This window comes from Gobius niger (genome assembly GCF_951799975.1).
Source record: "Gobius niger genome assembly, chromosome: 22".
NCBI lineage: Eukaryota > Metazoa > Chordata > Actinopteri > Gobiiformes > Gobiidae > Gobius > Gobius niger.
In genome coordinates this window covers 13,946,142-14,080,766 of record NC_136873.1, presented here as the reverse complement: position 1 = coordinate 14,080,766, position 134,625 = coordinate 13,946,142, and the positions used below count along the sequence as shown (strand labels likewise).

At 40.8% G+C, this 134,625-nt stretch overlaps 4 protein-coding genes across 5 annotated transcripts in view; 1 reads left to right on the top strand and 3 right to left on the bottom strand.

The window, feature by feature from the left end:
* Window positions 1-5,174, top strand: part of ada (adenosine deaminase) — a gene marked incomplete at its 3' end in the record, with an annotated part of 40,309 nt that extends 35,135 nt beyond the window's left edge. Inside the window, exons 8-11 of the mRNA XM_079580872.1 lie at window positions 69-170; window positions 2,945-3,012; window positions 3,096-3,225; window positions 5,070-5,174. Coding sequence (XP_079436998.1) covers window positions 69-170; window positions 2,945-3,012; window positions 3,096-3,225; window positions 5,070-5,174 — 405 coding nt within the window. The remainder of the gene's footprint in view (window positions 1-68; window positions 171-2,944; window positions 3,013-3,095; window positions 3,226-5,069) is intronic.
* Window positions 5,175-13,639: 8,465 nt separating this feature from the next.
* Window positions 13,640-77,856, bottom strand: pkig (protein kinase (cAMP-dependent, catalytic) inhibitor gamma). The gene is made up of 3 exons (XM_079580892.1): window positions 77,781-77,856; window positions 17,155-17,336; window positions 13,640-14,192 (listed from the first exon to the last, which is right to left on the bottom strand). Exons 2-3 carry the CDS (start codon window positions 17,306-17,308, stop codon window positions 14,104-14,106), a joined length of 243 nt encoding a protein of 80 aa, XP_079437018.1. The 5' UTR covers window positions 17,309-17,336; window positions 77,781-77,856; the 3' UTR covers window positions 13,640-14,103.
* Window positions 77,857-93,128: 15,272 nt separating this feature from the next.
* ttpal (tocopherol (alpha) transfer protein-like) lies at window positions 93,129-104,740 on the bottom strand. The gene is made up of 6 exons (XM_079580875.1): window positions 104,694-104,740; window positions 101,081-101,293; window positions 99,264-99,507; window positions 96,583-96,776; window positions 96,384-96,494; window positions 93,129-93,418 (listed from the first exon to the last, which is right to left on the bottom strand). Exons 2-6 carry the CDS (start codon window positions 101,282-101,284, stop codon window positions 93,140-93,142), a joined length of 1,032 nt encoding a protein of 343 aa, XP_079437001.1. The 5' UTR covers window positions 101,285-101,293; window positions 104,694-104,740; the 3' UTR covers window positions 93,129-93,139.
* Window positions 104,741-113,287: 8,547 nt separating this feature from the next.
* The window catches only part of hnf4a (hepatocyte nuclear factor 4, alpha), a gene marked incomplete at its 3' end in the record, with an annotated part of 25,886 nt that continues 4,548 nt past the window's right edge, over window positions 113,288-134,625 (bottom strand). Inside the window, exons 2-10 of one of the 2 annotated variants that reach the window (XM_079580860.1) lie at window positions 129,434-129,608; window positions 128,324-128,418; window positions 125,785-125,891; window positions 123,542-123,697; window positions 122,387-122,474; window positions 120,147-120,299; window positions 118,673-118,962; window positions 116,641-116,779; window positions 113,288-113,430 (exon numbers count right to left, since the gene is read on the bottom strand). In XM_079580860.1, coding sequence (XP_079436986.1) covers window positions 113,288-113,430; window positions 116,641-116,779; window positions 118,673-118,962; window positions 120,147-120,299; window positions 122,387-122,474; window positions 123,542-123,697; window positions 125,785-125,891; window positions 128,324-128,418; window positions 129,434-129,608 — 1,346 coding nt within the window. The remainder of the gene's footprint in view (window positions 113,431-116,640; window positions 116,780-118,672; window positions 118,963-120,146; window positions 120,300-122,386; window positions 122,475-123,541; window positions 123,698-125,784; window positions 125,892-128,323; window positions 128,419-129,433; window positions 129,609-134,625) is intronic. The other variant, XM_079580861.1, reaches the window with a different exon arrangement.

Below are 134,625 nucleotides of genomic sequence, written 5' to 3'. Positions count from 1 at the left end.
GCCATTAGCTGAAAGCGAAAGCTCGTTGTCACTGTTGTTTGACCTGTCGTTTTCCCTCACGTTTCCAGGCCGTGGAGGTGCTGAAGGCCGAGCGTGTGGGACACGGATACAGGACCCTGGAAGACCCTGCACTTTACAGAGAACTGCTCCAACAGAACATGCACTTCGAGGTCAGAGTTATTACAACGACTTCATCAGCAACTTTCAGTTTTATACAGGGTTTAATGGAGACGAGGGCTGGAAACGTCTTTATTTTAATGAATAATTTGAAGATTTCCTGGCGGAATTTGACAAATATAGCCTTAAAATGGAGCCATTATTTTTTGCGCCTTCACTGAGTGCATTTTCTCCAGGTCAGCTTTACCTAAACCTAAGAGCTTCTCGACTAGAGTGTACAGCCTATAGACCCGTGTCATTTGAAAGCTAAGACCTACAAAACTGATCTCAACTCAGTCCATTTTCTCCAACTCTTGAGTATTTATTTTTGGCAACGTTTTACGTCTACGTGAGTAAAACTGTGCATTACTTTTACTTGAGGAAATATTTGGCTTTTTTGAAAAAGTGAGAAGTGGAAAAGAGGCAACAAGACGTGCTGGAAAAGCAACAATTACACGACAAAAAAAAGCAATAAAAACACGACTTAAAAGGTGACAAAAAACGTGATGAAAATACGACAAAAGGCGTCAAAAAGCAAGGAAATAAAGCAACAAAAACCTAGGAAAACCAGACGAAAAGAGCTTTTAACTGAGCGTAAAAGTCTGGTTTGTTTATTCAGTTGTGGCATAAATGATGAGAAGCAAAACATGAGAGGATCTGAAAACTGTAATATTTCCAAAGAAATTACCAGAAAATGTATAACAATTAATCAACTCAGTAAAGAAAACACAAAATACAACTGTTTTATGAGTCAAAATGAAGACTTGTCACTTAAAGATTGACTCACAGCGGAACAAGCACATTTGTTTTCTACTTCTAGTTTTGCTTCTTCAAATGAATGTGACTCAAGTAGAAGCAAAAGCATAATAAAGTCACTCTGAAAAGAACAGTTACTGAGAAAATGCAACCAAGTGCAAAATGTAACTGCTACAAAGTTATTGAGTATTGCTGATTCTTAACTTTTGATGATGGCAAAAAGGAAATTGCGTTTGAAATAAATAGTGATGCACTGACCTCTAGTGGAAACTGTCAGCATTACAGGAGCGTCCACATAAGAATTGGAGAGGACTGATCAAAAATGTTAAGGCGTCATGAGTTTTTATCATTATTGCTGGGTTGCAGGTTCTCGAATGTGATGATGTCACCGGACCCGGCGGGGGGGAGGAGCCAGCATTACACTTCCACAAGTCGTAGCTAAAAAGAAAAATGTATGGATTAGAAAAATGATCATTAACATCAGTCACTGGGTCCATGATCTCTCTGTACAAGACCGAAAAATTTCCTAAAAGACAAAATATTTTTTCCTCTATTGCCCCTATTTTTGAAGATAAAATCAGGAAAATACTGAAACTGAGTAGAAGGAAAGAAAAATCTGAACCTGGTCAAAAATGTCTTGTGTTTAGAGGCTGATCAAACCGCCTTTACCGAACGCGTTTTCAGCGCCAGTATAACGCCTCATTTGAAAGCTAAGACCTACAAAACTCATCTAAACAGATCTTTTTCCTTGTGTTTTTCTGCCGTGTTGTTATTACTTCTCTCCACGTTCTTTTTCACCTCATTTTTGTCACTTTTTTGTCACTTTTTTTTTGTTTTACCCTTGTTTTTTGTCGTATTTGTGTCTTTTTTTGTCACATTTTTGCTACTATTTTTGCTGTGTTTCCATCCTTGTTTTCTTCTCGTTTTTGTTGCCATTTTCACGCTTTTTTCCAAGACGTTTTTGCATTTGGGTAAAGCCGAACTGGAGAAAAATGTGCTCGGTTCAGGCAGAGGTTTAAGGGGAGACACTGCAGGCAAAACTCAATTTTTTTCAGTTTTCAGGTTTTGGGCCAAATTGGTCTCTGAACATATAAGCTTTCACCCGGAAACAGAAAATATGCCTAATCTTCACAATAACATGTTTAAATATTGCGCTGATTCGATGTTCCCCCATAGACTTATATGGGAGAACACAATTTCAAGGGCCTTTTTCTCAAAACACATTTTTCTGTCATTGTGGCGACACTATGTTCACGTCAGTCGGACCTAAAGACTTCAGATTTTCCAGCCTTGGACTGAACAATATTTGGAAGATTTTTTCAGAGGGATTTTTTATTATTTAATCCCTTAAGCCCCATTTATTGAGTTTTGAATGTCAAAAACTAAGGCGAAAATTACAATTTTACAAATTTTTCCACTAAAAAACAGCTTATTTTAAAACTAAACAAGAAATACTAAATCCCCTCTGAGAAAGTCTTGGCAACTCATTTATCAATAAAATGAAACCATAAATCTGAATGTAGCTCTATCCATTATTCAGATTTCGTCGTTGAAAAGAAGGGAAATTTGGGGCATTTTTAGGCACAAAACACCTTGTTCTTATATGAAAAGATAAAATGACAGAAAACTTGCCATGTATTTTTTTCTCACATTTATGCCAGTGATCGACAGCAACAGTTTCAAATTGATATCTGTAAATATACATTTTTTCCCTATTCACCTGCAGTGTCACGCCTTATATGGTTAAATTCTTTTTTTGTGCTGCATTAAAGGGACTATACGGAGTTTAAGTATTTTCCTCCCCCTATATGTTCCAGCAATGTCTTAATGTGTAGAATGAGCTCAGACCTGTTCACCACAACTGCCTCTAAAATCCTGCACTGTCACTCGAAAAGTTCTTAGGTCCGAAGTGCCTTCATGCATGAGCTTAATATAGAAGCTGCAGTTACGTGTATGACCTGAGGTGGCAGTAGTGAGCATAAAATGGCTAACTTGCATCTTTAAACTGACGTAAATCTCCCTGTCGATGCAGATGTGTCCGGTTTCCAGCAAGTTCACGGGTGCCTGCAGCTCCGACTTCACCCTGCACCCCATGATCACGTGAGCGTCGCCGCCCCCGCAGGGTTTTTTCGCTCGTGACGAATGAAACGTCCTCCTCATCCTCGTGTCTTATGTCGTCGCAGTTTCAGGAAAGACAAAGCGAACTACTCCCTGAACACAGACGACCCTCTGATCTTCAACTCCACCCTGCACGACGACTACAGCACCGCGCTGCGCTTCATGGGCTTCACGGAGGAGGAGTTCCAGCGGCTGGTGAGACATTCGAAAAAGTGAAGTTTTCATTTTCACTCGTGGATCGGCCACAGAGTCCAGATCGTAGCCCTGTTGAGAGTCTTTGGAAAGTGCTTGAGGAGGCTTTACACAGTGGTCACAGTCTCCCATCATCACTGCAAGATGTTGGTGAAAAATGAAAGGAACACTGGAGCTTTTAGACGCGTATTGAAACAAAGCCACAGCGAATGGTGCTGTAATGTTTGTGTAAGAGTCTAAAGAGTCTGGACTAAAACTTAATGAAAAGTTGTTTATGAGACTAAAACTATGACTGAAATGTCCAGATATTTTCATCGACTAAAATATGTTTTTAGAAATATGAAAGGAGAGACTAAAATCCTCCAAACTTCTATTACAGCCTCCGATTATTTACATTCACGGCCCAGGAACAGCTCTGAGCTTTGTTTACGTGGGAAAAGATTAAATAAGATTATAATAAATATTCTTATTAATGCAAAGACTAAGACTATAAACTAAACTAGGTTGTCAAAATAAACACTGGTCTATATTAGTGGAGTGTTTTCTCAGCTGTCTCAGTCTGAGCTCCGACTGAAACGGGCGTCTGATTAACTCCGATTAACCAAGTGCATTTTCTCCAGTTCAGTTTCACCCAAATCTAAAGATCTAGAGATCACAGCCTATAGGCCAGAGTAACGACTCATTTTAAAGCTCAAAGACTCTAAATCAGGGGTGTCAAACATACGGCCCGCGGGCCTGATCTGCCCCACGAGATGACTTAATCCGGCCCCTGCCCTGTAGAGCATAAAGTCCAGAGTATGTAACAAAAAAAAGTAAGTCTCCAGCCCATTTCTGTGCAGAGTTATGATTTTTAAAGAATAACCAGAATGCTCATTCTAACCACTAGGGGGCATTACATTAAAAAAAGGAAAGAGTTCCACATGTGTCCAGCAGAGGGCATTGACAACAACACATTATGTAGCCACGTGGTAAATGGACAGTCTGCCCCAGGGCGGCTGTGGCTTCAATAACACTTTGTTTTTCATAATGTGTATAACGTGTGTTGTAATTCTAATTCTGTATTGTCTCGTGTCCAGGACTCCCTTGAAAAAGAGGTTTTGAATCTCAATGGGACTTTCCTGGTTAAATAAAGGTTAAATTAAAAAAATTAAAAAAATACCACCACTGAGTGTGGAGTGAATGAATAATGATTACTATGTAGTACTTTGATGAAGTACAGGCTTGTGAAGTGCAATACAAGTGTAAGCCGTTGTTCTTAATGAAGCTACAGTCAAGTTGGGGCTTTGACCGAATCACAGCTTATTCTTATTCATTTATTGGAAAGTTTTTCTCTATTATAAATGCAGCCCGCGACCCAAAATGAGTTTGACACCCCTGCTCTAAATGAATCTTTTGCTCATGTTATCATCACTTTTCTGAACATTTTTTTAATTGCTTTTTTTGTGCTTTTTTGCCACGTTTTGTTGCTCTTTTTTTTGCATTGCTATACCGACTCTGGACTTGTTCAAAAACCTAAATTATGTTGCCGTGAGTGTCGGTAAAAACGACTTTATTGATCCGGGCTTTGTCTCAGACTCGATAACATGTTGGTGCTTTTGAAGTTGGGGTCTACAGTCCGGAGAATCTGCTTTAAATGGGGCACAGGATGCGTTGGTACATCCTCTTGTGCAGTTGCTGTTTACTTTCTCCAATATAAAGCTGTTTGTGCTCCTATTTCTCTCTTCTCTTTGCTATGAAATGAGAGTTTTGTCTAATCAGATGCACTATTTTTTCATCTGGTTTGGAGTGTTATGTTGTTGTCATTGTAGAGCAGCCTCATGTGTGTTTTTTTGTTGTCGTCGTTGCAGAACATCTGTGCAGCCCAGTCGTGCTTCCTGCCGGACGCGGAGAAGCGGGAGCTGCTGGACTCCCTGTACGAGGCCTACGGGATGATCCAAAGCACCGCCTTCTAACCACGACGCACCGAACCACGTCCTCTGTTCCGACAGATCTTTGCCTTACGAAATACAGCGCCCTCTGCTGCTTTTACCCCCTCATCTCATCTTTGGGTGACTTTGTGTTCATTTTTCGAGACTCGCCGACTCAAAAAATCATTCATGCTTTGACCAAAAACCTGCCGTGTATATTTTATTTTTTTTATTTTAAAAAGGAGAATATGTTCTGACCTTTCTACCTTTGATGATTCACGTTAAGGGGGCTGATGTTAGCAAAGGGCCTTGTATACACCCCATAAAATCAACACTTAGTGCATCCGCAGCTCTCAAGGGCAGGTCTTTATTGGTTTAGTGCAAAGGGCTCTTTTCAAACCGCACTCCTTCATAACAGGCTGTTTAGTGCACTGCTCTCTCTCTCCAGTGTATGTACAGTCCATTTACAGAACCGGTCTGAGGGTTTTATGCTTTTGGCTTTGCTTTTCAATGCTCTTTACATTGTGTGAGTCTCATTGAAGGCGTTAAAGGAACAGGCCATCGTTTTTCCATACTGTGATACATATCTCAGTATGGAAAATACGGTGGCCTGTTCCTTTATACTATGAATAAACACAATGGGGTAATTATGGAGGAAAGAAGAAGGGTGAAATAATTCAAAATATGTTAGAATTCAGACTGTGTTCGAAAGAGAAGTTAATTTTCTCGCGAACTTCAAGCTCATTGAGAAAATAAGTGCAAGAATTTGAAGAATCATTTCCACTTTTTTTGTTTAAAGCAGTACTAAGTAACTTGTTTACCTTAATTAATCCTTCCCGTAGTCCCTGTGGGGGTAATACAAGTGTTAATGATGATTGGAGGGTCTTTCATCTCTCCCCGGTGTCTCTGGCCAGAAAACCACAATTGCAACTTGACCTTCACCGAACCGGAGTCACCAATACACACTAATAGAATCACGAAGAAGAAGCTAGCTGTGGGCTAGCACCACTTAAACAGTATTTAACGCCAAGTTTGAGTGAAAAAATGATCTCCATTGTATAATTAGATGTACAATATCCCTCTCTCCCTTTGTCTTTTCTGTCAATGTAGTGTTTACTTTAATGCTTAATTAATAAGTAACAAAATCGCAACATGCTACGACACCTGCAGTTGTGCTTATGGCCTCTAGGGGCAAGAGTTACTTTTTACTGCTTTAACATTATTCCATATTTGTTCATTCATACATGAACGCCTTCAGTGAGAATCTATAATGTAAATAGTGTTGAAATAACAGACACCAAAACATAAATAAAGCATTTTCAAACTTCTGACCTCGGGCTGCACGATATTGTAGTAACTCGCGATATGTGACGTGGTGGTGCAATATTGCGATAATTATACTATAGCGATATTTTACCAAACCATTTCAACACATGTTCAAATTAACACAAACAGATATCATTTGTTTTTCAGCAGAAGCATAAAAAAAACACAAGATCAAAACAAGGGTAAATTGAACTAAATCAGGAAATGTTAAACTAACTGAACTTTTACACATTTACTGTTCATTTTTTTGGGCCGAGTTTGCAGAAAATGTGTGGATCTCAGTCCGATGAAGCTTTAGTGATGTTGCGATACGGATATTGCATCACCTAATATCGCGATACAACATGTTTTGTGATATATTGTGCAGCCTTAGTCTGACCGGTTCTGTCCATTCAACCATTTACTTCTCCTCACAGAAGTATCACCACAGCTTTAGCACCGGAGCGGGTTGTTCTCAGTATTTTATACTTTTATACCGGGTTTACAGAAACAAGCGCGACTTGTTTTGATTCATGAAGAAGCATTTTCAAACCTCATCTTGTGTTTACACTTTTAGACCGAGTTTCAGGACAAAAGCTTCAAGCTAAACACGCACAATTGTCTTAAAATGGCGACAGTGTTCGGACACTAGGGGGAGCCCTGTGGCAGATGCAGAGGTGGGGAGTTCTCAGCTCTCAAGTCACTTCAGGAATAAACTGCACTTCTTATGACTTAGTACTTTTTACTTCCACTTGAGGGACATTCATTCGAAACATAAAATCAGTTCTTATATTAAATCCATACAACAAGAGAGGTTTTGTTTTAAAACATAAAGAATAAAAACAAGCTTGTTTTGTACAGCCTATCTTAGTCTTTTTTACAGTACATTTTTTACTCTGATCAGATTTATCACTTAAACTTTGAGGTGCATTATGGAACTTTTTATGTGGAAAAAATAAACAGGTAGCTCTTTATTTTACACTATCCTTGATACATTTTACCAAAGTAAATGTAGTACAATGTAATGGGCTTCGCAACAATGTGTAATAAGTTGTAACTATGGGTTAGAGACACAGTGGAATAATATATATTTGTAGTTTGTTGGTACATAATGTAATAAGACAAAATTCTATCTCTAACCTTCAGCCCGGGGTCGGCAGGTTTTGCATCATCGCCAAAACACCCAAGGGCCGAACCTGAACACTGTGGCCTAAAGTAAAGAACTGTTTTCTGCAAATGCTTTACATCAGTGGTTCTCAGGTGGCTTTGGGATGACATGAGGACCCAAATAAAGCTGTCATTTGTCATATATCATATAAAATATTATATTTTCCACAAAGTTTTTGTTGAGCAAGAAGTAGATTTCCCTTTAAGACTCAAATTATGATCAAAACAACCCAATAACATTCATTCTAACAGACACAGTTAGTGTTTCCACGCAGTTTCAGATGGAAAATATTGAATAAAAGTTCCCTATAGACTCGAGACCCACTTTTAGGTCCCGACCCACCAGTAGAGAATATGACCAAGCACATTTTTAAAAAACTGACACTATTTCTCACATTTTAAGAGTAATTTAACAGGTATTTTGTCTTATATTTGCACAATAATATTTTTCAAAATCATCTTGGGGGCCAGAGGTTCTGTGCTGGAGGGCCGGATTTGGCCCCCAGGCCTGACGTTGCCTACCCCTGCCTTAAGCCCTAACCCCAAGTGTCTCGTGTCCTATTACATTATGTACTTACAAAGTACTAATACAAGTTATTCCATTGAGTACGTACGACATAGGTACAAGTTATTACAGGTTGTTACAGAGCACATTATACTACTAAATTGTACTAAATTTAGTTAGTTACAATGTATCAACGTAGTGTAAAATAAAGTGATATCTAAAACCTTTGTATTAGAGAGTATTTGAGTTTTTAGTGAGTGGTCACACGCCGCCTTTACTTTCCATCACGGCGGCTCCAGGGTCAGTTGTTTTTAAGAGTTTCTGGAAGGTTTTCTCACCAGGAAACCTTTTTTATTTGCATAAAAAGTTGCTTAATGCACTTTTTAATCAGTTCTTAGTTCTTCTTTCAGCACTGTTTCTATACAAATATTGTTGAGGTAACGTATTACAAAAGTAAGTTACAGAATGATATTACTTTTTTCAGTAACTAATGAATATAACATATTACTCACAGAAAACATGGTCATATATTAGTCATTACGATTGAAGTAACTCGAGTTACAAGTGCATTTAAATGGTTTGTGTTGATGTATGAACAAAAAGATGACAAACTCCACCAGTTACGTGGAGTTAAAGTCGTCAAAACAAAACAAAGAATGTGGAAAGTGAAGGTAATCTGTGACTGCACTTTTGCTCGGTGGTTTCAGTTTATATTTTGGCAAAAGTAACTCAGAAGTAACAAGGTAGTGTTTCTCAGCTGCAGTTTTGAAACAGTAACATGTAATACAAACAGATTACATTTTAAAAGCTGTAACTTCTAATGTAGAATATATAAAATCATTTAAAGTGACTTGCCCAACACTGATCATTATAGATTATTATATTATAGATTCTGGCTGATCTACCCACCTCTGGCCAGATGTGAAAGCTCAACAACTCGGCGGGACAGTCTCCTCTGAAACATTTATTCGAAAAAGTATTCTCATCCAGCACTTTCCAGCATTTACCGGCACTTTGAACAATAAAGCTCTTTTTAAAGGACGCCCCGGTGTGATTGTGTCTGATATTCCGAGGGATAATTGTGGTAAAGCCGAGTGAGTGATGCCCCGGGCACCGGCTGCACTCTCGCAGATTACACGGCGGGGTTTGTCAGCGCCCGTCGTGTCCCGCGGAGCCGTGTGCGGCGCGTCCTTTATCCAGAAATGGATGGGAACGTGGAGACCGCCGCGTGCCTGAGTAAACAGTGCCTTCCTGAGCCGCTGTAATGTACACAGAGCACAGTCCAATCGCCTTTATGGCTCTGGGTTTCACTAAGCAACGGCCCGCGCTGGAAAAAACCTGGAAGGAACGGTTTGAGACCCACAAAACTGATCTTTTTCCTCGCGCTGTTGCTGTGTTGTGTCACCTTTTGTATGTTTTTTTTTCTTTTTTATTCTTTTCTTTTTTGTTGAATTTTTGTCACATTTTTGTTGAATTTCTGTCACATTTTTGTCACTTTTTTCTCACTTTTTTGTCACATTTTTCTCACCTTTTTCTCACTTTTTTGTCACATTTTTGTCACATTTAGTCACATTTTTGTCACATTTTTGTCACTTTTTTGTCACATTTTTGTTGAATTTTTAATTATTTTTTTCAACCAAAATGTGACAAAAAATCAACAAAATGTGACAAAAAATCAACAAAATGTGACAAAAAATCAACATGTGAAAAATTCAACAAAATGTGACAAAAAATCTACAAAATGTGACAAAAAATCAACAAAATGTGACAAAAAATCAACAAAATGTGACAAAAATTCAACAAAATGTGACAAAAAATCAACAAAATGTGACAAAAATTCAACAAAATGTGACAAAAAATCAACAAAATGTGACAAAAAATCAACAAAATGTGACAAAAAATCAACAAAATGTGGCAAAAAATCAACAAAATGTGACAAAAAATCAACCAAAAAGTGACAAAAATTCAACAAAATGTGACAAAAAATTCAACAAAATGTGACAAAAAATTCAACAAAATGTGACAAAAAATTAACAAAATGACAAAAAATCAACAAAATGTGACAAAAAAACAAAACAAAATGTGACAAAAATTCAACAAAATGTGACAAAGATTTAACAAAAATTCAACAAAAAAATGACAAAAATGTGACAAAAATTCAACAAAAATTCAACAAAAAATCAACAAAATGTGACAAAAAATCAACAAAAAATGACAAAAATGTGACAAAAAGTCAACAAAAACTCAACAAAAAAACGGTTTGGATTTAGTTGATGCAATGTTTCAGCCGTGTAAAGTTTTTCCTGTTATTGAGGACTCGGGACCTCATGTTGCATCACTGGGAAACCCAAAGAAGAAAGAAGAAGAGCTAAAGAGGGATTTGAAAGGCTTTAAGCAGCAGAACCAGGAAATGGCTTAACTAACACAACACTAAAGGCACAAATTCAGTCATCTACGGTGACCGCTTCAAATTATAATGAAAGTGGGACATGAGAAACTAAAAATTAGATTACATGAAGATCAGAATTGAAGCATTTCCGTTGCTGTTTTGGCCCAAAGTCACACACACACAGAAGCAGGGCCGGACTGGGACTGAAAAAACAGCCCTGGGCTCTGACCGGCCTGGCCCAAATTAGCGTAATTGTGACACTTCCACAAATACATATTTTAAACTCTTACCCCCCGCCTAAACCAAATGCATTCTGTCCTCTTTTGGCTGTGCAACACCTCATTTGAAAGCTAAGACCCACAAAACTGATCTTTTTCCTCGCGCTGTTGCTGTGTTGTGTCACCTTTTGTATGTTTTTTTTTCTTTTTTTTTCTTTTTTGTTGAATTTTTGTAATTTTGTTGTTGAATTTTTGTTGAATTTTTGTTGAATTTTTTGTCACATTGTTGTTGAATTTTTGTCACATTTTTCTCACATTTTTCTCACTTTTTTCTCACTGTTTTGTCACATTTTTGTTTAGTTTTTGTCACATTTTTGTCACATTTTTGTTGAATTTCTGTCACATTTTTGTTGAATTTCTGTCACATTTTTGTCACATTTTTCTCACTTTTTTCTCACTTTTTTGTTTAGTTTTTGTCACATTTTTGTCACATTTTTGTTGAATTTCTGTCACATTTTTGTCACATTTTTCTCACTTTTTTCTCACTTTTTTCTCACTTTTTTCTCACTTTTTTGTCACATTTTTGTCACATTTTTCTCCCTTTTTTCTCACTTTTTTGTCACATTTTTGTCACATTTTTGTTGAATTTCTGTCACATTTTTGTCACATTTTTCTCACTTTTTTGTCACATTTTTGTCACATTTTTGTAGAATTTTTAATTATTTTTTCTAGCATTTTTTGTTTATTTGTCCGTGTTTTTCTCTTTTTCTCGCTAATTTGATGCTTTTCTTTTTAGCTTTTAGATTTGGGTAAAGCTCGGTTGAGGCGGGACCGGTGGCCCTCGAGCCAGTGGCCCTTCTGTGCTCTTCCAGAATGGACATATGGCCAGTCCGCCCCTGCACAGAAGGAATAGGACCCACAATGTTCTAATCGAAATTCTAAGCAAAATTACGTTATTAAAGTCCCTCCTTCCCAGATCCCATCAAGTAATCAGGGTCTAGTGTCCTCCCGCGTCGACCAATGAGAGGAGCTTTTCCTGTGAACCAGCCCGTCAGGTCCAATCAGGAGGAGGGGGAGGATCCCGTTTGTGTACTTTTGCCCTCCTGTTCCTCATTTTGCAAACTATAAAGAAGGCCTCTAGTAAACTTTTGAAAACAGGAGATAAATGGAGACTTTACACCTCCAAAAACAGCTTAACAGCAAGGCTCCATGTGTCAATGCTGGGAAAGGTATGATTTTTAGCCACGCTGGTTTTTGTTTTTGCCTGAGGCTTTGATTGACAGGCTCTGGAGCTCTGTGGAGTCCTGCTGCTGCTCAGCCCGCCCCCCTTTTTGTCCTTTATTGCCACATGCTAGGAGGAGATTGACCAGCATCTTGGATTCTCTCTCGAATGGAGTAATTCATGTAAATGGGGAGGAGTGAGCCGTGACAGTTTAATAATATTAAGTAGATGTTTTAAAGGGGTTAGATGCAAGTTGGCCATTTTATACTCACTACTGCCACCTCAGGTCATATGTGTAACTGCAAAAGTGCTGCACAAAGCGTTCTATGTTGTACTTTCTGAATTTCCTCATGATTGATGCTATAAGAATCAAACACAACAGAGCTGAAATACAATGGTTGCTAGACAGAATTTTGCACAAACAATAATGATGGATGAATTTTCGGGCCCTGACACCCCTTTAACCTCTGAACTCCCACCTGAACGGATCCCATTTTCTCCAGTTTGGCTTTACCCTAATCAAAAAGCTGCTTGGGAAAAAAGCACCAAAACAGCCACAAAAAATGAGAAAAAAAGGATTTAAACGCAACAAAATGTGACAAAAAAATCAACAAAAATTTGACAAAAACTCAACCAAAATGTGACAAAAATTCAACAAAAATTCAACAAAATGTGACAAAAAATCAGCAAAATGTGACAAAAATTCAACAAAATGTGACAAAAATGTGACAAAAACTCAACCAAAATGTGACAAAAATTCAACAAAAATTCAACAAAAAAATGACAAAAATTCAACAAAAAAATGACAAAAAATCAACAAAAATTCAACAAAAATTCAACAAAAATTCAACAAAAATTCAACAAAAAATGACAAAAATTCAACAAAAATTCAACAAAAATTCAACAAAAATTCAACAAAAAAATGATAAAAATTCAACAAAATGTGACAAAAATTCTACAAAATGTGACAAAAATGTGACAAAAACTCAACCAAAATGTGACAAAAATTCAACAAAAATTCAACAAAAATTCAACAAAAATTCAACAAAAATTCAACAAAAATTCAACAAAAATTCAACAAAAATTCAACAAAAAATGACAAAAATTCAACAAAAATTCAACAAAAATTCAACAAAAATTCAACAAAAATTCAACAAAAAAATGATAAAAATTCAACAAAATGTGACAAAAATTCAACAAAATGTGACAAAAATTAAACAAAAAATCATCAAAAAAATGACAAAAATTAAACAAAAAAAGGACAAAAATTCAACAAAAATGAAAAAAAAAAAGACTAAAATTCAACAAAAAAATGACTAAAATTCAACAAAAATGTCAAAAAAAAGAAGAAAAAAAAAACATAAAAAAGGACACAACACAGCAACAACGCAAGGAAAAAGATCAGTTTTGTGGGTCTTAGCTTTCAAATGAGCTGTTACACAGGCCTATATAATCAAACCAACCTTGAACTAAGTATCCATGTGTTTGTTTATGAAGCATTTTTTTTTTAAATGGAAGGGCTATATATAATTATAATTATGCTATAATAGAAATCAAATAAACTGCACTGTAAAATTGTCACTGTTATGTGGTTAAAGAATATAAAATATGAGCGGGGAAATCCGAAACACCTCCGGACGCCGCTGTTTGCATCACCGCCTCTCATCTTAAAGCAGGAAGACTAGTTCTACAGAGTCTGATTCATAAGTATTTTATTACACAAAGAAAATTTGCTATCACAAAGTTATCACCAAACATTTAGCAATAAATATGATGTCCGTACACGACATTCAAATGGAAAAAGATACCGGAAAGTAAAGTACAGGAACAAGACGATGGCAGAGAGCGGCTCACCGACACACGCAGACGACCGGAACTAAACGACGAAACGATGATTTTGAATACGCACTCAATGGTTTCACGCGGGGTCTGTTTTCCCCCTTTGCCTTCGAGTCTCTAAAAACAAATCTACAGTCAGACCCGGGCCGCAATGAAAGTGAAGTCTCCATCTCCGCCGGTGTGTCTTTACAGTCGGGTTTGGATCAGAGCCGTGTGTGCCGGTAAAGGAGCAGGCTGGCAGTGAGTCCTGTGCGGGCAGAGCACCCCCCCTCCATGACAAACGCCTGCTGTCGTAAAAAGCAGTTGGGACAGTTCAGCGCGGGACGGGTTTAAGAGGGGCCGCCGCCGCCGCCGCTCTGGGCGTCGGAGCCGGAGGATCCCTCAGCTTCGGGCGCCGGGGAAGCACCGGGCTCCGCTCCTGAGAAACAGACAGAAAAGGACATGACTGAAAATGATGATATCTGTGTGGAAATGTAGCTCAAACTTATCCGGGAACACAAAAACATGCTTTGCAAATACGCTTGGAGCACATGACGCACGCAGCACATGGGCTTTTGTTTTGCATGAGCCGTGAAAGGAGTTTTAAGTCTTTGTTTGCATTTTGGGAGGAGAGGCATTTTTATTGTTAAAGGTGAAACACTTCAGAGCTAAGCCTTTTCCTGATCTTTTCTTTGTTATTATTATTGTGCAACATGAAGCTAACTATGGAGCCTATTCCTTTGGATTTTAGGAAAGTAACTCTAAATACTCTCAGACGAAAGAGAAACTGTACCGGAATACAACTCGTCAAATTAGTGTTCTTACTATGTATAGATAGATGTAAACAGTGGGCGTATAGGGAATGTATCACATGTTTGTTAAGTGGTGATGTCAGGGGCTGGACTGGGACTGAAAAACAGCCCTGGACTCTGGTCAGCCTGGCCCAAATTAGCGTAAATGTGACACTTCCACAAATACATATTAACCTCTTACCCCCCCGCCTTAACTGAGAGCATTTTCTCCAGTTCGGCTTTGCCCAAATCTGAAAGCTTCTTGACTGGAGAGCAACACTGTAACGCCTCATTTGAAAGCGAAAATCTAGAAAAGTGATGGTCACTTTTTGTCAAGTTGTCGCTGCATTTTTGTCATGTTTTTGTTGCTTTTTCATTACTTTTTTTGTGTTTTTTTTGGCCTGTTTTCGTCACTTTTTTTGTCACTTTTTCGCTGTGTTTTCGTGTCTTGTTTTTCGGGAGTTTTTTCATGTTATTGTTGTTTTTTCCGCGCTTTTTTCACTGCTTTGTCGTCACATTTTCTTGCTTTTTTTGGCACTTTTTTGTTGCTTATCCAGCACATTTTTGTTTTTGGATGCTTTTCTTTTAACCTCTTAACTCCCACCTGGACCAATCACATTTTCTCCAGTTTGGCTTTACCCAAATCTAAAGGCTTCTTGGGAAAAAAAGTGCGAGCAAAGAGCAACCAAAGAGCAACAAAAATGTGACAAAAAAGTGACAAAAGAAGAGCAAGAAAGTGACAAATACCCAACAAAAAAGGGACAAAAGAAGAGCAAGAAAGTGACAAATACCCAACAAAAAAGGGACAAAAATGCAACATAGCAGTTGCAAAATAGTGACAAATAAGAGACAAAAATGTGGCAATAATGTGATAAATAGAGAAACAGTGATAAAAAGAGAAAAACTCAACAAAAAAGTGACAACAACGTGAGGAAAAAGATCAGTTTTGTGGGTGTTAGCTTTCAAACGAGGCGTCACTCAGGCCCAAAGAGGAGAGAATGCATTCAGTTTACACGGGTGGTAAGAGGTTAAGCTTTTAGATTTGGGTAAAGCTCGGTTTCGCCCGGGGGTAAGGGTAAGGTAAAGTGAGAGGCCAGACCGGAGGCCCTAGAGCCAGTGGCCCTTCTGTGCTCTTCCAGAATGGACTAATGGCCAGTCCGCCCCTGGGTGATGTCATCGCTCCTCTTCCGGGTCAGACGGAGCTTCAATGTCATGTGACTGATTTTAAGCTGCTGTAGAGCCGGCTTTAAACGTCTGATCACACAGAAATAGTACATTTACTCTTCTTTTCTGGCATTAATGATCAAACTGTGGTGTAAATGCTAGAGAGGCGTCTCTCCCAGCAGGCTTTGGGGTTAGGGGGCGTGTCTGGGCCATAGATGCCATAATAAAGGCTAGATGTCTTGTACGCGCTGCTAGTCAATGGAGGTCGGCGTCCGCACACGGCGGCCATCTTGCCACAGGGAGCTCGCTCACTCGTAACATTGTGTTTTATGGTGCATGTACTTTTTAAATAACCATAACTTGCTCGAACGGTTTGGTTTGTTATACATGTCAGAGATGTAGGTATGACACTGCGTACACATGAACCTGAACAAACTCAACATATTCCAGAATTGACTCTGTGCATCACTTCAAATCACAACAACGCCGCCCAAGAAGTGACTTCCTGTTTCAATCCAGCACACCAAAATAAAAGCACACAGCTCGTCTCATTGATTAGTTCAGCAGGTGCTGGAAACATTATAAGAATATAATTAAATACACACATTTTCAATGTTTTGTCTGTTAATAGTTAGACAGAAATAAAGTTGAACTAATGAACTGCTGAGCTAAAGAATAAGATGGTGTTTTTATTTTGGTTTGTTGTATCGAAACAGGAAGTCACTTCTTGGACGGTGTTGTTGTGATTCAAAGTTGTGCACAACTATAGGCAATTATAGGCATCTTAATAACATTTGTAAGAAACCAAACCGTTTGTAAATCGGTCAAGATTTCAGCAAGATAATAGGATTTGTGTTCGTGCTGAGCACTTTGAATTGCCTTGTGTATGAATTGTGCTCTACAAATAAACTTGCCTTGCCTAAGCTTTCCAGTCAATACACTTTGAGATTTGGACATAGATCATTGTTAACCCTAATCCTAACCCTAAGGTGACAGTTAAAAGAAAATAACTCACCAGTTTTTAAACAATAAATATTCAATTAAAATTGCGTTTTTTCGGTCCGGTAATACTTTTAAGAAGATTTTAAATAAATCATATAAATAAATAATGGCTTTTTAGAAGCTGCAACAGAGAATTTCAATGTAAGAAGAACCTGCCGTGGATTTTTCTTATTTTTCGAAGTGCCCTTTCCTTACAAAACAACTTGACATCAACTTCTTGAGCACTTTATATCTTTGAGTTTTTTATAGTTAATAAAGTGAAGGACGTTTTGCTTCCATCTACAGAAGCTTCTTTTCTTTAGTGTTCAGAAACTATCAGCTTAGTCCAGTCGACAATTTAAGCATCGACCGACCTAAATCCGGCAGCAAAGTTCCTACAACTGGATAACTAAAAGCAAGAGAACGGCGATAACAACCCCCCCCCCAGGGCGCCGCCCGACTGACCTTTGCTGTTGAGGTCCATGCCCTCCAGGTTCTGGCTGAGCTCGCTGGTGGTGGCCGTGACAGTGCCGTCTGGGGTGATGTCGGGTACTGCGTTCCTCCGGCCCGTACGGTCACAGCTGATGAACTCCGAGTACGAGGCCTCCACGTCCATCATCTCAGCACGGACCCGGTCAGCATTACACCTGCGGAGCGACAGGGACGGTGAGCACGGAGGGGACGGGGCCAAGCAGGTCGAGGGGGAAGACAACGCTTCCCGCTTTAGTTTCAAATATAAGACTGGGTTACCTGAGCGATACTTTTTTCAATACCTATACTACAATATTTGACATCTAGAACCAGAAAACGGATAAAAAAAGACCATTTCAATTTGTATCATTTATACACGTGTTTCCAATGACATCACGCATAGCTCCGGCGGCCATTTTGAAAACCGAAATAGCATTACACAAAACTAAAACATGCAACAGTATCTCTACTCAGGATGAAAATGAAAGATAACTAACTGACTGACTGATTTTTACAGTTTGTCATGTCGACAGAGTCTCAGTCCAAGTCAGTGTTCAAGCTGCTCAAGACGTTAGCATGCTACCGGCTAGCGACTGTCAACCTGTTTCTGTTTCTTCACATAAATGTGCTTCGCTGGGGCCGGGTTTTTACTGTTCTCTTCATGAGCAATAATTCAGAGTACATCAGTTGTCTTTCTTTTATATCCTGAGTAGAGATATTGTTAGATGTTGTAGTACTGCATAATTCTATTTCAGTATTCAAACTGGCTGCCATAACAACAAAGGTCACATGACTGAAAGGCGTGTATTTGAGGTGATAAAGGTCCCTGCTGAGCGTTTGAACACATGTCACATGTCACATGTCACGTTTGCACGGAAAGTTGTGAAGAAGGAGCTCTTTCCAACCTACTCTGGAGGCCACTCGCCAGAAGTTGGAATTTCTCTCCAGGATTCAGCGACTATCAGCCAAATTAGTGTTTGCCTGTGGCCGTCACTGATGTTTGGTGAACCTTGTCCAGAATCAAAGTGGATTCACTTTTATAACCAACGCGAGTCCCACAATGTAAACACCAGATGGAGCGGCCAGGACAGAGCGGTGAGTCCATCATAACACGTGTCAGCCATTTATAACTGCATTGTGAAGTAACTATACTTTTTGCTGTGGTATTGATATTTCTACTGTTGCATGGGCGGAAAGAGGGGGGCGGAGTTAACTGAATCTAAGCGTCTTGTCGTCCGTGTTTGAAAAATACCTCCAGAAAATACATATATTTATCACAAAAATGAGAACTCCATAGTGGTAGAGGTACAATATATCATGTTAATACCTATACTTTACTCTGGAATGGCTAAAATAGCAGGATACAGATCCTTTAACACTGTCCATGGACCAACAGGCATCAAAACTTAAGTCTCTAAAGATATTTTTTTCTTCAGTACCTGCTTTCTCTATACCACTAGTACCAAAACATTTAATACCGTACTGGTGTCGTTTAACGGTATCCAGATTATGTTAAACATCAGTGACGTAACAAAAGTTAACAGTGAGAGGGGAAATTAACTTTTAACATAAATCAGTTAAATATAATGACATTAATTAAGTCTTATTGATTAATATGGACAGAGCGATGAACAAGATGTACATTTATTGTCTTAAGTGTTGTCGCCAGTGTTGGAAATGTTGCTTTAAATGAGTCACTTTTGCTCAAAGGGACTGCATTGGTAACTGAGACAAAGCGTTGAGTGGAAAACAAAACAAATCTGCAAGAAAAAGTCGCTCTTTCAGCATGTTGGAGCAAACATAAGCCTGTTTTAGCCTCATAATCACCAAAGCTCTTAGAACCGGCGCTTAGTTTCAGTCTTTGATCGAGCAAAGATCAGACACAACAGCAGCTACAGCTTTACTGCAGTAAAACGACTGATGCCACATCCTTCAGCAGCTGACAATGACCAAGCAACGCGCTGATACACTTAGCTAATGATCTGACTCCATCCATCCTCAAAGCCAGACACTGCAGGCGCAAAGAGACAAAGATTTAAAGGTGCAGTACGCAACTTTGTGTGTGTTTGACCTTGTCGGGACCCAGTGGCTGTATGAGTGGTCAGCACGGCGCCTTTACTTCCCGTCACAGCGGTTTTTATGACGTTCCAGGATCAAATGTTTGGAAAGTTTCCTCTGTTGCAGGATTTACTAAAGATCTGCTTCACTCTGAAGACTAAAATAACAATGTGATTTTTACAGTTTGCCATGTCAACAGAGTCTCAGCCTGACTCAATGTTTAATCTGCTCAAGACGTTAGCATGCTACCGGTTAGCAACTGTCATCGACCAACTGTCTTTGGCTTCAACACGATAAAAAGAAATGAAATGAAAGTGAAATACTACAGTAACAGCTCAGCTCTGACCTCTGTCACATGTTGCATCCAAGGTTTGGAGTGTGGTTCAGGGCTTTCTCTTGGAGAGGTCGGAGCTGAGCTGTTGAAGCTAAATGCTAACCGGTAGCATGCTAATGTCTTAAACACTGACTCACAGGTTTCTTCACATAAACGTGCACTCTCTGGAGCCTTCTTATTCCTGCTATCTTCTTGAGCAATGATTACCAGTACATAAAAATGCCACTGTCAATCAATTGTGTTTCATTTTAATTCTGAGTAGAGATATTGTTACACGTTGTAGTACTGCATAATTCTACTTCGGTATTCAAAATGGCCGCCATAACAACAATTTCTGTCACATGTTGTAGCCAAGATTTGGAGTGTGGTTCAGGGCTTTCTCTTGGAGAGGTCGGAGCTGAGCTGTTGAAGCTAAATGCTAACCGGTAGCATGCTAATGTCTTGAACACTGACTCACAGGTTTCTTCACATAAACGTGCGCTCTCTGGAGCCTTCTTATTCCTGCTATCTTCTTGAGCAATGATTACCAGTACATAAAAACGCCACTGTCAATCAATTGTCTTTCATTTCATCCCGAGTAGAGATATTGCTACACGTAGTAGTACTGCATAATTCTACTTCGGTATTCAAAATGGCCGCCACAACAACAAAAGCCACATGACTGAAAAGCATACAACACTACAACACTACAATCACAGTAATTACAATTAATACATTACAACAGCCATGCCAAAATGTGACAGTCACCGATTGACGTGGGATGTTATTAATTGTACGACGAGGTTTCCTACGTTGCCAAAGGACCCGCCAATCGGCCTTTTCAAAACCCCAGAAACGCTGAGAAAGGAAAAGTCAGCGGTGCGTCTGAGGGGGATAATGAGTGAAAGCGACTCCGCTGGTCATGAATGAAAACGCGAGGAGAGCGAAGGTGTTTGAAATGATTAGCATTTCTATTTCTGCGCTTGGTCTAAAATGGCACCGGTCTCTGTTAATGGGCCGCCCTAATTACGACAGGAACAAAAGCCCCGCCGCCGCACGCTCCACCGATTCCACCGCAGAAACATTCATCTGCACCAGACACAGCCAGGGTTTAGACTGAAATCTGGACCGGGAAATGTCCGTGCATGATCCATTTCTTAAAGAGAGGCACTGCAGGTAAATGGGAGCGATCAATTTGGAACTTTTGCTGTTCATTACTGACATACATTTGAGGAAGACAATTATTGCAAGTTTTCTGTCACTAAAAAACAAAATAATATCCATAAACGTCCAGTATTTTCTGCAACGAAATCTAAATAATGGATAGAGCCAGGTTGAAATGTGTATTTCAATGTATATTTAGTGTTTCAGAAGGATATTTGGATACACTACAAAAAGTGAATATCAAGCATTGGCTTTAAATGACTTGAATTGAGGAAATATATCTTGTTTTGAGGGGTGTTCACTCATTTAGACCTTTTTCCTGATCTGACCAAGACTATTTTGCTAGTTTGATGACATTTCAGACCAGTTCTATGGTAAATCTCACTTGAAATAAGAAAGTAAAACTGCCAATGGGACAAGACCTTTTTTTTTTTTTTTACCCCATTGGCAAAGTAACTTACTTGAAATAAAGGCGAAATGTATTGAAACGAGTCAGAAACATCTCAGAACAAGTGAAATAATCTGGGTCAAATGCCCAACTACATCTTAACTAGTGAAAACAACTAAAATTTTGATTATTATGCTCAAATTGAGACATCTAAATTACTTTTTGCAGTGTATCTTGTTTAGCTTTTGAATAAGATCGTCAATACACTGCAAAAAGCAATCTTGAAATAAGTCAAATTTGAATTGAACTTTGAAATCTGTCCATGGGGCAAGATATTTACTCTTCAAGGGACTATACAGAGTTTGAAATGTTAAAATTATGTATTTTCCTCCCCCTACATGTTCCAGCCATGTCCTAATGTGTAGAATGAGCTCAGTTCGGGTCCAAAGTGCCGTCATGCCCGAGCTTAATATAGAAGGTGCAGTTACACGTATGACCTGAGGTGGCAGCAGTGAGAATAAAATGGCTAACTTGCATCTAGTCTCTTTAAAATAAGATAAAACAACGACAATAGTTTTATTTCAAGTAAATTAATGATTTTTTTTAATCTAGTTTTGAGTGTATATTCTATATTAAACTCTTTTGAGTATTTTTAGCAATAGTTGAGTCAGTGACATTTAATTTGGCATCCGCAAGTGAAGATTACTGCGCGGATTTCGAACTACTCCTGGTATTATTACGCCTTACAATATAGTTCCCCCTTTTATCCGCTTAGAAAATCTACATTGTTTAATTTTGTGTAATTATACTTTGTAGTGGAACACTTCACGTAACAATATTTAAATAGGGAAAACGTGGAAGAGCTTGGTAGCTTCTATCTTGACCAGTTTTGGAGCTATAGAGGAGAGAGGGAGAGGCTAAATGCTAACGCCGTCTGCGCTAAAGAACTCGTCAAAGCAAAGGTAAGAACATATCTCAGTATGTAAAAACGGTGGCCTATTCCTTTAAGACCCAATTCATGTGATACCTTTAATGTTTGGATATTAATCAGGCCTCCCCCCCGTCGACCGCTGTCCACGACTTAAAAGCGGCTTCGTGAAAAGTGAGCGACCGCCGTGTCACCGCCGCGGCTGCAGCGAGGGCGAGGATCTCAAAGCAAAAACAATACATGAAAGCATGAAAAAAAAAAAAAGGGGGAGTCAAATGCCAGCTCCGGGGCAGGCTGTTCCCAAGCTGCAGCGGCACTAATTTAGCATCTTCAGAATCCCACGCTTGGCTTCCTTTTCCTTTACGTACAGTGTGTGCCAAAGAGGAAGTGCCCTGGGTCAGTCAGGCTCCGAGTACTCGTCGCATTTGACCTGAGATAACAAGGGGATCGAGAGAAATCGCTTCACATTTTGTCAACTCATATTTTTTTGTCATAATTTTAGTCTAAGTCATAAAGTTGCTGAGTAGAGTTCGAATACAGAACATGAATGTAAATGTGGTTGACTCCGTAGACATAAAAAGGAGAAGCGTTCGATCCTAACGAATGCAGACAGTTAGCATGTCGGCTAGTCCGCGAGACTTTTCAGAGTCTGATAGCATTAGCCTCAAACATCGAACGATCCAGATGTTTTCAGCTGTTGTCAACAATCGACCACATTTAGGTCAAAGCCTCACAGACCGTTTGAGATTTTACTTTAGATACAGATTAGCGTCTAAAAGTGTCCTCTGAGCTAAATGCTAACTCAAATTTAAGCTGTACTGACTAGCTTGTATTACCCCCAGAGGGACGACGGAGAGGATTTATTAAGGTAGACAAGTGTTAGTGGGATGATTGGGGGTCTTTCATCTCCCCCTGGTGTCTCTGGCCAGAAAACTACAATTGCAGCTTTTCAGCCTACGGGTCAGAGTCACCAAAACACACAAATGGAATCACGAAGAAGAAGCTAACAGGCTAACGGGCTAGCGCCACTTAAACAATATTTACAGTCAAGTTTGAGGGGGGAAAAAAATCTCCATTGTGTAATTGGATGTACAATATCTCTCTGTCCATTTGTCTTTTCTGTCAGCGTAGTATTTACTCTCACGGACAATTAATGAGTAAAAAAACGTAACTTGTTACGACATCTGCAGTAGCGCTTATAGCCTCAAGGGGCAAGAGTTACTTAGTACTGCTTTAACCCCCACCTGAACTAAGCTCATTTTCTCCAGTTTGGCTTTACCCAAATCTTAATATTAATCTTAATCAAAGTCGCGACAAAAACGAGGACAAAAAAGCTATTTAAAAAACGATGACAAAGCAACAAAAAAAAACTAAGAGTGACAAAAACATGGGGAAAACGCGACAAAATGAATAAAATAGACAAATATAAAAAAAACACAAAAAGTGACAAGCATAACAAAAAATCGACAAAAATTCAACAAAAATGCGGCGACAACGTGATTAAAGGAGATGCCTAAATGCCGACAAACAACAAAATGTATCTCACCATACGTTAGTATTGCGCCTGGCTTCCCTATTCATTTGTATGGGGGATGTAATGCTACATTTAAAACGGGTCAGGAACAACAATATTAAAAACTGGTCAGCCTTGGACCTGGGACACAAACAGATCAGAGACTACAGTGGAGGGAACAACAACTTTTCTCATGCAGTGGCGTAGCAAGGGGACCAAGGGGCCCCGCTCGGTGTACTGCGCACTGGGAGAGAGGACGTCATTTTGGGCAGGAGCTGGTCACCTGACAACTCCCATAATGCAGTTCTCTCATAACGCTGAGGTTCTTTAACCTCTTACCACCCGCCTAAACCAAATGCATTCATTTTTTGGTTGGGTTTTTTGTCACTTTTTGGTTGGGTTTTTTGTCACTTTTTGTTGAATTTTTGTCATTTTTTGGTTGGGTTTTTTGTCACTTTTTGGTTGGGTTTTTTGTCACTTTTTGTTGAATTTTTGTCATTTTTTGTTCAATTTTTGTCCCTCTTTGGTTGAGTTTTTGTCACATTTTTGTCACATTTTAGTTGAATTTTTGTCACATTTTTTGTTGCGTTTACATCCTTGTTTTCTTCTCATTTCTTGTGGCTATTTTGGTGCTTTTTTCCCCAAGAAGCTTTTTGATTAGGGTAAAGCCAAACTGGAGAAAATGGGATCCGTTCAGGTGGAAGTTAAGAGGTTAAGGTCATGAAGACTGTTACAATAAACTGGTTTCCGGTGACATCACAGCGTTCTAAAGGCCTATAATATTATATTGGGTAAAATTATTTGGTTTTTGAGGACATGTTTGGTGTCGTACAGAGAGATCATGGATCCAGTGATTCATGCAATTCCTTTTTGGATTCCACTTGTGAGAGTGTAATGCAGTCTATAGGAAAAACTGGCTCCTCCCCCCCCGCTGGGTCCGGTGACATCATCACATTCTAGAACCTGAAACCCAGCAATAAGAAATATAACCTGGTGGGGCCATGGGTAAAAATGCTCATTATAAGTTAACACTAGGGAACCATGACTCACTAAAGCAGCAGCAGGAATGGGATAAACAGCGCCACATAACATTGGTGGAGAGATGATGTAACTGCATCATCAAGATCATTATAAAGACTGTTTATCAAGCGTTTACTGCAGGTTTCTGAATAATAGGTTGTTTCATGGGGGCCCTTGACTGTTGGGGGCCCCAGGCAGCCTTATGGCAAGCTACGCCTCTGTTCCCATGTATTTTGAAGATGAAAACAATGTCTACAAGCAAACCACATCATATAAAAAATTAAAACTTTTGCAGGCATTACAATGACAATCGACTCGAATGATCAAAATGGCACCGAGCATGCGTCGTCTGTCACCACAAGAGGGCGCTACTCAACCACAACACCCGTATATATTACATAAAGCAACTTAGTTTGGACAAAGTGCTCAACTAGTTTTGTCCAATCGAGCTTGGTTTTGCAGCCAGTCAAAAATAAAGCTTCTTACTGCCTTTTTAATGTCCAAATACTACATTTTTAAAGCACCAAACACAAACAAATCCGTTCATATTTCCTTTAAGCTTTGCAAAAGTTCCATCAGAGGGATTATGGGAAATCGTTTATGATAAAAAGAAAACTACGAGCAATCTTAGCCCAAAAGTAATGAGTCTTAATGACATTTAAACCCTTATTTTTAGCACAAAACCTGGACTAAAACCAAACGACATTTCCCTCCAAAGCCTAAACTAAACGAAAATGTGAGTAGACAGATTTTCTCGTTTAAGCCAGTGTGTCCGACGAGTGCGCTGGAAAAAAACCCGGCGCCTCTGGGTCATTCACAAAAGAGGTCACGCGCTGTGGGAAGAATGCTGCGCGAATATGAAATCATGAACCGTGAGCGGAGCCGGAGGAAGAAGAAGAAAAAGGCCACGGAGATACCGGCGTTAATGCACAGAAGAGCGGAGATACGGGCCGGGGATCATTAGGGAAGCCATTAAAAGGCTGTTATAACTGCTATTCTGCGTTTCCCAATTATCTCGCACGCAGAGTCATAATTAATTCATGGCGTTGTATCATTGTCAGGCACGGCTTAAGGTGAAATACAGCACATTTTAAGCATAATTGTGGCTTAAGACCCGGCCTTGGGGCAGGACAGGATTCATATTTGTACGGGATATTATATGAGCAAATAAAAGAAAGAAAGGTGAAAGGTTTCAAGAGGTCACATTATGGACTGTGGGGTCCCGGCTCGTCTCCAGCACAAGGCAAAATGATTGGTAACAACAACTTTAAAGCAGTACTAAGTAACGTTTACCTTAATAAATCCTTTCCGTCTTCCCTTTGGGGGTAATACAAGTGTTTATGGGACGATTGGAGGGTCTTTCATCTCCCCCTGGTGTCTCTGGCCAGAAAACCATGTTTGCAACTTGACTGCCACCGAACCGGAGCCACCAATACACACTAATGGAATCACGAAGAAGAAGCTAACAGGCTAGCAGGCAAAGCTAACTGCGGGCTAGCGTCACTTTAACAGTATTTACAGCCAAGTTTGAGTGAAAAAAATGATCTCCATTGTGTAATTGGATGAACAATATCCCTCTCTCCCTTTGTCTTTTCTGTCAGTGTAGTATTTACTCTCACGGACAATTATTGAGTAAAAAAACGCAACATGCTACGACACCTGCAGTGGCACTTATGGCCTCTAGGGGCAAGAGTCACTTAGTACTGCTTTAACCCCCCACCTGAACTAAGCACATTTTCTTTCAAAACAGTCGCGACAAAAACGAGGATGAAAAAGCAATTTAAAAACATGGAAAAGGCAACAAAAAAAATATGAAAGAGAGACAAAAACATGGAAAAGGCAACAATAACGTGAGAAAAACACGGACAAAAAAAAAATACAAAAACGTGACAAAAACACGAACAAATGCTAGAAAAAATAATGAAAAAAAACTACAAAAACGTGACAAAAACGCGAACAAATGATAGAAAAAATAATGAAAAAAACAACAAAAATGTGACAAAAATGACAAAAAGTTACCATCACTTTTGTAGGTCTTAGCTTTCCTTTGCTCTCCAGTCGAGGAGCTTTTCGATTCGGGTAAAGCCCAGTATAGAAAAAAACATGAATCTAAAAGGAATTCCGTGGAGTATGGCGTACCACAAGGTTCAATTTTGGGACCACTATTATTTATTATTTATATTAATGATTTTGCTTCTGTTTCTACGACCACCTTTCCCGTTCTTTTTGCTGATGATACCAATAAAAATAATAATAAAAATAAAAAGTCGACCTGGGGAAAATGCACTCGTTGAAGAAGAAGAAACAATCAGAGTGAACAGGATTACTTAAAACCTGTGTGAACGAAGCAGCAACTCAAAAACCTCGTCCCGATGATGATATTTAACTAAACCTATAGTCGCTAAAGGCTAAATATCTCCATCTCCACGAAGCATCTGAGCCTCCACGACGTTTTTAGCTCCTGAGTGTTATTTGCCCGTTTCCGCTCCGTCGGCCCCGTCGTCGTGCGGCTGACGGGGAGCTCGGTGTAATTGGTTTGTTTTTAATTAGCGGCCTGCTCGCACACGCAGACCTGCTCCCATCATCGCGGCATTAGCACATTAGCGGGTCTCCACGGAGGAGCCGAGAGGACGGGGAAGAAGAACCGCGGGAAAATGGACGTTCTCTCTTACGGACACCTCCGTTCGGAAGACGATCAGCAGCCATTTTGTTTTCCAGGGAAAAATATACGAGCTGTAGTTCATCGGTTAGAGATAGGCCTGATCAACCTCTTAACCCCCACCTTAACCGAGTGCATTTTCCCCAGTTCAGCTTTACCCAAATCTACAGGTTCACAGCCTATAGGCCAGTGTGAAAGCTATAGCCTCATTTGAAAGCCAAGACCTACAGAACTCATCTAAGCAGATCTATTTCCTGTGTTTTCATCGCATTTTTGCCACATTTTCATCGCTTTTTGTTTTCATCCTTGTTCCTATTTGGGTAAAACCGAACTGGAGAAAACGAGCGCAGTTTAGGCGGGGGTTAAAGGAGGTTGAAGGTGCATTATGCAACTTTTAATCAGTGTTAATTTTGACAACATATTTTAATCTAGTTTTAGTTTTAGTCTTTTGACTAAAATGTAATGTAATTTTAGTCGAGATTTAGTCAAAAAAATCTTTTCAATTTTAGTCTAGTTTTAGTCGCCTAAATTTAAGACTAATTTAGTCGACTTTGCATTCATAATATTCATTATAATCATATTTAATGTTGTTCCTCTGCTTCATGGAGCTGCTCCACATGAACAAAGCTCAGAGCTGATCTTTTAACAGAGGATTTCCATGATCTGAGGCTCTTTCAGACGGTCAGTAGAAGTTTGGATGATTTTAGTCTCTCCTTTTCATTTTTATTTAGTCTTATTTTAGTCGACTAAAATATCTGGACATTTTAGTCATAGTTTTAGTCTCACAAAAAACTTTTAATTTAGTTTTAGTCCAATTTTAGTCGTCAAAAATATCACTTTGACTGAAATTAAGACTAAATATTTTAGTCGACGAAATTAACACTGCTTTTAATGCAGAAAAAAAGTAGATATTAGTGTGTATTTGACCTTGTCGTGCCTTAATGTGGTGTTTAAGACCCAGAGAATCATTTAAGGTGCGTTATGCAACTTTTATGCGGAAAAAAAAGGTTATATTTGTGCGTGTTTGACCTTGCTGCATGAGCGGTCAGGATGGCGCCTTTACTTTCCATCACAGCGGTCTCTAGGACGTTCCGGGATCACATGTTTGGAAGGTTTTCTCCACTCTCACGAGAAAACCTACAAAACAATTGATCCTGAGGTGTTGTAGAGACCACTGTGATGGAAAGTAAAGGCGCCGTGCTGCTAGCAATAGCACCCAGTAGATTAGCTGCTCTCACGAGATACAAAACCATCACCGGCTGCATAAACTTATTTTAATGACAATATTAAAAGGATCGACTAAAAGCTGAAGCTGTAATGAGATTATAAAGCAAGTCATGGGTTTGCTCGGTTTAAAAACTTCTCTATGAATTATCTGAAGCAACAAATCACTTCCTTGACTTCAATGGACTTCAATGTTTTCACACAAAGGGGGCGCTAACCTTCTCTGTGACTCCCATCTAAAGCTTAAAGGGATAATTCAGGATTTTTGACATAGGGCCTCATTTCCTAGTTATCCAGAGTGTTGCTGATTTCTGGAGATATTTTTTTTTGTAATTCATGCAGTTCTTATGTTTGAAGAGTTTCGTGGTGCTAGGCTAATGCAAGGCTAGTGCATTTCTATGGTATCAGCTAGCCTGCGTTATAAACAGTCTGACCCGCTCCACAGAGCACCTGAGGCAAATCACTTAGAACACCAGACTAACCATATAAATGTCTGTGTCGATAGAGTAATTTTTTGGAATATAACTGACCTTGCATCACGTGAATGATCGCATTTTGAGGGACTATTTTCTAGCAGATCACTCCGCTGCCGCATAGCTTATACAACCACGAAGCTGATGCTGCTCAAATGTAAGTAAGACGTTTTATATGGTTAGTCTGGTGTTATAAGTGACTTGCCTCAGGTGCTCTGTGGAGCGGGTCACACTGTTTTTAATGCAGGCTAGCTGATACCTTAGAAACGCGATACCTCGATGCCTTGCATTAGCCTAGCGCCACGAAACTCTTCAAAACATAAGAACTGCATCGATTACAAAAAAAATATCTCCATAAATCAGCAACACTCTGGATAACTAGGAAATGACGCCCTATGTCAAACATCCTGAAACATCCCTTTAAATCAAGAAAAGGTAAACACAGTTAAAGGAAAATGGATCAACGGTGGAGAAAATGACAAACTCACTCAGCCTACGTCCACGGTGCCGTCTTTGGAGTCGTCCGAATGAGAGAATAAAGGAGGGACTTGGCGGGAGCCGTTTACTCTGCCAGATTTGTGTAATGCAAATCCACATGTAAAGCGACTCCACGGACGTCAAGCGGCGGAAGTGACGGTCACAGCCTGTAGAGCCTGTGCAAAGCCTCATTTGAAAGCTAAGACCTCACAGTGTCTGAAAATGAAAGAACTGTGCGAGTAAAACGCAGCTCAGGATGGCAGGTTGTGCGCCTGAATTTCTTCATAAAGCAGCCACTCAAGGATAGACACAGACGGCATCGCTGGACTCGCCCATATATGGTCATGTTTGAAAGCAGTTAAGGGGGAAAACAATTGAGAATAATCAAATCTCTTTCTCTAATTATTCAAAAACTACTTTCACAAATGCTGAATATAGTTTGCTACTAAATAAAGATTCAAAGACATGGAGAGGAGCAAAGAGGTTCAACAGCCCATAAATACATGAATAACGGAGAATGCTAGCATGATGCTACATGTTAGCATCGGGCTAATGCTAACGGTTAGCTCGCGCTAGCTACAACTGCCGTGTTTTCACTTCTACAGAACAATCTGCTGTGAGAAAACATCCATATGGGCCCGATTTACACTGGACTTTATTTATGTGATAAATAAGTTCATATTCCACCAGAAAATGGCTAAAAAGAGGGAAAAATTGTGTTTGACGAGATGCCGTCTGTATCTATGCATCGTGCTAATGCTAACGGCTAGCTAGCGCTAACTACGACTGCCGTTTTTTCACTTCGATTGAACAATCTGCTGTGAGAAAATGTCCATATGGGCCCGATTTACACTTGACTTTCTTTATGTGTGGTAAAAAAGTTCATATTCCACCAGAAAATGGTTAAAAAGAGTGGAAATTTCCCCCCTCGGCCAAGCCACGCCCCCTTCTATGACTCGATGCCGTCTGTATCTATAGCCCAAAGATGCGCTAGCCGACAAAAAAAGTTCCGTTGTGTCTCATGTGCTGGTCATTAGCCGACTTTGATCAGGGAAATCCTCTTTGTGTTTTGATCTTCCTGGATGTGACCTAATGTCTGCGCGGAGTTAAAAGCCGGATGAGGAAGAGGAGGGAAGGTCTCGGGGCTAAACGCTGAGCCAGTTCACATGACGTCCCTTTGAGAGAGGCTTGTTATTGTGCAGTAAAAAACGCACCTGTGGCATCTGTGCTTCAACTGCACCGCGAATAAGTGAGTAAATCCAATCACTCGCAGATCTGACGGGTCTATGACTGATACAGCATGAGGTTTAGAGCAGTGGTGGGACTTTGGGACCCAACAACAAAGTGCACACATATTTTATTTCATAATATGATGATAAATAAATGAATTAAAAGTCAAGAATTATGTAAAATCTTGCTCTCATGATGACGAATGGGTTGAGAGTAAAGCCGTTGAATCTATACACGGTTCTCATGAGCCCAGTTACTTTTAGTAACTCTAGTTCTCTGAATGTGCACATTCTAAAACTAATCACTGTCAGGCTCTCAGTGGTCAGACAGAAATAACTGTCAGGAGCAGGTTTCAGTTACCGTAAATTCTCTAATACTGGCCTGTATTCCATTAGCGGCCGGGTCTCTAACAGAGGCCGGGTCTCTAACAGAGGCCGGGTCTCTAACAGAGGCCGGGTCTCTAACAGAGGCCGGGTCTCTAACAGAGGCCGGGTTTGCGGCTGGTGGAGGCAAATTAAAGCCGGTCTCTAAAACAGGCCGGGGCTTTTATTAGAAACTAGAGGTAGAAATATTTCCCATGTTAGGAATTTGTCTCATACTGGTGTAAATGAAAACTCACTTGCAGGAAGTAACAAACGGGAACCCGGGCCGAGGGGGACGCTGCGGAGGAGCTGATCCGAGCGTAACTTTGACACAGATTTAGCCACTTTTCAAACCTCCAGTGACTATTTGTAGAAACAGGGAAAGCAACAAATGTCGTGTGACCCTCCAGGGTTTTAATAAAGTCACCATCGCGTCTTCAAAGCGCGTCCAGCTGCTCCATGTGCAGGTCAGTCCCACGCCTCAAAATAACTCCTCCCATCAGCGCGAGCGTCTCGTCTTCTCTCGGGTCAGTCTCATGATCGATCACAAACACAAACGCTCCGTCTAAACTCGCCTTTTACACGAGATAACAACAAATAATCTGGTCCGCGGTAAAAGCGAAACAGAAACCTGCAGTGACGTTGATGTCAAAGCCCCGCTAACAGCAACGAAACACTTCCTGTTGTCCCGACAAAATAAAAGGCGTCAATGTTCCAGCCGCTGGGAGAGGGATTGAAATGTTAATTAATAAATGAACCTAATATTTTAGGTGCAAATGGACACAAATCTCGTTTTTCTTCGTTTTCCTGGTCGTCCGTTTTGCTCAAATAGAAATAAAGGCCTGTCTCTAATTGTGGCCTGGTTCCAATAAAGGCCTGGTCCTAGATGCCCTTGAGTAAATAAAGGCTCCGGCCTGTATTAGAGCATTTACGGCAGTGTTAGATGCGCAAGTGCCTCGAAAGCTAAAATCAGTTTTGCTGGTGTTAGCTTTCAAATGAGGCCTATAGACTGTAAGAAGCTCCAGTGGAGAAACCGTGCTTGGTTAAGGCGGGGGTTAAGAGGTTAAAGTAATATTGCAACTCGGATCCTCTGACTCTCCCAATGCATTGCGAGAAACGTTTAGTCCACTTTCCCTTCTCTCGAACACACAAAGATGAGGTAATTTCCCTTTTGACCAAATAAGTCCAGTATTTCCTTTCCCCCGTTCTGGAGAGCCGGAGCAGCAGACGAGCAGCGTTTTATCATCGTGACATCTCGACTGGAGCGTGCGCGAAGCCCACGCGAGGCCGCAGCGACTCAGGCGGAGCGGATTTGAAGATCTCCGAGGGAGCGTGAGTCAGCAGCGCACTTACAGCACTCCATTAGAGGGGCCGCACGCTCGGTCCCTCCGGATCCGGGGCCCGTACGCGCTCGCAAATTACCTCCGCAATCCACAGCGCTTTTTTTTTTTTTACATCTATAAGCTTCCAAAGTCTTCCATCCGGTTTGTAGGTTTAGCTATGACATTTTCCAAGATACTTCTCAAATGTTCATGTCGCTATTGCTGGTACATCAATTTTTCACATTCAAGCACAAACGCTGGATATGAAAGGCCTTGATTTCGCCGTAATCGAGAGCGTTTCCCCGAAAGCGAAGCGAGTTCTTGAAAGAAGCTGTTAATCCGTCTGTCTCTTCGTTTCCACATCGGCTTAATTAGTCAAATCAGACAAAATACCTAATGATGTATGCGTGAAGTCGCATTCATGGATGCGTTTTCTCTTCACTGCAAAAAGTACCCTACTAAAAACAAGGAAAAAAATCTTAAAATAAGACGTTTTGTCTTGTTTTAAGGAAAAAATTCTGCCAATGGGGTCAGCATTTTTTTCTTGCTATGAATTCTTATTTCGAGAATATTTTTCTGATCATAAAACAAGAAAGAAACACTCAATTTAAGCAAATAAAAAGCTAGAATTAAGCAAAATGTCCTCAGAAAATGGAATAATTTAAGGAAAACATTCTTATTTAGTGAAAATGTTTGGATATTTTACTTAAATGTTGCTTGATTTAAGTAAAATGTTCTAAATTACACACATTTTTTAGCAAAATGTTCTTAATAAATACTAACATTTAAGGAAAAATTTGCCCAGGGACCCGCCTCCATGATGTGGAGCCAGACTGATGGTCAGAATCACCTGGCTGGAGGATTCACCTATTGTACATGTTTTTAGTGGTAGACACGGGGAGAACATGCTCCACACAGAAAGGCCCCGTCCTGGTGGGAATCGAACCAGGGACCACTGTGCCGCCCACTTTAAAGAATGGAATGTATTTTCTGTGAGAAGCAGTTCTTAAATTAAGAGTTGTTGTGATCTTAGTTTTTCTTAAAATAAGAAAAAATATTCTTTGTCTAAAGCTGAAGAAGATTCAAAAAGTTGTTCTTTCTTGTTACAAGAAAAATTAGCATGTTTTTAGCAAAGTTATCTGAACAAGAAATGGCTCGATTTTATTTCCTAAAATAAGATTTTTTTACTTTTTAGCGAAAAAATAAGAACTTATTTCTTAAAGTAAGATATTTTTTACTTGCTTAGAATCCACTTTTTGCAGTGTTTGCGCTCCGAATGTCTGAGTTGTGAGCATGAGCGACATGAACATTTAGGGGAAAACAGTCAAGTATCAAGATGGAACAAAAATTCATTTCCTGTCTTTGTGTTGACGCTGCCTGACTGAGAAAAAAGTGTCCTTGACGTGGATTTATCGAACTGTTCTCATCTGTGTACATGTTTTAGTGGATTTAGCTTTATCAGCACTATGAGCCCAAAGAATGAGACTGTCTGAACATCCTGAATGACCAGGTTATTCCATCAATGGATTTCTTATTCCCTGATGGCACAGACATATTCCAAGACGACAAAGCCAGGATCCGTGGGGCTGACGTTGCAAATGAGTGGATGATGGACGCCACAGAGTCCAGATCTTTATTTATTTCTTTATTTTTTAATGTAATTAATAGGGCCAGTGCATATTAAAGCAGTACTAAGTAACTCTTCCCCCTAGAGGCCATACGCGCAACTGCAGGTGTAGTAGCAAGTTACGATTGTTTAACTTATTAATTGTCTTGGAGAGTAAATACTACGCTGACAGGAAAGGCGAAGGCAGAGAGGGTTACTGTGCATCCAATTATACAATGGAAATATTTTTTTTTCACTCAAACTTGGCTGTAAATACTGTTTAAAGTGACGTTAGCCCGCAGTTAGCTTTGCCCGTTAGCATGTTAGCTTCTTCTTCGTGATTACATTAGTGTGTATTGCTTTCTCCGCACCGGTGGCAGTCAAGTTGCAAACATGCTTTTCTGGTCAGAGACACCAGAGGGAGATGAAAGACCCTCCAATCATCCCATAAACACTTGTATTCCCCCCACAGGGACTACGGGGAGGATTTATTAAGGTAAACACGTTACTTAGTACTTAGTACTGCTTAGTCTTGTTTGCAACTTGACTGCCCCGGTGCAGAGAAAGCAACACACACTAATGTAATCACGAAGAAGAAGCTAACATGCTAACGGGCAAAGCTAACTGCACGCTAACGTCACTTTAAACAGTATTTACAGCCAAGTTTGAGTGAAAAAAAATATTTCCGTTGTATAATTGGATGCACAGTAACCCTCTCTCCCTTCGCCTTTCCTGTCAGCGTAGTATTTACTCTCCAAGACAATTAATAAATTAAAAAATCGTAACTTGCTACTACACCTGCAGTTGCGCTTATGGCCTCTAGGGGGAAGAGTTACTTAGTACTGCTTTAAGCTTGTGCATGACGGCGCTTCTGACCGAATTAACACCTCTTTGACAGTGCAGGAGCAAGTAAGGTGTAGAAAATACATCACTTTAACATTTTAAAACTCTGACCTGTGAGACCCTATAATGCTTAAAAGGACCAGACAAACTAAAAACTACATTAACCCCATCATGAGCTAAGCAGAGAAAGAGATGTACAGCCGGTCCCGCTGCTGACCCACATTTCAACATGCTACTTGTTTTGCACTTGAGCTAAATTACCCCATAGTTTCTCAAGACTCCTCAAAGCATAATTCTTCTTTGCTGTTTTTATTTTGTAAAATCAGTGTGCAGGTGTGGGGGGACTTAGCGAGTAAATAGCAACAGAAGATTCCAACAGTTACGCCTGTATTTTAAAAAAGGCCACATAACTCGATTTCCTAACGCTCTGGTCCAACAGTGCATTATACAGGATATGAGGCCCTGACACTGGAGATCACACACTTCTACAACATTCCCACAGCACTCCCCTGAGACCTCCGTCCGCCATTGTTCTCTAAGCCTTTTCACCATGAATAAATAAACATTTATGTATCGAGCTCCGCTGTACACTTCTTTCTCCGTGTCTCACCCTCCCTTCCCCGTCCTCAGGGGGGGGGGGACGGACGATGCGTGGCTCGCTGGTGTGAAGCCTTGATTTCCCCCGGCGCCGAGGATATTCCCCGGCTCTGCAGACGAGAAGCCGGGAGCGGGCGCCGCCGGTTCGGTCATTTACACCTCGTCTCCGGAGGGGAAAAAAAAAAAGAGGCGCTAAAGCACGCGCCGCCGTCACTCACAAAGCTCTCGACACCACGAGCTCACACCTAAAGCCTGCGAGAAGCGTCCGCCTCCCCCTGTCAGGCGGCGACGTCAATCCCTGTCAGGACGCGAGCGGGCGAGAAAATATGTTCAACGCTGCAGTGACATGTTATATCTAATGTATTCCTCCATTGCGAAATCAATAAAGTCGCATCTTGGTACAACAAGACAATGCTCAAAGCAGCCAGAGAGGGAAGACAAAGATGGTAAAAAAAAATTAAAGGAATAGTTCACCAGTTTTCCACACTGAGATATGTTCTTACCTGAGCTTGGACGAGTTGATGCGTACCTGTCTGGTCTGTGCGTGCCCTCAGTTGCGCAAAACGACGCAAGATGTTGTTAGCATTTGGCCTCTCCCAATGTATTCCTATAGCTCCAAACGGGGGGGAAGTTAGAAGCGACCGCGCTCTTCCACGGGCACCGACAAAGACCAGACAGGTACGTATCAACTCGTCTAAGCTCAGGTAAGAACATATCTCAGCATGGAAAAACGGTTAACTATTCCTTTAACTTTCTCCCATTTCTGCAACATTCATTTAAAAATACTAAATTCTGTATGTATTTTTCTACTAAACAAAGAGACAGAGACATGGAGAGGAGCAAAACGGTTCAACGGCCCATATTTACGTAACAATCGGACAGTGCTAAGCAGGAATCTCATGCTAGCTTCATGCTACATATCATTAGCCACATAGCATAACTCATTTTTGTTTTGATTTTGGAAAACATGTAAAATTCTTATATATCTTATATCTTATTGCCATTTTAACAATACAAAATGACTTAGGCAGTTATGCTATGTGGCTAACGATACGCTAACGTTAATATCGAGTGCCATTTTTAGCTTCTGGACCCGATTTTGGCCCAACTCTATTGGTGAGTGATAAATATGTTTATAGTCGACCAGAAACATTGGGATTCCCATACGAGCGATCGCTGTTGTTGTTTACTTCCGCAGTTTTCGCCGAGTGGTAGGCAACACGCATCTAACACGGTTTTATAAAATGATCTTTCTGCTACAGCGCAAATAGAGCTAAGAACTGTGATGTTATATTGATAAACATCCTGGAATTTGCAGCAATAATGAACTAATGGAGATTTTAAAAGGTTAAATACCGGAGTTATTGTTCAAATCAAAACTCATAGGCTGTATCCGAATGTCCACACTCTTCCCTATATAGTCACTATATAGTGCTCACGCCATTTTGTAGGGGTGTCCGAATGTCCAGAGAGAAAAAAGTAGTGCACTCGAAATTTCGCACAATGCATCTCGAAAAGCAGTGAGCATCGATGGTCACTAAACGGGTCAATATAGACCACAATGCATTGCGAGAGTCGGAGAAGAGCCTGACAGAGACAGGTCTTTGAACTAAACAACACGACTGAAGTAAATCAACTGTTTCAGTTGTGTGTTTGTATTTCTCATGAATAAACGACCAAAATATAACCGGTTACGGTGAAAAGATGCTAACGTTAGCTGCTAACCTTTAGCTTGAGCTGTTAAATGACCGATAGCTTCCTCTCGAATAATCCAAGCCATTCATGTAAAATCCATGTGAAATATAAAGTATCTGACTTGTATTTATCCATAAATATTCCACTGTCTCTGAGTTTGGTCTTTATCACAGAAATACTTTATTCCCGGATGTTTAGCGAACTTTTAGCAGATGTAGTCACTCAATCTGCTGGCGCTTCGGACACCGGGCTCTGACCGACTTTCGGCGCGTCTCTGAGCTAACGCTGGGGTGACTTTTTTATTCTTTCTTTTTTTGTGAAAATAGTTTTAATTTTAATTTAAATGACAAATAAAACGCCTGTAAAAGTGCCAAAACAGTCGTTCTGTTTCATAAAATAAACGTTTGTAACAATAAATAAATTCAGATTAAAAAAAAAAAAAAAAACATATCGTGATGTCCCCACTTTTTATATTTTTAGCTAATGTTAGTCTCTGGAAAATGTATGCTAGCACAAAATGTAATGCGTCATGGAGCAGTAGAGGGAGGGTCACATTTATAGAGCACTTTTCCACCTACATTTAGCACTCAAAGCGCTTTACATTAAGGAACCACTTAGCCATTCACATTCATACACAGGAGGAAAAATGTCAAACCATCAACCCTCTGATCACAAGGCGACCCGCTCTAGTTCAGCTCCTTTTTCAGCCTGGTGAAAGCCTGACTCGATAGGGCATAAAAAACCGTGTAGTGTGTGCTAAGCTTTCGTTCCTTGGCTATAAATACGACATTATTGCATTAACTATCATTTTATACTACCTTCTGCAGCCGTCATTTACATCCGGTTTGGAGCCGTGCAGAAGCGATCGCCAGAGCATCTCTAACTGAATCACGGTGCTGAAACGAGGCCCAGCGCTCTCCCACGCCCGCGGCCATTACGACTCGAGCGAGACAAGAGCTCGCTCCTGACCGCGAGCGTCAGCATTAGCATCTGGACTCCGGAGGGAAGTGATGCATAAAACAACAGGCCCGCTGCAGAAAAAGCCACAGCTCAGATCAAAAATCGATCTCTCGCAGGCACATTATCTCAGCGGGCGCCCGGGTTGGAGAGGTTTCCCCAGAACTCGGATCGATGGGCGGCACACGGGGCGAAATGTGGGGTAATAACTGCACAAACAATTTACACATTCAAAGGCAGTATGATGAAGAGGACCTTTTTTTTGTTCCCGTCATTGTGCTGTTGATTGGGATCGGTCCGAAACACCAGGGCATTAAGAGCCAAATGCTGGAGGTTGGGCTGGAGGTGGGGCTGGAGGTTCAGCTGGAGGTGGGGCTGGAGGTTGGGCTGGAGATGAGGCTGGAGGTTGGGCTAGAGGTTGGGCTCTATCTTGGAATAACAAATCTCGTGGGACTTAATCTCGCAGCACTAGGTTCACATCATGTTACGATAACATGGAGGTTGGGTTGGAGGTTAGGCTGGAGGTGGGGCTGGAGGTTGGGCTGGAGGTTGGGCTGGAGGTGGGGCTGGAGGTTGGGCTCTTTCTAGGAATAACAAATCTCGTGGGACTTAATCTCGCAGCACAAGGTTCACATCATGCTACGATAACATGGAGGTTTGGCTGGAGGTTGGGCTGGAGGTTGGGCTGGAGGTGGGGCTGGAGGTGGGGCTGGAGGTGGGGCTGGAGGTTGGGCTGGAGGTTGGGCTGGAGGTTGGGCTGGAGGTGGGGCTGGAGGTGGGGCTAGAGGTGGGGCTGGAGGTGAGGCTGGAGGTGAGGCTGGAGGTGGGGCTGGAGGTTGGGCTGGAGGTGGGGCTGGAGGTTGGGCAGGAGGTTGGGCAGGAGGTGGGACTGGAGGTTGGGCTGGACGTTGGACTGGAGGTGGGGCTGGAGGTTGGACTGGAGGTGGGGCTGGAGGTTGGGCTGGAGGTTGGGCTGGAGGTGGGGCTAGAGGTGGGGCTGGAGGTGGGGCTGGAGGTTGGACTGGAGGTGGGGCTGGAGGTTGGGCTCTTTCTTGGAATAACAAATCTCGTGGGACTTAATCTCGCAGCACAAGGTTCACATCATGCTACGATAACATGGAGGTTGGGCTGGAGGTTGGGCTGGAGGTGGGGCTGGAGGTTAGGCTATTGATGTTTAATCACACCAGATTGTTCAGTAGAAGCGAAAAAATGGCAGTCGTAGCTAGCGCTAGCTAGCTTTAGCACTAGCATCATGCTAACATGCTAGCATTCTCCGTTATTTATGTATTTATGTGCTGTTGAACCACTTTGCTCCTCCTCATGTCTTTGTATCTTTATTTAGTAAAAAACTATATTCATAATCGAGCATTTGATAAAGTAATTTTTGAATAATTAGAGAAAGTTTAGATTTTCTCAAATTGTTTTCCCCTTAACCGTTTTCAAACATGACCATATATTAGCGATCCCAGAGATGCCGTCTGTATCTAAAGTTGTATTGGCCCCTGCCCTCCACCTGACATCATGACATCATCACAGTCTAAAATCGTGAACGTCACCTATTGATTATTTTTTTTTCTTATTTTCCCCAATTTTCTCCCTATTTCTTTCAACTTGTTTCCTTTTTTTTCTCCAATTTTCTCCCAATTTTCCGCCCATTTTCCCTTATTACTCCCTTTCCCTTATACTATTGTGACATCTCGAATCACGTTTATGGTCAAATCGCTTGACCCCGGTGTCCCAGTGCTATCCCACACACACACGCTCCGCCCGGGGGATTCCTGTATCCTCTGCCTGGTCTCAAATATCCACATACGACCAAACCGTGCACTAAAGCCCTGCTCCGATCGATAAACCTTCTCCTTTTCGTATCATAGACCTCTGTTCGAGCCCTTTACACCTCCGGTATTCTCTCAACACTTGACATTTGACACGGGGCAGCCATATTGGAACTCCCTGCAGGTCCCGCGCTATTGTGTGAGCTGCTTTATGCCGATATTGCAATCCCGGCGCTCAAGGCCCGGCGCGATTGACTGACCGGCAGCTGTTGTGTGAAGGAGAATGGGCAGGGGCGATGTGTTGTATTGAATGTTATGGGCTTTTCAGGAAATCTTTCAACAGAGACGGCTTTGTGGATTCTGACACTGGGAAAAAAACAACAAACAAAAATAGCCATGGATCAAGATATAAAACTATGGCTGACAGTCCTTTCTACTGGCCAACATGTTTTTGAAGATTGTCACCACTTTTGGAGGCCCTTATGAATAAATAATTAGACCATAGTTCAGGGATAGGCAACGTCCGGCCCTCCAGCACAGCACCTCTGGCCCTCAAGATGATTTTGAGAAACATTATCACACAGATCAGAGAGTACTTTTAACATTATTAGAGTTAAATGGAAGAAGAAAAGGTAGAAATACTGTCAATAAACCCAATTAGGTCATATATTATGTACAGCACTGGTATTTGAAAGAAGTGCACTGGAAAAAAAGTAATCGTTTTAAGGAAGAAATGACATAAATCTACTTGAATTAACTGATTAAATCTAAGGTTTGAGTAGATTTACCTCTTATACCTTTATATTTATAGTATTTATAGTATATATACCTCTAGTAGAAGTTATTCTGTTAATTCAGATAAGTGACAAGTGGCCATACCGCCTTTGCGATGCCCAATCCCGTCAGGCCTTGGAAGCTAAACAGGGAAGGGCGAATGGAGTGAGTGAGTGAGTGGTGGTCGGAGGGGCCGATGGCGCATCCGTCAGTCTACCCCAGGGCAGCTGTAGCTACAATAGTAGCTTACCACCACCAAGTTTGGAGTGACTGAATACTGCAATGTAAAGCGTCTTTGAGTGTCCAACATTTATTTATGGTTTATTTGGTAGGGACAGTGCAAGTTAATGAACAAGCCAAACCGGATTGTAGCCTTAGGCTAATTTTCATCCGTCGTCCCCCATGCGCACTCTCATACATCCTGGCCTATTGTACATGTTTTTAGTGTTTTTTAGTGGTTTTTAGTTTTTAGCGGAGTACCCGGAGGAAACCTACGCAGACACGGGGAGAACATGCAAACTCCACACAGAAAGGCCCCGTCCTTAGTGGGAATCGAACCCGGACCTTCTAGCTGTGAAGCACAAGCACTAACCGCTGTGCCACCGTGCCGCCCACATAAAACCAATGCATTATTTATTATTATTATTTCAAGTGAAAAACAATTATTTGTCTGATTTTAAGTGGGTTTTATTCTTCTTCTAACATGTGTCTCTCGGATTAGTTCAAACCGACTCAAATTCAACATAGAAGAACTTTAATTCAAGCTATTTTAAGTCATTTATCTCATTTAAGATGGTCATTTTTCCAGTGTTGTGCTTTACTTTGGGCTAATAATCAGCTACTTCGGCTCTCGGTCCATTTACAATAAAGGCCATAGTTCACATGTGCTGGAAGACATGGCTTTAAACCTTGTGACAGCTTTTGTTTCATGTGAATTGGCCCAGGAATTACAGAGGAATTAGCAATAAACTAGACTAGACTAGAAATATGCATTATGACAGTTACCATAGTTACGCCATGAACTTTTCAGCTGCTCCACCTCAATTTTAAGAATATTATAAGACCCTTGAAGCCAAAACGAGTCCCAACACAAAGCACGAGAAAATATAACTCCTTCAGGCATCGATATTCTATCTTTAAGCCAATAATGCAGTATGGAATAACTGGAAACTCCATTTGCGAGAGGAGAAAAGGGAATTCCCCGTCAGCCGCGAGCCAGAGCTGAGTCAGGAGCAGGTGTCCACTTCCCGAAATAACCGCCATCAGGAGAAAATCCCAGTGTGAAGATCTCCGCGAGTCTGTGGCGGAGTCTGCGGAGGAGCCGGATGGTGCGGCAACTGCTCATTTACGGAGGCTCCCGGGGTTCACAAGCTGCTGCTGCCACTGCCACAACACGGAGCGGCGAGTGGGAATCAAACACGGAGCCAAAGTTTGAGATTACTGCATATGTGCATTTGTGTGTATGTATGTATGTGTGTATGTATTTTCCTCCCCTTACATGTTCCAGCCATGTCCTAATGTGTAGAATGAGCCCAGACCTGCCTCTAAAATCCTGCACTGTCACTCAGAAAGGTGTTAATTCGAGTCTGAAGTGCCGTCATGCTTGGGCTTAACATAGAAGCTGCAGTTACACGTATGACCTGAGGTGGCAGTAGTGAGTATAAAATGGCCAACTTGCATCTAGTCTCTTTAACTGCATTTTAATGTTGTTCCCCTTTGTGGCCAGGACTCCCCCTTTTGAAGGTCTGTAAACGAACATTTTCCAAACTAGGTCCCAGAGTGGAAAGATCTCAAAAGGCCGTTTACGTGGCGCCGTTGATACGACGTCTCCGCAACTTTTACTAAAACGATGACATCACAGCTCCAGAGTGGTGTCTGTGATCCATAATCTACTGACCTTATACTGAGTTTTCCTCATGGATCTATGATGGTTTGACTCCGCCCCTCTTTGCTCCACTGCCGTCCACAAGCCACAGGTGACAAGTAGAAAAACACGAGTCAGTCTGTGTTTTTGGACTGACAGGTTTTTCTGCTTTAGTCCCGTTACGTCTGAAGAATAAACTCTCCTCCTCGTCTTTTCTGTAGATCCTAAATCCTTGAATCAGTTTCATTTTCACTGCTTCCATTCCCTCTGCATCTTGTTCCATTACCTGTGTGAGCGTCACAGCGCCTCACACAGGCCTGGAAGATGAATTGCGCCGCTTTCACAGACCTGAGTCGACCCATGTGGACGCACACATTTACTGAGCTGCTTCAGGCTCACAAAGAAACTCTCTGAAAACATAAGCGTTTTGTCTTCGTGTGGATATAGCCTCAATGCTGTACTTTGAGCCAAACTAAACAGTCGCTCTGAGAAACAAGGGTCTCTCTTGGACGGGCTTCACAATCTGAAGGCGGCCGACCTTGGGCTGAACCATTTCCGTTCTTTTCCTTCTTTTGAGCAAAGACAAATGCTTTTTTCTAATGAATATGAGCTAGGGCTGTGCAATTAATCGAAATTCGATTACGATTTCGATTACAACAGTAAACGATTACAAAATTAGCATAATCGCAAAAAATCGATAATATTTTTTTTCAATTTTTTCTTTTTTTTTAATGTTTTTTTTTTCAATTTTTTTCTTTTTGGATTTTTGTCACTTCTTTGCTGGATTTTTGTCTTTTTTCTGCTGGATTTTTGTCTTTTTTGGGGGGGATTTTTGTCACTTATTTGCTGGATTTTTGTCATTTTTTTAATGGATTTTTGTCACTTTTTTGCAGGATTTTTGTCATTTTTTTGCTGGATTTTTGTCACTTTTTTGCTGGATTTTTGTCATTTTTTTAATGGATTTTTGTCACTTTTTTGCTGGATTTTTGTCATTTTTTTGCTGGATTTTTGTCATTTTTTTGCTGGATTTTTGTCAATTTTTTTAATGGATTTTTGTCACTTTTTTGCTGGATTGTTGTCTTTTTTTGCTGGATTTTTGTCACTTTTTTATGTTTTTTTTTAAAGGCAACAAATAATCGTTTGAATAATCGTGATTTCAATTATGACAAAAATAATCGTGATTATTATTTTTTCAATAATCGAGCAGCCCTAATATGAGCTGCAGGAATGGCTTTGTCAGAATAATACACATATATACAAGGTTCACCTCCTCTGCCTATTGCCCTGTGCCTGCTGCGCAGTAGTGCCTGGAGACTAGTTGGAGACTAGCTGGTGGCGTCCCCTGTAGCTAAGGCAAACCTCCAGGGAGTTTTGGTGAAAACAAACAGGTTGGATTCTGATGGAGACGGCACAGAGGCTTTTCTAGTCTACTATTTGTTGTCTTCAACCTGTCAGACACCAAGAAGATCTTAAAGAGACATAGCGGTGACGTTGCAGAGACGTCACGGAGACATCTTTGCAACTTAGCCGTCACTGTTGTCTGGAGATTTCTCCTAAGATATCTCAGATGTCGCCGTTCCGTAATTTGGTGAGCGCCCAAGCAATCCGAGTAACGTAGACGTCACGGCGAGAGCAAAGCGACTGAACTAACTTTGAAGCAAATACAATTGAAAGTAGAACGTTCTCGGGACGGCCCACAAAGCTCCGACATGTTGGAGAGAAAAATTGGGCTAAAACCGGACCCTCTCCCTCTCAAAAACCAATATCCCCGATCCTGTCCTCAGTCAACTTTCCTTAAAGGGATATTTCAGGATTTTTGACATAGGGCCTCATTTCCTAGTTATCCAGAGTGTTGCTGATTTCTGGAGATATATTTGTTTGTAATTCATGCAGTTCTTATATTTGAAGAGTTTCGTGGCGCTAGGTTAGTGCAAAGCTAGTGCATTTCTATGGTATCAGCTAGCCTGCATTACAAACACAAATCACTTATAACACCAGACTAACCATATAAATGTCTGTATCCATAGAATAATGTTTGGAATATAACTGACCTGCATCACATGAATGATCTCATTTTGAGGGACTATTTTCTAGCAGATCACTCCGCCGCCGCGTAGCTTATACAACCACGAAGCTGATGCTGCTCAAATAGAAGGTATTTTAAATGCAAAATGATTAAAATTATTCTATGGACACATTTATATGGTTAGTCTGGTGTTATAAGTGATTTGCCTCAGGTGCTCTGTGGAGCGGGTCACACTGTTTTTAATGCAGGCTAGCTGATACCATAGAAATGCACTAGCTTTGCACTAGCCTAGCGCCAAGAAACTCTTCAAATATAAGAACTGCATGAACTACATTAAAAAAAATCTCCAGAAATCAGCAACACTCTGGATAACTAGGAAATGAGGCCCTATGTCAAAAATCCTGAAATATCCCTTTAAAGGAAGTATTTGTGCCTTTATTCAAGGACGCAAATGAAGTGCCACAAGCAAATCATATATCATCATTTATCAATTCCAAAAGTGTAAATTAAATACTTTTTTTATCCTTTATTACAAGCATATATAGTATACAGGTGTTGTCTATCTGTCTTGGCTCTAAATAAAATAACAACTGAGGATCAAATGCCAAACCTTTTTTATTTCTAACTTTGCTGCTTTTCTTGTTGAACCTATGACCCCAGCACGGCCCCCGTCCCGAGGCTGTAAAACATTGCAAATTGGCCCCGTCCCGGCGTCAACAACAAGTGCTCTGTCATCCGCGGTGATATTACGCAGATTTATAAGTTGATTCCCCCCCCCCCCCCCCCCGGGCCGCGCCTCTTCCCTGCGCTCTGGGGGCCGGCCTCTTCTATTTCCGTTCTGCGCGTTTAACAACGTGAGCCCGGGCAGGAAGCAGGTGGCGGGTCGGTCCGCATTGTTTATGGCCCGTTCTTTTTCCCAGGCTCCGGCCCAGGCAAAGAGGAGGAGGAGGAGGAGGGGGGGGGGGGGGGGAATGTGCCAGCCAACGTGACAAGGCAAGATGAGGAGGATGAGTTTTGGCTAAAAAAGGAAATGTCCCGTTCAGAAGTCGCTATATTCCCAGCTCGGTTTAAAAATACTACAACAACAACAACAGCAGCAGATCAACAGGACAGTTTTAGACTTTAAACTGACATCATGTGCAGACTTTTGAATGGGGATGTCCAAAGCGCAGCCCCAGAGCCAAATGTGGCCCTCAGATCAATGTATGTTGGTCCTCAGGTCCTTCTGGCTGAGTTTGTACATTGCCAGGGATGGTGCTTACTTTATATACTGGAAAAAGACTAATAATTTTAGGGAAGAAATGACATAAATTGACTGGAATTAAGAGGTTAAACTACAGTTTGAGGTTTGGTCTATGATAAGTGTCACGGCCAACTTTGCTCGGACGCATAGCTTCCTCCACAAAGAACCAGAACAATTCTAATGGTTTGTTGGCACACCTCACACAGCCATCCATAATACACAGGTTTCAGGACAAGGTCAAAGAGATGTTTGCCTCCACACAGTAACACCTGTGCCCCCTCCGCCCCCCTTATATAGGGAGATCAAACCTGAACATTGTGCCAAAATGGCTCCAACAATAACACTAAACCTCTCCTTACAATAGAACAAACACATATTGTTCTTAATTCAGAAAATTCTGTATCATTTCAAGTGAAAAAGACCAATAAATGATCTTAAATGAGCTCATATTGACTCAAACGCAACATCAAGTACTCGGGCTAGGACAACACTGTATTGGATCGTGACAAAAGTGTAAGTAACTCTGATAGTAAGTAAGTAAGTAAGTAATTTGTTTATCTTTAAAAAAGTGTAAAAAGTTACAAAATGTAACTAAGTACTTTATTCTTTACCCCCATTAGCTCCCACAAGTGGTTGCTCGTCTTCCTGGGGTTCTGACACAATATAAAATTACAAAACAGTTCAAATGGAATGCACGAATGTTACACACTTCATATAATCATACAACCATAGGACACATATAGGACATGGAGACTCACATGTACTGAGCTAATCGACTTTTAACTTTCAGCATGAAGTGTGGTTTACTTTTAGTGTTTTCTAACATCAAAAGGAAACGAGTTCCAGGCGTTTGCTCCTCTGTACAGAACAGTTCTTTTGAGTTACTTTTGGGTCTGGGAACAACCAAAGAATTTGTCGTCACTTGGCGAGTCACAAATCTGTGACAAAACCCCCTGAATAAGAGTTTGTTAGACAAAAAACTGGGCTGTTAAACTGTTACTGGAAAAATGAAAAAAGTGCAGGATGAACAATCTCTCTAAACACAAGTATTGAAAGTTATGCAACATTTAAAGGGACTATACAGAATTTAAAAATGTTAAAATTAAGTATTTTCCTCCCCCTACATGTTCCAGCCATGTCCTAATGTGTAGAATGAGCTCAAAATGTTTTACTTCGGGTCCGAAATGCCGTCATGCACAAGCTCAATATGGAAAGTGCAGTTACACGTATGACCAGAGGTGGCAGCAGTGAGTATAAAATGGCTAACTTGCATCTCGAAACTTATGCTTGTACTAAATGTATTGTGATCTGATCCGATATTTTGTCTCAACCCTATAAAGTACCTTAATTCGATATCAGCGATGTTAAAGGTTGCATTATGCCACCTTTTACGCGGAAAGAAAAGGTTTATATTTGTGCGTAATGATGGTTAAATGCAGCTAGTTTTCCCACTGTAATCAGTATCCACAATGCTACACATGATACTTCTGGTAAACAATTCTAATATCTCTTTAGAGGCGTCACAAAACCCTCCCTCAACTCTCCGCTATCTGTGAACTCAATCGCAACCAATTTCACCGCAGAAATCCAGAGAAAATTCTGCTTTAATCTGCCGTGAATGGCGCAGCCCATGACGAATAAAGCTCGGACCCCTCTGCTTTGGCGTCCATGGGATTCATTTTGAAACCGTGTCCTCGAAATCCACTTCCAATCAGAACCTGTTACTGGGAATTTCCCGCCAATCAAGCGTCCGGCCGCTTCTGCGAATCCAATAAAGGCTCTTCATAACCGCGTTGACCCGCAGCGCAGCACTTAATAACTGCCAGAGCGAATTAGCCGGAGCGCAGCTGAGCTCACTTTGAAAAGGTCTTATTCAAGGCTTTTATTCCACTGCGCAGAAATCTCACCACGAGCTTCAGCGACAAGGCTTTTCCTCTTCTGTCTCGGTGTGATTGACAGGTGGGTTGACCAATCAGAGAAGCACACGGTCCGTCAGTATCAAAAGGAAAATGGCGGCTGATCAGAGTCAAAACGGTGAATATAATCCCACAAAGGACTGAGACACAGCCATCTGCAGAATCAACAGTTGAAGCAAAAAGTAAAATCAACTTTTGTTTTAGTAGTACTTCATTAACGCAGTTTTAGATATACCGTAAATGCTCTAATATAGGCCCGGGCCTTTTTTTACTCAAGGGCATCTAGGACCAGGCCTTTATTGGAACCAGGCCACAATTAGAGACAGGCCTTTATTTCTATTTGAGCAAAACGGACGACCAGGAAAAAGAAGAAAAACGAGATTTGTGTCCATTTGCACCAAAAATATTAGGTTCATTTATTAATGAACATTTCAAACCCTCTCCCAGCGGCTGGAACATTGACGCCTTTTATTTTGTCGGGACAACAGGAAGTGTTTCGTTGCTGTTAGCGGAGCATTGACATCAGTGTCACTGCAGGTTTCTGTTTCGTTTTTACCGCGGACCGGATTATTTGTTGTTATCTTGTGTAAAAGGCGAGTTTAGACGGAGCGTTTGTGTTTGTGATCGATCATGAGACTGACCCGAGAGAAGACGAGACGCTCGCGCTGATGGGAGGAGTTATTTTGAGGCGTGGGACTGACCTGCACACGGAGCAGCTGGACGTGCTTTGAAGACGCGATGGAGACTTTATTAAAACCCTGAAGGGTCACACAACTCTCCCCGTTTCAACAAATAGTCACAGAAGGTTTGAAAAGTGGCTAAATCTGGGTCAAAGTTACGCTCGGATCAGCTCCTTCCCCATCGGCCCGGGTTCCGTTTGTTTACTTCCTGCACGTGAGATTTCATTTACACCAGTATGAGACAAATTCCTAACATGGGGATTTTTTGTCAAATTTTTGTCAATTTTTGTATTTTTTTTGTCCATTTTTTGTCACATTTTCGTCCATTTTTTCTAAATTTTTCATCGAATTTTTCTCACTTTTTTGTCATTTTTTTGTCAATTTTTTGTCAATTTTTGTCCATTTTTTGTAATTTTTTGTCATTTTTTGTCTATTTTTTGTCTATTTTTTGTCAATTTTTTGTCAATTTGTGTAATTTTTTTGTCCATTTTTGTCATTTTTTGTCCATTTTTTGTCCATTTTTGTAATTTTTTTGTCCATTTTTGTCATTTTTTTGTCCATTTTTTGCCCATTTTTTGTCACTTCTTTCACATTTTCATCCTTGTTTTCGTCTCAGTTTTGTTGCTAGTTTCACACCTTTTTTCCAGAAGCTTTTGGACTGGGGGTAAAGCTGGAGAAAATGTGCTCGGTTCAGGTGGGAGTTTCCACAAATAGTCACAGGAGGTTTGAAAAGTGGCTAAATCCGTGTCAAAGTTACGCTCGGATCAGCTCCTCCGCAGCGTCCCCCCCCTCGGCCCGGGTTCCGTTTGTTTACTTCCTGCACGTGAGTTTTCATTTACACGAGTATGAGACAAATTCCTAACATGGGGAATATTTCTACCGCTATAGTTTCTAATAAAAGCCCCGGCCTCTGTTAGAGACCCGGCCGCTAATGGAATACAGGCCAGTATTAGAGAATGTACGGTATCAACACCAATGAAGAAGATCTAGTGCATGATCCCATGTTTTAAGCCCATTGAGGCCGCAGAGCAACATATTGAAGAATGAAGTGAATTGTAAAAGTAGCAATAAGGTCCAGGGCCTTTAAGTTTCATGTTTTCTCCTGCGTTCTCACCCGCGCCGGTTTCATAGTCCGGGCCTGAAACACTCGGCTGCCTCCACACTGAGGGCCGTGGGCGAAGGAGATGGAAAAACACATGCAGGTGGACCGAAATATCAATATGGAAATCACTCTTGGATCTGACAGGAATAAACACCAATCACTCTTTATGTTTTTACTGGAATGGAAGTTTGTTTTTGTTGGTGGTCCGAGAGTCCAGCACGAGCACTGATGAGAACCTGATCGGGGGAAATTGTGATTCAATATAACATCTATCCGACTTCAGGATGAACAGGTTAGCAGGAGAGGTCTGCCCGGTGAGGAGCCTGGTCAGTCACGCTGATTCGATTTGAAGGGGATGGAAAAAGCTGCTGTTCCAGATCACAGCAGCGGCACAAAGGAGCAGAGCCACCTTTGTCCCGCCTCTGAGGCCTCATGGGAAATGAACCATGGCTCAAGTCACTGCACAGGACCAACGCATGCAAGGACACAATACACAGGTTCAGATCAAACAAATCCAAGGGTGGACTATGGGCTTTTTTTTAGCGTGACTGAAAGGAAATACTACTCCAGGTATGTTTTAAAAGAGGCTATGTAATCATATGGTCAAAAGCCCCTTTAACCTCTTAACTCCCGCCTGAACCAAGAGCATTTTCTCCAGTTGAGCTTTACCCAAATCCTGTAGGCCAGTGTAACGCCTCATTTGAAATCACTTTTTTAGTTGGGCAGTCATCTCATTTTTGTTAGATTTTCGTGACTTTTTTGTCACTTTTTCATCAAATGTTTCAATTTTTTTTGTCCATTTTTTTGTCCATTTTTTGGTCACTTTTTCGTCCACTTTTTCTAAATTTTTCGTCTAATTTTTCTCACTTTTTTGTACATTTTTTGTCCATTTTTGTCACTTTTTTGTCCATTTTTTCGCCCAAATTTGATGGAAATGTGACAAAAAAGTGACGAAAAATTGATGAAAAAATGACAAAAAAATGACCAAAATGTAACAAAAAAATGACAAAAATTTGATAAATTACAAAAAAAATGCTAAAATTTGACAAAAAAATGCTAAAAAATGTGACAAAAATGTGATAAAAAATTGACAAAAATGTGACAAAAATGTGACAAAAAATGATCAAAAAATGATCAAAAAGTTACAAAAATGAGTTGAATACCCACAAAAAAATGATGAAAAAAAAAATCTGACGACGTGAGGAAAAATATCCTCTCGGTTCAGGCGGGAGTTAAGAGGTTAACCTATATAACTCATAAAAAACAAAGAAAAAACAATGGCTAAAACAAAAATGAATTAAATTTAGAGCAAATAATGGCACCCTGGTAAAATAGCATGTATGCTACGACACCATCATAATAATATTAAGAGATATATTTTATCTATGAGAACCCCTGCCATAGAATATCCAGAAATCAAAATCAATTGAGCTCTGATTCATCACTCATTGTGCAATAATAGTGACATGACACGGTTCGCTTTGCTTGATCCAGGCCATTATCGCTAATCATGTGTTTTTTTTCTGCTGTTTTCGTTCCGTGTCAGAATCATTTCTATTAAATCTCGACAACAGCCCCCGACTGTCGACCCGGGCGCTTTGTTTCGGCTCCCGTGGGAAAGGCTGTTTTTAGACACAGAGGAAATATTAAAAGTCGGCGTGAAGCGGTTTCCCGACGAGGAGCGGATCAAAGCCGAGCCGAGCGTCCGGGGCCGACTTTGAAACAGAGGCGGAGGGTTTTCCACGCTCGCGCATAAACAGCAGGAGGACCCGTCTGATGTGGGGTCTTTTAAGTCCACCTGCTTTTCTTCTCTTTTACAAAGCGCGGCTAACAAAGGCCGCCGTGTTAACTGCAATTGAAATGAAAAAGCCATTTGAAGGGTTGAAAATGAGAAAATCGCGAGGGCAGAAATGATTTTGGACCGAATCTACTCGTTTTGATTACCGTCAACACAAGCTGAAAGAGTTACCGCACATGCCCTGCACTGTTGGGCTATTTTAAAGCAGTATTAAGTCACTCTTGCCCCTAGAGGCCATAAGCGCAACTGCAGGTGTCGTAGCAAGTTTTTTTTACGTATTAATTGTCCTGGAGAATAAATACTACGCTGACAGAAAAAGCAAAGGGAGAGAGGGATATTGTACATCCAACTATACAATGGAAATCATTTTTTTCACTCAAACTTGGCTGTAAACACTGTTTAAAGTGGCGCTAGCCCGCAGTTAGCTTTGCCCGTTCGCATGTTAGCTTCTTCTTTGTGATTCTTGTAGTATTGTTTTTGGGATGATTGGTCTTTCATCTCCACCCTGGTGTCTCTGGCCAGAAAACCATGTTTGCAACTTGACTGCCACCTGACCGGAGCCACCAATACACACTAATAGAATCACGAAGAAGAAGCTAACATGCTAACGGGCAAAGCTAACTGCGGGCTAGCGTCACGTTAAACAGTATTTACAGCCAAGTTTGAGTGAATTTTTTTTTTCCATTGTATAATTGGATGTGCAATATCCCTCTGTCCCTTCGCCTTTTCTGTCGGCGTAGTATTTATTCTCCAAGACAATTAATAAGTAAAAAATCGCAACTTGCTACGACACCTGCAGTTGCGCTTGTGGCCTCTAGGGGCAAGAGTTACTTAGTACTGCTTTAACTAAAAAGCTCACATTAGACGATAAAAGAACAAATCAGCTGATTTCCACGTCACGTGCGGAAGTCGGGAAAAACTCGTCTTGACCCGAGTTCCCGAGGACCACATGAACGCACCATCTGAGTGGGATTTGACACGTTCAAATCCACAAATGTCTTCTTCTGAAACCCTGAAGAGGCACAAAGAGCCACCCACACCTGCAGCACAGTGGAGGCATCACAAGAGGTGCTGCAGGAAACAAAAACAAGGAGAAACGATGAGGTATCCGGGCAAGACTCTTGCAGCTAAGCCCCAGCTCTTATCAGCTGTAGCTTCATCAGGAGCCCATTGTTTTCACAGTGTCACATCATGAAGGATGTCGAGCTGTGAGACCGGATTGTCTGGAGTTTGCATGTTCTCCCCGTTCCCCACAGCAGCTCAGGACTAACCCAACACCTGATCTACGCAATATCGTGAATGAAATGATCATTTATCAATAGTATATATTTTCAAAGCCATCATTCTTCTACCGCTGCCAAACCACAGAAACGACCACTTCCTCATTGTGCTTTGACCTAAAGCCGGGGCGTTACGTCATTGACATTTGCCCGTTTAATTAGACAGTTTTATTATTAGCCATACGAGGAGGCAGCAGATAACACCAAATACACATCGAGTTAGCAGCTGGTGGAGGCAGGTTCTAAAAGCAGAGGTTTTGACATTAATTACGAGCCTAGAGCGATACGTTTTAATAGAAAGCAACACAAATGTTTCACCGTCACGTCAAATTACGTAGAACAAAGTCAAAACACAGTTGGTGGAGGCGCTTTTCTACGAGAAACGATGCCCAAAACTAGCTTCACTGCTCTACACCAAACACACATGACCCCTGTAGTTGATCTTTGCTCCAAAAGCCAACAGCCCAACCCGACATAAAGCCTTAATTCTCATTTGCAGATGCCGTCTTGTTCGTTTAATCTTTCACTGGCGCTTGAACCGGACACAGGTGTTTGCTTCCGCGCCATTTCACCCGCTGGAAATCCATTTGCATGATTACAATCTCCATTTCAAGGTCACTGGGTAAATAATGAAACAATTTGGGTTTACAGTACTGGAGTAAGTGTCGGTAATGGCTTCCTTCACACGTGTTTATGAAACGACGTCATCTCCTGCTCTCACGAACCCCGAGTCTTCACATGTACGAATTTATATGCACGTTTTACAACTAAAGAACTTGGGAAGCCGACAACAAAGCCGTCACGCACCGTTGTTTGCGACAGATACGGATTCATCTTAGGGATTGCCCATATATGGTCATGATTGAAGCCGCCAGAGGGAAAACAAAGAAGAGAAAAGACTGAACTTTGTCCCATTTCTCCACCATTACTTTAACAAATGCTGAATTATGAATAAATGTTTCCACTTAATAAAGATACAGAGCTATAAAGAGGAGCAAAGTGGTTCAACAGCCCATAAATACTTTAAAAAAAAGACAATGCTAACCAGGAAGCTACATTAACTTCATGCTACAGATGCTAACATTAGCAGCGAGTGTCGTTTGTTGCTTCTACGGAACAATTTGATGTGAAAAATGGGCCCGATTTTGGCCTGACTTTATTAGCGTGAGCCTGGTAAATCTGTTTATAGATACAGACGGAATCTCGTCATAGAAGGGGGCGTGGCTTCGCCGAGGGGGAAAAGAGAATCTTATGGGAAACAATTTTTCACTCATTTTAACCATTTTCTAGGGAAATATGAACTTGTTTATCACACATAAATAAAAGACAAGTCTAAATCGGGTATTTGTGGTTGTTAATTCACAGCAGATTGTTCAGTAGAAGCGAAAAAACGGCAGTCGTAGCTAGCACTAGCTAGCGTTAGCATGAAGCATGATGCATTACTTATGTAATTATGGGCTATTGAACCACTTTGCTCCTCTCCATGTCTTTGTATCTTTATTTAGTACAAAAATATATCAATAATTCTGCCTTTGTTAAAGGGGCTAGATGCAAGTTCGCCTTGTTTACTCACTACTGCCACCTCAGGTCATACGTGTAACTGCAGCTTCTACATTAAGCTCGTGCATGACGGCACTTCAGACCCGAATTAACACTTTTCTGAGTGACAGTGCAGGATTTTAGAGGCAGTTGTGGTGAACAGGTCTGAGCTCATTCTACACATTAGTCTTAGGACATGACTGGGGGAGGAAAATACTTAATTTTGACATTTTAAAACTCTGTATAGTCCCTTTAAAGTAGTTTTTGAATAATTTGAGATAGCAAGATTTTTCTCTACTTTGTTTTCTTTCCTTAACTCTTTCAAACGTGTCCATATATGGGCGATTCCACAGATGCCGTCTGAATAATGAGAGGTTTACTTCCCCTCGGCTCGGCCACGCCCCCTTGTATGACACGTATCTGTATCTATACAGGAGTTTTTTCCCCCCCACAAATTACTGTGTTTACAATGTACTCTATAGGAGAAAATATAGTTTCCTCAAGAAAAGGTCTAAGTGCAGGAGCGTTTACCATGTTGGGAAATGTGAAAGCCTGAAAAAAGCTGAATAATATCAGGGTTAATGGCACAAATAACCGCTGCAGCTGCTCGGGCTGCACTGGCTCTTACGGAGTTCCTGCAGGGGGAGTCCACCATCTCGTCGTTATTATTAAACCTACACTTTTCATGTTGTCCCAATTTTAGACAAACTGCAGCACGTGACTCCATGGGCCAAACGCAAGTCCGGCTGGTTTTACTTCCTCAAACGGTTTCCTTGAAAGGCCCATACTCAGCTGAATTGACTTGAGTGTTTGACCACGATGCCACTTGTGCGCTTACTTGCTCAATTCACAAACTGAAATGACAAGTTTTCATTCGCCGCACAACAGTCATTTTTCTCCACATTAAGAAGAGACAAATCGTGCAAACTTTTTTTGAGCATTTAATCCTATTATAGCGCCGTTCCCTCTTCAAAAACAGCTTTGTCCACTTCTTTGGCTTGGAGGACACTTTAGTGGCAATGGGAATACAGCTGCAAACACTGAGTAACAAAGAGACAAAGAAAATGACTCTCCTTTCCTCCCACGGGCAGTAAAACTATGCAGTAACTGAACTGGACATTGCATTTCTGAGAATGGACACTTCCTGGATGAATGAAAGCCTACACACACATGTAGAAATGTAGATCTGTTTTCCAGCTATTTCCTTTGGCCTTTAAATTAGCCAGAAGAGGATTTTTTATTTATTTATGCTGTATGTTGTACAAGGGGTTTCCCAAGCGGGGTTTGGGGCCCCATAGGGGGTCGCGAGACACTGAGGTCGGGGTATTTGGAGTTTTCTTTTACCTTAAATGTCTTTATTTGGACACAATGTTGTTGTTGGACACTACACAGCAGGGGGCGACATGCACTTTTATTTGCCTGCACTCCACCAATAACCTTAAAGAAGAAGAAAAACAGCTGTTGGTGATGTCACTTCCCCTTCCCCTGGGTGAGGACGGTCGAATTGGGCAAATGCTCCATGAAAGGTTAAGGATTAGATGCTAGTGTTAGGACTTAGAGGGTATAATATGACGGTTTCAGACGCAGCAATTGCCCACCAGCCCAGGCAGGAACACGTCCGACTCTACATTTTCCCCTGTGTTTATCCGTGGGAATAAACAGCACCGGCGTGTGGTCCTTGCCTCAGCTAAACACACGCCTCTGGAGCCTCAAAGTCTCTCCGATAAACCACCGTCGTAGCCAAGATTCTCACTTTGAACTATCGCACAGCGGAGACGAGAGCGGCTCAAAAACGCACAAACAAAAACAGACAATAAAAAATCTGACGAAACCCCAAAGGCCAAAGCGAAGAGGTTGGCTTTAAGACGGAACAGAAGGGCCCCCGTCTTATCTCCATATCGGGCCAACTCTAGTAAACTCCGTCAGTCAGAGAGGCCACTGCATATTTCTGACTCAAAACAGGGAAGAAAAAAAAAAAACAGACCTCGACTTTAATTCCCTTATTAGGCAATTTCACACCTGCGTCTCCCCAGCCGGAGTATTACGGGTATGAGGATGGCTTTGAAAACGGGCTGCATTTAAGACGAGAAAAAGAAACAAATATTCAGAGGCTTACTGTGAGAAATATGGAAATGCGCCGAGCTTTAGGCTACGGTATAAGAACATAAATAATGGATCTAACTGCAGTGGGAGAAAATGAATGCGCTGCAAAAGATGGACTTCGCGAACAGGAGCGAACGTGCCGAGTGTGTGTCGGTAACATGATGAATCGCCGACGTCCACCTGCTGAAGATTAAAGGGACAGTGAGGAGACGACATAACGCTGTTCGTGATGATGGAAGGACTCGGCATTGTAGTTTTTTAAGAAGTTTTCTGACCTTTAAGACCCAGCTCGGCAGTGATTCATGGACCAAACCGGGACTAAACCTGCTTAAAGTGCATGGGAGAAAGCAGAGCTGCACCGACACTGGGGGTTTGAGTGTCTACAGATATCCGATATCAACCGAAACCACAAGACTTGCTTCATATCAACAGGTTTTCTATTAATAAACGTGTAGAAAATCATTAAACAAGGATCACTGGACTTTTCTACACTTCATTTCTTTGGCTTCACGGCTTTAAAAGGCGCTAGATGCAAGTTGGCCATTTTATACTCACTACTGCCACCTCAGGTCTTATGCGTAACTGCAGCTTCTATATTAAGCTCGTGCATGACGGCACTTCAGACCCAGATTAACACCTTTTTAGAGGCAGTTGTGGTGAATATGTGAATATGTCTGGGCTCATTCTACACATTAGGACATTGTTGAAACATGTAGGGGGAGGAAAGTGCTTAATTTTAACATTTTTAAACTCCGTATAGTCCCTTTAAGGCAGGGGTGTCCCAACTTTTTTCATGGGGGGCCACATATTGGAGTGTACACGGGGTAAAGGGCCATGGGTCGGTGGTTAGTTCTGCAAAACCTTCGACTAGCAGAGGTTTAAATTGTGCCTCATGCCTTTATTTATGCTTAAAACCTTAATGCCAGCTCTGTATTACAATAAAATGCTAGTTGTTAGGTTAGAATTGTGTAGAATTATTACATATTAAATAAAAAGGACCATCTCTGATGATGTGAACCGATTCAGCAAGAAGCCCGCGGGCCGCACTTTGGACACCCCTGCTTTAAGGTGAAATGATCCCCTCATTACAACTTGAATTACAAATGTATTACACCTGTTTGTCAATGCCAGAGTGAACACTTTACAGGACGAACTACTAGGGCTGTGCAATTAATCGTTTAGCATAGCAAAATTAGCATAATCGCAAAAAAAAAACGATAATAATTTTTTTTTTTTCCTTTTTTTTTTTTTGCAAAGCAGGCTTGCTTTTCAGGCCGCTGGGATTATTTTCCCTTCGCGTTTCACGTGCCACGGCTCAAGCTTTTGCCTGAAGAACAAAAAAACAAAACAAACTGCGCTGTGTGATGATGTCATCAGGCCACGCTGCTCAGTTTGCTTGCGCAGGTGTGAGGGCTGGGCCAGAGACCTCTTTAGTCACGGCGTACTTGAAATCATTTGTACTTTTATGACTGTCCAGAAAACAGAAAAAATCAGCATAGTTTTTTTGATTAATAAATAAATAAAAGAAAGATATAAAAAAAAAAAAATCGTTTGAATAATCGTGATTTCAACTATGACTAAAATAATCGTGATTATTATTTTTACAATAACCGAGCAGCCCTACGAACTACGACGTACAGCTTTATGTGTAGACTGAACACGTCTGAAAATGAAATAATCGAGCGCGACACGTCGTCCGTCTGATTTGTGGAAACACTGGCATGATTGTCTTTTTAAAAATGGCACCTTAATTGTTTTTTCTTGTCCTTTCAATTTACCTTTAATGGACCACGAGTCCGGAATAAAGCTGAATTTAATTGAAAATTGAACAGCATTTCATTAACTAAAATTAAAATGATTGTTACCGCACATTACGAACAAATCAACGCTTTGTTCCCGAGACCGGCACCAGGCAAAACTGCAATTGGCAATTTTTGATGAAAGCCAAAACGGACCAAAACGTTCCACATAAACAATGTTTTCTAGGATGGCAGCTACTTTTTAAGTATCGATATTGGGCAAAAAGTATTGATACTAATTTGCATATGTAAAAGGAAGGCGGGCAACAATTATCAACACAAAAGGATGATTTATTTCTTTGTTCTGAGCCAAAACAGTCACAACAGCAAAGGATTGAACTGAGCCAGTCCTATCATTCTGGTTTAGGTTCTGTTTGTCATTTAAGTATTAATTTTAAATGTTTTTTATGTATTTAATTTCACATTAACATTGTTTAATTAACCGGTTAAAGTAATGTAATTTCAATTGACCAATTAATTATATAAAACAACCAGTTTTAGAAATGTATATTGATTGAAATACATTCACCCATATGAAATCGGTATCGGTATCAACAAAAAAGACCCCAAAAGCATCGGTATCGTATCAATTCCAAAAAATGTGGTATCGCCCATCCCTAATTTGATGTGCAAAGTTTTTCTTTATAAAAAGAATGAAACACCAAAATCTTCTGGCCCATGTCATTTTGATACTTTAGACCAGTCATCGTTTCTGTCCCAGCCTTGATAAGTTGCCGCCAGCATTGGCATGTTGACGCTAGCATTAGCCGCTAGTGTAAGCGAGCGCAGTGGCAGAGCGCATGCGCCTCATCCTGTTTGTTAGAGTTTGTTACACACTTGGGAAGTTCTTCTTGTCCAAGGCTTTACTCTGGTATTTCTGCTTCTAACCGAGTGACCAGACTATTTTTACAAATTGCATGAATAACAGTGGTGTTCGGCTCTGTGTTATGTCTAAAGGAAGCTTGCAAGACTTCAATTTGGAGGAGGCAACCGCACTGAAACGCCGTTTATTGCAGAAGGTGACACAAAATAAATTGACTCCCCCACAACTGTCTCTAAAATCCTGCACGGTCACTCGAAAAGTTCTTAATTCGGGTCTGAAGTGACGACATGCAGGAGCTTGATATAGAACCTGCAGTTGCGTGTAAGACCTGAGGTGGCAGTAGTGAGTATAAAATGAGCAACTTGCATCTAGTCTCTTTAAGAGGTTTAAATGCCATATGGGCCACTTTTGGACAAGGATTGCAGTTATCCCCTTTTTCAGCTGATGGAAAACTCTCACCGTTTATTTATTCCTCATTATCCACTAGCCCGTCTTTAATCACAACCAACTTTACTGTCGAAGTCCTGAGAATATTCAAGCTGTGAGAAATTTCATTTTCCACTACAGTCCAGAGACAAAGGTTCACGACGGAGCAGTAACAACAAATAAACGCTCGCCCGGTGCCGTCTGGATGAATTACTGGACGCTCACACAGTTGTCGACCACACAAGTGCAAATGAATCATTAATAATCAAACGGTTTGCACTAAAAATGACAATAATGGGACTGGGAGCAGGAGACACCACTCAAGAAGACCATTTATATAGATTATCAGCAGAGGAGGAGGAGGAGGAGAAGGAGAGAAGAAGAAGAAGGAGAGAAAACAAAGGAGAGAAAGAAGAAGGAGAGAAGAAGGAGATGGAGAAGAAAAAGGAAAGAAAGATAAGGAGAGAAAGAGAAGTAGGAGGAGGAGAGAAGGAGAGAAGGAGAAGGAGAGAAAGAGGAGAGAAAGAGAAGTAGGAGAAGGAGAGAAGGAAAAGGAGAAGAAGGAGAGAAGTAGAGAAGAAGGAGAGGAGAAGGAAAGGAGAAGCAGGAGAGAAGAAGTAGAGAAAGAGAAGGAGAGAAAGAGAAGTAGGAGAAGGAGAAGAAGGAGAGAAGAAGAAGAAGGAGAGAAAGAGAAGTAGGAGAAGGAGAGAAGAAGGAGAGAAAGAGAAGAAGAAGAAGGAGAGAAGGAGAGGAGAAGAAGGAGAGAAGAAGAAAGAGAAGAATAAGGAGAGGAGAAGAAGAAGGAGAGAAGAAGAAGTAGAGAAAGAGAAGTAGAGAAAGAGGAGAGAAAGAGAAGTAGGAGAAGGAGAGAAGAAGTAGAGAAAGAGAAGAAGGAGAGAAGGAGAGGAGAAGGAGAGAAAGAGGAGAGAAAAGAGAAGGAGGAGAAGAAGAAGAAGGAGAGAAAGAGGAGAGAAAAGAGAAGGAGGAGAAGAAGAAGAAGAAGGAGAGAAGAAGAAAGAGAAGAATAAGGAGAGGAGAAGAAGAAGAAGGAGAGGAGAGGAGAAGAAGGAAAGAAAGAGAAGAAGAAGGAGAGAAAGAGAAGAAGAAGAAGGAGAGAAGAAGAAGGAGAGAAAAAGAAAGAGAAGAAGAAGGAGAGAAGAAGAAGAAGGAGAGGAAAAGGAGAGAGAGAGAAGGAGAGAAAGAAGGAGTGGAGAAGGAGAGGAGAAGAAAGAAAGAAGAAGGACAGAAGGAGGTGAAAGAGAAGAAGAAGGAGAGAAGGAGAAGAAGGAGAGGAGAAGAAGATTTAGCTACACTTTAATGTTCGCCATTCACAAAGTCTGCAGTTAATTCTGCATTACAATATTCTCTGTGAGCAACATCCACGCCTCTCCACTGGGTCTCATTGTGTTTAACCCTCAGCAGCCGTCCTCAAACTCATGCAACTCCTCCATTAGTTCAGCGGATCACGTTTTTAGATTGTGCACTGTGGCCTAATCTTTAAAACCACCTCAGCCTCACTCCTCCCATCATCGATCAGCGGAGAGCGGCACGTTAATCCTCGCGTATTTGCCGACTTCTAAAGCGAGCCCGTGCGCCTCCGTGTTGACCCGGGTAATGCCAGGGTACGGACTCTTTGCCTTTGGGGAGGATCCTCGCCGCGAGCGTCCCGTAGGAGGGGGGGGAAGTCCGAGAGCTAAAAACAGAAACGCTACAGAAGACAGCGAGGCAAACAAAGGCTGTAATTTGAGACCGCGGCGCTGGAAACGACAAAAATATGCGGCGTGATTATAGAGGAGGAGGTTTGGATGTGAAATAAAGGGAGCGTGTGGTGCAGCGGCTTATCATTAAGGCTAGAAATAAAACACAAATGAGCTGTAGGCCTAATATGTTACCGTCTACCGGGACTATACGGAGTTTAAAAATGTTAATATTATGTATTTTCCTCCCCCTACATGTTCCAGCCATGTCCTACTGTGTGGAATGAGCTCCTGTTCACCACAACTGCCTCTAAAATCCTGCACTGTCACTCAAAAAGGTGTTAATTCAGTCTGAAGTGCCGTCATGCATGAGTTTAATATAGAAGGTGCAGTTACAAGTATGACCTGAGGTGGCGGTAGTGAGTATAAAATGGCTAACGTGCATCTAGCCCCTTTAATGTCCTGCTATTTTTTCTTAATAGCAGTAAAACCGATCCATTTTTCTAAGGATTTTCTGCGATTTTTTGTCTGATAATCCTGTGTTTGAAGCTTCTAAACTGCAAGGGGCCTGTGTTGAATTGTGACAGCAGGGGGCGCTATATCAGGGGATTTATTGTGCAACACGAGCGATCGCCGTTATCGTTTACTTCCGCAATTTTGGCCGGTGCATCCAGGCCTCTAGCTCGGTTTTATAAAATGATAGATCTGCTACAGCGCGAGAGAAGCAATGCCCTGTTTATGGAACAGCAGTTCATCGTCCCACCCGCCCCCTCCCGCCCCCTCCCGCCATGAGCGTTAAAAACGTGTCCCGCACCGCACAGTTTTGCGTTGGGTCCCGCGAGTCCCGTGGGTATGGAGGACCCGTGGCTGCCAAAACAATAAATAAATACATAAATAAATAAATAAATTGAGAAATAAATAGATAAATTGAGAAATAAATAAATAAATAGAGAAAAAAACAAAAATAAATACAACAATAAATACAGAAATAGAGAAATAAATAAATAAATAAATAAATACACTTATTCTCATAATTGCATGCATTTCTTTGCGAATTTTATCTTTTTAAAATGTATTTATTTATTTATGTATTTATGTATATATTTATTGTTTTGGCAGCCACGGTCCTCCATACATGGGAGTGCAGGGCTCTACTCGCCACTTTAATATCTCCTACAGACATCAATGTAGGAACAATTTTAACAATAGTTTATTCAAATATATTTTGGAGGCTTCTACAGAGGGATGTTTCATTATCCAATTCACTCAGTTTTGAAATTTGAAATTTGAATTTTATGTGGATGTTTTATTGATTTGATCCGTTTTCTTGTCATTTTATGCAACCGTGAAGCACTTTGAATTGCCTTGTGTATGAATTGTGCTCTACAAATAAACTTGCCTTGCCTTGAATGTCAACAAAACATTTCTTCACTAAAAACAGAAGATCCCAAATCCCCTCCGAACAAATTTTTGTAACCAATATATCGACAAAACAAAAGCACGCATTTAAACCTATTAATACGATTTCGTTGTCGGCAATTTTGGACATTTTCACGCACAAAATGCCTATTCTTATATGAAAACAGAAAGCTTGTAACACATTTTATTCTCATATTCATGACAGTTTTCCACAGCAAAAGTTTCAAAGTGATATCTCTAAATGTGATTATTTTCCCTATTTGTCTGCAGCGCCTTGCCTCAAAAGCCAACCGGAAACTTTTCAGCAAAGATTAGCGATTAAAGATTAGACATTTTCACCGAAACGTGCAGCTGAACTCTCTTCGTCCCACATTCCCTGTATTTTCTCAAAACTTCCGTTAGGGCTGCTCGATTATTGAAAAAATAATAATCACGATTATTTTTGTCATAATTGAAATCACGATTATTCAAACGATTATTTGTTGCCTTTAAAAAAAAACATCAAAAAAGTGACGAAAATCCATCAAAAAAAAGACAAAAATCCTTCAAAAAAGTGACAAAAATCCATAAAAAAGACAAAAATCCAGTAAAAAAGTGACAAAAATCCAGCAAAAAAGTGACAAAAATCCAGCAAAAAAGTGACAAAAATCCAGTAAAAAAGTGACAAAAATCCAGCAAAAAAGTGACAAAAATCCAGCAAAAAAAGACTAAAATCCAGCAGAAAAATTACAAAAATCCATCAAAAAAAGACAAAAATCCATCAAAAAAGTGACAAAAATTTGAAAAAAAAAAACATTTAAAAAAAAATTAAAAAAAAAAAAAATTAAAAAGAAAAAAAATTTAAAAATTATAATCGATTTTTTGCGATTACGCTAATTTTGTAATCGTTTACTGTTGTAATCGAAATCGTAATCGAATTTCGATTAATTGCACAGCCCTAACTTCCGTGACAAAGTGGAGGCCTGTCACTGTTTCCGAAGAACCTCTCTGGTCTGAGCTCTCCTGTAAACCCGTCTCCGAAGCCTTCAGTGTAAAAAAAATACAGTCCGTTATTGCGCTTCTCTCCGTGAGGCCTGAGTCACTCACATGGCGAGGCGTGTGCACGACTGACCGCGGACATTATCTAAAAGAAATCTAGACGGCACTTGAACCGAATCTGAAAATAGAGGCTTATTTTTATCCCCCGTGTTTGTCGCCGGCCTTCGCTGGAGACGGGCTGAGCTTGTTGTTATAGCAGCGTCTCCGCGGAGGTAAACACTCACTTAGGGCTATTGCGACGCCGCGACTGTAATTAAAACTCCAGCTGCGGTGTTGTCGTCCACAGCCGAGGAGTTTATTGTGGTCATGAAAACGCAAATATAGCTGCGAGTTAAGTCCAGATGATGCTCTCCCTGTCAGACACAAAGCACGAACAGAAAGCCCCCGACCTTAATCTTACAATAACAGTTTGTTCCCCTGGTGGATCGGCCGCCCCAGAGTCCGGATCTGAACCTCATGGAGGGTCATGGGGAGGTGCTGGAGGTGAAACATTAACGTAACGCTGGATGTTTTGACTTTGCAGAAGCTTTTTGAGACAACGCTACAACTAAAGAGCGCCGTAATCAAAGCTAAAGACAGTCCGAACAAATATTAAAGGGATGTTTCAGGATGTTTGACATAGGGCCTCATTTCTTAGTTATCCAGAGTGTTGCTGATTTCTGGGGATATTTTTTTTTGTAATTCATGGAGTTCTTCTGTTTGGAGAGTTACGTGGCGCTAGGCTAGTGCAAAGCTAGTGCATTTCTATGGTATCAGCTAGCCTGCATTAAAAACAGCCTGACCCACAGTGCACCTGAGGCAAATCACTTATAACACCAGACTAACCATATAAATGTCTGTGTCCATAGAGTCATTTGAACCATTTTGCATTTATATTTCAGCAGCATCAGCTTCGTGGTTGTATAAGCTACGCGGCGGCGGAGTGATCTGCTAGAAAATAGTCCCTCAAAATGCGATCATTCATGTGATGCAAGGTCAGTTATATTCCAAAAATGACTCTATGGACACAGACATTTATATGGGTAGTCTGGTGTTATAAGTGATTTGTGTTTGTAATGCAGGCTAGCTGATACCATAGAAATGCACTAGCCTAGCGCCACGAAACTCTTCAAATATAAGAACTGCATGAAATACAAAAAAAAATATCTCCAGAAATCAGCAACACTCTGGATAACTAGGAAATGAGGCCCTGTGTCAAAAATCCTGAAACATCCCTTTAAGGCAAAGTTGACTGAGGACAGGATCGGGGATTTTGTTTTTTGAGAGGGAGAGGGTCTTGTTTTTTTTACTGCTCCGGTTTTAGCCCAATTTTTCTCTCCAACATGTCGGAGCTTTGTGGGCCGTCCCAAGAACGTTCTAGTTTCAATTGTATTTGCTTCAAAGTTAGTTCAGTCGCTTTGCTCTCGCCGCGACGTCTACGTTACTCGTATTGCTTGGGCGCTCACCAAATTACGCAACGGCGACATCTGAGATATCTTAGGAGAAATCTCCAGACAACAGTGACGTCTAAGTTGCAAAGATGTCTCTGTGATGTCTCTGCAACGTGACCGTCATGTCTCTTTAAGATCTTCTTGGTGTCTGACAGGTCTCTCAGACGCAACAGAAGCTTCTCACAGGTTGAAGACAACAAATAGTAGACTAGAAAAGCCTCTGTGCCGTCTCCACCAGAATCCAACCTGTTTGTTTTCACCAAAACTCCCTGGAGATTTGCCTTATCTACAGGGGACGCCACCAGCTAGTCTCCAACTAGTCTCCAGTTATATTCCAAAAAATGATTCTATCCACACAGACATTTATATGGTTATTACAGTTTTGTTTCTTATAGTAAGACAGAAGGTTTAGTTTTACCTGCTTCACTAGTTTCGACCACTTCCTGTGATCTTCCCGGTGGTGGAGGTGCCGTGTCATCACCGAATCAGGGAAAAGAGCAAACAACTCCACAACGCCGCCAGAAAACTGGGTATGCAGCCTCTCGCAACGCAATCTCACGCACATCGGAGTAAACATTTTGGGAAAAAGGGCTAAATTATGCCATAACACCGGACAGAATACCATACGAGGACTTCATATTAGCGACGGAACTAGCATGTCAGTCCATACAAGAGCACAGAGGGACAAAAGCACAACTATGACACTGTAATAGCCTTAACCTAAGAAGACAGTATGAACCTTCTACAAAGATTTATATGGTCAATCTGGTGTTATAAGTGATTTGCCTCAGGTGCTCTGTGGAGCGGGTCAGGCTGTTTTTAATGCAGGCTAGCTGATACCATAGAAATGCGCTAGCCTTGCACTAGCCTAGCGCCACGAAACTCTTCAAATATAAGAACGGCATGAATTACAAAAAGAAATATCCCCAGAAATCAGCAACACTCTGGATAACAAGGAGGCCCTATGTCAAACATCCTGAAATATCCCTTTAAAGCGTGTGACTTTTTTGGATTTTTGTCAGTGTATTTAAACGTAAACTCTTTCCGTTGTCGGTCCCAAACTGTGGAAGGAGCCGGCCTCGTGTGTTAAGACAGGCTGATTCAGTTCTTTGTTTTAAATCTCGCCTCAAGACACACTTGTTCTCTTTGGCATTTAGCTCGTTTGGAGAGTTGACATTTACAGTTAACATTGTCTTTTTTTTTGTGCCGCTGACTTGTGTTTCTCCTATTGCATTTTTTTATATTGTTATATTGTTTTACGACACTTTGGTCAACTTTGCTGCTTTAACACATTGAGTGCCAACAATCCAGACCATGATACTGACACATGCTATTTGAAAGGTGAGACTCTAAGCTCAGTTTAACAGTTTAATTCTACGGTTAATTCTCGCTTCCTGAGAAATCTACTTCCTCTTACCACCCGCCTTAACATTAACGAGTGCATTTTCCCCAGTTCGGCTTTTTATTATTATTTTTTTGATCGGTATCATCAGCAAAAAGAACTGGAAAGGTGGTCGTAGAAACAGAAGCAAAATCATTAATGTAAATAATAAATAATAGTGGTCCCAAAACTGAACCTTGTGGTGCACCATACTCCACGGAATTCCTTTTAGATTCATGTTTTTTTATACTGGGCTTTACCCAGATCTAAAAGCTTCTCGACTGGAGATCAACAATGTAACGCCTCATTTGAAAGCTAAGACCTACAAAAGTGACGGAAACTTTTCGTCACGTCGCCGCATTTTTGTCATATTTTTGTTGTTTTTTGAGCTATTTTTTCCATCATTTTTTGTTGTGTTTTTCCTCACGTTTTTGTTGACTTTTCATCCCCTTTTTCTCGCCATTTTGATGCTTTTCTTTTTAGCTTTTAGATTTGGGTAAAGCTCGGTTGAGGCGGGGCCGGTGGCCCTCGAGCCGGCGGCCCTTCTGTGCTCTTCCAGAATGGACATATATGACCAGTCCGCCCCTGGTTATGCCTACATATATTTGTTTCAAGTTAACTTTCAAGGACGACATTGTTGACACGTTTTGAAACACCGCTTGTATCGATCGCTTTTCATGGCGTGTGCATTTTAAACAGCCCGGTTCTCGGATTGAAGACTTTAACAGGATGTTTCTCAGTCGTCCTTGGATCAATATGAACCATTAAAAACTCAAAATCTCAACTGCTTCGAAGCCCTATTCCTTTAAAGAAACAGGCCACCATTTTCCCATACTTTGATACGTTCTTACCCGAGCTTAGACGAGTTGACGTGTTCCTGTCTGGTCTTTGTGCGTGCCCTCAGTCACGCAAAACGACCAAAGATGTTGCTAGCATTTGCCATCTCCCAATGTATTCCTATGGCTCCAAACGGGGGGTGAAGTTGGAAGCGACCAGGCTCTTCCACGGGCACAAAGACCAGACAGAATCAACTCGTCTCAGCTCGGGTAAGAACATATCTCAGTATGGAAAAAACGGTGGCCTGTTCCTTTAAGACGACTGCGATTCTGAGGACCGGCTAAAATGGTCATAGAGCCACATTTGGAGACATAAACAGTCTATACTGGAGATAAACTGTGGTTCTTCCGCCCCACACTGCAAAAAGTGGATTCTAAGCAAGTAAAAAATGTCTTACTTTAAGAAATAAGTTCTTATTTTTTCCCTAAAAAGTAATAATGTTTTGTGGAGCAAAGTTTTCTTGAGAAAAAAAATCTTGTTTTAGGAAATACAATCTAGGCATTTCTTGTTCAGATATATTTGCTAAAAACATGATAATTTTTCTTGTAACAAGAAAGAAAACTTTTTGAATCTTCTTCAGCTTTAGACAAAGAATATTTTTTCTCAACTCTTAATGTCAGAACTGATTCTCACAGATAATACATTCCATCCTTTAAAGTGGGCGGCTCGGTGGCACAGCGGTTAGAGCCTCAGCTTCACCGCTCGAAGGTCCTGGGTTCGATTCCCACCAGGACGGGGCCTTTCTGTGTGGAGCATGTTTTCCCCGTGTCTACCACTAAAAACATGTACAATAGGTGAATCCTCCAGCAGGTGATCCTGACCATCAGCCTTGCTCCACATCATGGAGACGGGTCCCCGGGCAATACTTTCCTTAAATATAAGTTAAGAACTTTTGCTCAAAAATGTGTGTAATTTAGAACATTTTACTTAAATCAAGAAACATTTAAGTAAAATATCCACAATTTCTCACTAAATAAGAATGTTTTCCTTAAATTATTCCATTTTCTGAGGACATTTTGCTTAATTCTAGAAATAAGAATTCTTAGCAAGAAAAAAATGCTGACCCCATTGGCAGAATTTTTCCTTAAAACAAGACAAACTGTCTTATTTAAGATTTTTTTCCTTGTTTTTAGTAGGGCACTTTTTGCAGTGCAGTCGTCAATGGGCCCATGTGGTTTGTGAATTAAAGACGTTCCTGTCAATCAAAGCCAAAAGCTGGTTAAAACGATGACGCCCCCTCAGAGTCGTCACAGGAGGAAACTCTCTCTTTAGAAACAATTATAGTCTTCGAATTTGTTTTTTCGGGAGATGTAAAGTCCGCATGGGATTTCATGTTATCCTCCTCACCCACAATAACGCCAGTGCTGTTGCATTAGAGAGAAAAGGGAGACACAGAGAGAGGGTTGGGGGGGAGGACGAGATGGAGAAGCGCACAGTAATTGCCCGCCCCCCCGCTGTGAGCTTTATGCGATCTCTCTGTGAGGCAGGGGAGGCAGGGGAGGCAGGGGAGGCAGGGGAGGCAGGGGAGGCAGGGGTCCCGGCGTTCTCAGGGAAGTCGCGTTGTTGTTGTTGGCCCGAGCAGCAGATAAGACTTCGGGGAAACGGAGTCGGGACGTTCAGCGGAGATCTGGTTAAGAGCGAGCGGCGCATGTCGTGTTCTGCAATAACGCTGGGATAAAAGGAACTGATGAGATAATGCAAGAGGCAAAGGCATTTCCAAATCCTTAAGGAGACGGATTTTCATTATAGCTAAAGAAATGCAGTCGATGAGATTTGAAAATGTTGACTCTATTGGGGTTAGGGTGGCGCAGCAGTTAGCTTCCATTCTAACCTTTTCTGTGTGGAGTTTGCATGTTCTCCCCGTGTCTGCGTAGGTTTCCTCCGGGTACTCCGGTTTCACCTGGCACTAAAAACATGTACAATAGGTGAGTCCTCCCTGTGTTTCTGACCACCAGCCTGGATCGTTGTACAGTTGATGCATAATGACAAATATTATTATTTTATTTATTTATTGACCTTTTTTTAACCAGGATAGTCCCACTGAGATTTAGAACCTCTTTTTCAGGGGAGTCCTGGCCCTAGAGGGGAATCTATTGTGCATGTTTTTAGACCGGAGTACCCGGAGGAAACCTACGCAGACACGGGGAGAACATGCAAACTCCACACTGAAACGCCCCGTCCAGGTAGGAATCGAACCCGGGACCTTCTAGCTGTGAGGCGAGAGCGCTAACCGCTGTGCCACCGTGCCGCCCACATAATAAATAAAGTGCCTTTACCTTTAAACACTGAAATAAACATTATATTTTTGTATTAGTGAACTGTTACTTATTATGTTTTGGTCTCATATCGTGATGTTAAAACATAACACAACTTTCCAAAACCTACATTCTGCTTAAATTATTTTTTAAGTTTGATATCATATCACCGAGCTGCTTTAAAGGGACTATACGGAGTCTAAAAATGTTGTATGTATTTCCTCCCCCTACATGTTCCAGCCATGTCCTAATGTGTAGAACGAGCTCAGACCTGTTCACCACAACTGCCTCTAAAATATTGCACTGTCACTCAAACAGGTGTTACTTCGGGTCTGAAGCGCCGTCATGCACGAGCTTAATATAGAGACTGCAGTTACGCGTAAGACCTGAGGTGGCAGTAGTGAGTAATGGACAAAATGGACCCTTTAAATAAATATACAACAATCTCTACAGACTGACACATGGCAGATATTGTGCTGAATGGAGTGAGTGAGTGAGTGGGTAGTGGCTGATGGCGCAGACTGGTTGCCTCGCTTTCGTCAGTCTACCCCAGGGCAGATGTGGCTACAATAGTAGCTTACCAGCACCAAGTATTGAGTGAATGAACAATACAATGTAAAGCATCTTTGAGTGCCCAGAAAAACACCATATGAAACCAATGCATTGTCATGTCAAACTATACAATATTCCACCACAATACACACTTGGTGAGTATAAGATGGAGCATGGAATGTGTCTAAACCAGGGGTGTCCAAAGTGCGGCCCGTGGGCCAAATGCGGCCCTCAGACCAATCTATGGTGGCCCTTGGCCTCTTGCTGTGTCGGTACACATCACCTTTTTATTTGAAATGTAATAATTCTACACAATTCTAACCTAACAACTAACATTTTACTGTGAGACTGAGCTGGCATGAAGGTTTTAAGCTTAAATAAAGGCGTGGGGCACAATTTAAACCTCTGCTAGTCGAAGGTTTTGCGGCACTAACTACCGATGTACGGCCCTTCACCCCGTGTACGCTTCAATATGCGGCCCCCCATGAAAAAAGTTTGGACACCCCTGGTCTAAACCATTTCCAAAAGCTCTTCTTTGTGTAGAGTTCAGCTGCGTTTTTCCATTTTCCATAGATAAACAACAAAAGCCGCGGAATAACTCCTTAAGGTGCACTACTGGAAGATACATCGAACACACTGTGGTGTCCAAGTATTTTGATGTGAACAATATCTCCAGTATTTTACCTTTTAAAATGCTAAAACAAAGAAAAAGATTGCTAGAAATCCCATGATGCTTAGTGGTATCACAGTCCTGACGTCTGAACAGTGTCCTCTTCAAACCCTGGTGTCAGACACTAAAGCTGATTTTCTTTGACACTCTCCCTCTCTGCTGTGATAAATACTTCAGTGCAGTTTATATATGTCTATAAAGAAGAGACATTTAGTTCTGTTTAGTCCCATGGCAATTTCCTTGGAATTTTTGCAACTCTAATTGCACACCGGAGGCAACTGCTAATCCAGCCCGACCCAAGTCCTTTTGTCAAGACACTTTCTCCACCACATTTCCTCCTGCATGCGACGGTTCTGTGTCTCTCTCTCTGCCTCGTTCCCCCTTGGCCATTCCCAGGCACAAAACAGCCCATGTTTGGTATAAGCTGCACAGAGACAGAGGAGCTGCTTTAAAGGAGTCTGACATCACACTATCTCCCGCTGCACTGCAAAAAGAAAAAAAGGGCTCGGCTACAGGCCTTAAACGTGAACCGAGTGCAGAGCAGAGTCGTTTTAGATTCATCATAACATCCATAGTTTACTCGCAAATAATGACTTCCCGAGTGGAGAGAGAAGTCAGTGTTGCAAAGACAAAAAGATCGATCCCTTAGTGGGGGAAACTAAAACGCCATCGACAAAAGGATGATTTACGAACGATATGAGAGCGCCGTGGACTCTGCGGCAAACCCTACGACAGGATCATCGACGCAGCAGCGCAATCCCACAATCCCACAATCCACCGTCGAATCACGCAGCGGCAGGAAGAAAAAAAAGAGCTCCTCAGATGTTCAGCAGAACACAGGGGTTTCCCCGTTCAAAGGAGCTTTGACGTTCCCTCAGGAGGAGAGTCTCGCAGCAGCGGGTCTCAGCTGGCGGGTCACGGCACCAATTTCAGACACGAAGCCTTTTCTTTTTGTTTCTTACCATCATTTCAACTTGGTAGATTTTAGGGCTGTAACGACTAATCAATTAATCGAAAGCTGAGAAACATTGATCAATGACTTGTTTTCTGGTTTACACACACACTCAGAAAGAGCAAGAATGACACGAAAATGTAGTATTTTTGATGAAAACCACTTCTGTTGAGTGCTTGTACATTGTAAATTTCATAAATGTGATGCGTTTGTGTCTTAGGACAATTACCCAATCAGAAAGCAGAAGGAACTCTACCCTGACTGATGCCAGATCCTGGGTAGATGTGTCTTCACAGTTGAAGACTCTATTCAGACAAGCTTTCGATACGTAGCCACCAGTTCAACCGGATTCATCACTGGAGACGGTTATAGGACCCACCACTGTGATCTTTATGCTAAAGTGGGTTGGCAAGTGGGAGCAGCACTGTCTGCTGTTTATTCATGAAGCTCTTCTTGGTGTCCTTCCTGATTATTTGTCTAATCTTATAAATGTCAGGTCAGATGCTGACCAGCTGAGGTCTCAGGACATTTTGACTCTCGAGTCTCACCATGTAAAGACAAAATGGGGAAAGAAGGCCTTTTGCCACTTCGCACCAAATGTCTGGAGTGAGGCACAGAAAACCTTTTATGTGGATCATCTCATGACCTTCCATCAGTTTAAATCCCTTGTAAAGGAGTTTCCTCCATGTGTCTGCTCTTGTTTTTAAGTTTTACACATTTTCTTAGTGTTGTGTTATAGTCTAATCGTTCCACTGTTGTCTTCTTGTTGACTGTTATTTACCTTGTATGTTTTAGAGGCAGTTGTGGTGAACAGGTCTGGGCTCATTCTAAAATCCTGCACTGTCACTCAAAAAGGTGTTAATTCGGGTCTGAAGTGCCGTCATGCACGAGCTTAATATAGAAACTGCAGTTACACGTATGACCTGAGGTGGCAGTAGTGAGTATAACATGGCTAACTTGCATCTAGCCCCCCCGCTATACAAATAAAATGTGATTAATAGACAAGTTTTGAAATCAACATAAAAAGGACTCTCACTTCTTTAAACCCAGTTTCCATCCCTGATAAAGTCCCCAGAGTCGTGGGAAGATATTTTAGTTAGGGGAAGATATTTTTTTTTATCACTTTTTTAGTTGGGCAGTAGTCTCATTTTTGTCAAATTTGTGTGACTTTTTTGTCAATTTTTCGTCCATTTTTTCCCAAATTTTCGTCCAATTTTTCGTCCATTTTTTGTCATTTTGTCAATTATTTTATTTTTTTTCGTCCATTTTTCCGTCAAATTTTCCTCACTTTTTTGTCAATTATTCATCAAATTTTTTTCCATTTTTTCCCACTTTTTTCACATTTTCATCCTTGTTTTCGTCTCAGTTTTGTTGCTATTTTCACACCTTTTTCCCAGAAGCTTTTGGACTGGGGGTAAAGCTGGAGAAAATGTGCTCGGTTCAGGCGGGAGTTAAGGGGTAAATATTGCCTGCAGTTCACAAACTATCCACCAGGGGGTGCTGCTGCGCCCTCAGCACCCTGGGTTCCCACGGCCTTGGTCCCAGTCGGTGCCAGTGCAGCCTCCAGTCATTAAAGCTCAGAGGCTCTGGATGTTCTCAGCTTCCAAAGGCGTCACCAGTTCACAGAAACATGCATGTGCTCATGTGAGGCTTTGAGCAAACCAAGTGACTTTTAAAAAATAAATAAACACAAATCTATGTGCTTTTCGCAGCCAAGCAATCAGTCGATTACCAAACATCGGTTTTAGTTGCACCCAAGTAGATTTATTACATTTCCTTATTTGAGTCTTTGCTATACTCTATAGCAGAGAGCATGTGCTCTCTGGGGGGGGGGGACATGCTCGGGATGCGTTCAAAGGCGGTGGGATATGGGAGAGGGGAAGCGGCGGTACACACTACACGGGGATGGTGTGTTTGAGGCGCAGTGTGTGTGTGTGTTTTTATATTCGGCCTGGTCATATCGCTCGAATGATTCTGTTGAAGAAGTTAAAATGACAATTATTTCTACATCTTTAGTAAATGGATTTGGACTGTAAAGACTATTTCCAGTCCAAATCCACAGTTGGGGCCTGAAAGTAAAACACGACTCTTCCTTTTCCACATTTTAATTGATAATAGGCATTGTTCTGATTTGTCAGTAAGTTTGCATCTCTCAAGGCCATCTGCAGATACTGATGTTTTCCATGAATTTATAAATGGTGCCCTCGAAAAAGTTGAAAATGACACTGATAAAATCAAGTGTCAATAAATGTAGCTGCATAAAATGTCTTTTTTTTTATGTGTATTGTGTTTGAAACTATTTCATGTTTTGTAGTATTTTTTAGCAAAACATCCAAGTTGAACTTTAAAGGATTTTGCCCCAAAGCGTTTTTCTCTGTCTAATATTTACCAAAGGTAAACACATGACAGTTCATGACAGTGGTATCAAAATAAAATGTTTGTTCATTTGTGCAGAAAGAGAAGACAACAAACTTTGTGCCAGTCTTTGTTTCACGTGGATGGGCCCAGTAATGATAGAGATATTAACCACAAACCAATTACAGTTACAAAGCAAAGTCCACCATGTCTAGAGTCCCACAGAGACAGACATTTCTCCCACAAAGCGAAGCAAAGACTACAATCAAAGCAGGCACCCAACACCTCTATCTGCAGCCCCCACACGGGCCAAATCAGGACCGAGTTCAGCCCACGGGCCTCACTTTGAGCCCCCTCTGACACTACAGAGAGCCTGTCACAGCGGAACAGACCCAACACCAGCTTCCACCAGTGCAGGCGGGCGAGCAGCCAGTGTTTACTTGCACCATCCCCAGTGCCAGCAAAACACTCGATGCGAAGTGTGGGGTCCGAGCTCCTCCAGCCCATGAGCTACTCCTTCTCCTCCTGCAGCTCTCTCCCTCCATCTCCCTCCATCCGTCCAGAGAAGCCGAAACCTGAGCTGAATGCCTATGCCTGCGCTCCGCGGGCGCCTCTTTGTGCGCCGACGGGGACCTGTTGTCAAACGCCGCCTCAATAAAACGTGAATAAAATACAGAGTGGTTGCATTAGCGGCGCGGACGGAGAGGACAAAAGCGCAGGGACGACGAGAGGCGACGTGGAAAGCCCTCGACGGCCATCCAGCCTGTGGGTGATTATTAGCTCCATACTAGAATCCAGCAGCAGCCAGGGGAGTGTGTGGGAAGGACGTGCATGCCAGTCCGCTGCTTCTACCAGCAGCTGATATGAGCCTGCGGAGCGGAGGCGCTGCAGATACAGGACTACACAGAAGCAAAGGGCCAAAAACATGAAAGATGTTATGTCATTTCAACGGTTTTCGATAGATCGATAGATAAAAGAAAAGATATAGGATGAATTAAAATGAAAAACAAATCTTTTGCAGTTTATGATTTCAAATTTCTGTATATTCCGATCTATAATTTTGTTGTTTTTTTTGTCTAGAGAATGTGTGCTGTGACAGATTGGTAATTTCATACAAACTGAGCTAGAGGCTGCAGTCAGGGGCCGCAGGGTGTCCAGATTGGGGGCCTCAGGATCTAGATGATGTTTTGTTGGCTTCATCGAATCAGGACCTTCAGCTGCTCTGGGGCGGTTTGCAGCTGAGTGTGAAGCGGCCGGGATGAGGATCAGCACCTCCAAATCTGAGGCCATGGTTCTCCTTCCCCTCTCCAGGTCGGTGGGGAGTCCTTACCTCAAGTGGAGGAGTTCAAGTATCTCGGGGTCTTGTTCACGAGTGAGGGGCGGATGGAGCGTGAGATCGACAGACGGATCGGTGCGGCGTCAGCAGTGATGCGGTCGCTGTATCGGTCTGTCGTGGTGAAGAGGGAGCTGAGTCGGGGGCAAAGCTCTCGATTTACCGATGGATCTACGTTCCCGCCCACACTTACGGTTATGAGATTTGGGTAATGAGCGAAGGTCATAGGGACAAGATCGCGGATACAGGCGGTCGATATGAGTCTCCTTCGCAGGGTGGCGGGACACACCCTTTGAGGAGCTCAGTTACCCGGGAGGAGCTCAGAGTAGAGTCGCTGCTCCTTCACCTCGAATAGAGCCTCTGAGGCGGCTCGGGCATCTGTTTTCCGGATGCCTCCCTGTCGCCTCCCTCGGGATCTGTTCCAGGCACGTCCTATTGGGCGGAAGACCCAGGACACGCCGGAGGGACCATGTTTCTGTGGCTGTCGCTTTAAAAGGGGCTAGATGCAAGTTAGCCATTTTATACTCACTACCGCCACCTCAGGTCATACTTGTAACTGCAGCTTCTATATTAAGCTTGTGCATGACGGCACTTCGGACCCGAATTAACACCTTTCTGAGTGACAGTGCAGGGTTTTAGAGGCAGTTGTGGTGAACAGGTCTGGCTGGAACATGTAGGGGGAGGAAAATACTTAATTTTAACATTTTTAAACCCCGTATAGTCCCTTTAAGGAAGCTTACAGTCTATGGAGTGAATGTAAATGTTCCTATGTGAAGGGCTCTGTGACCACTGAAGTCAAACTCAGTCTTTTTCTTTACCTGATGTCAACTCGGCGAGAAACGAGAAGCACGTCAGGATATCGGCTGCACTCGTGACAGGTGCTGAATAGTGAGTGTGAGCTGGAAATAGCACACAGCCATTTGTGGGCACCTTGCCTGTAATCTTAGTCTCGCCAACCAGACTTCGCTTCTTTACAGAAGAGGGTCTGGCAACACTCCATTTGCGCGCTTTCAAAGGAAGTGACGCAGCGATATGGAGCCTACCGACCAATCAGAGCAGCTCCCTGAACGGGCGTCACGTTGTCGCGCCTTTGTTTTGTAGTTTTTCAACACAAGCAACCACTTCACGTAATGCTCCGGTAAGCTTGTATTGTTAAGTTTCTCTGACATAAACGACAGAAGTCATTTAGTGAACTCCGTGTGGCAGGAGCGCCATTGTTAATGTCCCAATGATACAACTCCAGCAGTAGCTTTTCTACGACAGGGTCCCCAGACTCCTGTTTATTAATTAATAAACATCGGAGATTAGTCTGGATGCCAGGCTACTGTATTCAAGTTTTAAGGCTCCAAATTGAGTATGTAAATCAGAGAATGAGTATAAAATGTGTAAAGTATTCTGCTCATTTGCAAAACGAGGAACACGCGCAAAAGTGGCCGAATGACTCCCAAAGTGGGTTTATCACAATAAGTGTCAAAGCCAGGGGCGGACTGGCCATATGTCCGTTCTGGAAGAGCACAGAAGGGCCGGTCCCGCCTCAACCGAGCTTTACCCAAATCTAAAAGCATCAAAATAGCGAGAAAAAGAGGAAAACACGGACAAAAAAACACAACAAAAAATTATACAAAAAATAATTTAAAAAAACAACAAAAATATGACAAAAATGCGGCGACGTGACGAAAAGTTTCCATCACTTTTGTAGGTCTTAGCTTTCAAATGAGGCGTTACATTGTTGCTCTCCAGTCGAGAAGCTTTTAGATTTGGGTAAAGCCCAGTATAAAAAAACATGAATCTAAAAGGAATTCCGTGGAGTATGGTGCACCACAAGGTTCAATTTTGGGACCAGTATTATTTATTATTTATATTAACGATTTTGCTTCTGTTTCTACGACCACCTTTCCCGTTCTTTTTGCTGATGATGCCGATCCAAAAAATAATAATAAAAAGCCGAACTGGGTAAAATGCACTTGTTAATGTTAAGGCGGGGGGTAAGAGTGTAAAATATGTGTTTGTGGAAGTGTCACATTTACGCTAATTTGGGCCAGGCTGGTCAGAGTCCAGGGCTGTTTTTTCAGTCCCAGTCCGCCCCTGGTCAAAGCAAACTGAAAGCATGTTTTCATTGTTTAATAGCATGTCATTCCCCCCACTCCCTGTAGGGGGCTGTCTTCCGGTCTTTTCCTTTTTGCACAGGCATCATGTCAAACGCATTTTTGTCCAATGTGTCATGTGCGCTTTTAGATCTGCGCCCGCGGCCCTGCATCTGCGGCGGCTCCGGGTCTGCGGCTCCAGCCTCCTCCTCCTCCTCCCCGCTCGCTCCACAGACTGCAAAACGCACAATGCACACCACACACACTGGAACGGGCCGAACCCGAGCCCACCCGAGCCCGCCCGAACCCGCCCGAACCCGCCCGTGCAATGTCAAACAAACAACGCGACGCGGCACGACGCTCACGCATGTACACACAGCGTTCCGCGTTCAATTCCGCGGTTGTGCATTGTCCGCGGCGCGCGCTGACTGGGGGAAATGCCTTCCTATAGAGCCTGCAACGCGAAATGAATCGTGACTACGGAGCTCTATGCGGCTGCCCACTGTCAGAGCGGTTTAAAATCCACGTTATCTCGCGACGACAAAGCGCTTTTTCTTCTCCGGGACGCGCGTATACGCAAGCGAGCGACATCCAGCCAAAGAATGAAGGGGGGGGGGGATTTAAAAAAAAACACACTAACCTTGATGGGGTCGCCTCCTGTTATCCACTTGTCATGAAGGAAATCGGACAACATGGGTCTCTCCGGGTAAGTTTCCCCCCAAAAAACGCACAAGGCGATGCGTAATAAGGATAAAAGCTCCAAAAGGACAGCCGCGTTTTGGGCGCAGGGGGAGCGCACCAAAGCGTCTTCCTTCCTTCCTCGTCCTCTCTCTCTCTCTTCGGGAACCACCACCTCCTCCTCCAGCAGCAGCAGCGGCAGCCAGAGCCAAACCACAGCGAGAGAGAGAGAAAAAGGTTGTGTCTTTTCGAACAGCTGTTTTTCCAAAATGGAGTTAGCCGCGTCCCCGGACCAATCAGCGCGCGGGGCTGTGGAGGCTGCTGCTCCTCGGTGGGCTGGACGCTGGGAGAATGAAGGGACAGGACGCACCAGTTTTTTTTACGATTGTGTTTTTTTTCCCAAATGTATCACGTATTCTCCGGCAGTGAATTGTCATGAGGCGCTTTCAGACTGTGTCACTGAAGTTTTACATGTTTTTTTAGTCTCTTTCCCACTTGAATGATCGACTCGATTTACGATACCGGTGCATGATCGATACTTTCATCGAGTTATACTGAAATATTTGTCATCTTGAGCCATAGAAACAGAACAATGATGTTAATTCAAGAGGGATATGACAATGAACTCAAGCCCTGAATCAATTCCATTATAACTTTTCAAGCAGAATGAAGTAACTAGAGGCCATAAGCGCAACTTATTAACTTATTAATTGTCCATAGATACAGACGGCATCTCTGGAATCGTCCATATATGGTCATTTTTGAAAACAGTTAAGGGGGAAAACAATTTTGAAAAAATGTATATTTTCTCTAATTATTCAAAAACTACTGTAGCAAATGCTGAATTATGAATATAGTTTCTACTAAATAAAGATGCAAAGACATGGGGAGGAGCAAAGTGGTTCAACATCCCATAAATACATGAATAACGGAGAATGCTAACTTGATGCTACATGTTAGCATCGGGCTAATGCTAACGGTTAGCTAGCGCTTGCTACAACTGCTGTTTTTTCACGTCTACAGAACAATCTGCTGTGACAAAATATCCATATGGGCCTGATTTACACTTGACTTTATTTATGTGTGATAAATAAGTTCATATTCTACCAGAAAATGGCTAAAAAGAGTGTAAATTTGTGTTTCTCTAAAGATTCTATTTTCCCCTTGACAAAGCCACGCCCCCTTCTATGACGAGATGCCGTCTGTAGGACAGAAAAGACAAAGGGACAGAGAGATATTGTTCATCCAATTACACATTGGAAATGTATTTTTCACTCAGACTTGGCTGTAAATACTGTTTAAGTGGCGCTAGCTCGCAGTTAGCTTTGCCCGTTAGCCTGTTAGCTTCTTCTTCGTGATTCCATTAGTGTGTATTGGCGGCTCCGGTCCGGTGGCAGTGAAGTTGCAATTGCTGTTTTCTGGCCAGAGACACCAGGGGGAGATGAAAGACCCTGCAATCATCCCATAAAAGGAGCTAGATGCAAGTTCGCCATTTATACTCACTACTGCCACCTCAGGTCATATGTGTAACAGCACCTTCCATATTAAGCTCGTGCGTGACGGCACTTCTGACCCAAAGTAACAACTATTTGAGTGACAGTGCAGTATTTTAGAGGCAGTTGTGGTGAACAGGTCTGAGCTCATAGGTCTGGGAGGAAAATACTTAATTTTAACATTTTAAAACTCTGTACAGTCCCAGGTGCAACTACTATCTTGCAACTACATCTTTTGTATGTGACTTGAAGCTTTTGCCGCTTAAAGATTTAGTCACTGTGGAACTTCTTTTTTTCACTGAAGTGCGAGTACAGATATCATTATGTCACTCAAGTAGAAGTAAAAACCAAAAAGTACCATATAAAACTACTGTAAACAAGAACAACCAAGCAACTTTCCTTTAGCGCCGTCCCTGGATCCAACATGCATCAGAATTGGTCTCTAAACTTGGAATCTTTTGTTGCCATGTAAGTAATTTATAGGTTTCTTTCTTGTTTCAAGGCTGAAGCTGATCACAGATTCCAACAGTTCCATAGAAAAACAGTTGGGGGGATGATTCACGGCAGATTTCACAACAGAGGGATGGATTTACACACACTGAAGGAGCACAGTGCCTCCTCATGTGACGGGACATATGTGCGCTGTTTAACTGTGAACAGGGCATGCGGGGGATTGCCAGTGACGTCACCAGGGAGGGTCGCCCGCAAACACACTGTTAAAGAGAGAGAAGTGTCACAGGAGTTAAAGTGAGGCTGAGAAACATTCATGTGGGATACACTTTCTATGTTAACCTCTTACCACCCGCCTGAACCAAATGCATTCTGTGCTCTTTGGCCATTATATAGGTCTGTGTAGCACCTCAGTTGAAAGCTAAGACCCACAAAAGTGATCTTTTTCCTCGCGTTGTTGCTGTGTTGTGTCACCTTTTGTATGTTTTTTTGGTCACATTTTGTTGAATTTTTGTCACTTTTTGGTTGAATTTTTGGTTGAATTTTTGTTGAATTTTTGTCACTTTTTGATTGAGTTTTTGTCACATTTTTGTTGAATTTTTGTCATTTTTTTGTTTCATTTTTGTCACTTTTTGGCTGAGTTTTTGTCACATTTTTGTTGAGTTTCTGTCTCATTTTTGTTGAATTTTTGTCACTTTTTGATTGAATTTTTGTCACTTTTTTGTTGAATTTTTGTCACTTTTTTGTTGATTTTTTGTCACTTTTTGGTGGACTTTTTGTCACATTTTTGTGGATTTTTTGTTGAGTTTTTGTCACATTTTTGTTGAATTTTTGTCACTTTTTGGTTGAGTTTTTGTTGAATTTTTGTCACTTTTTGGTTGAATTTTTGTTGAATTTTTGTCACTTTTTGGTTGAATTTTTGTTGAATTTTTGTCACATTTTTGTTGAATTTTTGTTACTTTTTTGTTGAATTTTTGTCACATTTTTGTTTCATTTTTGTCACTTTTTTGTTTAATTTTTGTCACTTTTTTGTTTAATTTTTGTCACTTTTTGGTTGAGTTTATGTCACATTTTTGTTGAATTTTTGTTGACTTTTTTTTCACTTTTTTGTTGAATTATTGTCACATTTATGTTGAATTTTTGTCACTTTTTTGTTTAATTTTTGTCACTTTTTGTTGAATAATTGTCTCTTTTTTGTTGCGTTTACGTCCTTGTTTTCTTCTCATTTTTTGTGGCTGTTTTGGTGCTTTTTTCCCAAGAATCGAGTATTCACCCACTTTTTAACAGACACCTTCCACCCAATCAGAATCGAGTATTCACCCAAACCCTGGTATAAATATATTTATTCCTTCTTTACCTGCAGTGTCTCGCTTTGAAAAAACGCTTTTGTGCGCCAACAATAATGATGTAATACAAAATGTGGGGAAACATCGATCGGAGCGCTTCATGAGCAGAAGAAGAAACAACCACAGTGAATGGAATTGCTCAAAACTGCATGAATGAAGCGAATCATTACTTATTGCTTATGACGAGGGAACATAAAAAAAAGTTGATTTCATGTCCCCTTCAGAGAACACAGTAATGAGACACATGCTTGCAAATACACCACGCCGTTCTGCCGCCTCACGCACCACACGTACCACACCAGGCGAGTATTCCCAGGCCGATGCTGCTGTGCGTCCGTGGGCGACTTCACCATCATGTTTGTTCTCGTCCATTGTTGCGAGCGAGTGGGCCGTGTTTGGACCTAAATACATCTGAAACTTGGTGACAAACAAACGGACGAGCGTGACGGAGGGAGCAGATGGCCCAAACCGCCGGCCGCATCGCAAATCTGCTAATCCCCAAATAAGCCACTGAAGTTATTTACCGAATCTACGCGGATCATCGTTTCTATCCGGAACGGCTCGGAGTTGTTGACAATAGATTTACGAGCCTCGGATCGGTGGTTATCGGGTGATCGCAGCAACAACCAGCGGACAAAGGACGAGGTTTCATCACTCGAGTAAAAGGACAGATGCTACAAGAGTAAAAGGACAGATGCTAAAGGAGTAAAAGGACAGATGCTACAAGAGTAAAAGGACAGATGCTAAAGGAGTAAAAGGACAGATGCTACAGGAGTAAAAGGACAGATGCTACGGGAGTAAAAGGACAGATGCTACAAGAGTAAAAGGACAGATGCTACAGGAGTAAAAGGACAGATGCTACAGGAGTAAAAGGACAGATGCTACAGGAGTAAAAGGACAGATGCTACAGGAGTAAAAGGACAGATGCTACAAGAGTAAAAGGACAGATGCTACAGGGTAAAAGGACAGATGCTACAGGAGTAAAAGGACAGATGCTACAGGAGTAAAAGGACAGATGCTACAGGAGTAAAAGGACAGATGCTAAAGGAGTAAAAGGACAGATGCTACAGGAGTAAAAGGACAGATGCTACAGGAGTAAAAGGACAGATGCTACAGGAGTAAAAGGACAGATGCTAAAGGAGTAATAGGACAGATGCTACAGGGGTAAAAGGACAGATGCTACAGGAGTAAAAGGACAGATGCTACAGGAGTAAAAGGACAGATGCTACCGGAGTAAAAGGACAGATGCTACAGGAGTAAAAGGACAGATGCTACAGGAGTAAAAGGACAGATGCTACAGGAGTAAAAGGACAGGAGTAAAAGGATAGATGCTACAGGAGTAAAAGGACAGGAGTAAAATGACAGGAGTAAAAGGACAGATGCTACATGTGTAATAGGACAGATGCTACAGGAGTAAAAGGACAGATGCTACATGTGTAATAGGACAGATGCTACAGGAGTAAAAGGACAGATGCTACAGGAGTAAAAGGACAGATGCTACAGGAGTAAAAGGACAGAGGCTACAGGAGTAAAAGGACAGATGCTACAGGAGTAAAAGGACAGATGCTACAGGAGTAAAAGGACAGATGCTACAGGAGTAAAAGGACAGAGGCTACAGGAGTAAAAGGACAGATGCTACAGGAGTAAAAGGACAGATGCTACAGGAGTAAAAGGACAGATGCTACAGGAGTAAAAGGACAGATGCTACAGGAGTAAAAGGACAGATGCTACAGGAGTAAAAGGACAGATGCTACAGGAGTAAAAGGACAGAGGCTACAGGAGTAAAAGGACAGATGCTACAGGAGTAAAAGGACAGATGCTACAGGAGTAAAAGGACAGATGCTACAGGAGTAAAAGGACAGAGGCTACAGGAGTAAAAGGACAGATGCTACAGGAGTAAAAGGACAGAGGCTACAGGAGTAAAAGGACAGATGCTACAGGAGTAAAAGGACAGATGCTACAGGAGTAAAAGGACAGACGCCACAGGAATAAAAGGACAGATGCTACAGGAGTAAAAGGACAGATGCTACCGGAGTAAAAGGACAGATGCTACAGGAGTAAAAGGACAGATGCTACAGGAGTAAAAGGACAGATGCTACAGGAGTAAAAGGACAGATGCTACAGGAGTAAAAGGACAGATGCTACAGGAGTAAAAGGACAGATGCTACAGGAGTAATAGAACAGATGCTACAGGAGTAAAAGGACAGATGCTACAGGAGTAATAGAACAGATGCTACCGGAGTAAAAGGACTGATGCTACAGGAGTAAAAGGACAGATGCTACAGGAGTAAAAGGACAGATGCTACAGGAGTAAAAGGGCAAATGCTACAGGAGTAATAGGACAGATGCTGCAGGAGTAAAAGGACAGATGCTAAAGGAGTAATAGGACAGAGGCTACAGGAGTAAAAGGACAGATGCTAAAGGAGTAATAGGACAGAGGCTACAGGAGTAATAGGACAGAGGCTACAGGAGTAATAGGACAGATGCTACAGGAGTAAAAGGACAGATGCTAAAGGAGTAATAGGACAGAGGCTACAGGAGTAATAGGACAGAGGCTACAGGAGTAAAAGGACAGATGCTACCGGAGTAAAAGGACAGATGCTACAGGAGTAAAAGGACAGGAGTAAAAGGACAGATGCTACAGGAGTAAAAGGACAGATGCTAAAGGAGTAATAGGACAGATGCTACAGGAGTAAAAGGACAGATGCTACAGGAGTAAAAGGACAGATGCTACAGGTGTAAAAGGACAGATGCTACAGGAGTAAAAGGACAGATGCTAAAGGAGTAAAAGGACAGATGCCACAGGAGTAAAAGGACAGATGCTACCGGAGTAAAAGGACAGATGCTACAGGAGTAAAAGGACAGATGCTACAAGAGTAAAAGGACAGATGCCACAGGAGTAAAAGGACAGATGCTACAGGAGTAAAAGGACAGATGCCACAGGAGTAAAAGGACAGATGCTACAGGAGTAAAAGGACAGGAGTAAAAGGACAGATGCTACAGGAGTAAAAGGACAGGAGTAAAAGGACAGATGCTACAGGAGTAAAAGGACAGATGCCACAGGAGTAAAAGGACAGATGCTACAGGAGTAAAAGGACAGGAGTAAAAGGACAGATGCTACAGGAGTAAAAGGACAGGAGTAAAAGGACAGATGCTACAGGAGTAAAACTGATTGTTTTTTTCATGTTTTCATCAGTTTTTATCTCTTTTTTTTGCCTTTTTCGTGGCTTTTATGTTGCTTTTCATCACTCTTTTGTTGTGTTTTATTTTGTTATTGTTACTTTTCCGGCACGTTTGTCGCTCGTTTGCCTTTTTTTTGTTGTCACTTTGATGCATTTTCATTCTCATATCCATACTGTATATACTTTTTACCCTCTTGAAGTTTATGATAGTCATTGTAGATCAGGACCTGTATTTGCAACCCGTTTACTCATTTCCTGTCTATCCTGCACAGTGTTTCCTGAGAGCTGAATGTAGCAATTTAATTTCTCCATTGTGAGATCAATAAAGACTTATCTTATCTCTTCTTTATTGTAGTCTGCTCTATGGCAGGTTAAAATAAGCATTACCCATCATCCATTATCGTGCAAAGGGCTAAAGTTCCATTGGACCCGGAAGTGGAGCAATGACATCATCGTTGCATCAACAATCCCATTGTGAAGCCGCACGCCCTCAGGCCATTTTACACTAGGTGTGTTTGAGATGAGCCAGACGGACGCAGTTTTGACAGCCGACTGCAGACGCACGGTGCATGCCGGTTAGATTTCTGTCCGACTTGCTCCAGACGGGCTCTGATGTCACGGGCACGTGGGGCACGGAAAGATCGTGAGACCCCAACGAGAGCAGCCGACTTGATCAGCCGCTGCATCTCTCCAGAGGCAACTGCAGCGGCTCCACGGCCGCGTGCATGATGGGAAAACTCCCACCTGTCCGTGGCTCACGCTCAGGTGATTGGATACGAGTCTGTGTGATCAGAAACGTGCTCCTCGCCCCCTCCTTTCTCCTCTTTAGATCTGAACAAATAAACTATGACTGAAACTATTAAAGTTATGCATCGCCCCTAAAATAGAGCTCATGTTTGATTCTTTTCAGAACAAACTAATGATTTAAAAGGACGTGTTTTATCTCACAAACTTGAACAAACAAACGAATGGGAAAGTTTCCTCTGATGAAGAATGATGTCTCTGGAGTAAAGGAAACAGAGCAGGAGGTGAATGACTTTTATTTAGGATAAACTTTAAATGAACGCGATATCTGAACGAGACGCTGCGTGATCTGAGGCCAGTCTCGTTGTTCTCTGCATGTGGAGGGTCGGATTGGCTTCAGACTTTTTTTCTCCGCCCCCGTTGCGCCGGCTACTCTCGCCGATCATCCAGGCGAGCCGCAACGGCATCTCAAACACACCTATAGTCTCGCCAACCAGACCCCGCTTCTTTACAGAAGAGGGTCTGGCAACGCTCCATTGCGCGCTTGCAAAGGAAGTGACGCAGCGATATGGAGCCTACCGACCAATCAGAGCAGCTCCCTGAACGGGCGTCACGTTGTTGCGCGTTTGTTTTGTAGTTTTTCAACACAAGCACGACTTCACGTTATGCTCCGATATGCTTGTATTCTTAAGTTTTTCTGACATTAAGGTCAGCACACACTACACGACTTTTCCAGTCGTAAAAGATTTTATATAGAATGGGGGTCCACACTACACGACTGGATTCAGTGCGATTTTCGAACGTCTGGGGTTCACACTTAGCGACTGAGAATCGTAAGAGCGAACACACTACACGATTCTGACAAACAGCTGATGTTTTATAACACAGTGCGTCTGTCCTCTCTACGGCTTCGAAAACTGACCCCAAATCCGCAAAGATAGGTCTGTGTTTGTGAGCGTGGGATAACGTGTGCGGGTACCGATTGGTCAACGGTGTCAACAATGTCACAACACTGCAGCGCTAGGCTAACGCTACTACGAAGCCTTCAACTTGGCTATAGTTCTGTCAAATAGAGATACAAGTTGACGAGAGGAAGAAGCGGGACGTATTTCAGTGGATTTAATAAGAAAAGGAGACGGGCGTCAATCTCAGGATGGAGGAGATAACGGAGGAGACGGAGGAGAAAGCGGGGAGGTAAAGCTAAACAGTTCGTCTCCAAACACAGTAAGAGCCGCTAAACTCTGTTCGTGGTTGAAATGTAGCTGGAAAGGGTGGCTGTCGTGAACTTTTGGTGATATAAAGTTGTGCTGTTTCGTGTTTGGGGCTGTGGCCAAGAAATGAGTTGTTTGTGCCGCTGGTTTAACAGAGAAGTGAAAAAAGGAGGCGCGGCGGTGTTTTTCTGTTTTTATATCTCTCTGTCTTTCACATTTGGGGTAAAATCACCCACGTTTCTCCTGTGCGTCCAAAATCGGGCTTAAAAATCAAACATGTTTGATTACCTACGACTGAAGTCTAGTCACGTCTTTCTACCGCCCAAACTACACGATTTGAACAGTCCAGTCGTGACCCCCCCAAACTACACGACCCGACTCTGTGTGACTGCCTTCGACTAGACGTGACTCGAGAAGACTCGGCACGACTGAGAAGAGCGAAATCGGGCATAAAAGTCGTGTAGTGTGTGGTGACAGAAGTCATTTACTGAACTCTGTGTGGCAGGGAGCGCCATTATTAATGTCCGAATGACTACAACTTTCTTGTGACTGTTTCTGTCGTCACATCCGCTATGTTCTCATTGGCTGCTATGCGCTTCGGTTGTCCCACATTAGTCCCGCCTCCAGCAGTAGCTTTTCTACGACAGGGTCGCCAGACTAGTCTCCTGTTTATTAATTAATAAACATCGGAGATTAGTCTGGATGCCAGGCTACATTTTACAGGCTATGGTTGTGAGTCACTGGCATTTTTACCAACATGACCCAGTTCTGCACGGCCATCATCGAGTCCATCCTCACCTCCTTCATCACCGTGTGGTTCCCCGGTGCTACAGACCAGGACGAACATCGACTGCAGCGCATTGTGGAGGATGATTGGCTGCGAGCTTCCATCTCTCCAGGACCTGTTCACCTCCAGGACCCGGAGGCCTGTGGGTCGAATCACAGCTGACCCTTCTCACCCTGGACATGGACTTTTCACCCCTCTCCCCTCAGGCAGGAGGCTACGGTTTATCCAGACACATAAATCCCACCATTTGAACAGTTTTTTCCCCTCCGCCATCAGAGCCATGAATAAAACACAAGTCTCTATAGCTAAGTTACAGACTCATAGATGTAATCTGCACTTGCACTGTGTGGTGGGTTCACACTTAGATCCGCTGCAATCACCCTATCACTATCACTTCATCACTTTATACGCCGACACATCTGTAAATACAATCCCGCTGTTGTTCAATGTTAAATATTTGTCATCTTACCTGCACTGCAATACGAGCGATCGCGATGTCGTCACATCCGTTGGCCGTGGTAGGCATTTTACATTTTCATATTTGATAAACATTTTATGAAAATCCTATAATCTGCAAAAACAATGTCCATAAACAGGGCATTGCTTCTCTTGCGCTGTCACAGATCTATCATTTTATAAAACCGAGTTAGAGGCCTGTATGCATCAGCTGCCTACCAAACATCCGGTGAAAATTGCGGAAGTAAACAATAACAGCGATCGCTCGTATAAGTACCCTCCTAAAAACAAGGGAAAAAAAAGTTTGTCTTGTTTTAAGGAAAAAATTCTGCCAATGGGGTCAGCATTTTTTCTTTTTTTCTTATTTCCAGAATATTTTTCTGATCATAAAACAAGAAACACTAAATTTAAGCAAATAAATAACTAGAATTAAGCAAAATGTCCTCAGAAAATGGAATAATTTAAGGAAAACATTCTTATTTAGTGAAAAATTGTGGGATATTTTACTTAAATGTTGCTTGATTTAAGTAAAATGTTCTAAATGACACACATTTTTGAGCAAAATATTATAATATTATTATTATTATATTATAATATATTAAAATATTAGTATAAATACTAATATTTAAGGAAAATATTGCCCACGCCTCCATCTCCATGATGTGGAGCCAGGCTGATGGTCAGAATCACCTGGCTGGAGGATTCACCTATTGTACATGTTTTAGTTGAAGTAGAAACGTACACAGACATGGGAGAACATGCTCCACACAGAAAGGCCCCGTCCTGGTGGGAATCGAACCCAGTACCTTCGAGCTGTGAAGTTGAGGCTCTAACAAAATAAGAAAAAATATTCTTTGTCTAAAGCTGGAAAAGATTCAAAAAGTTTTTCTTTCTTGTTACAAGAAAAATTAGCATGTTTTTTAGCAAATTTATCTGAACAAGAAATGGCTAGATTTTATTTCCTAAAACAAGATTTTTTTTCTCAAGAAAACTTTGCTCGGCAAAACATTATTACTTTTTAGGGAAAAAATAAGAACTTATTCCTTAAAGTAAGACATTTTTTAACTTGCTTAGAATCCACTTTTTGCAGTGTATGCCACTTTTCATTTTCATCTTATTTGTCCTATTTATTTAATATTCTTAATGCATGCCCCCCATAGCCTTATAGTTGAAAGGTTTTTAGCTTAATTTCATCTTAATTCTGTGTTGTATGTTTTATGTTGCATGTTTGCTCTGAGAAAAATTCCTAGTTTGTGAACCTGTTCTCAAACCATGGCAATAAAACCTATTCTGATTCGGATTCTGATTTAATCTAATGTTCTTTAAAGCCATTAACTGGGAGAAAACGACACATGTGAAAAGTAAACAAACAGCAGCATTTGAGCTAAAGACCTTTGAGACCCCCACACTTACAGCACAGCGGAGGCGTCACAAGAGGAGCTACAGGACAAAAAAAAAAGGGACAAACAAGGAGGTATCCGGGCAAGACTCGCAGCTAAGCCACACATGCCTTCTATTGTTCTGGCTAATGGACGTTCACTGGAGAACAAAACAGATTAACTCCATCCTTAGCTCCATCCTTTTCAACAGGAATCAGAAGAACTTTGGCAGAGGACTGAACACAAAGAGCAACTTCTGAGTGACTTTGCATCATATTTGTTTTTTTTTTACACATTTCTTTGAGGAAAAGAAATGCCGTCACTTTCAAACAGATTAAGATTTAATGCTCGTCCGTATCAAATTCCCTGCTCCTCTTCATCCTTCATTCTACTGTACACAGGTATCGCATCCCGGGCGCTATGGCCGGCTGCACAAACCCCTTTCGAAGGTCACACGATCCCGTAAAGCTTGTTGAGTAGATTAAACTTTTATGAGCGTGTCAAATGCTTACATAAGAGGAAAGAGCAGGTACAGGAGGACAGGAGCCGGCGGCACTTTACTCCAATCTTTATCAGAGAACACAGTGTAGCTTATTGGTACATGCTTCAAATAAAAAGGTAAAAAATACATAAGAAAAACAAGTTCAAAACGGGCTGGGTCGAGCTATTTAGACCTTACTGTATATTCAACCATTTCTAGGTTTACTATTAATACTTTTTGCATTAGTCGATAGTTTGACATTGCGTGGGAGATGTTTTCAACGTTTCTAAAAGCAAATCTAACCCAATAGAGAAGAAAAAAGGTTGAGTATGTTCTTAGCCAGGCGTTAAAACTTGCAATCCCCAAAGTTCTGAAGCTTTACGAGTCTGTATCCGACTCCCGTACCCAGCCCTTTAAGTCTGAAAGCAAAACAAGAAAACATTAAAACATACTATTATTGCACATTTGTACATGGCCTGGTATTTTACAATTTGGCAAAAACAGAGCACAGTATCGATGTTAGTAACACCTTGAGTTGGTTCCCCCCCCGTTATGACCTCGGAAATTAATTAAGACTAAATCATTCACAGGCAACTGGGTCGAGTGAAATAATAAGGCATGAATCATGACAGTAATGATCATAACAAAAGCTTTGACAAAACAGAAAGCGGCGCGTTCTGTATTGTAACATGTCAGCGCCCTCTGCTGGTAACAGGGTTAAACAAAGCTACTGAATGGTTAGTACATGAGGGAACGGCACAAATCTTTAAAAATGATGGAATAAAAAACGTTTCTACGGACTCTTAACGCTTTGGTACAAACGTCATGTGTGATATGGCAACGGAAAATGCATTTAAGGCAATGGAGTGTCCGTTATACGACAATTAAATGATGCACTAAGCAAGACGGGGTTAGAAATATGGCTAAAAATATGGCTAGAGTTATAAATACATGAGTTTAAATGACTTGAATTACGGATATTAAGTTTAATTTGATTAGTTTAGAATGATTCACTTATTTTAATGTGTTTCTCCGAGTTATTTATTCAAGTCACACTGCAGAAGATTCTTGTTAACGTCGCTTCACAAGAGCAACACTAAGAGACTGAAATGTCCACCCTGACTCCAAACTCCTCATTACTATATAGCAGCCGTTCCCAAAGTCTGGGACATCACGGCCCCCTGATCAATACAAAAATCTTTCGGGAGGCTTTTTTCAAAGGAATTTGTTATAATTTTGCAGCTAAAATAACATATAAAGCGACATCTAGTAATGGCTGTGGCTAAATACTGGTGTGAAATCGTACTTTTTGGCAAATAAATATATGTTTCCTTTCAAAGTCAATGTTTCTCAATGCACTTGTTTTATAGAGAAGCTTTGGGCTGACCACATCTGACTACATCTACTATAAGTTCATGGATTTGAAAGAAAACGGCCTGGATTATTACCATTTTTGCCTGACAGGGGAAGCTATGGATCATTTAACAGCTCAAGCTAAAGGTCAGCGACTCTTTATCTTCTTTATATTTCAGTGGTTTATTCATGAAAAAGAAGCTACATGATTAAACCTGGGCTTACACTGTGTTATCTTGGCAAGAGCCAGATTGACATCAGTGCTAAAAACATTAGCTAGAACATATCACAATGTGGAAGAACGGCGGCCTGTTCCTTTAAATATATAGTTTCTGAAACATATTATGTGTGTTTGTGAATATGTAGCAGCACCTGGTGTTGTTTTGTCGTTGTGTTGTTGATTTGTATCTGTTTGGTGGTTAATTTTTCATCTCTGAAATCGCATTTGTGTTGAGTTTAATTCATAGATGAGTCGCCGTCCATTACTTTGGTGGGATTTTTTTGGAGTGCACGACTTTTTTCTCTCCGAACATTCAGACACCTCTCCACTTTAGGGAATCGTGTGGACATTTTCACTAACTCACTGTTTGAAATGTTCCGCAGTGTGGCTTTAACATTTAAGTGCAGTTTTGCTACTTTGCTGGTCGATGTTTTTGCTTGATATAAAGGACATTACAAACTAAACTAGACAGAGACATTTGAAGCTACATAACTGAGGTCTAAAATGATTAAAAACTAAGTAAAAAACACTAAAATGAGCATCAATATTCTAACTTCAAGTCATTTTACCCAGATATTCAGCTTTGACCGTGTAGAAAAGCATAATCAGACCTCCCCCATAGAGTCTCCACATGCATCAGGACATTTAAAGCACATTTGACAGGTTTCTCGTGGCGCTGAAACTTGTCAAACGCACTCTGAACCTGCAGCTGCCATGAGTATAAACTGCTATTCTGACTTTGCTATTAAAATAAATCATATCGTACACTATATATTGGCATCTCGCCCTCTAAAAGGAACGTATGTTTTAAATGAAACTACATTGACCCACAATAAAAAAGGGCTTTCTCCAAAACGACCTCGGATTCAGAATCTTGGTTTGAGTAGTTTCTAGATTTCTTTACTTAATGGACGGGAAATGACAAAGTGGAGTGAGATCAGGGTTTCCACAGGTCACAATAAATGCTTTTTAATTCCTAAATACCATCTTTTTAATGCCACAAATGCAAAATATCTCGGCATATTTCACATTGTAGGATTTATAGATATTCAATCAAACAGGGGATTGAGGGGAAACGTTGATATTCTAAACTAATTTGGACAAAATGGGAAACTTTAGAGCAAAAGATTGTGTAAAATTTCACTCAGAACTAGAGGCCGACTGATGTGGGTTTTTCTAAGGCCGATGCCGATATTTTGGGATGTTAATTGGCCGATGCCGATATGCTCAGCCGATATTTTTGGCCGATTTTTCAAATGTCTGGTCTATAATCGAGTAAAAGCAAATACTTGGCTGCTCCAGAACTGGGTGATTTTATTCACTGGGAAAAGAATAACCATCTTAAGGAGGAAACTACATACATTTACTTGAATTAAGAGATTAAATCTAAAGTTTGAGTAGGTTTGGTCTGGTTTTAGATCAGATAAAACCTCTTATCGCCAATGGAACAAGTATGTTTTTTCTCAATTCAGATTATTTTATATCATTTCAAGTGAAAAAGACATATTTTTTAGAGTGAAAGTTAATGTGTCTGATTTCAAGTGGGATTTCTTCTTGTTCCATTGGCACTAGCATATTTATCCTGGGTTATATTAGTTCAAAACAACTCAAATACAATGTAAAGCACTCTGTGGAAACCAGCTTTGTCTAAGTTGGATAAATTGGGTTTGTGGAAGAAACACAAACTGCCCGAGTTGGAACGTTGGGACTTTTATGGTGGAAGACAAAAGCGAGTCCAGTACAGATATGAGAGGGATTAACATAATTATTATTAAATGTTCTTTAAGTCAGTGGTTTCTGAAGTGCGTGTTGGTCGCACAGATGATTTCAAGATATAGTAGAAAGTAAAAATATTCAACAATTCTTGAATTGAGGTTGAGTATGTAAACATGTGTCACTAATCCAGATTTAAAATGCTTTTCTTTCTGCCTGAATGATCCACATTGTTCAGTTTGTGGGTCATTTTGGGAGACGTGGCCTGAAAAGTTTGGGAAACCCTGCTTTAAGCTGTAAAAATGACTTAATGCCACTTGTGTGATCATTTCCCCCCTACAATAGTGCACCACAAATGCTCAAAATGCACCTTTAACTTCACTTCTAGCTCTAACCCCTGTGGCTCGAGACTAACCCCTTCTTAACTTCGAAACTCCTCAAACCAAGGTCTCGATTCTGGACGCGAGTCACGTTACCGCGGCGGAGATCCCCCCTGTTTCAGCGGGTCAGTAGCAGTAGTAAAGCTGGGACCGCAGCGCCCTGAACGTGTCCTCCTCTTGCCCCGCGGCGCCGTCCCCTTCGAACAGCATGGAGTCTGGCAGCCCGGCGCCCTCTAGCGGATGGGGCTGGCAGAACTCCACGATAAACTCCTCCTCAGAGTCCAGCAGGAGTCTGGACCAGGCGCCGGTGTCCAGGTCCGCCGCCGTGCCTCCGTACTCCGGCGGCAGCACGGAGCGGGGGACGTGCCGGTGCAGCGAGCGCGGGTCCGAGCCGTGCAACACGTACTGGACACGGGAAATACAGAAGAGTTACATTTTAGATGATTTAAATCTGCTAAACTGCTCATTCTGTGATGGGGTTGGATAAACGCAGCAGTGGGAATGTTACTTTAGTAGTTGAAGATCCCCTCTATTAAGGTCTGAGCTCATTCTACACATTAGGACACGGCTGGAACATGTAGGGGGAGGAAAATACATAATTTTAACATTTTTAAACTCTGTATAGTCCCTTTAAGGACATGTACTCCACCCGTCTCACCCGCAAAGCCGTCAAAATCACCAGGGACCCTTCGCACCCATCACACATTCTCTTCAAGGTAGTGCCTTCAGGGAGGAGACTGCGGAATCTACGGGTCAGTTCCAGTCGACTGAAGAACAGATTCATACACCAGGCCATCGGGAAGCTGAACTCCCTGCCCTCCCTACCACCCCCTGCTTCCCCCTCCGCCTGCTCCACAATCGAGGATGAGAGAAATATAATTTCAAACCTTTCACATGGTTTGACAAATAAAAAATCTTGAATCTTGAATCTTAAAGCAGCACTAAGTAACTCTTCCCCCTAGAGGCCATAAGCCCAACTGCACGTGTTGTAGCAAGTTAAGATTTTTTTACTTATTAATTGTCTTGGAGAGTTAATACTACGCTGACAGGAAAGGCGAAGGGAGAGAGGGTTACTGTGCATCCAGTTACACAATGGGAATATTTTTTTTCACTCAAACTTTGCTGTAAATACTGTTTAAAGTGACGTTAGCCCGCAGTTAGCTTTGCCCGTTAGCCTGTTAGCTTCTTTTTCGTGATTTCATTAGTGTGTATTGCTTTCTCCGGACCGGTGGCCGTCAAGTTGCAAACATGGTTTTCTGTCCAGAGACACCAGGGGGCGATGAAAGACCCTCCAATCATCCCATAAACACTTGTATTACCCCCACAGGGACTACGGAAAGGATTTATTAGGGTAAACACGTTACTTTGTACTGCTTTAAGGGGAAACACTGCATTTTTTTTTAATACATTTTGGGCAAATAGTCTTAAAATACAAGATTTTCACTTTTGTAGTTTTGGGATGTTTAGGGGTTGGCAACCATGTGTTCATAATATAAGATGTAGGAAACATATTTAATCAATGAATATGCCACTCGTGTTTTAACCAAAAAGTCACATAATTTAACCATATACTGTTTGCCACATAAAATTAACAAAACAAACAAACCTGTAAGTGGAGTTTGACATTTCATCATCTCAGATAAAATCTTGGCCTCATAAGTTAAAAAATAAAAAAGGTATGCAAGTTTTTACATAAAGGAAACAAGATGACCGCCATAACCGAACTGTAATGAACTTAATTGCAATATCTTCAAATCAAATGCCTTTTAAAACGGACTAGATGCAAGGTGGTCATTTTATGCTCACTACTGCCACCTGAGGTCTTACGTGTAACTGCAGGTTCTATGTTAAGCTTGTGCATAACGGATCTTCAGACCCGTATTAACAACTTTTTGAGAGACGGTGCAGGATTTTAGAGACAGTTGTGGTTTGGGCTCATTCTACTGGAACATGTAGGGGGAGGAGAATACTTAATTCTAACATTCTTAAACTCTGTATAGTCCCTTCAAAAGAATTCTAGAAATGTGAACAATACTGTCAATTGTCAATACTGTCTTTTTCCCATTTAGGCCACATAGATGTACAACACAGGCGTTTGTAGAAAGTGATGCTTTATTGCAGCTAGGGCTGTGCAATTAATCGAAATTCGATTACGATTTCGATTACAACAGTAAACGATTACAAAATTAGCGTAATTGCAAAAAAATCGATTTTAATTTATTTTTTTTAATTTTTTTTTTAAAAAAAAATTAATTTTTTTTTTTTAATTTTTTTTTTCTAATTTGTAATTTTTGGATTTTTGACACTTTTTTGATGGATTTTTGTCTTTTTTTTGATGGATTTTTGTCACTTTTTTGATGGATTTTTGTCACTTTTTTGATGGATTTTTGTCTTTTTTTGCTGGATTTTTGTCACTTTTTTGCTGGATTTTTGTCACTTTTTTGCTGGATTTTTGTCACTTTTTTGCTGGATATTTGTCACTTTTTTGCTGGATTTTTGTCACTTTTTTGCTGGATTTTTGTCACTTTTTTGCTGGATTTTTGTCACTTTTTTGCTGGATTTTTGTCACTTTTTTGATGGATTTTTGTCACAACAAATAATCGTTTGAATAATCGTGATTTCAATTATGACAAAAATAATCGTGATTATTATTTTTTCAATAATCGAGCAACCCTAATTGCAGCCTACAATTGGACAGCACGGCCCTTGGTCTTTAGACAATGAAGAAAATTGGCCCTCCACTAAGCAAACTTGCCTACTCCTGGTATATAGACTTCATCAAGAGACATCAGCCCAGGGAAGCTTGCCCCCTAAAAATACCTACAGGCTATGATGACCAACATTTCTCGCAGAGATCGATTGGAACGTGTAAGTGAGGCTGTTTTTAAAGGTGGCTGAACAGGTCATTGGCAGAAAAACTGTAAATATTTAGAAAGTTGGACATAAACTATGAAAAATTGTCTAGAACTCGCTCGATGGTCATTGTAGATATTGTTTCCCCAAAGGTTTATATGGGAACTTTTAAATTTAAAAGACCGTTTCCTCAAAATGCTTTTTTTGCCCTCACACTGTCGCAACAACATCTACACCCAATTTATGAAATAGAGAAACCAAACTTTCGAGTTCGGTGCTTGAAGATTTCAAAGTTTTGTCGTTATCTAATGCCTGGTTAAAAAGCAAGGCAGAATTTGAATTTCCTACTTCTACTTTTAAACAAATTAAGATGGACTTTGGCATTAATACAACAGTCAGATTCAATGTCTGTGGATTTTCTTATGTAAATACCACCTAATTTTAGTGACTTCTCCACCTCAGAGGGAGACAGTTATATTGCATGTAAACAATATTACTCAACAAACACAGCACTTACCCTCTCCGCCATCTTCTCTTTCAGAAAAGGTTTGATTATTGCGAAGATTCCTTTAAAAATCCTGGGCTCGTTGATAATGTTGACAGCTTTGATTCTGATGGGAAACCCGTCCTGTGAAGTAAATACATGTATCTGGGTTTTCCTGACAGAAACTCTAGAATCACATATGATAAAATAAGAGTCTTGTATCGTCGCTCACCTGCAGGATGCTGACCACCTTCTTGGCGAGGAAGGGGCCCGGGTTGGAGGCCTGGGACATCCCGACTCCGGTGTAATCGGCCAGAATCACCACCCCGTTCACCTGCGTCTCCTCGGGCTGGATGAGCTTCTCCAGAGTCAGGTACAGCGCCCGCACGTTGTCCACAAACGGGTAATCATTGGGCTTCCATTTCCCTGGAGAAGAATCAAAACCGTCATCACTCTTCGAGGCGGTAAAACTAAACTGTATTTAATGTGATTTGCAAGTTGTGATGCGTCACTTTTACAGTAAATTACAGCTGTGTCCTTGAGCCTGTCTAGTCTGCACTGTTGTATGAATTATACATACAGTATTTTATTGATTTATTTTAAAGGGACAGTGTACTTTTTCATCCACTGCACCATTTCAAGGTCATAAAACAAAATATGAACATTCATAAAACAAAGAACAAAAAGACTATGGGCCAGATCTTGTGGTTCATAGCGCAGGCTGTAGAGAAGACGAGGGAGGGCGGGGAAAGAGAGGCAGCAGCCTCGCGTTAGACACCGTTCAAATGCGCAAAGCTACGAAATGTACAGGATTTAATTGATCAGAAACTGTCATATCGGCTGCGGAGGAGTTGCAGAGTCATGCAGTAGTTGCAAGAAAACTGTAGCGTATTGGAACATTTGAGCTACAGCTGCAGGATTCTTGTTGCTCTGCGCCCTGTGAAATGCGCTTCTTTCTTTTGGACTGAGCTGTGGCCACACAAGGAGCATCATCAGGAGGTAAAGACTGACACACGATGGAAATGTCTCCTTAAAACGCAGATCAGACCTGGTGTTGTGGCACTTGAGTCGTGTGTGGTTTATTTATGGAAAACTGTTGTTGTTTTGGTGTTAGGCGTGAGCGCGTTGATCTATCAAAGTAAGCCCGTGCGTAACCGACGCTCAAACAGACTTTTCAAGGCAACTTCACTTTTGTTTTCAATTTGACGTCGATTCTAAGGAAGACGACAAGGCAGCGCGATGTAAAGAGGAACATAATGTAAAGGCTGCCACAGAAGAGCAGCGCGAGGGCTGCTTTTAATTAAATAACGCCCTCTCCCATGTCACAAGATCTGGCCCTGTGTGCCTTATACAACAAAATCTATTCCAGCAACATTTTAGAGATGTTTTTTTTAAAGCCGCACTCCCTGAATCACACCATGAAAGTCGGGAGGTGGTTGGCTCTCACAGACCCTTCCGCACATCACGACGTCTCAACCGGAGTTCACATCGAAACGTGAACAGGGCGTGTCTACAAGTTTACAAGTAGGGCTGCAACTAACGATTATTTTGGTAATCGATTAATCTACCGATCATTTTTCCGATTAATTGATTAATCGCTTGACTGTGAAAGGTGCAAGGAAATTGTATTTTTTTTTTTTTATCACACAAAGCTAAAGTGGCGCCGCCAGAGGACATGTTGATGGAGTAAACTTAAAGTAAATGTTTGTAGGAGGCTCTTTGTGCTAATTCTGCTTCTGATTGGATGAGACAAAGACAGATATTTATGAAATTTACAATGTACAAAACACTGCAGACCCTAAGAACTTTAAAAACAAAGTAGATTTTCATCCAAAATACATAATTATGTCTTTTTTGCTCTACTTTAGTCTGTGTTTACTAGAAAACGATTAATCGATTACTGAAATAGTTGACAACTATTTAAGTAATCGATTAGTTGTCGATTAATCGATTAGTTGTTTCAGCCCTATTTACAAGTAATCACTACATAACATTACCATTGAACAAGTTAAAGGATTTTCTATAGGTTTTATAATTGTTGGCTAGGGCTGTGCAATTAATCGAAATTCGATTACGATTTCGATTACAACAGTAAACGATTACAAAAATAGCATAATCGCAAAAAAAATCGATTATAATTTTTTTTTTCATTTGTTTTTTTTTTTTTCTTCAAATGCTTTTTTTTCAATTTTTTTTTCACATTTTTTTTCTAATTTTTAATTTTTGGATTTTTGTCACTTTTTTGATGGATTGTTGTCTTTTTTCTGCTGGATTTTTGTCTTTTTCTGCTGGATTTTTGTCTTTTTTCTGCTGGATTTTTGTAATTTTTTTGATGGATTTTTGTCACTTTTTTGCTGGATTTTTGTCTTTTTTCTGCTGGATTTTTGTCTTTTTTGATGGATTTTTGTCACTATTTTTGCTGGATTTTTGTCTTTTTTCTGCTGGATTTTTGTAATTTTTTTGATGGATTTTTGTCACTATTTTGCTGGATTTTTGTCACTTTTTTAATGGATTTTTTTTAAAGGCAACAAATAATCGTTTGAATAATCGTGATTTCAATTATGACAAAAATAATCGTGATTATTATTTTTTCAATAATCGAGCAGCCCTATTGTTGGCATTATAAACCTCGCTCAGGGACAACAGTTGAAAACTAGAAATGTTCATGTGCACTGTCCCTGTCAAATAAATCGACTAAAATAAAAAAAAAACTGAAAAGAACAAAAGAATTTATTTCACTCATGAACGACATGTTTTATGGATGCTTAAAAAAAAAAGCTGTGATAAGAAGACTTTTGTGGAGAGTAAAAGGTGTCTTCTGACATTAGCTCCGCCTGCTTTAGCTGCTCTTACATTTACAAACTGCTCCAGAAGGGGAAAGCGTGTGTATGTGTGAATGGTAAAGGTTGCAACCTGGCCGGAGGCAGAGGATGTATCTCCCGCTTGGATCGGGCCGGGGCAGCACCGTGAGGAAGCCCAGGTCCAGCACGTGCTTCACCGACGACGGCTTCAGGTCCTGGAAGAGCTCGGGCCAGGCCCTCCTCCCGCCGTGGTACTTGAGCAGCAGCTGCAGAGCGCGGTCGTAGTCGAACTTACGAGCCCGAAGGAAGCGCAGGAGGAAGGCGTCGTCCAGCCGCGTCCGGAGATTCGGCTGCTCCTACGGGAAGCGGAAACAGACCAGAAGACTGTCGTTATTTAGACCCCATTCTCGATTCTGCATTTGTACATTTGGACTATACAGTTGCCATCAGTATATAACTTGCTCCCATGACCAGCTTAACAGAAAATGCTATTTCTGCAGTGAGGAAATCAAAGAATGGATTTGGATGGGAACCTAACCTGTTTAAATCTCAAATTCTGCTGACTTTAGTCGACATCTCCATGGAAACGAACTGGAGACGTACCCACTCCCAGTCATGTCTTAGGAGAGCTGAGCAGCTCACAGCAAAATCACATAACAATCTTTTTATGGCTTTTTCATCCTTTCTCTGTCATGTTTCTGTTGCTTTTTATTGGTGTGATTGATGCATTTTTGTTGCTGTTTTGTTGCTTTTATTGTCATTTCTTTGTTATATTTTCATCTGCATTTTTGTCACAATTTTGACCCTTTTTTCAAGAAGACTTGGGTAAAGCCAAACTAGAGATAATGTGCACGGTTCACATGTTTGTTTGAGGTATTTTTCAATGCTGAAAATATCGGTCATAAAATAAAAGCTTGTATTTCAATTTTATTCTTTGGGTAACATTTTACGCAGTGTAGCTTTAACACAGAACTTGATTAATTTAATGAATATCGGCCATGGCCTGAAAACAAAATAAGGCTTGTCAAATAAGGATTAATGCAGCATAGATGTGGAAACATGTTTGCCCGTCCCGCCAAACTACATGCTTTTTCATAGATATTTCAAAGACATGGTCTGGGAGCGAGCATGATCTCAACGATTTGCCGGTGGGCGTGATTGACAGACGGCATCAACCAATTAGAGCAACGCTAGATATGTTGCAGTAACAAGCGGTTGCTCCGGTTTTAGGGATTTAAAGGAACAGGCCACCGTTTTTCCATACTGAGATATGTTCATACCTGAGCTTAGACGAGTTGATGCGTACCTGTCTTTGTGCGTGCGCTCAGTCTCGCAAAAACACCAAAGATGTTGTTAGCATTTGGCCTCTCCCAGCATATTCCTATAGCTCCAAACGGGGGTGAAGTTAGAAGCGACAAAGCTCTTCCACGGGCACAAAGACCAGACAGGGACGTATCAACTAAGCTCAGGTGAGAACATATCACAGTATGGAAAAACGGTGGCCTGTTCCTTTAATATTTTCCAAATGATTTAATACAGACAGTTTTGAAGAGGTTGTGTTTCTTTTTCAAAGCTTTTTTTCCATTCCCTTTTCTGTCGCTCTTTTGTAGCATTTGTCATGTTTTTTTTGTCTATTTTCTCATTGCTTTTTAGTCACTTTTTTGTCACCTTTTCATTACATTTTTATCACTTTTTTGTCGATCTTTTTATGGCTTTTTCATCCTTTTTCAGTCATGCTTTTGTTGCTTGTCATTGGTGTGATTGATGCTTTTTTGTTGCTGTTTTGTTGCTTTTATTGTAATTTTTTTGCTCTATTTCCATCTGCGTTCTTGCCACAATTTTCACCCTTTTATCAAGAAGATTTGGGTAAAGCCAAACTGGAGAAAATGTGCACGGTTCAGGTGGGGGTTAAGAGGTGGCAGCACAAACCTTGAGGATCATATCTCTGAGCGCCTGCACATCTCGGAGTCGCCACTCGGGTTTCTCCTGGAGCTCGTCCCGGGCCTTGGCCTCCAGCTCTGGGGTGAGTGTGCAGGAGTACAGCGGCGGAGGGGGCCCCGGGAACCATCCTCCCTCTGCCTCAGGGGCCAACGGAGGAGACCGCAGATCAATGGACTCATGCTGATCGGCCATGGACTGAGGCTGGGAGGAAACGATCAATAACACAGTGAGAGCAGCACGATGATGTAGGGAAATGCCTATAGGGATCGTGTTAAGTGATTACTTTTGTGATTTAGGACCCAGAGGTTTCAGCGTGTCCATGAGCTTCACTACCTGAGAGAAGATGGCTAAGAATTATACATCTTAGATTTAGTTTATAGAAGTCCAAGCTACAGGGTTTGAAGGATTTATAGAGACGGAAAACACTGTACTGTACAGAAGATAAGTATAAAGAAAATAAAAACAGACTTTGTGGTTTGACATTTCCAATTTAAATGTCAATTTCAGTTTGAGTGTAGGCCTTTTCAAAAACACTTATGAATATTTATTTGAATGTCTTTAATTGTATTTTTTTTTTTTTTTTACAGAGACAATGAAATCAGAAAAAAAATGCTAGGGCTGGGACGATACACTCTTGTTGCAGTACAATACGTATTAGGGCTGGGGCAAAATATCAGATCAGACTTGGACCGCAATACTTTTTGTTCCAATATCAAGTATCGCAATACTTTCAATACTTGAGTTTTTTATCATCTTACTGCAGACTTTGTCTTATCATGATACAATATTTAATTTATCTGTAGTCTGTTCATCACTATTCACATGGTGTCTCCTGTTCCACTCGGGAGTGCCTGTCTAGATCGAACGGAGGAACCTGGGTGAACGGAGGAACCTGCATTCTGGAATCTGAGGACTGGACGGTCTGCAATCTCGGCCCGTCTGCTGAGGGATCCTTCGGCCCTGGGTCTCTATAGCCTGTCCGTCCATGGGAGTGGATCTCTCCTCCTGTGGTTCTCCCCAAGGTTTCTCTTTTCTCCTGCCGGGTTTTTGAGTTTTTCCTTGCCGTGCTGGAGAGTCTAAGGACGGGGGACGCCCACGCCGCTCGTCGCTACCTCCTATTGGACATTATATTTGCCTGGATTCACCTGAACTTTTAATTGTCATATTTATTGCTCTGTTTTATTGCCTTAATGTTTTGGGCTATACAAAACCATTAAACTTAAACTCATCACTCTTTGTTTTCCAGTAACAGTTACACATGACTTTGTTACATTTTGTGTTGGACACATGACATTTTAAATGTTTTAAGTTAAACATAGTTACTCCCTGGATAACAATACGTATCAGATCAGCCCATGAGTATCGTGATACTGATCGTGACAAAATAGAACCCCTTAACCTTTCTCTCCCACATCAATAAGTTTCTTGACTGAGGCTTGCAGGCCAGTTTAAGGCCTCATTTGAAAGCTAAGACCTGCAAAACTCATCTAAGCTTCTTCCATGTTTTTTTGTCATTTTTGTTGCATTTTTTTAATCACGTTTTCATTGCTTTTTTGTCACATTGTTGCTTGAACCTCGGATTCAGGAGGAACAATGCGGTTTTCGTCCTGGTCGTGGCACACTGGACCAGCTCTATACCCTCCGTCGGGTGCTCGAGGGTTCGTGGGAGTTCGCCCAACCAGTCCACATGTGTTTTGTGGACTTGGAGAAAGCGTTCGACCGCGTCCCTCGTGGTGCCCTGTGGGGGGTGCTCCGAGAGTATGGGGTCCGGGGCCCTCTGCTAAGGGCTGTCCGCTCCCTGTATGACCGCAGCAGGAGCTTGGTTCGCATTGCCGGCAGTAAGTCAGACCTGTTCCCGGTGCGTGTTGGTCTCCGCCAGGGCTGCCCTTTGTCACCGGTTCTGTTCATTACTTTTATGGACAGAATTTCTCGGCGCAGCCAGGGGCCGGAGGGTGTCCGGTTTGGGAGCCTCAGAGTCTCATCTCTGCTGTTTGCAGATGATGTTGTTCTGTTGGCTTCAACAAACCAGGACCTTCAGCACGCACTGGGGCGGTTTGCAGCCGAGTGTGTAGCGGCCGGGATGAGGATCAGCACCTCCAAATCCGAGGCCATGGTCCTCCACCGGAAAAAGGTGGTTTCCCCTCTCCAGGTCGGTGGGGAGTCCTTACCTCAAGTGGAGGAGTTCAAGTATCTCGGGGTCTTGTTCACGAGTGAGGGACGGATGGAGCGTGAGATCGACAGACGGATCGGTGCAGCGTCAGCAGTGATGCGGTCGCTGTATCGGTCTGTCGTGGTGAAGAGGGAGCTGAGTCGGGGCAAAGCTCTCGATTTACCGATCGATCTACGTTCCCACCCTCACCTATGGTCATGAGATTTGGGTAATGACCGAAAGGACAAGATCGCGAATACAAGCGGCCGAAATGAGTTTCCTTCGCAGGGTGGCTGGGCGCACCCTCCGAGATCGGGTGAGGAGCTCAGCTACCCGGGAGGAGCTCGGAGTAGAGTCGCTGCTCCTCCACGTCGAAAGGAGCCAGCTGAGGTGGCTCGGGCATCTGTTTCGGATGCCTCCTGGTCGCCTCCCGCGGGAGGTGTTCCAGGCATGTCCTAGTGGGACAAGGCCTCGTGGAAGACCCAGGACACGGTGGTGGGACTATGTCTCCGAGCTGGCCTGGTGTCGCCTCGGGGTCCCCCCAGAACAGCTGGAGGAAGTGTGCGTGGATCGGGAAGTTTGGGCATCTCTGCTGAGACTGCTGCCCCCGCGACCCGGCCCCGGATAAAGCGGAAGAAAATGGATGGATGGATGGATGGATGGATGTTGCTTCATCATATCATTTCATATCATCATCAAATCATAACAAGGAAGAAGCTTAATTTGTTTCATAGGTCTTAGCTTTCAAATGAGGCGCTACACTGGCCCATAGTCTGCAAGCTTCAATCGAGAAGCTTTCAGATTTCAGTAAAGCCAAACTGGCGAAAATGCACAGGGTTAAGGCGGTTAATAATTGAATCACAATCACTGCAAATTCCAAACAGCAAACTATTTCCACTGTGAAGTTTGAGCTTGGTAAAATAATGCAAAGGGTTATGAATCATTCTGGACCAGATCGAAGGCACTCACAAGTTTGTTTCTGTGCATCACTCATTGGAACAGTCCTGGGTGGAGAGAAAGCACATTGCCCTTTTGTGACTCATCTTCTAATACTGATTTCTTGACACTACAGGAATTGTTAAATGCACTTATTTGATTGTAGACAGCACAAGACAGCCTGCTACATGGAGTTTAGGTGTTCTGGGCACAGGAAAGCTCCATCCATCATGTGTGTTTTTTGGTTGAATGACACATTTCCGCGTGCAAATTATTCATCCCAATCACAGCCTTTAAATTGGCTAATTATTTTTAAAGCAACGTAATAAGAGTTCACAAGAGGCAAGAACCGATGCGGAAGATTCAATAGGCAAAATGATATCAACATTAAAGCAAATTAAACAGATCTTTACAGGCTAGAATGCATATAAAACACGTTCGTTTATCTAACATCTTAAAAAGCCCAATTAAGAGTGAAATTGTGCTAAAAACAACGACGTATAAATCAAAACTGACCTGTGAGGAGAAGACCCTTTAATCACTTCCGTGTTGGGGTAGAGGAGCCTCGTGATTGGTTCTAGTTGAACACGTGACGCGGCGCAACGGCAAACGCGAGCATACGAATCCTGCTACTTTTTCAACTTGATAAATTGTATTTAAGGTAAATATTATTAAAGTGACGCGACATAAAGCTCTTCATATATATATCGAAAGTACTGCATGTGATACAAAAATATTTTAAAATTGCCCCGAAATGCAACAGACTTGTCCGGTAGTTTTAGCTAGGTTTAGTCACGTTCATTAATTTTCGACGCAAAAACAGCGTGCGTAAGCCAACGTCATTGTGAGTTTGGACAATGATGTTAATATGAAAGCATAAACGTGCACAACTGTTTAATTTCGGCGTTTGTCGTTGTTGCCATTACGAATTTGTGCACCAGGTGGCGTCCCAGGCCTTTATTTTGTTCACGTTGAGTCCCCAGACTAGGGCTGCTCGATTATTGAAAAAATAATAATCACGATTATTTTTGTCATAATTGAAATCCCGATTATTCAAACGATTATTTGTTGCCTTTAAAAAATCCATCAAAAAAGTGACAAAAATCCAGCAAAAGTGAAAAAAAATCCAGCAAAAAATGACAAAAATCCATTAAAAAAAAGACAAAAATCCAGCAAAAAAGTGACAAAAATCCAGCAAAAAAATGACAAAAATCCAGCAAAAAAATGACAAAAATCCATTAAAAAAAGACAAAAATCCAGCAAAAAAGTGACAAAAATCCAGCAAAAAAGTGACAAAATTCCATCAAAAAAATTACAAAAATCCAGCAGAAAAAGACAAAAATCCATCAAAAAAGTGACAAAAATCCAGCAGAAAAAAAGACAAAAATCCAGCAAAAAAGTGACAAAAATCCAAAAATTAGGGGAAAAAAATTGGAAAAAAAAACTAAAAAAAAAAAAATAGAAATTGAAAAAAAAAAATTATAATCGATTTTTTGCGATTATGCTAATTTTGTAATCGTTTACTGTTGTAATCGAAATCGTAATCGAATTTCGATTAATTGCACAGCCCTACCCCAGACCTGTTTATAATGTCAGAATCAGAATAGTTTTTATTGCCATTGTCACAAACTCGGTATAATCGTGCAACATGAACATAAAACATATAACACATAATTTAGATGAATAATAAACTATAAAAAACGTGAGAACTATAAGGGCTATAAGACTATAAGGGCATGCGTAAGAAGATTAAAATAAACTATGATAAAGACAATTTGACGTAGAACAACGTGAGTGAGCATGAGTTTATTCACAGATGTGCAGGTGCATTAAAGGAATACTGAGATATGTTCTTCCCTGAGCTTAGACGAGTTGATGCGTACCTGTCTGGTCTTTGCGTGTGCGCTCAGTCAAACACAACGACCAAAGATGTTGTTAGCATTTGGCCTCTCCCAGTATATTCCTACAGCTCCAAACGTGGGTGAAGTTGGAAGCGACCACGCTCTTTCACGGGCACGTACACAGACCAAACAGGTACATATCAACTCGTCTAAGCTCCTACATCCTCTTTAGTTAGCGCTGCCTTTAAGAAATGTATTTTGTCTTGAAGTTTAATTCTACTCAATATGCCAGATTAGTGGTTCAGACAATACAAAACAGAACAAAATGCCACTCAATGAGAAAGTTGAAGTTTAATTAAGTAAGAATATACGGTTCCACATCAGACATACTACATTGGAGATGTTTTTGACTCTATTTCTTGATCTTTTTGCAGATCTACACAAATGGCTTGTGTAATACTGACCCTGCTTCCATGGACGCCTGTGAGGATCTTTAGGTAAGATATAAGTTAAGAAAACCACAGAGCTGGAGCATTCATGAAGTCATACACTGCAAAAACTAATTCAGCATAATAATCCACATTTGAGTTGGTTCGACTAGTTAAGATGTAGTCGGGCATTTGACCTAGATCACTTGTTCTGAGATGTTTCTGATACATTTCATCTTTATTTCATTTTCTTTGCCAATGGGATAAGAAAGTTGATCTTATCCCATTGGCAGTTTTACTTTCTTATTTCAAGGAAAATTACCTTAGAGCTAGTCTGAAATGTCATCAAGCCAGCAAAGTAAACTTGGTCTGATCAGGATAAAAGTCTAAATGAGTTAAAACCATTCAAACAAGGTACATTTCCTCAATTCAAGTCATTTAATGCTTGATATTCACTTTTTGTAGTGTAGTGTGAGCAACAATGTAAGTCCGATACCTGACATTTTCAACACTGCAAAAAGTAATTAACTAGACTAGTATAAACATCTCAATTTGAGCAAAATAATCCAATTTTTTTGTTTGTTTTGACTGGTTAAGATGTTGTTGGGCATTTGGCCTAGATTATTTCACTTGTTCTGAGATGTTTCTGACTCATTTCAATACATTTCGTCCTTATTTCAGGTAATTTTCTTTGCCAATGGGGTAAGAAAATTGTTCTTATCTCATTGGCAATATTACTTTCTTGTTTCAAGCGAGATTTACATTAGAACTGGTCTGAAATGTCCTCAAACAAGCAAAGTAAACTTGGTCCGATCAGGAAAAGTGTCGAAATGAGTGAAAACCGCTCTAAGCAAGATGCATTTCCTCAATTCAAGTCATTTAAGCCAAAGCTTGATATTGACTTTATGCTGTGAAGTAGTATTCAAGTGTTGCCTTTTTATCGATTGAACTTTTTACTGTCTTTTTATCTAGGAATTTCTGTGTAGTCCCAAGTTCGGAAGGACATCCGAAGTGAAGTCAAACCAGAGAATCTTGAATATGACTTCTTCACAGGTAACTATTTTGTAAAAAGAAAGGATGTTTTCATTCCCCCAACCTAGTCCTTTTAGCCCGAAGGATGTCTTCCCTCAGTCAGTGGCTCTCAAACTATTCACACTCAGTGCCACCTCATTAAATATAGCCCCATTTCGACATTACGAGACCAGTTCGGTTCACTTGAGACCGGTTCATTTAGGCAGCAAGTTTGTGCTTCAAGTGACTTTAGGGTAAAGTGGTCTGGGTGGTTATGGGAGGGGCCAAGGTCATTCATATTCATATAGCAACAACCACAGCCTAATATCACCGAGCTTTAGTCCTGCATATGCTTTGTATATGTTTGAACAGTTTTCAAGCGCCAGAGGAACAGTTATTGAGAAGAAAGAAAAATCACAAAAATGCCCAAAACGAGTAAACCTATTATTTTTAGTAAGACAGTGAATTCTAAAATAGAAGAAGGATGTATGAGGCCTCGCTCCTCTCATTTGAGAAATAAGAAACAATGTATGGGAAAGCTGTGCAAAATCAAACTTAAAAACTTGAGCAGTAGATTACTGACATAAATATGAGGGAAAATATATCATTTAATCTAATGATTTCGCATAAAAATCAGGCATAGGCTCTGAGTAGAGATGGCAAAAAAATCCTATATTTTCTGTGAACCAGTCATTCACTTTTGGCTCGCCTTCAAACCACTCCGGTCCGTTCCGGTCTGGTCCTGTCAAAATGAGGCTATAGTAACCTTCAAAGTACTATCGGGCCTGGATCAAGATAAAAACTTGTCTAAAACTCATTGAAGTACATCTTAAATTGAAATAAAGTCTAATATTGGAGATGACCTTGTTCAGATTGAATTCACAAACAAGGTTGGCATAGTCCAGGTATTTTCAGTCATTTTCTGGAGGGCCATATCTCTCTGTAAGGATTTTATGGCGGTTTATCGGTCTGCGTGCTGCTATCAGTGCTCTGACCGCACTGCCACGCTGGACCCACGCCTCCTTCCAGAGGTTTATCACTCACAGCTCTGATTCCAATTTGGAAAAGGCGATACCAGATTACAGATAATGGCTCATGATGATGGTCAGTATTTCCTCAAAGTTTTTCAGGAGTAACTGATTAAATATCAAGGCATGACGGTGCAAAGTTTTGATTTCTGAAAGACGGGACTCTGCTGTCAAAACTTTTCTTGCTTGATATATTTGCTTTTTTCCAGACGGGTAAAGCTAAACTGGAGAAAATGTCCTCAGTTCAGGTGGGGGTTAAGAGGTTAATCTCTTAATCATTTCTTCCTTAAGATGATAATTCTTTTTGCAGTGAGTTTGTGAGGTAGTCTTAGGCTAATACTGTACTAAGTCTGTAATGAATGGTTCAAACAGGGGTTTCCCTTGTTTGAAAGACCAGCAGACACCACGGTTTAATACATCAAAAGATTAAAGTCGTAATTGTAAGACTTCTATTTTTGTGCCATAGTGTCTGGCCATACAATATACATTTCACTGCACCTATACATGTGTTTCCAGTGACATCACACATACTATAGTTCCGGCAGCCATTTTGAATTCCGAAGTAGCATTTTGCAGTATTACAACCTGTAGCAATATCTCTACTGGGGCGGCACGGTAGCGCAGCGTGTCTGCGTAGGTTTCCCCTACCACTAAAACATGTGCAATAGGTGAATCTTCCAGCCAGGTGATTCTGACCATCAGCCTGGCTCCACATCATGGAGATGGGTCCCCGGGCGCGGCACTGCCGTCGACCACTGCTCCTTACGGGTCGCCCCAGCGGCATCGAAGGATGGGTTAAATGCAGAGGACAAATTTCCCTACGGGGACAATAAAGTAAAGTATACAAATACGCAGGATGAAAATGAAGGACAACTGATTGACAGTGGCATTTTTATGTACTCGTAATCATTGCTCAAGAAGAAAACAGTCAAAACACGGCCCCAGAGACGCACGTTTATGTGAAGACGTAGCAGCTCTGTCTGTGGAGCTACAGCAGGATTTACTAAAGATCTGCTTCACTCCTCAGACTAAATTATCACATCAAAGAGGAAACAGAAAACCTTTCTCTGTGATTTTTACAGTTTGTCATGTCAACAGAGTCTCAATCTGAGACACTCAGTGTTTAAGCTGCTCAAGACGTTAGCATGCTACCGGTTAGCAACTGTCAACCATTGACAGTTGATTCAACTGCCCAGGGCTTCAACACAATAAACACATGAGGAAATACTAGGGTATCAGCTCAGCTCATGTTGTATCCAAGGCCAGATGTTTGGACTGTGGTTCAGGGTTTTCTCTTGGAGAGGTCAGAGCTGAGCTGTTGAAGCTAAATGCTAACCGAATGCATGCTAACATATTAAACACTGACTCAATGGTTTCTTTACATAAACGTGTGTCTCTGGGGCCGTGTTTTCACTGTTATCTTCTTGAGCAATGATTACAAGTACATAATAATAACACTGTCAATCAGTTGTCTTTCATTGTCATCCTAAGTAGAGATATTGCTACATGTTCTAGTACTGCATAGTTCTTCTTCGGTATTCAAAATGGCCGCCATAACAACAAAAGTCACATGACTGAAAGGCATGTATACCCTGTATTTTATGCTTCTAAGTTCTTCACTCAAATCTTAATACTTCTGAATGTGTAATCTCATGTTTCTGAAACTAAGATGCTCTAATCGTAGTAAATGTTCAAACAAAATGATCCACTCACTCAAAGTAAAAATATACCAACAGTTTTATTAACTTCACATTGTTAGGCTAAAATCGCCCGCTTTGTAAGGCAGTTTCAAGGCACATTTTAAGCCACCAACCACAAAAAAGAAGTCCTAGACAAAAAATATAATCTATTTTTTAAAACTATTTTTGAAAACGTCCACAACGGGGGACGGCTTTTCCGCAAAGGCTTTTACAAAGTGGCAGCGTTCGCCACATTTTTACAAATTCTCTTGTAACAATGTAATGCATTTCTGGCTTATTCCGACATTTATCACTCAGAAAATATTTGTCTCTAAAAATGTACATTGTCCACAGTTGCTATAAAATTCACACAAAACAATTCAGAAATTTTACACACAATATTAAAAAACAAAAACATTTCAACGTGGATTTAGATCGAACTGTCCTGAATGTCTCTTTCGCCGTCCTCCTGTTTCTCGCACTTTTCACCAGCAGCCATTTTCTCCCGCAGGCTCGAGAGGGCGTCACATGAGTTGATTTCTCATTAATATAAGCGAATATACACAATACTTTAACAATTTGAATATTCAAGGGGAGACGCTGCAGGAAAAAAAAGCTCTCTTTGTCAGATTTTGGGTCAGAGTGCTCCCTTGGCGTATAAACTTTAACTTGGAAACAAATAATTACCCAATTCTCACTAAAAGGTGTTTAATTATTACACATTCCTCCTTAGTTATAGTCCCTTATGGGATATTGTAACCTCAAAGCCCATTTTCTTGAAATGCGTGAAATTGGCGATACATTGTGGCGAGACATGTGCGCTTAAAGGTGCACTTTGCAAGTTTGTTTGGTAAAAAAAAGTTGACGTTAATACGTATTTGACCCTTCAGTGACCCCAGCGGATGCTTGGGTGGTTAGGATAGCACCTTAAAGGGACTATACAGAGTTTAAAAATGTAAAAAATTATGTATTTTCCTCCCCTACATGTTCCTAATGTGTGAGCCCAGACCTGTTCACCACAGCTGCCTCTAAAATCCTGCACTGTCACTCAAAAAGTTGTTACTTCGGGTCCGAATTGCCGTCATGCACGGCTTAATATAGAAGGTGCAGTTACACGCATGACCTGAGGTGGCAGTAGTGAGTATAAAATGGCCAACTTGCATCTAGCACCTTTTACTTACCATCCCTATGCAGAGCCGTGGGAAGATATTTTAGTTAGGGGGTGCTGAGGGACAAAATGTACCCCCAAAACGCTTTTTCTGCGCATATTTCCTATTTATTAATGTTGCTTGCTGTTCCCTAACTATCCACCAGGGGGTGCTGCAGCCCCCTCAGCACCCTGGGTTCCCACGGCCTTGTCCCCATGGCCTGTAGGACGTTCCAGGATCAATTTTTTGGGGGGTTTTCACTGCTGGTTGAACGGTATCCATGGCTACATATATATTCCATGCCAAAAACCTACCAGAATCAACCAAAAACTGATCCTGGAGCCACTGGGATGGAAAGTAAAGGCGCTAAGGTAACGACCCACACAGCCGCTGGGTAAACGAAACAATCAAAACATCAAATACGTATTAATATCAACTTTTTTTTTCTTTACAAACTCACATATCTTGGGAGTTCAGCTTCACCCGATGGCCTTGTGTACGAAACTGTTCTTCAGTCGACTGGAACTGCCCCGTAGATTCCGCAGTCTCCTCCCTGAAGGCATTACCTTTATTGATAGGGACCATCTTTTGTATTATTTGTTTCGATATAGCTGCAGTTTTTACACATTTAAGCTCTTATTTTTATACAAAGGCACTGAAACAAAACTTGCAGTACAATTTTCCTTTCGTTTTTTTGCCCTGCAGTGTCTCGCCTTAAAACGAATGGACCGTCCGCTCAACAAGATCGTCAAGAATCATGTGACTAAAACTCGTGCATAGACTTTCAGAATAAATATCAACATAGCATCCTGGCGTTCTGAGGCTTATACAGTGATCGACATTCACTTCTCAGGCCCTGAAATGAAGGCAGTAGTTAAAATAGTGCCAGTTTTTAGTAGTAGTAGTTTTGTTAGATGGCCTCTTGGCAGTAGTAGTTGTTGTAGTAATAGTAGTTGTATTAGTAGTGAACAAACTATGGACCTATTTCGTTGAACCACGCGTGGGTTGTGACTAGGGCTGGGTACCTTTACATTTTTTCTCGATATCAGGACTTTAACCAGGGCCGTTGACCGAGGGGGGGCAAACACGGGCAAGGACTGTGGGGGGCCCAGGACCAGGGAGGCCATGGAAGGAGCCCATTTTCTATTATTTTTATTTAATTGTAGTAGGTGGGAGTGGCATGTGAAAACTTCCTGCCCTGAGCCCCAACCAAGTCTGTCAACAATTCCAGCACTTGAACAATGTACTACAGTAGCCATTCGCAAAGTCCGGGACATTGGGGCCCCCTTGTCAATCCGAAGTTTTCTCTGGGCTCCCCATTCATAATAATTTTGTAATTTTCTTATTATTTAAAAGCTAAAATCATATTGATTTTTAGCTACAATCACCTTGCAATGATAGTAGCTAAAACTAGTTTAAATTCATACATTTTAGCAACTTTTTTTCCCCTATGTACTTGTTTTGTTGACAAGCTTTGAGGGCCCCCCTGTAGTACCTCTGAGGGGCCCCACTTTGGGAAACACTGTATTGATGATTGCTTGATTGCTGATCCATTTTAGCACGCGCTTGATAAATGACGCCCAGAGTATTTGAAGAGAAATATTTTTTAGGCACCAGTTTCCGATACAAATTTTCTGTTCAATACCTTAATTTTTGTTTAAATTTCAATACGATACTGGTTTAGTTTAACAGTTCCCAGCCCTAGTTAGTACAAGCTGCCGACTTCCGCAGTAACCAGCCTGTTGTTGTTGCCCTGGGGCTGATTACCCCTGGGTAGAAATATCCCTACGCCCTTTCCAAAGAGCCCCAGTGAGATAGTTTCTGCAGCCATGTCAAGATCTTTAGGCCAAGTCCTGCAGAACCCGGTCACGATCAGAGAAGCAAAGTAGTAGTGCTTGCTTGGTGATGGCGGCTGCTTGGTGAAAGGCAGTGGATAGTTCAGTGGCAGTGGGTTGAAGTACTCGAAGTATTGTCGTTAAATGGCCTCTTGTTTGGTGATGGTGGGCTGCGGGATGGAGGTGGGCTGCTTGGGCACCGTGGCGATGACCCCGGGGGCCAGTTTGTAGTGCTCCGAGCTGGAGGCGGCCGGAGGAGACGGGATCGGGGTTTCAGGATTGGCTGCAAAATCACAGAAAAGTGTCATTAAGTTCGTTGAGTATCGGTTTTCTTGTTTCTTGATTTCCTTTCTTGAGTAAAAGTTAAGGAAACTACTGGTCAAAATTACTCCAATAAACGCAAAAGTCGCTCAGTCAATTTTGTTCCTTGAGTATTCAAAGTAGAAAAAACAAATCTGTTTGAATAGGAGCTGCTGTTGTGAGTCAGTGGCATTCGACAATCCAAACTCACATTTTTTTAAATTATGATTTCAGACATTTTTCCTGTAGCCTCAAACATCACAAATTAATAGGTGCTTTCAGCTGTTGTCAACCACCGACCACATATAGGTCAAAGCCGAGTAAGAAATGATTAATAAATGTACAGACCTTTTGAGATTTTACTTTAGATAAGAATTACTGTATAAAAGTGTCCTCTGAGCCAGTGGTTCCCAACCTTTTTTTGTCCCACGTACCCCTTGAGGAATCAATTTATACTCCGAGTACCGCCTAACTTGAAGATCCCGCTAACATTTTAACAAAGTGAGAAACTAGACATAGATTTTTCATTATTTAGTCAAGTGTTATGTTCAAAATATAGCCAAAAAAATCTCAGGTTCCAAGTATCCCCTGCCAAGTGCTCAAGTACCCACGGGTCCCCGTGACCTTGGTTGGGAATCACTGCTCTGAGCTTAATGCTAAACCAAATTCAGTCAAGATTCTGTTTTTTGTGGGGTTGGATACACATCTAAACTATCAGATGTTAAAGGGGCTAGATGCAAGTTTGTGATTTTATACTCACTACTGCCACCTCAGGCCTTTTGCGTAGCTGCAGCTTCTATATTAAGCTCGTGCATGACGGCACTTCGGACCCGAATTAACGGCTTTTTTAGTGACAGTGCAGGATTTGTGGTGAACAGAGCTCATTCTACACATTAGGACATGGCTGGAACGTGTGGATGGAATAAAATACATACATAAAATAAAATACATAATTTTAACATTTTTAAACTCCATATAGTCCCTTTAAGGACAAAGAAACCAAATAAATAAATTAAATGCCATGCAAAGGAACAAACGTACCTCGCCACTCTTTAATATTGTGCCTTGCTTCCCTATTCGTAATTTAAAACGGCATCTAAAAGGTCAATAATAAATGTTATATAAATTGAAACAAAGTGGTAGCCTGGGAATACCCATGCTGCTGTGTGCGCTCGAATCATTCCGAACTTCACAGCAGTCTGGGGACCATGGCCTAAATTTTCGCATGGATTTGGGATGGATTTGGGACCAATCATAGAACGAGGAGGGACGGCAAGATGATGACGCACTATTCAATATACGGAAGCTGGTAGTTTGTTAACAGATAAAAAAACGTGATAAAAAGGTTTGAGGTATTTGTATGTGTGAACTGGCCTGAACAGTCTCGAGTTTGGGAATTGCTGCCCTAAATAATAACGATTTGCAACCGTTGAAATCTGGGAATAATCTTGCGACCTTAGAGAGCGATCACGTTAATTACGCCGTATACCGTGTCCTACTTTCTATACAGCCTTAAACCTCGACTGTAAACTCGGATGCCGAATAAGCACTTTTGTGAAATATTTGCGAGCATTAAACATGTCAGGAAGAATAACAGCTCTCTTTGACAGAATAAGCCAGATTAGTTTTGCCCCCGAAGAGCTGAGGGGATTAATGCGACTCGAGCCGTTTGTCCGTTCAGCTACATGACTCTGCGGCACATGTGGCCAGGAAATAAGGTCGCGTTTGTGTAATTCTCTGGTCGCTAATACGAGACTCAGTGCTGTAATGAGTAAAGAACATTACTGTGGTGCAGCTCCGGGGGCCAGAAACTGTTGTTTTGTTGCACTGGTGGAAACCTCAGGGCGTCCTAACCTTTTTCATCGATTGTCGCATAAAATAGTGTGTTAGTTCGGCCCTGTTAACCTATTAACCCCCACCTGAACCGAGCACATTTTCTCCAGTTTGGCATGACCCAAATCCAACACTGCAAAAAGTAATTAACTAGATCAGTATAAACATCTCAATTTGAGCATAATAATCCATTTTTTTGTTGTTTTGACTAGGTAAGAAGTTCTTGGGCATTTGTCCTAGATTATTTCACTTGTTCTGAGATGTTTCTGACTCGTTTCGATACATTTCGTCCTTATTTCAGGTCATTTTCTTTGCCAATGGGGTAAGAAAATTGTTCTTATCTCATTGGCAATTTTACTTTCTTATTTCAAGCGAGATTTACCCTAGAACTGGTCTGAAATGTCCTCAAACAAGCAAAGTAAACTTGGTCCGATCAGGAAAAGTGTCTAAATGAGTGAAAATCGCTCAAAACGAGATACATTTCCTCAATTCCAGTCATTTAAGCCAATGCTTGATATTGACTTTTTGTAGTGAAAAGCTTCTTGAACAAAGTGTCAAAATAATTAGACAAAAAAGAGGCAAAAATACCACAAAAAAAGCAACAAAAGAGTGGCAGAAAAGTGACAAAAACTGATGATAATGTGGCAAAAATGTCATAAAAAACTGACAAATGAAAAGAAAAAGTCAAAAAAGATAAGTTTAGATGAGTTTTAGATGAGTTTTGTAGGTCTTAGCTTTCAAATGAGGCGTTACACTGGCGTATGCTCGTATATATGCTGTAAAAAGCTTTTAGATATGTTCTTACCTTTAGCTTAGCTTAATTAAACAATGTGGATTTTCTAAGTGGATAAAAGGGGGAATTGTATTGTAAGGCGTAACAATACCAGGAGTAGTTTGACATCAGTAATACCTTCAAGTAGAAAATCCACATTGTTTCATTTTGTGTAATTATACTTTATAGCGTAACACTTCATGTAACCATATTTAAATAGGGAAAACGTGGAAGAGCTTGGTAGCTTCTATCTTCACCTCGTTTGGATCTATAGAGGAGAGGAGGAGAGGCTAAATGCTAAAAAACATATGCCTTCACTAAACAGGCTGGTCATACGGCTCTTTTAGTTTAGATCACTCAAAGAAGCTCGTGTGAGTCGAAACCAGGACTGTTTTCGATGGGAGAATTACATTGTGACATGGTAAAAGCTGTAGAAAGCCGATTTTGCAGTACAATCAATCTTCAAGTCGCTTCTCTCATAGTCAGGGCATTTTAGAGAAGTAGCATTTCTACGATATTGTTTGTTTGTGAGAAGCTCCTGTCTGGAGTCTCCCACTGTGATAATGATCTGCTTTGTGTGGCACTCACAGATCTGTCCGTTGTGGATGGGCGTGGGCATGGAGCTGGTCACGATGACGTTGGTGCTGAGGTGCTCCTGGACCAGGTGAGGGTGCAGAGAGTGAGGGGCATGAGGCGCTTCAGTGGCAGAACCTGAAACACAGAAAAACTACTCTGTCAGTCTCTGCCAAGGAAAATTAAAATAATGATGTTACAAAACATCGATAAAATGGTCAAACCTGTACAATTACATTTACATTATTTGATAGACTAAACTTATGCAGATGTTGTGAACAAAGGTTATTCTCAAACCTTTCACAGTAAATATTTGGCTTGAACCACAAGCTCTGGAACAGGGTCTAGCTCTAGAATATGACTAAACCACTAAGAAAGTATTTCTGGACAGAATCTGACCCAAACATTATATGACAATGTTCTTTGGCCTTCAGTAGATCCACTTCATCCTGTTTCAATCCAAATGAAAGTCATAATATAGAGATCTGGAGGACCCTTAACAAATAATTTGTCGCAGCAGCTCTTGCTCGATTTTTGAGCAACTCATCACAAACAAAAGATTCACGCCAGAGGTTTTTAAGAGTCTCATGTTGCAGTTTTGTGTGTCTGTGTGAGTTCACACAGACACACAAGAATCCATCTTGTGCTGCCCCTGTGATCTGTTTGAATCCAAACCAAAAGTTTCCGATAACAGAAAAACAGGAGGTATGGTGCTACATACTTTAAGCAACACAAATAACCTTTTTCAAAACTAAATATTATGTTAATTTGTGTTGGGCTTGGTCCAGTCAGCAGCAGATGGTGCTCCCCAAACGATATGAGCCAGATCGATCCCAGATTGATCAGTGTTAATGTTATTGGCTTTGTAATATTGATCTTGCTCTTGCCAGGTTACTTGAGGTTACCTGGCCTCGATCACGAGTATGATTTTCTCACGATTCTCGTGTCTATCACCTTTTAGAGGCGACTAAAGCCGTCTGCTTCTTCTGAAAGTAGATTTTTTTTTATTACAAGGAATGAAAGAGGAAGCCACTACATTAAGATGTTAGCTGTGGTTCAAACTAGGAGTGAGACAATATATCGATTTTCCGATATATCGTGATGTTTTGCAGGACGATGCAATACTTTTTTTCCCAATATCGATACTGTTGATGACTTCATGCATATTAATGAGGCAGCAGTGCTCCACTGTTTTCACAGTCAATAGAGGCCAATAATGCTCAAGAATTCAGTCAGGACAGCAGGGGGCAGCACTACAGCTTTAAGAACTTGGACCAAACACTGTCACACAAATGATTTACTTTTAATGAGTTTTATATTTATATATACGATTAATTTGGGGTTCATTTATTCCTTTTTAAAGGAACAGGCCACATACTGAGATAACTTCTTACCTGAGCTTAGACAACTTGATACGTAACTGTCTGTTTTTTGTATGTGCCCTTAGTCACGCAAAACGAAGATGTTGTTAGCATTTGGCCTCTCCCAATGTATTCCTATAACTCCAAACGGGGTGAAGTTGGAAGCTACCAAGCTCTTCCACGGGCACAAAGACCAGACAGGTACGTATCAACTTGTCTAAGCTCAGGTGAGAACACATCTCAGTTTGGAAAAACGGTGGCCTGTTCCTTTAAAGGGACTGTGGTTTCTTGTTTATTTAAATGTAAATGAAGTCACTGACAGATCTATAGACCCATTTTCAGTCAGGAATAATTTATACACAGAAAAAAGGGGTGAAAAGTACATGAAAAGAAATGTAAATGATGAGTAATATGTGGTATGTTACAATAAAGGTTAAAAGTGTTATGTTTTTTTATAAATCGTGATGTATTGTAGATTATTTTTGTGCAATATATCGATTATCGAAGTATCAGCGCATCGTAAGATAATCGTGATCGTAAGCCATGTATCGCGTATCGTATCGAATCGTGAGGTACCCAGAGGTTCTTAACAGGACAAGTTTAAGGACACATTTCACCACTTGCAGGTCACTTTTCAGAGCGAATCACAGTATGACGATACCACCCTGGACTTCACAGAGTCAGACTTGCAGAAAGAACAGAGCAAACCTTAGCTTTAAACCTTTAAACCGCGCCTCACCTCCCAGCAGCATCTCCTGCAGCAGGTTGTCGATCTTGGCCATCCCGAAGAGCTTGACGAACTGAATCTGCTCGATCATCTGCCACGTGATGCTCTGCAGAGTGGGCAGCAGCAGCAGCAGCTCCCCGAAGCGCCCCCTGCTGTCGTACTGCCGGTCATTGATGTAGTCCTCCAGGCTGACCTGCACCTGATACCTCATCCGTTTGATCTTCCCAGGGTCACTCAGGCCTTTGGCGTCTGCGCAAATACGAGCACGCCGTTTACACAAGGATGTTTGACTACGATAGTGCCATTTACTCGGGGATGTTGTGTCCCACGCGCCCCACATTCGATCAGGCAACAACAAAACACAAATACAAAAACAACTGGAATAGGAACAAATTGTTTGAAAATGAAAAAAGGATTTAGAGTTCGGGAAATTCTGCCGTTACCACTGAGATCCGCCATCTTTGCAGCTGTTAGCATACATTTCCATTGACCAACATTAGCTAAAAACAGTATAAAAAGTGGTGAATAAAGCCATGTGACACCACTTGGACACCACATGGCTTTTTTCACCACCAAAATAGCCACAAAAAATAAGAAGAAAGCAAGGATGAAAAATCAACAAAAATGTGACAAAAACTCAACAAAAACTCAACAAAAATGTGGCAAAAATTCTACAAAAATGTGACAAAAATTCAACAAAAATGTGACAAAAATTCAACAAAAACTCAACAAAAATGTGGCAAAAATTCTACAAAAATGTGACAAAAACTCAACAAAAATGTGGCAAAAATTCTACAAAAATGTGACAAAAATTCAACAAAAATGTGACAAAAACTCAACAAAAATGTGACAAAAATTCAACAAAAACTCAACTAAAATGTGGCAAAAATTCAACAAAAACTCAACAAAAATGTGACAAAAACTCAACTAAAATGTGGCAAAAATTCTACAAAAATGTGACAAAAATTCAACAAAAATGTGGCAAAAATTCAACAAAAAAGTGACAAAAAATCAACAAAAATGTGACAAAAATGCAACAAAAATGTGACAAAAACTCAACAAAAATGTGACAAAAATTCAACAAAAACTCAACAAAAATGTGGCAAAAATTCTACAAAAATGTGACAAAAATTCAACAAAAATGTGGCAAAAATTCAACAAAAAAGTGACAAAAATTCAACAAAAATGTGACAAAAATTCAACAAAAATGTGGCAAAAATTCAACAAAAATGTGACAAAAATTCAACAAAAATGTGGCAAAAATTCAACAAAAATGTGACAAAAATTCAACAAAAATGTGACAAAAATTCAACAAAAATGTGGCAAAAATTCAACAAAAATGTGACAAAAATTCAACAAAAATGTGACAAAAATTCAAGATGGCTTTTATCCGGTGTCATAAAAGCCTGTAATTTCTCTACACGATGACGTACCTGGGTCGAAAAACACGATGGCTTTCAAACAGGCGTATTCGTTGTCGTCGATCTGCAGCTCCTGGAAGGGCAGCACCAGCTCGTCCAGGATCCGCACGGCCACGCGCCCCACCTCCAGCTCGGGGCAGTTCCTGGGAATGATGTGGTCGTTTCCTAGGACAGGACGAGAGCAATCGTGAGCAAGAACGTTAGTCTGCACTTGTGCGGTGTCAGTGAGTCACTAAAGATGGGGCTAAGGGGTTTCAGTTCATAAACCCTGTACTTGCTCTGTCCTTTATCTCAGAGTTCACTGATTTTAAAACACTTGGCTACACACCAGGACAAAACGCAGGTGTAAACTGGACTAAACCAAGTCTCGAGTTGGATGATGTCTTGACTGAGAGGGGACAATGTGTCTCCATCGTAACAAAACATATATATAAATTGTTTCAAGTTCTGGGCTGAGCTGATCCACGTTTTGAGCCCTTTTATTTACGTGCTAATCTACTTATTGGAGACTAGAATCATGTTTATATTGCTCCACATTAAAAGTTGAAATTCAGAATTGGGAGAAAACACTATATATTTTATTTATAAGATTTCACACAGGCATAAGTGTTTAGATCCTGTCCCAGTCCTTTGCTCAGAATTGCGTTGCTGTTTTGCACATTCATAAAAGTTTAGGCAATTATACAGTTCACTCGATTAGTTGCTCATGATTGCTCTTTTCTAGTGTCAGTATCAGTGTTAATTTCGTCGACTAAAATATTTAGTCTTAATTTTAGTCAAAGTGATATTTTTAACGACTAAAATTGGACTAAAACTAAATTAAACGTTTTTCATGAGACTAAAACTATGACTAAAATGTCCAGATATTTTAGTCGACTAAAATAAGACTAAATAAAAATGAAAAGGAGAGACTAAAATCATCCAAACTTCTATTGACCGTCTGAAAGAGCCTCATATCATTTAAATTCACTGCCAATTGAACAGCTCTGAGCTTTGTTCATGTGGAGCAGCTCCATGAAGTCGAGGACCTTGATTAAATATGATTATAGTGAATATTATAAATGCAAAGTCGACTAAATTAGTCTTAAAGCAGTACTAAGTAACTCTTCCCCCTAGAGGCCATAAGCGCAACTGCAGGTGTTGTAGCAAGTTACGATTTTTTAATTTATTCATTGTCTTGGAGAGTAAATACTACGCCGACAGGAAAGGTGAAGGGAGAGAGGGTTACTGTGCATCCAATTATAAAATGGAAACATTTTTTTTCACTCAAACTTGGCTGTAAATACTGTTTAAAGTGACGTTAGCCCGCAGTTAGCTTTGCCCGTTAGCATGTCAGCTTCTTCTTCGTGATTCCATTAGTGTGTATTGGTGACTCCGGACCGGTGGCAGTCAAGTTGCAAACATGGTTTTCTGTCCAGAGACACCAGGGGGAGATGAAAGACCCTCCAATCATCCCATAAACACTTGTATTACCCCCACAGGGACTACGGGGAGGATTTATTAAGGTAAATAAGTTACTTAGTACTGCTAGACTAAAATTGAAACGTTTTTTTTGACTAAATCTCGACTAAAATTAAATTACATTTCAGTCAAAAGACTAAAACTAAAATAAAATATGTTGTCAAAATTAACACTGGTCAGTATTTATTGTAACCAGGACAATTTCCACCTGAGATTAGGAATCTCATATCCGGGGGAGTCCTGGCCCCAGTGGGGAATAGGGTTGGGCCATATCGTATATCGTTATTGCGATATAGTTTTTTATATCGTTATCATTTTTTATATCGCTGGGGAAACTATATAATTTATATTAACCTCAGCTCCATCAGACCAGCATAAACACTGACTGTGTAGGACTCGGGGGCAGGTGCTTAAAAAGTAAAACGAAATGAAGGATGTAAAATAAATATAAAGAGTGAAACATCTTTGCATGAATCTTCCCAATGGGCGTAAGGCTGGGATTTTTAAGTGATTTATCCGTCGTCAATTATATCGTCAAATACATCGTTATCGTGATATTTATGTTTTTATATCGTGATAGAGATTTTAGGCCATATCGCCCAGCTCTAGTGGGGAATCTATTGTCTATGTTTTTAGAGGTAGGGGAAACTGGAGTCCCATAACCTACACAGACACGAGGCGAACATGCAAACTCCACACAGAAAGGCCCGGTCCAGGTGGGAATCGAAACCAGGACCTTCTTGCTGCGATCAAAACGTCTTGTACTTCTTAAGTGACTGAAATGATGTTACCTAATAGGAGGATGTCTTTATAAAGCATGGATCTCTTGGCCGCTCCGAGCAGCAGGTGTTCCCCGGCGTGCGCGCGCAGCAACGCCACCTGAAACACAACATTTATTTAAAATACTTTTCAGCACCAAAATGACAGTTCAAACTGAGCTCTGCAGAAGAAGACCGGGGTCACAGCAGCCTCAGCAAATGAGTGACCGGGCCCAGTGACTGCGCTGTTAATCATTCTGCACTTTTCAGAGCGGATATTACTTTTAAAACTCACCAATCATATTCTCACTTCCACATTCAAATACATTAACTAGAACAGAGAGAGAGAACAAGCAAGTGTGCAGGCAGGATAGCGTGTTACTCCAACAAACGAAACATTCACATCAACTGAGACTCATCATTTGAGAAGTTTAGTTTCAGAAGTCTTAGATTGTCAAAATTATTCTCTACCCATTATTATTATTTTTTTTTAATTCTATTTTAAACTGTGACAGAGGAAACTACAGAGCTTCTCAAATTGAATGTTTATTTTTCCAAGACAGGGGCAGAACAAACAACCTGGTTTGATCCTTTTAGGAAACTAAAGTGACTAATAATGAGTGAGTAAGTGATTGCTTTTAGAAGGAGCGACCATGCAGTAATCAGTAGTTGGATTACTTGTTTGTAAGCACGCGTGACCCAGTGTTAATTTCGTTTTTAACTAAAATATTTAGTCAAAGTGATGTTTTTGACGACTAAAATTGGACTAAAACTAAATTAAAAGTTGTTCATGAGACTAAAACTATGACTAAAATGTCCAGATATTTTAGTCGACTAAAATAAGACTAAATAAATATGAAAGGGAGAGACTAAAATCATCCAAACTTCTATTGACCGTCTGAAAGAGCCTCAGATCATGTAAATTCTCTGCCAAAGGATCAGCTCTGAGCTTTGTTCATGTGGAGCAGCTCCATGAAGCAGAGGAACAACATTAAATATGACTATAATGAATATTATCAATGCAAAGTCCACTAAATTTGTCCTAAATTCAGTCGACTAAATTTATTTGCAATTTTAGTCGACTAAAACGAGACTAAAATCGAATTACATTTTCGTCAAAAGACTAAGACCAAAACTAAATTAAAATATGTCGTCAAAATGAACACTGGTGTGACCCTGGGCGTGTACCTGGTCGTCCAGAGGCAGGTCGCAGAAGGCCGGGATGTACTTGGCCCACTCCACCAGCACCAACAGCTGCTGCTTCATGGACTCGCACACGTCCGAGATGGAGGCGATCTTCTTCGTCCTGATGTCGCCGTTTAGGATCGGGGCCGGGGAGGTGATCTGGAGATGGACAAGCAACGTTTACTATAAAAGGAATGTCCAGATACGCTTAAAATATTAATCTAGTTGTTTCAGTTAATGAGAATCACGTTTTTTCTTTCACTCTTTGGACTATTAGCATTACTAGCACTAACAAATTAAGTCAAGTCAAAACCAGATCATTAAGGATGTTTTGTCTCATTCTTGATCTTTTTCATGTCATTTATATAATTTCTGCGGTTTCCTAATGGCCACTGGATGTGTATCTGACCCGCAGAAAGCAGACACTCTACAGAATTTCAGTTAGAAATTAGCTTAGAGGACATTTGTTTATGCTAATTGGTATCTAAAGTAAAATGTCAAAAAGCCTGTATATTCATTCATGATTTATAACGAGGCTTTGACCTCACTTTTATGTGGTCTATGGTCGACAAGAGCTAAAAACATCCGGATCGCTCATAATTTGCGATGTTTGATGGCTAATGCTAACGGCTATAGGAGAAATACATTGAGCTAATGCTAACGGACTCGGAAAAGTTGCCCGGACTACACGGACTATATGTTTGGATCTAACGCCACTTCTATAAATTTCTACATGAAAAACCAGCACTCAAAGCTAGCCGTTAGCCTGTAGTGTGAAGCTAACGTTAGCATCAGCTTTTGTAATCGTTTAGTAGTTAAATATCTTATTATTTTTTAGTCTGAAATTGATAAATAAACACTTTAAAACGAGCAAAACAAATCCAGACCTACCTATAAATCCAATGAATTCAAAATCTAGATAAATCTTAATAAATATTTTGAATCTAAGTATTTATTCCTGTTTGATTCTTGGTCTCATGTGGTCTATGGTCGACAAGAGCTAAAAACATCCGGATCGCTCATAATTTGCGATGTTTGATGGCTAATGCTAACGGCTATAGGTAAAATACATTGAGCTAATGCTAACGGACTCGGAAAAGTTGCCCGGACTGTATGTTTGGATCTAACGCCGCTTCTCCTTTAAATTTCCACATGAAAAACCAGCACTCAAAGCTAGCCGTTAGCCTGTAGTATGAAGCTAACGTTAGCATCAGCTTTTGTAATCGTTTAGTAGTTAAATATCTTATTTTTTAGTCTGAAATTGATAAATAAACACTTTAAAACGAGCAAAACAAATCCAGACATACCTATAAATCCAATGAATTCAAAATCTAGATAAATCTTAATAAATATTTTGAATGTAAGTATTTATTCCTGTTTGATTCTTGGTCTCATGTGGTCTATGGTCGACAAGAGCTAAAAACATCCGGATCGCTCATACTTTGCGATGTTTGATGGCTAATGCTAACGGCTATAGGAGAAATACATTGAGCTAATGCTAACGGACTCGGAAAAGTTGCCCGGACTATATGTTATGATCTAACGCCGCTTCTCCTTTAAATTTCCACATGAAAAACCAGCACTCAAAGCTAGCCGTTAGCCTGTAGCATGAAGCTAACGTTAGCATTAGCTTTTGTAGTCGCTTAGTAGCTAAATATCTTATTATTTAGTCTGAAATTGATAAATAAACACTTTAAAACGAGCAAAACAAATCCAGACATACCTATAAATCCAATGAATTCAAAATCTAGATAAATCTTAATAAATATTTTGAATGTAAGTATTTATTCCTGTTTGATTCTTGGTCTTATGTGGTCTATGGTCGACAAGAGCTAAAAACATCTGGATCGCTCATAATTTGCGATGTTTGATGGCTAATGCTAATGGCTATAGGTAAAATACATTGAGCTAATGCTAATGGACTCGGAAAAGTTGCCCGGACTATATGTTTGGATCTAACGCCACTTCTCCTATAAATTTCTACAAGAAAAACCAGCACTCAAAGCTAGCCGTTAGCCTGTAGTGTGAAGCTAACGTTAGCATCAGCTTTTGCAGTCGTTTAGTAGTTAAATATCTTATTCAGTCTGAAATAAATGAATAAATAAAAACTTTAAAACAAGCAAAACAAATCCAGACATACCTATAAATCCAATGGATATCAAAATCCACATAAATCTTTAGAAATATTTTGAATTTAAGTGTTTATTCATGTTTGCTTCTTGGTCTTTTGCAGCCGACGCCCTCACCTGTCTGGAGAGCACGTCTGCCTGGATGAGAGCGTTGATGGAGGGTAAACTGCTGTCCTCGTAACTGGACCTCCTGGTGCTGATCCGGTCCCTCTCGTTCTGTACAGCTGCAAACAACCGCACTGGAGTCACATATGCGGTATTTCAGACTAAACCGGGTTATGGAGACTTCATACAGGGTTAAAGGGGCCAGACCAGATGACACCCTGCTGTATAAACCTCAGCATTTCAGAGTTCATACAGGTGCAAACTGGGGTGCATTTAAGGTGAGACGCTGCAGGTGAATAGGGAATCTTTTTAAACCATCCCCCATTCCTTTTTTTTAGGCATGGAACCATAAAGCCTGCTCGTTCTCACAATCAAATATTTGTTTTTAGGTTGTAATTGTGGAGAATTATTAAACTTGCAGTAAGAAGTACCATCTCGGGCCACTTTTGGGCCGCACTTTGAGCACCAACGGCCTAAACCAATTTACACCCAAGGTCATGAAAGTAACGCAGTGATTCTCAACTGTTGTGTTGTACAGCACTTTGTGATTTTTATCTGTGAAAAGCGCTTTATAATAAACTTTACTTACTTATGGCGTAGGGACCTATCACCCTGGAATGACAAGCCACGGCCCAAATATGGCTTGTACTTGTAAAATATAATGTAAAATATGAAAAAAAAATCATGAGCATTATGATTTTTCTGTGCATACGGTAAATAAGGGCTGGGATTTTTTATTTTATTTTGCTCTCTGCCATCTGCTCAGAGAAAGAAGGTCCTGCTGTTGTTTTATTGCTCAATCCAAATCCAAATCCAATCTTTGTTGCACACTGCACAGTGACTTTTCAGTTATAAGTTGTTTTTTTTGTTATGTCGATGCACTTTAATTACACTGCCAAAAGTAAATATCAAGCATTGGCTTAAATGACTTGAATTGAGGAAATGTATCTTGTTTTGAGCGGTTTTCACTCATTTAGACACTTTTCCTGATCGGACCAAGTTTACTTTGCTTGTTTGAGGACATTTCAGACCAGTTCTAAGGTAAATCTCGCTTGAAATAAGAAAGTAAAATTGCCAATGAGACAAGACCAATTTTCTTACCCCATTGGCAAAGAAAATGACCTGAAATAAGGACGAAATGTATCGAAACGAGTCAGAAACATCTCAGAACAAGTGAAATAATCTGGGACAAATGCCCAAGAACATCTTAACTAGTCAAAACAACTAAAATTTGGATTATTATGCTCAAATTGAGATGTTTATACTGATCTAGTTAATTACTTTTTTGCAGTGTAAATACAGTAAATTAATCAATTTAAAAAAAAATTTAAAACATTTTTTTTGTTTTAGATAGGGGGTAAAAAAACAAATGGGAAATCAAGTTTTTTTTTCTTTTTTAATCGCTCTAGCTCCAGCATGAATATGAAAAGAAATGTTTTGTGGGAAAGGCTTGCAACCCACTGCTCTAATGGACTTTCTATTAAAAGTTTTTTACCCTCTATAAGTCTTTTTTTTTTACGCAGGCTTGTCGATTTTTACCTCCACATGTTCGTCTCAACACTTTTTCTCTTCCCTATTTTTCTTTTTTATTCTTTTCCTTTTCTAAATATAGGAGCTGGTTCGTAAAAGGTGCTTCTCATGTCATTGGTAAAAAGAAAAAGAAATTTCGACCAATTTACTGCTAAAATTAAAGGGGCTAGATGCAAGTTAGACATTTTATACTCACTACTGCCACCTCAGGTCTTACGTGTAACTGCAGCTTCTATATTAAGCTCGTGCATGGCGAATCAACACCTTTTTGAGTGACAGTGACAGGTCTGAGCTCATTCTACACATTACGACATGGCTGGAACATGTAGGGGGAGGAAAATACTTAGCTTTAACATTTTTAAACTCTGTATAGTCCCTTTAAGTCACAAAGTGGAAGCGACATTGTAAGATTGGCTCCCTCTCTGGCCTTAAAGGGAACCGTCATGAGGATTCCCTAAGTCGTACAGATAAGGCAAGTTCAACAGTTATTAAAAGTTGCTCAACAATGCATTCCGTTATTTGCCAGGAAATGCTTTAGTTAATACTCTCTCTTTGTTTCGCATTAGTTTCCTCCACAAAGGCAGACCGCGGGGTAATTTACAAAGAGAGATCGGTCCTCCAAGGCTGTCGCGTTTATCGGTATATGGCTGTTATTGCAGAGAAGTGTTTGCTCAGCGTGAGTCGCCCTGAGCCGCCGCTTTACCCAGTGAACATTAACGAAGCCTGTTGCAACATCACGACTGAGGGAAGAGGAGTCGGTGACAGCGGAGTGAGAAACCAAAACCACCTCAAGGAACATGGCAAAAAGGAAGATACATATTCTCAATACAAGTCATTTAAACCCGTGCTTTGCGTCTGTTGTTACACCGTGAAATCAAAACCCTATGGAGCAGGACCAGACTGTATTTGTGCTTTGAATACATAGAGAAATCAGGCAGTTAAATCAGACTGGATTATTATTTGTCCCTTAAAATTCTGTTGGTCAGAGTCAGACTCCCACACACAAAGCCTGGACACGTACCTTCTTTTTTCATCCCAGCGCGGAAACACTTCTTCAGCCTGCAGTATCGGCACTGGTTCCTCTTGTCTTTGTCGACGATGCACTGTCTGTTGAACCTGTCGCATACAGTGGGAGAAGTTACAGCCAGTGGAGGAGCAGAACTGCATTTTTCTCTACACTTTTTTATACTGTTTTTAGCTGATGAGAGTTTATGGACAATGCTCCACCAAAAATGGCAGATTTCTTCTTTCTATGACCAACTATAGAAAGTCGAGACATGCTTTGTGCCCGGTTTTAGCTCAAATGCTAATTCACTCTAGTCGCTGGACAGGTGAATGTTAAACACATCAATACATAACAAAGCTGATAAGATAACTCCTATCACTCTGTCATATTCTCTCACAGTATAATTTTTCAGTTGGGAGAATACAAGAAGACGTCTTGACCTAAAGTAGCACTAGTTTGTACAATGTAAAGGAGCCATTGATTTCAGAAAAACGACTTTTGGTCAGCTTAGCTTTTCAGTGAGAGCAGCATCACAGCGCTGAGAACCTTCACTAGATCAGTAAAACTCTGGACAGTCAAGCCTGCAGTCACAGCCTGGCCATGTACTTATTTTACTAATACACCACAAAAAGTAAATATCAAGCATTGGCTTAAATGACTTGAATTGAGGAAATGTATCTTGTTTTGAGTGTTTGTTTCCACTCATTTCGACACTTTTCCTGATCGGACCAAGTTTACTCTGCTTGTTTGAGGACATTTCAGACCAGTTCTAGGGTAAATCTCGCTTGAAATAAGTAATGAATAAATTGCCAATGAGAAAAGACCAATTTTCTCACCCCATTGGCAAAGAAAATTACCTGAAATAAGGACGAAATGAATTGAAATGAGTCAGAAACATCTCAGAACAAGTGAAATAAGAACTTCTTAACTATTCAAAACAACTAAAATTTGGATTATTATGCTCAAATTGAGATGTTTATACTGATCTAGTTAAATACTTTTTGCAGTGTGTCTGGTGATGCACGAGTCAGAATTACTCAAATCATAATGAACTTTTATCCTTTGAGCTCACCCTCAACAACAAAACTATCACAAAGCAGTTGAATAAACTCCTGTGTTTCTGACCTGCAGGAGTACATGTGGTTCTTGCGGACGCTGCGCCTGAAGAAGCCCTTGCAGCCGTCGCAGCTGGAGGCGCCGTAGTGTTTGCCCGTGGCTCGGTCTCCGCAGATGGCGCACAGGCTGCCGGCCGCCAGGTGCCCCGCCGCGCTCATGGTGGAGCCGTCAGTGGGAGAGGAGTCTGTGACGGGTGAGAGAGGGGGGGACACGTCATTCATGTCTGTTCATGCTCTGGAAGTGCACAGGTACGAGAGGGGATTCAAAAAAGTCACCAAGAATAAGGTCACACGCTTTAAAAGGGGCTAGATGCAAGTTCGCCATTTTATACTCACTACTGCCACCTCAGGTCTTACGTGTAACTGTATCTTCTATATTAAGCTCGTGCATGACGGCACTTCGGACCCAAAGTAACACCTTTCTGAGTGGCACTGCAGTGTGTGTGTATGGTCAAGTTTAGTTAGTTTTAGTTTCCTAATGTAGTTCCATTTTATTTATTTTATTTTTTTTACATTTGTTTGGACACAATTCGATGAAAAAAATAATTGCATTCAGAAATTTGAGGAAAAAGAGACAAAAATGTGACGAAAGTGGCAAAAATGTGAAGAAAAAGAGACAATAATGTGACGAAAAAGTGAGAAAAATGTGATGAAAAAGAGACAAAAATGTGATGAAAAAGAGACAAAAATGTGACGAAAAAGAGACAAAAATGTGACGAAAAAGAGACAATAATGTAATGAAAAAGAGACAAAAATGTAATGAAAAAGAGACAAAAATGTAATGAAAAAGAGACAAAAATGTGAGGAAAAAGAGACAAAAATGTGAGGAAAAAGAGACAAAAATGTGATGAAAAAGAGACAAAAATGTGACGAAAAAGAGACAAAAATGTGACGAAAAAGAGACAAAAATGTGATGAAAAAGACACAAAAATGTGACGAAAAAGAGACAAAAATGTGAGGAAAAAGACACAAAAATGTTATGAAAAAGAGACAAAAATGTGACGAAAAAGAGACAAAAATGTGATGAAAAAGAGACAAAAATGTGATGAAAAAGAGACAAAAATGTGACGAAAAAGAGACAAAAATGTGAGGAAAAAGACACAAAAATGTTATGAAAAAGACACAAAAATGTGACGAAAAAGAGACAAAAATGTGATGAAAAAGACACAAAAATGTGAGGAAAAAGAGACAAAAATGTGACGAAAAAGAGACAAAAATGTGATGAAAAAGAGACAAAAATGTGATGAAAAAGAGACAAAAATGTGAGGAAAAAGAGACAAAAATGTGATGAAAAAGAGACAAAAATGTGAGGAAAAAGAGACAAAAATGTGATGAAAAAGAGACAAAAATGTGAGGAAAAAGAGACAAAAATGTGACGAAAAAGTGAGAAAAATGTGAGGAAAAAGAGACAAAAATGTGATGAAAAAGTGAGAAAAATGTGAGGAAAAAGAGACAAAAATGTGATGAAAAAGTGAGAAAAATGTGAGGAAAAAGAGACAAAAATGTGACGAAAAAGTGAGAAAAATGTGAGGAAAAAGAGACAAAAATGTGACGAAAAAGTGAGAAAAATGTGAGGAAAAAGAGACAAAAATGTGATGAAAAAGAGACAAAAATGTGACGAAAAAGTGAGAAAAATGTGAGGAAAAAGAGACAAAAATGTGACGAAAAAGTGAGAAAAATGTGAGGAAAAAGAGACAAAAATGTGATGAAAAAGAGACAAAAATGTGACGAAAAAGTGAGAAAAATGTGAGGAAAAAGAGACAAAAATGTGACCAAAAAGTGGCAAAAATTTGACGACAAAGAGACAAAAATGTGATGAAAAAGACACAAAAATGTGACGAAAAAGACACAAAAATGTAATGAAAAAGAGACAAAAATGTGACCAAAAAGTGGCAAAAATGTGACGAAAAAGACACAAAAATGTCATGTGTGTAACTGTATCTTCTATATTAAACTCGTGCATGACGGCACTTCGGACCCAAAGTAACACCTTTTTGGCAGTGCAGGATTTTAGAGGCAGTTGTGGTGAACAGGTCTAGGCTCTTTCTACACATTAGGACATGGCTAGAACATGTAGGGGGAGGAAAATACATGATTTTAACATTTTTAAACTCCATATAGTCCCTTTAAGATTTGGGCGCCTTCGGCTTTGTTTGCAGCTCTGTCGCAATGTCATAAAATCCAGTGTTGCCTTTATTTTCACCATGATCTTGTATTGATGACGGGAGAGAGTGACCACGGCGCAAAGCCTTCTCCAGCACATCCCAAAGACTCTCATGGGGGTTAAGATCTGGACTCACTGATAATGTCAATGAAGCCAATTCTGATTCTGATCACTCTCCCTGATCCACTCTTTCACAATGTGAGCCCCATGAATCCTGGCATTGTCATCTTGGAATATGTCCGTGCGATCAGGGAACAAGGGACCCATTGATGGAACAACCTGGTCATTCAGGTTCAGCTGATCCCAGTCTTAGTGTCGCTGAACCTTAGTGTCACATATATGGTTTTCGATAACGATGTCTGAACGATACTCTTTCACGATACCTATACTAAAATATTTGTTGCCTAGAACCAGAAAACAGAACAATAATGTTAATCAATTCCATAAAAGACTATTTCTTTTAAGCTGAAACATCCATGTAACTTCATTTATATGAATATAGTCATTGTGCGCTGTGTAAACCTGCTGTCACTGCCTCTGCTCAGGGACTACAGATGGAAATGAGTATCTCTGGTCTGTGCAACTCATTTGTTGCGCAATTTCCCTGTCAAATAAATAACTAAATGAGGTTAAGGATATACTATATTGATTTCCATAGAGAGATTTGTTCTTTAATACCGCTGGGGCAAGATGGTATTTTAGATAAGATGGCATTTTTTTCCAGTGTCTGAATAGTCTGAAAGATTTTCTGCTGCCGTTTTTTAACTGAATTTGTACACAGATTTCCTCTCATTCCTCTGTTTGATGGATGTCTACAAATCTTAAACAACTTATGCACATAATTTTCCCGTTTGTGGTATTAAAGATATGTAATTGTGCATTAAAATGGGAATGAAAAAGCATTAAATCTTGCTTTGGCTTTAACACAAACATAAACTGAAACCCGATTACAGTAGATTAACAGCGTTGTTTTGTGAGGCTGACAGAGAGTCGTTTCCATCGGGGTGTGAACGACTAATGGCTGCGATCATTTTGGGCTGATTATAAATGACTCTTATTTACAGCCCGAGTCCGTCACAGAGTCAACACGGGTTTGATCTGCTCTGAGCCGTAATCACTGGAGACGGCTTTGTTTACCCGACTCCCAGAGCAATCAATCACCGCTAACGCACGGCGCACTGTGAAAAGAAGGAATCAGCACGAGTCAAACAGATATCATTACAAGATTAATTGAATTATTGAATTTGAGTGACTAGTTTCAAGAAATCTGTCCGTTCTGTAAGTTTTATAAGAGAAAGATTCTCATACTCTCTTACTTTATGTGAAATAAGATTGTTATTGTTGATGCTTTTTCTTGATTTAAGTGTAAAAAAAGAAGATTTCACTCATTTCTACATTGGCTTTTGCGTATGACTGCTTTGTAAAAACAGCTTTAAAAAAAACGGCAATTCAATTTAAAATGTGTGTATGGTCAATTTTAGTTAGTGTTAGTTTCCTAATGTAGTTCCAATTTTACTTTTGTTTGGACACAATATGATGAAAAAAATAGTTGCATTCAAAAATGTGAGGAAAAAGAGACCAAAATTTGATTAAAAAGAGACGAAAATGTGATGGAAAAAGTGGCAAAAATTGATTAAAAAGTGGCAAAAATGTGAGAAAAAAGTGGCAAAAATGTGAGACAAAAGTGGCAAATATTTGATGGAAAAAGTGGCAAAAATTGATTAAAATGTGGCAAAAATGTGAGAAAAAAGTAGCAAAAAAGTGGCAAAAATGTGATTAAAAAGTTGCAAAAATGTGAGAAAAAAGTGGCAAAAATGTGAGGAAAAAGAGACTAAAATTTTCTGAAAAAGAGACAAAAATGTGAGGAAAAAGAGACAAACATGTGAAGAAAAAGAGACAAAAATTTGATTAAAAAGAGACAAAAATGTGAGGGAAAAGTGGCAAAAAATTTATTAAAAAGTGGCAAAAATGTGAGAAAAAAATTGCAAAAATGTGATGGAAAAAGTGGCAAAAATTATTAAAAAGTGGCAAAAATGTGAGGAAAAAGTGGCAAAAATGTGATGGAAAAAGTAGCAAAAAAGTGGCAAAAATGTGATTAAAAAGTTGCAAAAATGTGAGAAAAAAGTGGCAAAAATGTGAGGAAAAAGAGACTAAAATTTTCTGAAAAAGAGACAAAAATGTGAGGAAAAAGAGACAAACATGTGAAGAAAAAGAGACAAAAATTTGATTAAAAAGAGACAAAAATGTGAGGGAAAAGTGGCAAAAAATTGGTTAAAAAGTGGCAAAAATGTGAGAAAAAAATGGCAAAAATGTGAGGAAAAAGTGGCAAAAATGTGAGAAAAAAGTGGCAAAAATGTGAGGAAAAAGAGACTAAAAATTTCTGAAAAAGAGACAAAAATGTGAGGAAAAAGTGGCAAAAATGTGATGGAAAAAGTGGCAAAAATTATTAAAAAGTGGCAAAAATGTGAGGAAAAAGTGGCAAAAATTATTAAAAAGTGGCAAAAATGTGAGGAAAAAGTGGCAAAAATGTGATGGGAAAAGTGGCAAAAATGTGATGGAAAAAGTGACAAAAATTGATTAAAAAGTGGCAAAAATGTGAGAAAAAAAAGTAGCAAAAAAGTGGCAAAAATGTGAGGAAAAAGTGGCGAAAATGTGACAAAAAAGTCGTTAGCATTAGCCACCAAACATCACACAATAAGAACGATCCAGACGTTTTCAGCTTTTGTCAACCATCGGCTACAGCACATTCAGGCCAAAGCCTCCTCATCAAATCATTAATGAATGTTCAGACCTTTTGAGATTTTACTCCAGATACAAATTAGCGTCTGAAAGTGTTTCCTCTAAGCTAAATGCTAACTCAAAACCAGTTAAGTTTCTGCATCATGTTAATTATAAAGAAACCACAGAAATTATATCAATGCCATTTGTAAGAACAGGCTCAGCTAGGTCAAGGCTATGCGTAACCATGGAGACGGTTCCATCAGCCATGAAAACCCACCAGAAACCCTAAAAAACAATTGATCCTGGAGCAAATATGC

Excerpts from the sequence above, each read along its gene's own strand:
- pkig (XM_079580892.1), bottom strand. The coding sequence starts at position 17,308 with ATGATGGACGTGGAGGCCTCGTACTCGGAGTTCATCAGCTGTGACCGT. Across the intron at positions 14,193-17,154 it reads CATGGACCTCAACAGCAAAG|GAGCGGAGCCCGGTGCTTCC; the intron begins GTCAGTCGGGCG and ends TCTGTTTCTCAG.
- ttpal (XM_079580875.1), bottom strand. The coding sequence starts at position 101,284 with ATGGCCGATCAGCATGAGTCCATTGATCTGCGGTCTCCTCCGTTGGCC. Across the intron at positions 96,495-96,582 it reads AGGTGGTCAGCATCCTGCAG|GACGGGTTTCCCATCAGAAT; the intron begins GTGAGCGACGAT and ends TTTACTTCACAG. Across the intron at positions 93,419-96,383 it reads AAGAGAAGATGGCGGAGAGG|TACGTGTTGCACGGCTCGGA; the intron begins GTAAGTGCTGTG and ends TCCCGTGTCCAG.